Raw genomic sequence first — 114,376 nt, 5'->3', positions numbered from 1 at the left:
ATCAAAAATGTTCGAGAGAAAATATGTGAAAACGAAGCTAATCTATATATGGGCAGACATTTAAAATATGGGAAAGATGAAAATGAAGCCAACTTGTAAGAGAATGTTAGAACAATAAAGTTTTCGTCTTCTTTTCTTTCTCATCTATTGTGCTGCACAAAAAAACTTTCATGTTTTTGTGGAAAACTAAAGAAACATGATTCAACGGGGTGGTGTTCCGTAAAATATATGTATTCTGCATTATAGATACGACTGGAACAAATAATGGCGGACAGATTCATGACGAGTATCAAAAATGACTGTATAGAAGAAAAATGTCTGGAGATGTTACCCATTATCATTAAACACTACTTCTAGACAAAAAAACATAAACATATAACAGCAGACACGTACATAGCATTACAGTAGATTACGCTTGGGATGAGGGTTTTGCGCGCCCTTCGAGGATGATGATGATGTGATTGGAAACTGATGGCAAATGAAGAAATGAAGAGGTGAAGATTGTGAGAAATGGAAATAGAAGAAGATGGAGAAGTAGTATGGTGGGAAAGCTTTGTGGAAATTTCAAGTTGAAAGCTTTCTTGGGAAAGCGAACGGGTGCATATTAAATTGCATCTTCGGATTGGAGACAACAAATGTGCAGTGTGTGCAATGTGCACAACAGCTACTAATGAAACGTACTGGTTGGAAGGATGAGGGGAGAAGTGTTAGAAGATGTCACTGTAACCTTAACCTCCTTTAACCGTAACCTTTTCAAATAACTGAAGAGGAAACGAGATAAAAAGACGTGTGTCCGGGGTGTTGTGTCCCAGCGTCGGTTAATGAAGGCTAATATATCTTTTGAGGGAGAATGAAATAACTGCGCGGATGGGGATGGAGACGCCCAGAGCCCGGCACAATAAAACAAATGACCTTTAAAATCCATATGGTTGAGAGATGAACATTCAAAGGGTAAAGAAATTTGAGCTTGTGTTCAGTTATGTTGAGCAACGCCCAACGGGAAATAGAGGAAAGAAAAGTACAAGAAAATACAGAGAATACCGAGAGTCTCACCTTCCAAGGTGGAGGTTGTTATTGTGTATATTGACAGAAGAAGGGCACCTTGGGTTCGCGCACTGCTCATCTTACCACCACGACAAATGCACATTCAATTGCACATTCGATCAATTGTGATTGTTTTTGAGGTTGTCGCAGTGCACGACGTTCGATTGAGAAGATCGCGTAACACTGAATGGAGAAAACGGATGAACTTAGACAGTTTTCTGTTGAGAAGTACGTACAGCTGTCACCGTTTTTTTCCCGAAAACCATTCCAATTGCTACCGGGCGATCGTCAGTTTTAGTGAACTGGACAACTATTAAGGACGATGAACTTTCTCAAGAATGGTGAAATCGAAAATAGAGAAAAATATGTATAGGGAGAGGCCAGAATGAAAAATAGTGTTCAAATTTCAATATATGTTCCCTCCGATTCTATAGAGCGCGTTTGCACTTTGAAACCTTACTTTTTTATTTGCAAAATGTGTTTTCGAGGCAATGAAATGAATGAACTATATTATTACAGCTGCAGAATTTTCTCCAGCGGGTCAAACATAACATTTTCAAAAAAAGTTAAGCGAGGGTTTACATGTACAGATATCCACCCTTTTTTCTTTTCCTCCTGCAGCTGTTGTTCAGCTGCCAATATAACAAATGTCTGGCGATGAACACGTCGGTTTTATCGGGTCTTGTCCATAAACCAAACCAGTGCGAAATGTTTAGGGTTGCGCTTAAGAAAAGGCGTCCACAAGTAGGTGTACTTCAGAACGTTCAACAAATATAAGACGAGAAAACGAAGAAGAAGAAGTGAGAAAGGTGCCCTGGATTAGTACAAAAAAGTGTATGTTCATCTAGTGTCCACTACTAATTCAACTACTAAAAATGTTTTTGAAGGTCGCATGAAGTGATACAACACCAAGAAAATGGAAGATTTCTACGATTTGGAACAAATTTAAAACAAGAACGTCAGTATCGGTATCAATGAAATGAAAAAGTTGCGGAGAGGAGAAGACAAGGTAGGGCAATAAGTGAAAATTGGTATTGAGATGCAAATGATACATCAAATGTTTTCATATTAAATCTAGGTCGAACGTTCTTCTCTCCTACCGAGGAAAAAGAAAAGGGTAGAGAAAGGCATTGGAGAGAACAAGTGAACACATAACAGGCGGGATAGGCATCAATAGGCGGAAAACGATATCTCAAGTAATCTAGAAGTAGTGCCATTTAGCCTACTTTTACTATATCAGAACTAAACCGCCCCAATGGCAGCCACTGTATTTTGATGGATAATGATGGGCAATTAGACTGTTGAACGTATTGTGAAAGACTCACGCACCGGATTGACAGTTTCTACTATTTGCTGTGACAGTTTTTCCCGGGGCGTTCAAACTCTCTTCTTCAGACCGTTAAGTTCTTTTTTTAGACATATGCACTTGAACTATTTGTACATAGAAGGAATACACTGAAAAGCTTGGTTATTTGATGCATAAATCTTTGTGATATATCTTCAAGCTTACCTAATTCAAGTGTGTTTTGATACAAATCGTTAAAACTGCATAGTTTGTTAGAAAAACCACTTGAAATGCAACAAAACAAATTTTGGCAAGAAGGGAGAAATATGCAAATGTTATTGTACAACTAACCACACCCATCTTAAATTCTAACTTTATTTGTATGTTTTTCCCATTTTTGAACCGAAAACAGCAATTTCAAGAAGGGGTAACTCATAAGGTCAAAAAAATGACAATGAGAAGAACTGGATTTTTACTGCCAATTTTCCCACTTGAAAGTTGGGGCATTGTACAAAACTTTGTGAGAGTCGGAAATCGAGAAAAAAACCATTGGCAATGACCAAAATGAAAACGAATCGGAAATCATGGTCGACCCGACAGGTGTGAGGAAATGAGGTGTGATGAATCCCGAAGATGGTTGTGCATGGGTGGCGGCGGAGCAAGCTGCGCGGCAAACATTCCGCAGCCTCGGCTACATTAGCCGGAAAACGACGCAAGCCGTCGGCCGTCTTTGGCTTGAAAACAATAGAATTGGCAACCAACGACAATGGTATTACGTTAAGATTTTAGCTTCATTTTTGCTTGTTAATGACTTTGTCATCGTGTGTTTTGTTTTCAGGTGAAACAATTTCCGTCAACTTTTTCTATTTTTTCTTTTCGAACATGTCATCATTCTTAGAGTCGAGCGGTGGCATTTGACTAGGGATGAATAAAATAAATCGGAAATAAAATGGCTTTTCCGTGATTACCAATAGCAACGCGCCAACGGGAAGCCATGAGAGAGATGAATTTGAATTCAGAAATCGGAAAGAAACAACATATTCTCTACATCGAAATGGCCGCAAAACAAAAAGTGAGTTTTCAGTATTTTTTCAGAAAAAAATACAAGTGTGGTTTACGTTACGTAAAATGAAAAAGAATGATCGACAAAACAAGTGAATTTTTCGAAAAATGTATTTTGAAAACATTCGTTAATCCTAATTACAGGTTACTGTAGCTAACAAGTTCTATGAGGATTGGATGGACTATAAGAATCGTGAGCGTCGAGCTTCATCGGCCACCACCGAAACCATTCAAAGTCTCAAAAACGGGAAATATCAGCTTTATGACGAATATAAAGCGCGGCTTTCGAAAACGCCGGCAAGTTTTGGGAAGAGGGATACAAAGGGGATAGGATTAAAAATTATTATGATTGTTGTTCTTCAGTCAAGCACACCAACACCAACACCACCTCAACCTGTTGTTTCGACATCAGCTAAAGCTAAGAGACAGTGTGAGTTCAAAATCTACGGGGATATCTGTTTAAAAACTTATACTTTAAAAAATGAAAAATGATATTTTTTTATCCACATCAATTTCAGCACTTCCAATTATTCAACCAATACGTGAAAGAAAGATCTCACCAAAGCCAGCACCAATAGACTGGGATAATTTGAGCGGCGAGGTGAAAAATTATTTTTAGAATGTAAAGACATCAAGTTTATTTTCGTCTATTTCCAGATGAAATCGAAAATCGAAGCGGATTTTGGACCTTTCTACAAATGGGTTATAAATGGAAGAACTGATGACTTGAAAAAAGAAATAATCAAGAAACTTTTGTTCAAAACGACAAAATAATAGAATTTCATTCGAATTATTTTAATCGTGTGCATTGTAAAATTGAAAAATAAACCAGCTTATTTTTTCATCTGTAAACTGTTTCTTATTATGTTTTCTCTGAAACACCATTTTATAGTCTCCGATGAAATGAAAAATCATTTATTGATAAGTACCCAGATAGAATCAGAGAAAGCTTCGTGACAGAATGTACATTGATAATTCTCAATTGGACACCGATATGTGACCATGTCATTCTCAAGTTGAGAATATCATCTGAAAATAAAGGAAAGAAGAAGTGTTCAACCGTAAGGAAAATCCTGAGATGTAAGTTTCTCAAGGTAAAATAGATCACCAGAAAGTAAGAAAAGGGAAGGGAGGAAAGCGAAATTTAATTATAAAAGCTAGCAGTTCCAAATATTGGAAGTAGTCTTAGAAGTGGATGTGCGGAGAAGTATGAACCAGTGATTGCAAATGAAGATGTACATTTTCAAATGTCGGGCGACGAGAGCTCTCATAGTTCCAGCAAGGTAAAAGTTGTTCATTGTACAACTTCGCAGGGCACATTCTTGGACGCGAAAGAACTTGCTGAAAAATACTTATTTCAGATTCAAATGTCAAAATTCATTCAAAATTAATACCTTCAATGATCCAGTTGAGCTCATACTTTGAAGATTTTCCACAACTTCATCATCAGACATATCAGAGAATGGTTTTTCAGAACACAACGAGAAAATCTCCCACATTGTCACTCCAAACGCCCACACATCACTTGCAGTTGAGAACTTGCCCTGAAAATGTGTATGTTGTGAAAATAAAAATTACAACAAATAATTACCAAAAGCAATGCTTCCCAAGCCATCCATCGAATCGGAAGCACGAATTTGCCCTCAACTTTGTAATATTCTTGAGAGTAGAGCGATCGAGCCATTCCAAAATCAGCAATCTTGACATTTCCTTCTCCATCGACTAAACAGTTTCTGGCAGCAATATCTCGATGTACAAAGTTGCAAGACTCCAAGTAAGCGAGACCAGCGGCAAGTTGAGTACAGATGGATATGCAGTGAGATGTACTAAAAACATGGGTTTTCAATTATGTTTTCTAGTAATGAAGATAGTTCTCACCTAATCGTTGGATTTTTTAGAATATGTGATTTGAGGTCCCCATTCTGCATGTATTCCATTATGCACAAAATTGGTTTTTGGATTGTGCAGACCCCGACCACTTCCACAACGTTCGGATGTTTCAAACTCCCTAAAAACAAATATGTTTAAAAACTTGAACTTGTTGAAAAAATTTCTCACCAAGAACTCGAATCTCCCTATGGAAAGAGAACTCGTCAGCTTGACTTATTCCATGAAGTCTTTTAACGGCAACGTTTCGGTTCTCCAACTGACATAAATCTACTTCTCCAAACTCTCCTTGTCCAATTCTGCTCACGTATATTAACTTGTCTCTAGCGATTTCCGGAAGAGTCGTGCAATAAACTTCTCCATAGTCCGAGTACTTAACCATTGAGGAGAGTGGGTTGCTGAAATGAAGAAGCTGATGTTTTGCATACCCCCATATCAGTTAATACCTTCGTTTTTGTGTATCATAAGGGCCATCGATTCCATAGAGAAGAGGTGTATTGGCAGTGACATCAGAGCAACTGAAAATTTAAACAATTGAAATGTCAATTGCTCACCAAACATTTGTTGTGTTTGCCCTTTCGTTTTATTGTGCGCGAAAATGCTACCGTATATGTGTTGATTCAATTGAATCCAAATATTTGATTCATCTCTATTTCCCACACCCATTCACATTTCCTTCAATTGGAAATGAATGAAAACTTACATGCTAATGTCCGGTTCAGCGTAATCGCTTATAATCGGCGACATTGGCATTTTCTCAATCAACGCATTCTGAAGATTATCGCGAGCCATTTGATAGGTTGACGGAGAAACATGATGCTTGATGGTGTTTCCGTCAATTGTCAACAGAATTTCCCGTTTAGCATTCGGTGATGGTGACGAGGCTTTCACACGGTACTCGCGTTTACGGTAGATCACAGCTATTATGATGACAGCAACAATGAGAAACATGAAGAAGAAGATTATGAAGGCTGAAATGAAATTTGAATGAGATTTTATTTTTTTAATATATGAATATACTTACCAAACATACTGGTGCCATCATCGTGTTCGGTTACAGAGAAATATGAAACCGAATCAGGAATCACCACGTCATCATGAAGAAGCTCAATGTTTGTGTGGTTTGATTCAAAATTCACTTCGGATACGAAGAGCCAATCGGAACCACTTCCGAAATTCAATCTTAACTTGGCCACTTTTGCAATTCGATTGTTCACAGGAATTCTGATCCATCGTGGTGCCTCAGATTCAGTGTCTTCTGGATTATTAAAATGGATAATGTTATCGGAGAAGTCTCTTCCATTTGTTGAGAATAGTACGCTAACGGAGGAAAACGCCTGGAAACAAATTTTTTTTAGTTTTTCAGTTTGTCTAGATACCTTAGCACTTTTCTTGAACTCATTTGCTGTATGTATCAAAATTCCCGAAATGTTTCTCAATTCTCCAAATTCAAATGACAATTTCACACCACCAGTCCTCTTTCTTCTCCATCCAACCCATTTGTGATGATTAACAAATACATCCTTCTTTCCCACTTCATTATCGTATAACTTTCCGATTCCGCCGGTTAGGTGTGGTGCGTCGGCAAGATTGCCATCATAGGAAAAGTCGTGATAAGAAATGCCTGACTGCAAGTCGCCTTGTTCAACATCATATGAAATCAAAGTATCTGTAAATAGAGGGCATTTAGTTTCGAATAGACTTTCCGGAAGAAAGTAATAGTCTGTCAAAATACATGAAGATGCTACTAACCATCGAACGGACATCCAAAAAGTTCAACTCTCATACAAACGGTTCTTGTTGAATTTGAAACTGGAACAATTCGAATTCTTCTAGCAATGATGGCTCGGTCCAGAGTTCTTCTGACAGCATGCTCCGTATTATTATTTGCCGGAATCGTCTGAAAATGTTGGTATTTATAGAACCCATATCTCCAAAAATGTAGTTCTGTGTTGGTAGTGTAATCCATAACTTCATACTGCAAAATGTCTAATGTAGTTCTCCCTACAACCATCCAGAAGTCCAGGAAAAAAGATTACAAAGCTACCAGAGCGGAAGAGGATTAACTGGGTATTACTTAAAAGACACACCGCCTGCCCATTTTCGGATTGACCCCCAGCACCCGCGTTCTATTTGATGCTATTCCATTAACCGGTTAGCCTTTCTTAGCCAGCTCTACCGAATGGTTTTTTATGCGTTTCTTTCAATGTCCAATTCCAGTTATGCAAGATGGGGAGATGGCTGGCGACATATGTGTCGATATGATCTTGAGCCGATCATACGAGCGTCTCGACAAGTGGCTGGCAGATGCATTGTCACTCAGACCTTCTTCGGTCCCCCTGTTTTCACCACTACCGCATTTACGACAATACTCGATCCGTCTTAGTACAATGCCAAGAAACAAGTGTCAAGTGTGTCTGTCTTCTGTTGTTTTCAATAGTCCCTTCTACACAAAATTTCAACTAATTTACTGAAAAGCTACCAATTTGTTTGTGAGTGGTAGTGTTGTACAGAAGAAGAGAGCTACTTTTACAGATAGAAAATGTCATTAAAAATGTATAGCGTGTCAATTGTCATTGACCCCTTTCGTTTTGGTATTCAAAAAAAAAACAAAGAAAACTTGACAAGAATGTTCCCGTACTTTTCCCATCAAACAGAACAAAAAACTAAACTAAAACCACAGGATGTGTATATGAAGGCAATTTGATGCAAAAATTTGAATTTCAATAGCATGATATCTTTGAAAACGGACAACGAATTGGAAAAGGAAGACCTTGTAATAAATCTTGGATAACGCGTTTTTTTATTCTATTCAAATCGTGTACACCGTTTCTCTTTCTTATTCATATATCGCTGTATAGTGACAGTATGAATGGCGTGTCAAAAGTCATAGTCCCCATTGTTCAACAAAAGATTTTCTTCGAGTTGAGGGATGATTCACTATTCTCAGAAATGGTGGTAGTCGCCGCATAAATCTAACGGTGTGCGGATTGGTGGGCAAAAGAGTGCCGATACCATAATTAGCGGTCATTCTGAATGAAAAGGACGAACCTCTAGCTCGAAATCGTCTTTGTAAGATGCCCAAGCATTTAGTGAAGGTCGCCAATACTGAATTTTGAATGCTGTGGCATATTCCTGGCCTCGTCCATCATCAAATCGCCCTTGAGTTTCAACAGAAGTGATAACTGGAAAAAAGAGACGGATAATTAAAAATGGAAATGATATCTACCTGTATCAACTGAAAACGAGATCTGCAGCCATTCTTTGCTCAGTAAATTGATTTGGTTCTTCGGACACCAAGCTCCACTTCCAGATTCTTGATGAGCCCTGCAAATTTCCAATTTCTCACGTTATTCCACTTCTCATTTCACTCTGAATACTCGTTTCTCCCCACTCCAGATGAGGTTCTAATCAAGATTTTATCTACGCAATGCAACACATTGCAATTAGGAAGTGAAGCAATGGAGCCCTCTTCGTCTGCGGCCTGTCAAAACAATCAAACTAGATAAATCGCTTGTTGAGGCGTTAACGTATGCGACTGATGAAGCATCATGTCACCGCCAAGAAGACGTTCCCTTAGACCCGAACGACGGCTTGTCTAAATTAGATGTGCAATGCGTTCTCAATTTCAATGAGTTTTGCAAAACCCAAATGAACGGAACTTGTGAAGGGGTGCTAATCCCTCCACACGCAAAGCCATTCTTGGGAACGGGGTAGCCTTTTGAATTTTCTTTTGAATTCTCTAGGGTGAGCACATCGACACTATACAGAACAGACGTGAAAGCGGATACTGTAATTATGGAAGAGAGTAATTACTGGTCTTACACAATAGCCTCCTTCCTGTTGACAGTCAGCTTGCTATAATTAGGCAAGATGCCGACAAAAAGTACTTTTTTTCCATCCTAATTGAGAGAGCTTCCCTGCTTTCCCTTATTTTCAAAAGAGGGATAAATGTGCGACTTAATGGAGCAGAATTCGTATCAAGTCCATGGAAATTTGCATTAATGTTTCAAACGTTTTACGAATTTCCGATGAGTCGTTCTCCCTACTTACCGAGCGTGTTGAGGTCCAGTACTTTGCAAGTCAAAACTCGAAGACGCCGAGATCTGCTCATCGCGAATCTTGCGGTTTGACATTCCCAATTGGTGACTGCATTCTCCTGCAAATTAGTTTCCATGAAAGACACACTTGATAGGTGAAGATGTCCCTCAGAAGAGGTGCTCATATTTCAGCCGGCACAATTTTTTGATCTAGTGTACTTATCATTCTCCCTTGCTTGTTTTGTCATGTACCCCATGTTGACATTATGCATTCTCATCCTTCCGCTAAGGCCTAATCTGATGTGCGGTCAACAAGCTACCGACCAATTTGGATAAAAAGAGCAAATAGGACCCGGGTTGTGGTTTGCTTTCAGCTCACATCGGCCTTCTCAATTGAATTTTTTGAGCTCACCAAATCAAACCAACGCCGTCTAATCATATGAGTTGCGGGTGGTCTCATGTCTATCTTTTTTGTATCTTTGTTGCATTGAGATGAAAAATGTTTGAAACCCGACGGCGTGGAATGAAATAAGGATAAGACCCGAAAGACGAAAATAATTTTACGACACCCCATTTCTTTCACAGCGTATTGTTGCCAGGAGGATAATTATACCTGTCTTTTATGGTCAGAACAGAAGCACAATTTTTATGGTCACATTATGGTTTTGCGATTATCGAGAACCAACCGAGGTAGCCTGACGAGCGTCTGACAACTCATCAATTCTTGGTGGATACATAAATAACCAATAAAAATGGTGTGCACACGACCTTCTCGCGCACCCAGGTATATGTTGTACTACACTTGGGCCAAGTGATTTACGACCTGATACTCTCGAATGTTGTGACACATACACATTTTATCATTCATCTCACCTACCAGCCTGATAGTGTAAAATAAACAATTGTTATTGGGCAAAGGTGAAGAAATGAATGATTAATGTTAGATACAAAGTGCTCCCTTTCCCCGTTTCGTTGACTTGTAATTCCTGTACATTCAAATGGACCATTGTTGACTGTGTGACCTTTCTCACCTTCGTCCAGGTCAAAAATACATACTTTCTTTAGAAATTGCGCATGGCTACTAATCCTTGTGATGTTCACCGCCTTGTCAAGTTGCGCAATCTCGTTAATCATTCAAACGATAACAAAACGGATGACGATAATGCGACTGTCTATTCTCCGACGCCATCTATTCTCATTTTTGATCTTGGAATGAAAACAAGAAAAAACATGGAAAGATAGAGAGGGCAGAAAATGAAAGAGAAAGCGAAAAAGCAGAAAGCTTTTAGGTGAATGACTCAGGTAGATGGAGGGAAGAAATAAAAATGTCAGATCGGGCAATCAAGTTGGAGAGACGCAATTAAGTTTTTTGTAACGCTATAGACTCTACTTCGTGACCTTTTCGGCTCTTTTTTTCCTCAATACACAGGTGAATTGGCACACATAGTCTGTCAGAAGTGTTTGGTATAAACTGTAAGCAATCGATCATTGTGGCACTTTGAAAGAAGGAAGCTCTTCTTCTCGCGCGATGCGGCTCCTTTGTGCATTGCAACAGTTGCGCATCTTCCGGAAACGAGCAATCCGACAAAACTGTCACAGTCCGCTTTTGATTATATATCATCCTTATTTCTTACAATAAGATGCTTTCCGTTCCCCCCGGATCCGAGAAGAAGTTCGCTAGGGCTTCCACTTTCCGTCTTTTCGTGTCTCTGAATCTTCTCGATGGCAGAAACAAAAAGAGGGAGAGAAATGATAAGGAGGACTAAAAGAACAATGTTATGATGTGTTATTTAGCAATTGAACGACAAGCAGCTGTCATTGAAAGACCAGACCCAGTGATGAGTTTTCGGGACCACAAGAAATTGGTTTTCGTTTTCTACGACTCTTTTGACTGACTGCCTGACAAATCGAATCATCATCTCAAAATATCAAAAATCTACAAGTCATCATAAACACAGGATGTTGTATCTCTTTGACAAAAGTTACCCCCAACAAGTTACCCTGATGTAACAAAAGCGTGTGATTTATATCTGGTGCCATTGAAAATAGAAAGGCAATAAATTGACATGTACTATATTCTCTCCCTCCTTCTCTTTATCTACCCATCGCCCCCACACCTCTTTGTCCTGTTGCGCAATACAAAGCTATTCAGATTTTACGCTCAATGCTCAAGAATACGGATCGATTACGGTGAGACACGCGGAATGTCATTGGATGGAACGTTGCACCTGCCCTAATCGGTGTCATCATCATTGCATTGCATGGATTTAGTACCCATTCTCGATGACTTGTGGCTATTTGACGTTAAGGGGATATAATGTTGCATAATGTTTGAACCATAAATTGTTAATCTCGGGATTTTGATCAGCATAAGAGGACTATCTGTTTCTAATCCCATTTCAATATCCATAGACCGGGCCTATAATTCATCACTATCCACTTGTGACCATCTCCATATCTTCTGCGCCTGTTTCAAACCCAAACCACTCCTTTTGCCTTTTGATATTATCTTCAGTTGCCGACTCAAATTTCGCGCAAAAAGATGGTATCTCAAAAGTGTTATTGGGCCCAAAAACTTTTTTTCTTCTCAAGTTTTTGTCTTCAATACCTTCTCAACCTAACTACCCACCCTTTTTCCTCATCATCTCGTTTCCTTTTGCCCTCCCATAAATTCCGGCGTGCATGTCCCACGAAAAACATTTTTGTTGAGTGATGAGAGCTAATGGAAAAGGAGGAAAAAAGTGTACTAGTTTGGAGGTTTAGAGTGCGACTTTGGTGACAAAATATGATGCATTTCTAACAATCGCTCTTTCCTTTCTTCACGCCTCGATCTCTATTTCCTTGAAGACGGACACTTTTTTCAGTATGTATGTAGTTGTGATTGCCAAATGTGGAAGCAAGGGAAATGGACCGTGTTCGAGGAAAAAAACCAGAGGAATGTGGCGGAAAGACTAACGGAATGTGAAAAAAACTTACTCAATTCCAAAGTGACTACTGTGTTGATATGAATAGTAAGAAATAGGAGATACAGCAACAATTTCATCGTGACATAGATTGTAGATAGCGCCGTCGTCTCAGACTCTGGAAAAAAATACGTACGGAAATTGAAAAAAGAATGGGAGGATGAGAGTCTAGAAGGAACAACAAGATACGAAATTCAATTTGACAGGCCCAAAATGAAATAGAGAAGTGTGAAGAGGCCTGGGGGCAGATGCTCAAATATCCGCTTTTGCGGGAAGCTATTCAGGAAAAGCGCGTCATTATACTCATCTTCGGCATCCTTCATATCTATATTAGAATATGGAGTAAGAAAGAAAAAGAAATGAAGACCAAAGAGTCTTGGGGGTGTGAAAAAGTTAGAAAGGGGAAGAGGAGGGAGAAAAAAACATTGAGAGTGGAGGGCATGAAACATGGAAAACGGATAGACGGGGGTCAATAGTTGCAAACCAAGAACAGATAAGCTTGTCAAGATGCGCGTGAAGAAAAAATGCAAAAAAGGAGAAGGAAACATCAGAAAAATGTAGTTGGTGGTCTGGGGCGTTTTTCTGGCGTGTTGCACCCTCATGCTCTTCTTTCAATTTGCACTTCCACCACCAATGCTCATCAATTACAACACTCAATTTCAATTCGAAACGGAAGGATATGTAAATGTAATTGATTGTACTGTTGTGTGGCTCCCAGGGTGAATTTTATGCCTCTCAAAAATTTGGAATACAATTAAGGCCTGTTTTCAATTCCAAATTAGTTAGTAGTGATACTCTCTTTTTATACTTTTTATTCGTGATAGAAACGGCGAGTGAAAAGAGAGGGTTGTACTAGGTAGATGAGTGTGTGAAGTAATGAGAAAACCAATTGGGCTTCTAAGATGAATAGGTAGAAAGAGGGCCAACCACAATATGAGTTTTTGGCAGATGACTTCTATCTGTGACTCAGTAACTCGAAGAAAAGAAGTGGAAAGAAAAGAAACAAGTTTTGTAAAAGATATATATTAAAAATCATGTATAGAATGAAGGACTGCTAAGAGATCGCATCGTAAGACACGGAGGAAACGTGAACCATATGTAAGAGTACTATGTACATGTGCTTGCTCATTCATTTCATTGCACATTAACCCATCAAAAATCCGATGAGCTTGAAAAAATGGGAGGCAGAGCAAAATAATGGGTATACGAACGGAGAACACTTTGACAAAAGAAACAGTATAAATTGGTTGGATCGGTTTTGCACCAGGAAGAAGTGGGTGGTCTTATGGTGAAGGGAGGAGGACTGCCTTCGCGCAAGCATAGCAATGGGGGCTGGAGAAGAAGGGCGGAGTTTCGTTGCGACGGGGTGGCGGGCTGATGACCGGCACCTCATCACAAAAAACGACAGGTGTTGAAAGAGAAACGACTGTTCTGTAAATTGAACAGTGTCTTGAAAGTTTCATCGTTTTGCGATGAGAACATATCCTTGCGCCAGGCTAGCATCGACAGATGTCCTACGATCAGGATGAGCGGTATTAAAGAGTGGAAGAGAACGAAAAAATTAACTGCTAGAGGCAGGTTCAGTGGGAATTAGTACCACTGAGAAATAAATAAATAAATAAAGTGGGAACGAAAGAAAAAAATGAAGAAAACAAGAAAAAATCTTCACGGACAAACTCTCGTACAAGAATCCAACTAGTGACTTTTCCGTTTTCACGAAATTGAAAAATACAAACGTTGAGAGCTCAGGAAGAATGTCTACAAGAACACTATTAACATGACTCACCATGGAGTTTAATGATTTTTTGATTCGACAGAAAGAAAGAGAAAAGTTCATTCAACTTTCTTTTTTCAATTTCTCTTCACCAGCAGTCACCACTGTTGACTCGTACCACCCGCCGGAAATTCTGACAAATCGACCGTTAAAGACCATTGAAATCGGAACATACGAACCCCAATAACAACATATCACGCTAGAAGTACGTTTCATTCAAAAACGACCTTCCAGGAAGCGTGTGTAATTAGAGACAAAGACTCTTCATTCTAACCTCCCGAATGCAATGAGCATGACCATGTAATGATTTCGCAGTTTTATGAGACAATTTGAAAGTGGTGAATTCTCAGAATCTAGGTGAGAAGGTGAGAAGGGTAAAAAGGCGAGAATGGGATGTGTGGCGGTGGTAATGTGAAAAACGGAACGAGACGGGCTACCGGAACAAAAAGAACGCCGCGCAGGTATTTTCCCCCTTACTTTTTTCCTCCTTGAACTTCCAGGAATTCTCCTTTGTTTTCATTTTTCTTTTATAGCAAATCTTTTCTTAAAAGGGAACCGCAATACCAGAGGTTGCGCAATACTAATGGAGGTCGATCTAATGGAAAAGTATTCGGAAATATTGCGTGTTCTGTAAACATCGCCTTTGTTAAATTTGGTCACTTTTGCAAGTTTTGATAGCATTGGAAGTTGAACAGAACACTTTCTTAGAAATCTAATAATGGGTAATAATGTGTAGTAGTTACACAAACAACAGCTTTTGCAACACCACAAGAATTGGGAGAAAAAAAACATTTCTTGTTTATTTGACTCATCAATCTTCTTCCAGCAAAGCATGGAACAAAAAAGAACAACTCCTCAAGTGTGCTCTTCGTAGAAAACCAATCGATCAGCCGTTCTTCTGTTCTTTAACACCCCGCCGATCAAATCATTAATTTAAACGACGGAACGAGGAAAAAATTGTGTCGGCTGGTTCGAGTCCTGAATAGCGGCTGCTTGCGGCCAGAGTTAGAGCAAAAGCTTGACTCACAACCTCTCGAACCCAAGAGAGCAGCTGAGCCTCAGGTTTTCCATTCCGATAGAAGTGGAATTGGCAAGACGAAAAGGGGTAATAAAAGTTTTGGTGGAAGGCAATAAATCAGAGAGGTCCCTTCCCGGCTGTCAGTACGAATTAGGGCTCTGCGACCTTTTGCCGCCAACGGTAAAACTAATATTTGCATGTATGTAATTCCGTTTACCGCACACGGCAAAAAGAGATACCGCCAATATGTTTTGGTGGCATATTGCTACCGCTGATTAATTTTTGAGTTGAGTCAAACATGCATTGTCATAACAGCTAATGAAATGGCAAGTTTTATTACACCTGCTTTTAAACCAACTGGCAGAGCTACCTGGAGAACATAAAGTTGGACCAAAGAAAATAAAGCAAAACATGAAAGCTAGAATTTTCACCTGGGGCAGTGAAAAGATATTGTCAATCCTTCAAACTTTTTTCTACTCATGAAAATGGAAAGAAATGATCTGTCGGATAGTTTTTGAGACTCAGACCTTGTAATTATGCGTGCACCATGACAGTCCTTTCTCATATAATTAGGAGGTCTATTTAAATGAAAAAGGAGGGGGTGATGAAAAAGGTAAGGAGAAAGAAAGACTGTGGACAGCCGGACACGACCTCGAGTAGACCCTCTCGTTATCCACCGACAGCATCTCATGTACTACTACACTACTACCAACCATCAATTAGTCACACCACACCGTGAACGCCGATAGATTCGGGCCACCGATTTCTTGCATTCAACGCGTGTGTTTTGGCAAGTTGGCCTGGTTATGTTTTCGAGATAAGTGTGGATTTGGTTGACCTTCAAGAAAGAACATCCGTAACTCAAATCATACGGTTTATCAAGATGAAAAAGTGAGAATAATGTTTATTAAATAGACTTCAAATGAAGAAATTAGGATTTATTACTTTGCTCTCTACACGTTATATAGAGTTATATGAAATTTCATACTCTTAGTTTAGTATATTGTTTATACAGTAATAGAACCCAATTTTACTTGTACAATAAGTCACAAATAACAGGCGGTAAACTATTTGCTACCTCTAATATATCTCTTTCACTTTTAAAACTTGTTTGTTAGATTTCGTACTTTCTCCCGAAACATAACTTTCTCTTATTCAGTTGTTTCTCATTAACGGGATAGTGAGAAAAAAGTGAAATGTGATATGATTGACCTACACTGACTGGTTGGTAGGAAGAGTGACCTCTTCCCGAAGGATTAACACATTGTGGCATGGCTACGAGAGTGTCAAATTACTTGGTTAGGAACTTGTTACAAAAATTGACTGACATATTACAACTAGAAGCGTTCCTCGGACAACAATAGGGGGAAGGAGGAAGAGATTTGAACAGATTTCAAATCTTAAGAAAGGAAGGAAATACGTGATAGATATTGAAATTGCGAATGTGAATTATTCAGGAGGCAAACGGGCTGCCAGATAAAGAACATCACATTGAATAGGATATTAGATTGAACAATGTTGATGTTGCGGACAAAAGTCACTTTCAGAATAATCAAACAGTTTCGAATGTATTTGAAAATTCTATTGTGAACAAAGAAAAGATGGAAGGTACGGTAACATTGAAAGTCTTATCAATGAGAAGCGTCGACGAGGTGCCATGTTTATTGTCTGGGAAACAGGCCATTGCTACCTTTCACCAACCGTTTGCCGAAATTTGAAATGTGAATTTGTATAAAGTGAATACTAGCGGAAAGGCAAAACAAGCGGGTAAACTTGGGCAGGAGAAAAATACGAATGCATAAAAACAGGGGCTCCGGGAAGGGTGCTCCGTGCACAAGAGGTGCATCCTTGATCGTGGGAGCCTTTTCCCTCACCTCTTTCAGATCTGACGTTCTATTGCAGCCGCTTTGCCTCGGGCTGTTTAATGGTCGCATTCCCATAATAATTTCTGAGAATGGAAAAACGAAACGTGGAGGTGAAGAAAATAGAAAAGGGATGAAGGGCTAAACAGAAGACAAGGAGTCTGAAATTATTATTTGAATATGGATGCTACAAAGCGGGGATCTATAAAATTCCACTGGAAAAAAGTAGAGTTATTATTTTTTATTTAAAAAGTTTGGTGAAATTTTTGTCTTTTCAGATTGGTCCTGGTCATTTCATTTGTCAAGTTGTCACCCCATGCTCCTTCCATCCACCCTCTCCACAAAGGCACTAGAAATTAGAAAACGTGGAAGAATAATGGATGTTGTAGTGATGAAAGAGATTAATTGAGATTGATAGCCCCCGGCGACGCCGCTTTTTTTTTTGATAAACATACGGCGATGAAGGAACAAGTGTGAGACGTTGGATATAAAATGATGGGAGGCCCCTGGCGCACATTGTGTGTGTGTTTCTCTTTTTCTCCGGGAATTGTGGACGTACATAGTTTTGGAGGGAGCGAAATGAAACATAATGGATGGGTCATCGTATGGAAAAAATGTATTGGATTTCATACACACACTTTTGAATGCACCATCATTGCAACTATTGCCCTCCGGAAAAAATACGAATTGGTGTGGCAATGAGAGGGCATGTTTGCTTTGGCGCGAATGGGGCTCAAAAAATGAAACTGGCATTTGTAGAGTGTTCTTGTAGACAAACCTCTCCAACCCAATATGTTTGAAACTGGAAGAGTACAGAGCCATCAAAACGAAACCAGAAATAATCTGATATTATTAGGTTTCTACAATAAAAATAAGCCTTGAATATATGGTGCGTGTCTTGACAGTAGCATAGTTCTCATCCCTCCTTTTCTACATACTCCTTGTTAATCCGTGTCGGCCTTTTCTTCTTAATCTGGACATGGTTCGTCGCATTTGAATATAATATTTGGGAGGTGCAAACAAATATTTGTTCTGAGAATACTTTTAGTCTTCTTCTTCATCTTCTATCTGATTGACTCTTCATATTAAGACATTTTATTCTTTTGAACAAAGATTCATTGATATACAATACAAAAAGTGCATCGGAGCACACATCAGTCTTATCACAATCAAGTATCAAGAATGTCAGTTCTTTGAATTGAACTTGTGGTCAAAAGTCAACGCCTGAAAAAGACCAATTTTGCAGCATTAACATTTTCTTATCTTTGTGCTCTTACCCGAGTGCGAGAAGTGTTTAGTATGCTATTCCGTTTAACTGCAAGAGTTCTGGCCTGAAAGTTCAATTCGGATTGACATCTAAACTGCATATGATAAACTTACTCGATCTCTGATAAGAGGTAGTTTTTCTTCGTAAATTGATGCAGCCTGAAAACATAATTTTAGAAAACTACTGAATGATCATTGAAAGTACCCTTGAGCCAACATCTCTATCCATAGACTCAATGATGTCATAAACTGCGCGCCCTCGAGTTTCTGGCATATGTCTAAAATAATACATGAGAGCAAGTTAAAACTATAAATAGGTTCATACCTATATAAATAGGTGCCCAGAATCAGTGGTGTTATAACAAAAGGTACAAAAAAGATCGGAGGGAATATTGAGTTGACGATTGGGAAGAAAGTTGTGATAGGAGTGTTAATTGCCATAGAAATGAACATCATCGCCTGAAAATTTATTTATTTGGGGTTCAAGACATGCTGAAAATTAGAGCGCACTCACTTGCCCAACCGCTGTTCGGGCAGAAGGTGGAAACAACTCAGATACGAACAAAATTCGAATGGAATTCATACCAGTTGCAGGAGCCAATGATGACAGTAATTCTACCACAACATCTGAAAAACTTTCATTCTCAAACAATTCTCTTTTAGGTCACTCACATAAACTTTCCGTCAAAAAACTTGCACCGGAAATGTAAATGATGATTTCAGTTGCCAAAAGTAAAACAGATTTTGAATATCTGAATCATTTTTCAATAATTTGTGTCTTTTTCTTATTTATTTACAGCATCAGACCACCAATGAACAGAGTTGGTCTCCTTCCAAGAGCATCCAGAATGTATGTTCCAATGAAATTTTTGGGAAGTGAAACAGCTGTGATAATCAGGTTGATGTTCATTGCCTGAAACTACAATGTCCAAAAGCCGAGTGATTGTAAACTAACCATTTGTGTACTGAATCCAGCTGTATTATGGAAAGTTATTGTGTAAATAGAAAGTATATACGTAGTGTCGAACTCAAGGAAAAACAATACTGCTAACAGGATTTTGAATGCCTAAATTTTTGATTCATGCAGTATTTTTCCAAATCACAAGTATACCTCTCTCAATGTGTCATTTTCCCATACTTGACGCAATGAAAGCTTATTTTCATGTGTCAAGTTTTTTTCTTTGATCATTGAAGTCACAACTTCATCTGAAATTGTTTCATTGAAATTGTAGTAACTTTCTACTTTGAAAGTCTAACTTAAATGACAATCAGCGCCATGATAAAATCGAACTGAATCTCTCGCTTCTATCACTCTGTTCTGCTGAATGAGCCATTTTGGAGATTCAGGAAACCGAGTGAGCATGCACAGAACAGCAACAGAACTGATAACTTTGTACGTCTTGAAGGAGTTCTTGCAATATAAATGTTACCTTATCATCACAATGATTGGAAAAGTGAACCAAAGTGAACTCGTTCCTAGCAAACTCGGTGATGCAGCAGAAAACCTGACAAAAGTCTACAATTCCAAAAAAAAAGACAATTATTCACTTACATGATCATTTTAGCGAATACAAATGAAAACATGAATATGGTACTCGCGAAACCTGGAAATCTTTCAATATTTAAAATTTCCGAGCTGAGATTACCTCGGAACATATCTGGAACGCACTCTAATACAAAGATTAGAGTTACAAAAGTGCGTAAGGAATAATGAGATCCCAGTATCAACTGGCCTAGTATATATAGTTCGGATGCTTCGAACCAAGCTGCTAACAAATGACACAACGCAGCTGCAAACGTTATACCAAAACTGAAACTTTTGAAGTTATTTCACTTCAAAGGTAATCAGAAACTACCGTAAGTATACTGAAGCATATTTTCGTCCCTTCAAGTCAGAAACTGGTAAAAGTAATAGAATTGAAAGAGCATTCCCTATTTCGGTTGTTGTTGTCATAACTGAGTTCATCAAAGCCAATCTGAAATTTTCAATGATGAATTTACTGCAGTTTCTTGCAAATTACCGTGTTCCGGTAGGTTCCAAACCGAAATGTGAGACAAGAGTGTGATTATTCATTGCAGTGATCACTTCGGATAATGATGAAAACATTAGAACTTGCATTTGGTTAATGGTATCCAAGAGTAGAAAACATAATATCATGAAAATAATATTCCTAGGAATAGAAAACATCGTACTTGAAAATGACACCAGGCAAAACTGAGACTGAACTGGTATCAGGACAGTTCTTGATTCTCTTATCAAGAACACTTTTTCCAGGGCAGCCTACATGTTTCCTGCAATCATCATATCGGAACTTGATGTAGCATACAAAAATAATGATTCATATCAGTGAAAAAAACAACAAATTGATTACATTTCATGTTTATTTACAAAAGTTCATAAGCACTATTAAAGAGTACTCATGAGTTATTTACATTAATTTTTTTCTGCATTCGTACTCCATCAATATATTTGATTTTTGGGAATGTACTTCTGATCGTATGTCAATGTCTGAAAAAAACTTTTTAAAGTTTTAAACTTAAAAGTCATGTGAAACACAAATTTAATTACCCTGGATCTGGAAATATTAAGTATACTATTTCGTTTTGCCGCCAATGTCCAAGCCTGAATAAAATTAGATTACGTGCTGAAAAAGTGTTCAACCCACTCTAGACTTAATTAGAGGAATCTTTTCTTCAACAAGTGTAGCGGTCTGAAATTTTTGAGTTTCTATCTTTACTGAGCAGAAATTTTCACCCTAGACATAACATTCTCATCCATTGACTCAATGATGTCGCATACTGTACGTCCTTTAGTTTCTGGCATATGTCTAGAATACATTAATTCTTGAGCAAAATTATTTTTATTACAAACATACTTGTACATGTACACACCAAATATCAGCTGAGTGACCACAAATGGCATGAAAAATCCCGGTGGAAAAAAAGAAAACAAAACTGGGAAAGACGACATTAGAGATGAGTTCATCGCCAAAGTTGCAAATAGCATTGCCTAAACATTTCAATAATTTTAATGGCTAAGCACCAAGATTTACCTGTGAAACTGATGTTCGTGCAGAAGGTGGGAAAAGTTCGGTAATGAAGAGTATTCTGAGGATTGCGACTCCTGTGTTACTAGATATCTGTCCAATACACTCCATAGAAACATCTGAAATAAGAATAACAAAGTCAGTTTGTAATTTTATTTTACTTACACATAATCTTGGTTAGCAAACTGGGACCGACGAAGAACACAATCAACTGGGTGATCAGAACAATCCAACTTGCGAAGTACCTGCAAAACAATAACTATTGCAATTCAATGATTTGGGGAACTACATTAGAACTGCTGAAATGAAAAAGACAGGACGTCTACCAATCCAGTCTAACAAAACTGTGCTAAGGAACTGCGCTGGGAAGAATACAATTGAAAGAATCAAGTTGATGTTGAGAGCCTAAAACGGTGGAAAGAGGAAATGTGGTATAATGAGAACAAGTAACCTCTTGAACAGTGAATCCCACACTTTGGTGTAACTGGACAGAGTACATTGATTGAACATTAGCCGAATCCAGAAGGAAGAAAAACAAAAAGGCAAACAGCACTTTGAAACCCTGAAAAGAAAATTGGTGACGTAGCATCAAAGCATCCCTCCACCTCTCTCAAAGTATCGTTTTCCCAAACTTGATTCAAAGTTACGTGAGATTCCACTGTCAAGTTTTTTTCTTTGAGGAGTGACATAAGCACGCCACCTGAAATAAATAATGTCTCAAATTTCCCATAATAGGTTCTTTTACTTGAGAAGCAATCTTTTCCATGATAGTATTCTACAGACTCTTTTGCTTCTGTCATCCTGTTTTGACAAACCAACCATTTCGGAGACTCTGGCAGTTTGGATACTGGCACTAAGATTAATAAATTGCTGAAAAACAATATTCAGTTGATTTTTCTGTGTTGTACTTTGAATTTCACCTTATCAGAGCAGTTAATGGAAACACAAACCAGGTGTCAGATTTACCAAAGACTGAAGGTGACGCTATTGGTAGCCTGCAAGAAACTGTCAATTTACTATATTGAAACTTGATCACAGTTATCATAATTTTCTGTCAATTCAATTGCAGAAGTTCAAACTATTTTTTGACCGACTTTCAGTCAGAAAATTGGACGTGTAAGCCTTGTGACATACATTATCATTTTGACGATTCCATTCAAAATAAGCAGTGTTGTACATGCAAATCCTGGAACAGTTTACTTGAAAATCACTCCCAATTTTGTAGTATACCTCTGTTTTTGTCAGGTGCACATTCAGTTACATACATAAATGTCAAAAATGATCGGAGAGGATGTTGAAGTCCGTAGAAGAACTGACTGAGAATATAGAACTCGGTGGCTTGGAAGAATGCTGAAGAGATCTGACAAACGGCAGTAAGCATTGTCAGAGCAGAGCTGAAGTTGGAGTTTAAAAGTTTTTGACAGTGACTCCAAATTCTTACCGTATGTAAATGACAAGATATTTTCTTCCTTTTGTTTCAGCCAACGGAATCACAAACAGTAATGATAGCAATGTTCCAACTGTTTCTGACGATGTTATTAACGAGTTTAAAACAGATATGCTACAATTTATTTGCTTTACTAATGCATTTCCCACTTTATATACCTTGTGTCTGTTGGAATTATCCCATAGTGATTTATCAAAGTGAGGTTATTCATAGCTCGAATCGTATCTGCCAATATTGGAAATGTTTGTGCCAAGATTTCAGCAGATAGATCAAATAGAGATAAACATACTAACAGGTAGAGAATTCGCTTTGGTACAGGTATCTTCATCTTGCAGAGTCTTGTGAAGTGCGTTTAAGAATGAGAAGAGCAGCTGCCAAAAAACTCTTATCAAGAACGGAGGTCATTTAGGTTTCATCCCACGTTTTATCAGACTACGTTAATCAGAATACAGAAAAAGTGTTTCATAGTTTTGAAACATATGTTGCGAAAAATGTGACAAACTGACGTGTTCACCAAAATTGACATTCATCTTATTCCTTTTGAGTGCTTTGTAGAAACTTTTGTTCAGTTTTCCTTGAAATGATTTTGAAGTCGTTTTCTTCAGATCAGTGTTACATGAAAAACAAAAAATCCATCAAAACACAACCAAGTGCACTTTCTTTATCGGCAACACCTGTCAAAATGATTTCCTGATAAAGCAAAGAAATGTGAGAAAATGGACAGCTCAAAATCAAAATGTTCTACATGTTTAAGGGCAAAAATCATTTCTGTTCCACCGTAAAATGACCGCGTGACTTTTACAAACGCACGTTTTTCTGCATATCTTTAAGAGAAAGAGAGACAGAGAAGCCGAAAGAATGTTACGATAACTCACAGAGTAATTAAAAACATTTCGTTTCATAGCATTTATTTGTAGAACTAAACACTTTCAATTTGTTGAACTAAAATGCGTACGTACAGGATTGACAAATATTCTAGATCGATTGATTGAGTTTTCCGTTTTGTTTGGTAGTCAATGTTCTTAACAAATTCCTAGTTCTGAGCGGTGAAATACGTGAATTTGTATTGAATTTTTTTATCGGAATGCACTTTTAGCCGCGGAAAAAGTGGTGAGAGTGCAGGTTTCCATCTCCGCTTGAATTTTTGTTGGAAAGTTCAGTTTTCATTCCAACATAGATTTTAACATAAATGGAAAAATGGAATTGTAGAAGGGAGAACAAAGGAAAATTATAGAAAACTTTTTATTACATAGTTGAAATAATAAAGATATTGATTAACATCATCAACCGTACAAGATGCGAACCATTCTTTGCGGTTGGGACCATTCAATTCCTTGGGTCCGTTCTTTTATTTTTTGGGATCGTTCTTTGCGGTTGGGACCATTATTTGCCTATTGAGCCGTTCATTCTCATAAAATGTTTGAAAACGATACACCGATTATCATTCCAGGATCCCTTTTTTCTTCACTTCCGGTGATGCACCTTACATTGCTTGATCAGAAATTCATGAAAAACAATAGTGCAATCAAATGCAAATGTTTTATCAGTAGTTCCTGTCATGAATGATTTTGCGGTCAACTTTAGATGCTCGGAAATTGCAGCGTGTCATTATAGAGTGAAGATCGAGAGTCTTTTAATGGTTGTAGGTTGAGGGCAGATTCTCAGAATTTTGCCAAAATTCATAAATCACATAGATCCGTTCACGTCTGCAAAATTTTTAAACACTACGGACATGGCAATACGCATCAAGAAGAATATAGACAACATCACGAAGAATTTTCATACATCACACAGATTAATATCAAGAAGACTATCCACTCTTCAAGAAGACACTTTTGAACATCAAGAAGACTATCCACTCTTCAAGAAGACACTTTTGAACATCAAGAAGACTATCCACTCTTCAAGAAGACACTTTTGAACATCAAGAAGACTATTTTAACTTCAAGAAGACAATTCTGAACATTAAGAAGACAATCTTGAACATCAAGAAGACTATTCTAACTTCAAGAAGACTTCTGAACATCACGCAGAATTCGATAAGATCAAGAAGAAAAACCGCAACAATATGACCACATCAGATATAAAATGGGTGTCAGAAAAAATATTACAGTTCTCCTTCATGTTCAATGTAAGTTTACGTTGTAACCATGTTTTGATATATCGTGAAGTTTTTCTGTTAGAAGACGTAACGTTTTTCCTTTTTAAGATATTCATTTTTTGAAAAATAACAACGACAACAACATATAACACATTTCTGTCTTTATAACATATTTCTGTCTTTTGCAAAACAAAACAATTAGTTTATGTACATTTGTCTGACCGAATTCGGGTTCCCAACTTCCGATTGAGATTAGTCCGTGCGTGTGAGCTAATATATGTGAATGTTGTGTGGGAGCAGTCTTTGGTCGAATGTTGAAGCCTGTAAAAGAGAGAATACTTCATTATTTCTAATCAGAATGCACTATTACCCGTGTACGAGAAGAGTTGAGTATGCTGTTTCTTTTTGTTGTCAACGTTTGTGCCTGAAAGATCAATTTCAAGTTCAATTCTGATTGACATTTAGTGAGAAAAAGATAACGAACTCTATCTCTGATAAGTGGTGTTTTCTCATCCAATAACAGTGAGTGGGCCTGAAGAAAATGGAACATTATAAAACAAATATTTTTAGGTTCACCCTCGACGTCACTGTTTTTTCCATCGATTCAATAATGTCACAAACTGCACGACCACTAGTTTCAGGCATATGTCTTAAACAACCTTTTCGATATTGTTCAAATCAAAATCAGACTAACCTGTACAAATAAATTCCGCATATCACTTGAGAAATTGCGAATGGAACAAAAAACCCTGGAGGAAAATAGGAGTATACAAAAGGAAACATGGCTAGCAACGGTGTATCAATTATCATTGCTATGATAATCATGACCTGTAGAATTGAAAACCTGTGCGTTGTTCATTTGTGAACTCACTTGAGCAACGGAAGTTCTTGCAGATGGCGGAAACAGTTCCGAAATGAAAAGTACATGTAATGATGTAACTCCGGTAGCCGGTATGGAGCCTGTGAGACATTCAACGGCCACATCTAAAGTGCGCTTGTTACAAGTTGATTGAATATTGAGAACTCACACATTATCTTGGTGAGTAAGCTCTGCCCCACAAAATAAATCACGACCTGTGTTATCACCATTAGTATTGACTTTCCAAAGCTGATAAAGACATTATGAAACTAAATACATTAGAAAAAAAACATTACCAAATGACACCGGCAAGAAACATGACAGGTCTTCTTCCCAAAGCATCTATAATATATGTGCCAATGAATTTGGTAGGGAAAAATACAATTGTCAGAATCAAACTTATGTTCATTGTCTGCGAAAACACACATTATTTCAAATTCAAGATTCAGACTCACTTCTTGCACAGTAAAACCAGCACCTTTATGAAGTGAGACTGTATAAACGGCCTGAGTACTAGTAGAATCCAGAAGGAAGAAGAGAGTGAGAAAAAGAAGAATGCCTATGGCCTGAAAAATATGTACAGGTTGAGAAAAACGAAAACATTCAACTCACTTCTCGGAGAGTTTCATCTCCCATCGCTTGTCGAAATGAGATTTTTGCTTCGATTGTTAAGTTTTTCTCTTTTGTGAAGGATCGAATAACTTTATCTGAAATTATTTGTGCTTATTGAACCATTCTTCACAAAGAAAAAACCGATGGAACATCCAGATCCGTGATAATATTGAATAGACGTCCTAGCCTCATCGATTCTATTTTGATAAACCAGCCATTTCGGAGAATCTGGTAACTTAACTGTCACCAGCAGCATCACGATAGAGCTAAATACCAATTTGGCCTGTTTATGCTAATTTTTTTGTATACCTGATTGCAACAAACACGGGAAAGACAAACCATGAGTTTTCACTCCCGAAAAAACCAGGAGATCCCAAGGAATACCTATAAAAAGTATATCTGTGCTACTTACATTGACTATCAGTCACTAATAGTAAAATAAACTCACAATAGCATCCTGCCAATTACAGTAGAAAAAATGAGAACGGTACTTGCAAACCCTCAAATTCTATCTGTTTACTTCTTCTATGAAAAAGAAACAAACCTCGATTTTTATCTGGAGAGCATTCGGTAACGTAGAAAATAGTGATAAACGTTCGCAGTGGGTGTCCCATGCCGATAATAAACTGAGCGAGTAGAAAAAATTCAGATGCTCGAAAAAAGAACGACAAAATTTGGCAAACAGCAGCAATGAACAATAAGGAAATTCTGAAAACAAGTATATCACCATGATCTTTACAAACATTTATCATACCTGCAATATACAGTAACAAATTTTCTCCCTTTAGTTTCAGCAATTGGAAACAGGCAGAAAAGTGATACCGCAGTTCCGATTGTGAGTGATACGGTAACCATAGAAGTTAAAAAAGAAACACTGCAAGTCATAGTTAAGGCCGGTGGAACATTGTGAAAATATATTACCTAGCATCCGTTGGTTCAATACCAAAATGATTTACAAGAGTGTTGTTATTCATTTTACCCACAACTTCGGCGAGTGTGGAGAATGTGTTCAATAGAATTTCATCAAGAATATCCAGTAATAAAAAACAAAAAAGAAGAAAAAGTAAGTTATGAGGAACGGAAAATTGCATTTTTTTTTCTTTTTCAAAATTTTGCAACAATTGAAGTGTGATGGCAAATTTCTTATCTTGAGTTTATTAGGTCACACCTGAACCTTTTGATAAAATCATCTTCTGTTATTTCCTGCTGAAACGTTTTGAAACCAAATATCATGTTTTTTTTTCAATCAGCTCATCCGTTTTCTCCGTCAGAGTAACTCTTTTTTTTCATTGTGACTTATTAGGTTTTTGAACCGACCGTTGTTGGTTTGAACCGAATGTTGTTTCATTTTCTAGAATGATCCGGGTAACTGTGAAAGAGAAACTTCATTAGCTCAAATGTTGTAACAATATGTACAAAAAGTGCATTGAAGCAAGCAAGTATCACCGTTATCAGCAATCCACTTTCCGTGGAATCAACCCGTGATCAAAGGTTAGTGCCTGGAAAAAGAGAAAGTTACAATTATTTTGATCTTTATCAAAATGCACTCACCCGTGTACGAGAAGTATTGAGAATACTGTTACGTTTGAAGGCGAGAGTACTTGACTGAAAAGATTACACGATATGATAACTCGTGGTGACGAGTATAACTTACTCTCTTTCGGACCAATGGAGTTTTCTCTTCAATGAATGAGGCGGTCTGAAATATAGGAAAGTGCATGTTTAGATAAGAAATCCTGCAAATCTTACCCTTGAAGCGACTTCTTGGTCCATAGACTCAATGATATCATAAACTGCGCGTCCCTTAGTTTCCGGCATATGTCTGAAAGGAAATCATGTTATCGTCTACAAACTTCTCTCCCAACATACTTATACAAGTAGGACCCAAAGAAAATTTGACTGAAGACATGAATAAAGAAATAACCAGGTTCAAAGAGCGAGTAAAATATTGGGAAAGCGGCGATGATGGGTAGATTGATCACCATTGTCACAAGAATCAATGCCTGCAAATAGATTATGTCAGCAAAAGAGTTATCATAAAACTGTACTTACTTGTGCAACTGATGTTCTTGCAGATGGAGGAAATAGTTCAGCAATAAAGAGCACTCCAAGAGAAGCCACACCAGTTGCCAATGTTGAATCTGCCAAGCATTCAACGGAGACATCTACAGGAAATAATTTATTCACACTGTCTTTGTTTTCTTTGACTTACACATAATTTTTGTCAACAAACTTGGTCCGGTAAAGAAGATAACAAACTGTGTTGCAAGCATGAGCCAGGTTTTTGAGTATCTGAAGTACAATTCTGAACTTTTGCGTAGAAACAGGGCTGTTTACTTACACAATTACGCCTGCAATGAACATGACTGGCCTTCTTCCCAGTGCTTCGATAATGTAGGTTCCAACAAATCGGGTTGGAAAAAAGGCAACAGCAAGAATAAGTTTGATGTTCATTGTCTGAAATTTCATATGCTTTCTATTTTCAAATAACCACTAGATGTTACTTCTTGAACAGTAAACCCAGCTGTTTTGTGCAAAAGAACTGTGTATGTTCCCTGAACGGCTCCTGAGTCCAGAATCAGAAATAGTGAGACAGCACAAAGTACTTTTAGAGCTTCTCGCATAGTGTCATTTTCCCATACTTGTCGAAGAGAGATTCTATCTTCCTTTGTCAGATTCTTCTCCTTGATGAAAGATGTCATCACGTCATCTAAATCAGTGGGTAGTGTAATCTCAACTTCTTTTCTTCTTCTTATTCAATCTTACTCAAACAACAATTTTCCCCGTGATAGAATTCAATGGACCGCGCTGCTTCATCCATTCTGTTCCGTCTGACCAACCATTTTGGAGATTCTGGTAGCCGGGCAGCCATCGCAAAATTTCCGATCGAACTATAAATTATCAGACGTTTTTTGGACTCGACGTTCAATTTTTACCTTATCAGTACAGTTAATGGGAAGATAAACCATGTATTCTCTTTTCCGAGCAAATTCGGAGTTGCAACCGAAAACCTGCAATCTTGTCAGTTATGGTTTTCATGACTTTGCCAATTTAAATATTTTATCACTACATTCTGAAAGTTAACAAAACCACAAGGCGACATTTTGCAAGCTACATTTCTGATCATCTGTTATCAACACTCAATTTTGCAGCGCGGGAAAATGAAACTTGGAGAAAGAATAAACATGTAAACAAAAAGTGTCAACGTACATTATTAGTTGTCCGATAACGTCAGAGAAGATGAGTGCAGAAGAGGCAAAACCTGAAAAACTCACGTTGAAATAGTCGTTGTTGTAACTATTTCAACATATGTACCTCTATATTTATCGGGAGCACACTCCGTAATGTACAACATGGTCACAAACATTCGAAGTGGCAGCTGAAGACCATTCAGGATTTGGCCAAGAACAAAAAGCTCAGTAGACTGGAACAAGGCTGACATGAGGTGACAAAGAGATGTTCCCAAGGTAATTATGAATCTGAAAACACTATTTCAATAGCTTGTTCATGAGTTTTATTCATACCGAAAGTAGATTACTGTATACTTGCGTCCTTTTGTTTCTGCCATTGGCACAAAAACGAATAGAGAGAATATCATGCCTACTGTAGTCGAAGAGGTTATTATTGAGTTCAAAAATGCTATACTGAAACAAATAATAAGTTCTTTACAGTTCTAGTCCATATCAGATATACTTACTTGGCAGGTGTTGGATCAATACCATAGTGAGAAATTAGTGTGTGATTATTCATAACATTGATAGTCTCCGCCAGTGTTGGAAATGTCAGTTGCGTGATTTGATTTATAAGATCCATTAGAAGAAAGCAAAATAACATGTATAGCAAATTCGGAGGTATTGAGAATTTCATACTTGCTCCGTGTAGCACCTGAAACGAGAATGAAGCAACTTGGTTTCGAAAGGGGTTACTGTAGAAGAACTCTTATCGAGAACACATTCACTCGCTCAAGACCCAGCCCACTTTTTCGCTATCGGAAGACCTTACATATGTTTCTCTGGTCATTTTGTACATTTAGCAAAGAATATCGGGAAAATTGAAGACTCAGCGTTTTCGGTCATAAGCCAACAATCGGCATTTTACTATCGAGTGTGTGGAAAAATCACGAGTTCACGAGGCTCAAAGAATATTTTATAGATTGTGCTCTAAGAAATGGCAACATAAGAGGGAGTTATCGAATTTCTAAATTAGAGTGAAGCAGACGAGGGCTTATCATCGGGCACTTTGATGCAAACTGCAGGAATATCACGTACACAAATTCTCTGCATAATGTTCCTAAGCAGTGCTTATATTTCCATCCGGAAGTTGTTCATGACCTCTTCTCGTTTTAACCTTTCACTTTTTAGTCGCTTAGCAAAGCCCCTAGCTTATATCGCGGCGAATTCCAAGTTGTGTCCTTTCCTCCATCATGACAAATCCCAGATTTACATTTGTGAAATTGAAAAACATAAGTCTCTGAAATGAGATTTGGTGTCTTGCACCTATCTCTCTACTTTTCTTAATTAAAAGAAAAATCGCACGGATTAGATTAGTCGACAGATTTTTGACTGCATTTCTGAGGAGAATTGAACATTCCATTTCTGATATTTAAAGTTTCAGTTTGTTAGAAATTTAGATAATGTCCTTGTCTAATGAGGTTAGAGGAATCATCAATATCTTCAAGCTGTTTTTCTCCTACAACGGGTACACAAAATATTTTTTTTAGTTTTCACCGTCGATAGTTTTGTTTTCAGTGTTTCTGTTATTAGACATTATCTCTGTTTTCAGTGTTTGACTAAATTGTATATTATAATCTCTGTGACTGTTTTCTATTCTGAAAATGTGTTTTCTGGTTAGACAGAATAGGAATATATGACCAAAAATCAAGACTGTCAAAAACTCAATTAACTATAATTTTTGTTATGCAAATTTTCATTTTTGAAAATAACATAATGTGTTCTCATGAATTCGACAGAAGTGCAATGTCTTTCTTTTCCGAAAACACCGATTCTTGAAAACAAGAAATTATGTAAATTTGTTTTGAATTATTGAGTCACAACAGAATATTAAAGAAAAAATTATATTCTTATTTCAATGAGAAATTTTACTCAGATTTTTTTCTATAAAAACAATAACATATGCTCGAAAACCTCATCATTATTGTTTAAAAAATTTAAAATACAAGGTTGGAACGTATTTGTTTTAGTAAACACTGTCTTCATAAATTTTTCTTCTGGTTTCATCCCAAATGCACGCAAGATACATATCTTTTCTTCAAACCTGATTGATTGATTTTGCAGATTATCACTTCCTTTTGCGATTCCTTTTATTTAAAACCGCAAAGGTTTAGCATCCTTTTGAAAACTGCATTTTCTTCTCTTTTCTCGAAAATGTCAGGATGAATGTGTATGAAAGCAGAATAGACACAAAATCTCCTAGGCAACTTCACTGAACTAAAAACGACAACCCTTTTCATTTTGATTTTTCGAACTTTTCCATCTAAATTCTCGCCAAAATTTAGAATTTCTTTTTAAAAAATAAAACTGGTTAAGATACTATCTTCTCTCTTATTCTCCAATTACATTTTTCAATTGAAATCTCTATGATACCATCTAATTGATATCATTTTACCAAGTTTTCGTATTTAAGAAGTTCTGTCATCACTGATCATGTTTTATTTGTACCAAACCGTTCTTTTTCATTGCGTAACAAGTCACAAAATTCCTACAAATACCCTAGAACAAAAAATGCTGAGACAGTTGGCGCCAAATGTGATGTATTGTGTTTGCACACTTTCGTTGCGGACTTTTTTGTTTTTGAGCGAGTAACAAGATTTAAATTATTCTCGTGGTTATTCTAGTAAAACTTGAACAGCTATTTTTGAGAAAAAAAATTGAGAAAAAGTTCGTATAGTGTTTTTCTGATTTTTAGAGTTTATTACCTTGTTCTAATTCTTTCTGGCACATTAATTTTTTAAGGCTCTGCACCAACTTTTGATGAGAATCCTAAAAGCGCTGTTGTGATGAAATTCAGACCTTAAGCTTTCTGTTTTCATTTTCAGTAAGATTGTTCCAGATCTCTAAAAGAAAAACCTTTCTGACACGATCTTTACATGGATTTTTCTAATCCAAGTGTTAGTTCGTGTTTCGCAACTTGCTCCGGCTCCATTAATTTTGAGTAATCTCACCAAACTCAAATCGACTTTCTCGACTCATTATTCACTTCGAAATTCCAATCGATGTCGATTTGGAATCTCTTTTTCTCCGTCCGTCTTTATTCAACGTGTCAGAGACAAAACTATAAAATTTCGTTTTCATCAATATTGTTTTTATCACACCGATTGTTCCTCGCTTCCCTTCTTTTCTTTTCCCTCCGGCGGGCACAGAATTGAACACCAACAGGAGGAAATTTATGGACAGCGAAGCGGCTGCATCGCGGCTATGAACCGTCCGTATCACGCCGTCAAGCTCTCTTTTTTCCTCGTTTTTCTTCATTCCTCTTTCTATCGACCTGCTGCTTTCGTGCACTTTTCTCCGGGTTCCTTTCGTTTCTTTCCCTTCTGCATTCTCACAAAGCAGTAATCGCGCCTAATGTCTAGATGTTTGCATATATGAATAAATGTCCTAGTTATAAAAGAAACGAGTGTTGTAATACTAATCAACGTGCGTTGAGCAATTAGTTGTATTTTCAAAATAAACCATAATTCTCTGCGGCTTTGTTTTTAAAACTTGGAAAACGGCTTGTCTTTAATGAAACATTTTCTCATTTGTTAATTACAGGCCAAGAAGGGCATCGAAACATCGGCGGGCCGTCATGTCCGCCAACTGGGACATGTTGGTCATAGAGGACGCAAGCGAGGAACAATTGAACGTATGAAGTTCCCAATGAACAAGTTTTCAAATGATTCTAATTTCAGAGAACCGTGTCGTTTGCCGCTTGTCTTCTCGATCTTGGAAATGGGATGTCCCAAGAGTGGCGGTTCACCGCAAACAATCACAACACCTATATCACATATTACATGCGCACCAATCTCAACAGAAATGTTATCATAAGTGAGTTGAAAACTTAAGAACAATTGGAGGTTTTATAAGCATCTGTTACAGAAATTGCTGACGATTTGGTTCTCGCAAGAATGGAGTATCTCATGAAAATTTATCAAGGATATGAGAGATCTCAAGGAAAAATGAACTGGCAGTGTGCAATCAATCTCATCAACGAGTACTTGTCCGAAACTGCGCTTCTTGGAGAATTCGAATATCGTAACTTCTCTGGAACTAACGCGTAAGAATTTTTAAATTTAGTTATAATTCAGCAAGTATTGATATTCAGATGGTCAGCTCCAAGGCCACATAAAGACGGACAAGGATTTCGTGAGGGATATAAGCGCGTTACCGGCCAACGAAGAGATCTTTTGCAAGGGGTTTACTTGCAGAATCTTTATTATAAATATTCTAAACATTTACATTTCAGAACTTAATGCCTGGATACGATTGGCTGTTCAGCAACAAACTTACAAGTTCGAAGCCATGTACAAGATTGGAGAGCGTGTATCGCGCCCGTCAGCAATCTCTTCTCTTTGGAAAACAAATTGAAAAGCCAAAAGAATGGTAAACTGCTCAGACTGTTACGATGTTTTGAGTATTGATGATTTCTAGGCAGTACGACGAGTGGAGACATGATTTTCTCCAGCAGCAAGGAGAGAAGACGATGGTTGAGGAACACAAACCGAGCGACAGATGGCTCATTTGCTCTTTTATCGGATTGATTAATCGCAGAGAATACAGAGAGTTCCGTATTCGTTATACCACTGAGATGATGAACTTCGATGTTCTAGATAAGGAAGCTTTAATCGGTTGATACTTTCACTGTTTCTATTTATTACCAATCTGATTGCAGATAACGTTCATGCAAAGATTAATGCAAGAGAAGAAATCTCGGAATACAAGTTCATGTGGGCTTGCATCAGAGCTGCTGTCAACATTAACAATGCTAAATACTTGTATGCTCTTTTCCAACAAGGACCAGAAGCTCTTGACCGTTTTGAGGATGAGAACATGAATGAGACACTGACAGAGTGAGTATTCACCAAATTAACAGTTCCGTTAAAAAATTGTTTACAGCTGGAGTGAATCTGGACCAATCGAGAATTTTTATCGCTACTTCAATAAGACTCTCCACTACCAAACAAAAATTCCTGCTAAGCCAATGGAGAAAATGTGGGTGGTTTTCCGATTGTTTTGAACTTAATTTCCAATTTCAGTCACCCGGAGGTTACCAGATCTGCTGTCGAATTCATCAATCAGTTCAAGGAAAATGGCACATCAGATGGTGGCTCCAGCGATGAACATTTCAAATCGCACGCACTCACTGAAGCTGATATTTATCCCGGCGAATCTTCACAATCTGGACCGAAAGAGTCAGATGTTAAACAAGTCACTCAGGAAGGCCAAGTTCAGAAAGGAACCAAAGTTGAAAAGACTTCTGAAAAGGTGACATCAGTTGTTTCCGCTCCAGAGGACAAAATCGTTGTTTTGGAAAAAGACATGATTACCAAGAAATCTGTTGATACAAAGTTGGAAGCGAAATCTTCTTTTCTCTTCGAACGCAAAAGTCTTTCTTATGCAAAAGTTGTCCAAAAGTCTCTTCCATCAGCAAATGGATCACCGAGAAGTGAGAGTCCAAAACAAGGAGAAAATTTCTCTGAGTCGGTTACGAAACTTTCTGAAGGCAAACCAGAAACAGGACAGCTAGAAAATCAAGTCGATGAGAAAAAAGAAGAGAATGCATCACCTTGGAAGCAAGTCGGCCCAAAACATAATGGCAATCGCTCAAACAACAACAAGAAAAATGGAGGAAATAAGAAAAATAACGGCGGCCCATCTGCTTCTCCACCAAAGCAAGAACCAAAGAAAGTTGTTCTTCCAGTAACCGACGATTTGAAACGTAGAGGAGCTCCTTCTTCCAAAGATGAAACTGACACAAAAGAAGTTTCAAAAAAAGAAGTTTCCAAAAAAGTGCCGAACAAAGCTCCTGTTAAGAATGATGGCAAGATGAACAACAAGAAACCGCCTGCAGCAAGCAAAAAGGTGGAAGAACCAACTAAACCCGTCGGGCCAAAAGAAGCAAATCTGAAGCTTGAGAAAGAAGAGAAAGTATCCGATGAGAAGGATAATGGTCTTCTGGCTAAAGAAGATATGAAACATGATTCAGAGCCTTGCTCATCGAATGCTTATTATTTGCTCTCATCGAATCAAGAGATGGCAGAGCAGCCAGAAACACCAGAAATGCCAGAAGAACCCAAGAAACCCACAAAGACCGCTTTACGAAAGGCAAGGAAAGCAGCTGCGCTGTTGGAACTACAAAAATCGAATTCTTTGGAATCTGAAGCGGTGGTGAAACTTGTTATGGCAGCTGATGACAAGACAGCTGTTGAGGCAAATTTTGATGTTGAAGTTCAAGAACTCAACAAGAAAAAACAAGATGAAGACGCTAAGAAGTGTGAGGAGTCTGAGAAAGACGTTGAGTTGAAGCCTGATGATATAGGAAAGATTGAGGACGCTTTGAAAAATGAAGACGCATCTAAGAAGGAAAATGAGCTCATCAAAGAAGGCATCTCTTTGAAGAAAGAAACAACAAAACAAAACCATGCCTCCAAAAAAGAGGACGCATCCAAGAAAACAAATGAATCCAAGGGAGAAGACGAATCAATAAAAAAGGATCAATCACTAATGGAAAGCTCATCCAGGAAGGAGCTGACTCCTGTTGAAGCTGTTTTCTCTGACAGCATGGCGACGTTGTATGTCGAAAACGCTATACTCACAGCGCAAGGATATTGGATAGCCCCATACGCCCCAGCAGGGTATGTTTCAAACACCGAAAACAAATAACAATAATTAATTGTATTTAATTGCAGGCAAATTTCCTCTAATGCGCCGAATGATGCACCTGCTCAGAAGTCCGGTGACACCAATGCTGAGACCGATAAATACATTCCAGGACAGAAAATTACTTATGACTATCGTCCAGAAGTTTACCCTGATGCGGCTGATTATCCATTCGATGGATCAACAACTTCGGAACAAACTGAATCAGTCAAGTAGGGTTTGTATGCTTTTTTAGGTGTTAATTTAATATATTTTCAGGCAAGAAGAGTTGAGAGAAGAAACGGAAAACGATACAGATAGTAACCAACCTCTTGCAACTTATGACGCGGATGGAGAGAAAGAAATTGAGCTCGCAAATCCTGATCAAATGTTTCCTGAACGTACTTGTGACCCCGATCTTCATGGTAAGAAAAGATCGTATTGGGCTAACTAATATAGTTTTGTTTTAGATATGTTCCGCCGTTTGAAGTTTATTTACGATAAGCAATCTACTGGAGGACTTCGAAACTTCAACGAAAGAAAGAAGAATGTCGTCAAGAAGAGACTCAAGACATTCATGAACGTTTACATTTTCCGTTATAGAATCGCAAAAGCCATGCTTCACATTCTAGAACAGGATATTGTCGCCGACCTTTCTGGAATGCGCGAGCGTAGCGTTATTAGAAATCTGTGCGGTTACATTGGCGAGAAAGTTGGTAAGAGAACTAATTGTACTAGTTCCAAGATCAAACACTACTTATCTTGCAGAAGAAGACTCCGACACATTGCGTGGTCGAAACCTCGACAGACTCACTGAGAATATTCGATTGGCTGGTGTGATGGAGGGTGGTGAGTTTCGCATTCTAACATAATGTACATTTGTATTACTCTTTCAGAAACAATAATCAGAGGACTTCGTTACATTGATTTGAGACTCTCCGAACTGGACACCACGGATCCACTCCATGAACAGTACCAGGCAATCAGCAACAGAGTCTACGACCTGATGACAAAACAGCAGACCCTTGTGGTTTACTTGGGAGGAAGTGTGGATTACCGTGGATACAAAAACCATAATTGAACAATTTTATAAATTTTCACCTGGTACTTTTCCGATTTTTTGTGTTTTTTTCTATCCTACCATGGGAAAAAATGTTGACATTGGACTGGATTTCATTTTATTCTATCTTAATCATTCTATCTTTTTTGTTTCTGATGACATTCAAACAATTGTAACTCTACCATTCTGCTTTGTAACTTGCATGACAACTTTTCTCTTATTTCTTGCTTTCGCCCCAGTATTTCTTCTATTGCGTTTTTTTTCTGATTCTCTCTTCATAATTCAACTTTCCCGTTCAAAATTCCCGACCCGTTCCTTGTCCCAAGTTTTAAATAGTGATTTGCCGACCCATCATTCTAAAATTCATTTGGCTAACTCTCATTGGAAAGTTCCAAATTTCGTAATTATTTTGCTTTGATAAGTTTTCGACAAATAAAAACTTGCATGCCGGATCTCTTTCTTTATTTTATACCTGAACTAATTCAATTTCAACAATTCAAAAAATTACTTCGGAATACGTGATTTATGCAGAAGAAAAAGACATACTTCAAGTGAAGAGGATGTCGAAGGTAAAAATGAAATTTTTTGTAGTTCCAAAAAAGAATAGATTGAAACAAAAGAGAGCAACAAAAGTTTGTGTAAACAAAGCAGAAAGAAAAAAGTAGCGGAGATAGTTTTTGGATTTCACATTAAAAAAAGAGATTCAAATTTGTTCAAAAACCGGGAGGTCAGAATTGGGATTTTGAAAACGGAAATTAAAAGCTTGGGAAAAATGGCAGACGAAACTAATTTCGCATATCCTGACAGAAGTATCAACGTGCAACGTTGAAGAGGTAAATGATGAGGATGGAAACTAAGCTGCGAGAGAGGGGAAGAGAGAATGTGGATGAAGAATAAATGGGAAACTAAGGATTAGGAGAACAGAAGGGGAAAATGGAAAACATCGAGGACGGAACATTTTGGATTTAGAAGTATGAAGACTGAAGCAATACGAAGTTACTAGATAAAGGATTATTTAGTAGTACTTCACTTCTCGAATGCTTTCATCGTTCCCTGTGCAAAAGTCATTGGTGTCGGTTCCCGGGTTGTGACAATTTGTGCAGTTACACGTGGTGGGCCAAGAACTCCTGAAGTGGGATACAAGTTGAGCCAAGCTGCACGCGGCGGAAGCCAACTTGCATCTGGAAAGTTATAGTTTCTGCTGTATTGATCATGTGACACATGCTGTACAAAACTTCAAAAAGTGTTAACTGAATATTACTTACAGAATGATTGCAAAGATGCGAAATCTGTATGTGAAGCTGAAAATTGACAGATAGAATTGAAACCAATGAAACATGAAATACCTGGTAATGAAGTCATCGCTCTTCGTAGTATATCCTCATTCTTGAAAGTCACGTTGTTTCTGATAGCAAGTTGAAATGTTCGTTCAACACTTGCGGACTTAGTTGGGACGGCAACTTGAGCTTGTTTCAATAATTCGAGATTGACGATCGGAATCTCTACTGGGCATTGTATATGAACCGGTGACTGCGGAGGTGGTGTGCGGAGATCAATAATTTCCATTACATTCGATGCCGCAGCAGGGGCAGGTTCAGAAACTGTAGATGGTCCTCGTTGTGGCGGTTGTGATTGAGCTTCGATTATCAGTTCTCTGTACTTTTCTTGTTTAGTTTGCTGGAATTGTGGAGTAGAAGTTTCCTGTGAAGTGTTTTCGTTTGATGCCTCGTCATTGGGTTTGGTTTCATTAAACCCATTATGATAGGCCACAGGTTGCACAGAAGCTATCATCCCTGAAAGTTTGAATGTGTTATTGCAAATACACATTATACATATAATTATTTGTCATAAATTAAATAGGAAACATGTACCCAGCTGAGTTTCCGTGTACTTCGGGCTTGTTGGCAACGAGGCGTATTCTGCAATATGAAATTAGAGAGAAAAAGTAGAATAATCTGGTGTGAATGCGGCTCAAAACCGAAAGAGTACGTGAGACGACCACTTTTTTTCTCTTCTGATCTACATTTCTCTTCAGCACTCTATTATCCCCTGCTGCTTGTTTTGTATCAGCCTATTTTCTTACTGATACTATGAGAAAGTGGTATCCCTTGAGATTTTAGTTGGTATGATAATTCATCATTATTAACGTGAAAGTGGTAAACAGAAATTTACTAGAATGTAGGATTCTGATTTGGTTAGTGCTCCGCATCTTTAATCAACCAACTCAAGAAATCACTAGTTTAAGTAAACAGAAAGTAAGTGGTGTTCTATATTATAATTCAAAGCGAGAAGAAAAAATGAAAGTCTGATTGAGAAATGAATACGAAAAGTACGCATCGATGAGTTCAAGTTTTCGAAAAAGCTACTGATATACTAATGTCTAGTAAGATTAACAAATGATAAAAATAGAGATGTTAGTTCGCTCGATTGTCTTATGCGTATTATGTGATGTCGTCATTGAATTATCCAGTGAAACTACATTCGGCAGGATTAAAATACAATCAGGCTATGAATCTTGAGATTAACTGCACTAGAATAAGATAAAATTGTGTTCTGGATGTAATAATTTCTAGCGGATTTTGTTCTGAGAATCTCAGAAAATCTTGAGAAGAACTACATATTTGGTTTTCTGATTGAATAAATACCTGCTACAATATTTCCGTGATCTCTGTGCTCTTCGTCGAAGTCTGCAACTTTCTTTTTCTTGCTCTTGGGCTCATCCTCTGATACCTCTTCTGTAGGACTGACAATGTTGTTTGTAGTTGTGTTGGTTTTCTCTTTTAATTGGGAACCGTTTAAAAAACGAGAGCTGAAATACAATAATTAGTGAAATCTTCTTGAAAACGAGACAGTCATCTATTTCAACGCCGCACTACTCACCTGTCGGTTTCTCCAACTATGTTTTCTTCTTCACCTAGCAACAGAAGTGGGGTTGGTTTAATCTGTGTAATCAAATTCCGCTTTTTTGTGAAGACTTCAGAAAAACCGGAAATGTCTTGCTCCGTTAAGCTTGTTTCGTGTTTGTTACCATTTAGATGTGAGTTTCTGAAAATCAATTTCTAAACTGTGATTCACCTCTGTGTTCAATTCAGAATACCCATAATTAGCTTTATCCCCGTTGCAACTTGTTGAAGTTGAGATCACAAATGTCGATTTGATTTCGGGAGTAATCGGAGTTCTGTAATGGTTTTTTTTTCTCTAAAATCTGACTAGAAGCTTGCTCACCTCAAAATTTCTGCTGCTTCGTCGTTTGTGTTTTTGGCTGTCTGCAGTTCAAGAACTGGCTCTAAATTTTTTTGGTAAACTACTGTGGAATCAGTCGATATAATATCTCTGGTTGAGATCTCGACACTTGGAAGATTAGAGCTGGAAAAACTGAATGTTTTTTGGAAACATACGTTTGGAATTCAACGTACCTCATTGTCTCATCCACTACCTCACTAGCTGACAACGGCCCTAAATCCATAGAAGGAAGAGACACTGGTCTCGCATTTTGAATTCCCGAAGTTTCGGATGGAATTTCTTCATCCTTTTTGTGCTTATTGTTATTTGGTAGTGAAGGTCTGAAAAATCTCAACGAAATTTGGATACTGAAATAGTGGTTCACTTACGGGTTGCATGGTGCTTCCCCATCCCCAAATACTATCGGTGCAACCGCATTCTCATTCATATTTGAGATAAGTGGAACCACAGTAATGATGATTGGAGTATTCATGTTGTTATTGTTGATTGAGATATCTGGGCTGAATACCAAAAAACTGAGTAGTTATCAAAAATAATGCCTTACCATGCAGATTTATTAATTGGCTTTGACTGGTCGAATAGTATTCCCGTTTCGTTTTGTATCACGGAGTGAGGATCTGATTTAGGAGCTGCTGTTAATACAGTGAAAATGGATGGTGGCTCATGTTCTTTATGACACGAGCATGTGCCAAGGCTGTAAAATAGAAATTGAAGTACCAATTCCGAAAAACCAATTCCGCTCAGTTTCGGAAAATAGAGATTGAAACCTTCCATCTTCACTTGTTTCCAGTAAATTCATGTTTAGAACACTTACCTTACAAGCTCTTTTGGTTTTTCTTCTTTTCTGTCTGTCTCTGGCACAAAATCATTCAACATATTGCCAGCACGATAGTCAATTTGTTCACTGTCTTCTACTTCTGATGTATGCTTTTCATTTCCCGCAATTAGATCTTCATTTTCCGATGTTGGATTGTTGGGCACAATCAATTCATTTGGTTTGTGACTATCGTCTCTCATATTCACAGAGCTGCAAACTCTTATTATTATTATTGATGTACACGTTTGCACTTGGTTTCGACTTCTTGTCATGTAACCTATAAATTTACCTAACGGGTTTCTTTTGCTCCCTCTCTTTTCCGAAATCTTCTGCGGAAATGGAGTCACTCATTGTCATACCAACCGTCAAGCGTAGCGCAGGCTCATTAATCTCGTTTCCTTCTGGTGCCTTTTCGCCATGTTCTTCAACACAATTTTTCTTTTCGATTTTATTACCATTGGCAACAACAAATCCAATCGATTTCTGACTATCACCCTCTTCCACGTAACTGGAATGTTAAAAATTTCAAATCTGTAAGAAATAAATTGTACTCACTTGATACTTTTGATTTGGAGACCATTTTTGATGCGTGTTTTAGCAAGATGCTGTGTTTCCACGTTTTCCAAGAATACTAATACAGATCTGTAAAAACGGATGAGATGAGTTGTATATCAAAGATGGTAGAGTCGGAAAGTCTTTACACTATTTTCTTTAGTCTTTACACTATTTTCTTTAATGTTTTTTAGTTTCCTAGCTTTTCATTTAAAAAGTTATCATGTACCTGCTTCTTTCACTGCTGCCATCATTATTCGGATCCACAATTTGATTTTCTATCAGATCTGGCTCAAGATTGGGTTTCTGAGAAAAAGTGTTAGTTCATACATATAGATTTCTCATTTTCAATATCTCACTGGTTGATGGGTTTCAATATCTGAAGCTTCCGACGGATTTGATGTCAATCTCTCTTGAATTGTTGAATTCGTCAACGGCTGCGGTGGCACAGGCTGATTGAATGTGTTTGGATCTGATCGCAGAGCTTTGTTTTCGTGACCTTGGCCTGAAAGAATATCGATCACTTGTCGAATTGTAGTACTCATTTAAAATGAATTAGTTCAGTAAACCTTAAAAACGCTCCAAAACGAAAATTAAATAAGCGGGTCTTTCTAAATGTCTTGTTCTTAACAAAAGTAACAACTAGAAACAAACTGTTTTTTCAATGTCTAACTTACATACTTCAAATTCTCGATTACCGCATAAGAGACATGTCCATTCGTCAATAAATGAATGAATCAATCAATCTCTGTCTATTAACTAACCTTGTTGAGGATTCATCTGTTGAAGATGTTGCAAACTTTCCTGCCGCGCATCAGGATATCCTAGCTGACCATTTATCTGATATCTTGAACGATCGAATTGCTCTCCTCGTCGGTAAGTGGAAAATCCTTGCTGGAAGTTTTGGAGTCTCCCTACTCCAGGTCCAGGAGGTCGTTGTTTATTACGTCGTTTTCTGTTAGCTCGTTTTCCAGAAGTTCTCTGTTGAGATCTTGGAGATCGTTGTTTATTACGTTGTTTCCTTTTAGTTCGTTTTCCAGAAGTTTTTGGTTTAGATCTTCGAGATCTTCGTCGATTTTCAAAAGATCCTTGGTTATATCTCGGAGTTCCCTGAGGATGTCTGAGAGGTCGTCCAGGTACTTGTTGATATACTGGAGGGTTGAAATAAAATCCATAATGAACTTGCCTCATCATAGCGTTAGGAGGCCCTTGTTGGAAACGTCTATTGCCCCGACGGTTGTTCGTGTGCATTTTCTGGAATATCTACTAGAGCGTAAAATGAATTTTGGGTAAATAAGTGTAATCCGAGGAAAGAGGGCAATTTGCGTTTGTGTTAATTTATTTAGAGGTAAAATAACAAAAAAAAGGAAATTCGCAGAATAGTTAGAAAATCTCCTAAATTCACGCTATAGAAATTGAGGCTGGAGTGGATATGAAACAGCTGCGCAAATAGGAACATGTCTTACTTTTAAATCTAAACACCTAGAAACATACAAGAAAAGTACAACAGTGAACTTTTTGAATTGGATGCTCAATGTTTCCAAAGTGCAAAATATATTTGAGAACAACGGAGGAAAAAAAAAGAAAACATGAAAACTTGATTCTATCAGAGTAGATAACCATTTTCGGACTCTATAATCTGTAGCATATCAATAAAAACAGCTTTAAACGCTTGTTTCTTTTCTCACTTTGATTTCGAAAAGGCGTTGTCATAGGAACATGGAGAGAATCAGAGAGTATGGGTATGAATCATTGTTATCTACTTGAAGCAAACGTGTTCAAAAATAGAAAAAGAGAGTCAGAGTAAATTGAACCACCATCAACCACGAGATGCTGAGCAGAGAGTGTATATGCTTGTTAAAGTGTTTTTGATTCAAGCAAAGTATTCTTGAAATACTCAAAATATAGAAATGAAACGTCTCGCGTAGAAACTCATATTGGAAGTCTACTCAAAGTGTGAAGCTTTTTGAATGATCTCTTTCTCATATTTTATTGTCACAACAGCATAAACAGAGACCAGGGGAGAAAAACTGAATGGTTGAGTAGGACATGAAATTAATTTTTTGAAAAAGAGGACAAATGAATGTGGAATCCATTAGCCTATTCTCTACAATGAGGGCTATCACGAACGATGATGACTTGGAAAGGTCAAAACTGACAATATTATGAGTAAGAGGGTTTTTGGCCTGGTTGAAACTATTGTTTAATAGTATAAGGAAGCTCAAGAAAATATTTTTGTAAAAACATTTTTCTCTTCAACAATAGCGCAATAGATAAAACTGAAAACGTGCAAAACACTTTTAAGGTAATATTCCAACTGAGCGTAGTCAATTTGATGGTCCAAACTTTTCAGTGTTTTCTTCACGTGTTTTGTCTTAATTGGGAACTCCATTTTTATAACTGGCATTATTTGTACAAGGCCTTCAGAGACTGAAATCTGGTTTGTGAGTGGAGCATCAATTTTTTTTCTTCAATTGGTAATAAACAGCCCTGAATTGATTTTTTAACAAAAAATAAATTATTGATGTAAGCTTTTTCAACCAAAACTTCTGGACCACTGTAAGTATTGAAGGCGCCCAAATATAGTTCAGGAGCCACTACCGTATGCTATCCACTATTGATTTCTTATTATGAATTCAAAACGTAAAATTTTGAACATTTGAAACAAAATATAGATTTTATTGTAGCTGTTATGTATCTCTTTTTTTCAGTCTTGATTCCAGAACACTTACTGTCTGTTAAGCTGAGCAAAGTAGAGGGAAACATAGTCAAATTATTCTTTTTGGTTACATCAAACAAGTGAAATGGAGAAGAGTGAGCAAAAAAGAAATTGTAACCATGGTACATCTCTAGGTGACGTCGACTCTCGTAAAGTTACAATCGTAAAGTCTTGTTATTAATGTTATGTATTTTTGGTAAAGTTTTCATATGTCTCAAGAGTGAAAAAAAGCACAAAAATTAATCAAATTCGCCAGTGTGCTCATCAGAAATTTTGTGCCAGCTTCGTTTTTGGTGGTGCTTCGAGAATTACCCAAGTTTTGAGTAATTCAGAAAATTTGTTTAAATTGTTCATAATCTTGAATAAAGTATCTTGAACTTTACCGAGTCGGGCCTGTCAATTTGAAAGTTTCTTGAAGAAAATAAATTTTCAGAACCGCCCAACTATTGGAAAATGAGCTTTGTTTTTATTGTAACCATCTACCAGGCTCTTCATTCCATTCCCCCAACTACATAACCATGCCACAGACCCAACCAATAATCGCTCACCTCCTCCGAATACTAATTTCTGGGCTCTCTCTTTTTTCCACTGTCTTACTGCTCTATCGACGTTCTGTTGTGTACCCTCGTGGACAATCTCAGCTAGCGATAAAAACGACAGTGTGTTGTGTGGGGCGCATTTGCATACAGGACGCTTTATACAGCTCTCTCTTCTCTCTCTCTGACCGCGTCGCACCACGAGGCGAAGCGTTCACTGATGAGCGGGTCTCACCACGGCGCAAAGCGGTTTGAATTTCAGTTTGATAGGTGTGTATCCTCGTGCGTATCCACTTTAACACTCATTTACTCGTGCGAATTCGTGATTTTCTTCGCGTTTCTTCAGAGAATCCATCAAATATTAATGTGTTGGGATAGGATTAGCCAGGTTTTTATCATTTTTTTTGTAGGTGCTACCTTTTTTATTGCAGGATTAGCCTAATAATTTTTGTTCTTCTGCGCTCGAGATAATCAGGTGATATCTCTATTTTTCATGAATCTCACGTCGGGAAAATTTCAATCGCCGCTTTTTTATGTAGCAATTATTAAACTCCTTCGAACAATACTTCTGAGTCTCCGTCGCGCAAATGTCTCATTTCATGTGAGCAGACTGCACAACCCAATATATCAGCTTAGGCCAACTGGACAAAGGGTCACCAGCCTGCCACCACTCGACGTTGTCTTCTCAGTCGAAAGGAGATCTAGTGTTACGCCTGCGTCTTAATGTATAGCGCACTCTTTATCGGTCTGCAGCGTTTCTCTATCTTCTTGTATCTCTTCCTCCTCATTTCCCGTAATTTTCTTCTTATAATGCTTGTCTCAGACTTTCTACAAGAAGACGTGAAAGAAAGAAGAAATAACCAACCTATTGATGTCTGTCTCAACTACATGTTCTCATACGATTCTTACGTTTTTAACTACTTTTTAAGTACGTGTTCCTTAAATAATTTATTTTCAGAAGAGATTGACAAACTTGGGAAATGGCAAACGTTGATGAAACTACAACCAGATACTTGAGCGATACAAAGAAAAAAAAGAGATCTCTGAAATACTTCAAAAGTCAAGAAGTGTAAGTTTCTGAATTGACACGGAACTAGTTTAGATCTCATCAACTCGTTTGGATGAGTTCAAAATCTAAACTAGTTTTGTTCGATAACTCGATCAATAGATGAATAGCATTATAATCCAAATTCAGATTAATCCCGAGTTATAAAAAACCGTCGTCGAGATCGCTTTCTCCAGATCGAGATCAATTCATTTGGTCCGAAAAAGAGACCCGTACAACCGAAGAAGATGTGGATAAATTTCAAAAAGCGTGTCCTCATTACGATCTATATACAGTAAGTTTTTCATCTACTAGCTCCGCTTTTCAGCTTTAGCACTAATTTTCAGACCTTGTGCTTCCTTGGAAGGAACGATTTAGAGACTGCTATCAAAAAAGGAAAACGAGGTGTAACTGAAAGTCTTGTTCCCAAACAAGTGAAAAATTGGACTTCACGCTTGCTAGAGTCAAAAAAGGAGACGTTCGTTGTAGAAGATATTCCGCCTCCAGAAAACAATAAAACGTCCATGAAAACGTGTCCAGTAGTTAAGATGGTAGGTTATCTTGAAGTACTTCATTATTATCGGTTTGAATCTATTTTCAGTTTAAAACCATCGTTGATCCTTCTCGATTGCTAGGAGTTGGAACCACTCTTCAAAATTTTGTTTCCCCATTCATCAAGATTGATATTCTACCTCGAAAGTGAATATTTCATAAAACTTCTTTCAATCTATTTTTAATTGATTTCCAGGTATGAGTCGTCTCTCAAAATCCTACTGGATCCATCAGAACAGAGCGTCCACAGCGTCGTACATGGGACGGCCAGATCTTCTCGCTAGTAAGTTGATATAGAACAAGAATAGAGTAAAGAATTTCCAGTTTTATTTTCTTCAGTAATGCGAGAAACAATAGTTCAACTTGCAACACGCGTTCGGTTGCAATCAAAGAAGAAATCAATGCGGAGCAAAATCATTCAGGTCGATCAGTTCAGCGCCACAGGTAAATTTTTATGAAGAGTCTTTCTCAAAACTTGCAAAACTACAGAACCATCAAAAGAGAGCTTGCTGACACATCTGGAGAAGGCGAACCAGAAAACAGACGGATAAAGTGAGCTTCAAGGCCCAATTCAAATAAAATTAATACATTTTCAGATTGGAGACAGCTAATGGCGAACAATTTTCTGCACGTTCTATGCGTTTAATGTAAGTTATTTCATTTTTCGGTTGAAAATTCAGAATGGGAAATGGGGCTTACCGCATGTGGAGGTGGCAAAAGTGCGGAGTTTTCCAGGGGCTGTTTAGTGTAAGAGTATTCTAGCTACTGGTGGATAAAACCGCGCGTTTGATTATATTTTACACAACATCTATTTTCAGGTTGCGCAACATGAAACTAGAACTCAAAACAGAGGCGGTTGAAGAAGGAGCTCCCCTCGATCAATATGATCCAGTCCCACAGGAACCAAACTTGTCTGGATCTCATGAAGCCTCTACTGCAGGATCTCAAGGACCATCTTCGTCACGCTTACATGGGCCATATTCGTTACGAAAAACTCAGAAAGATATCAAAACAGACATCAAAATCAAGACAGAAATCAAAACAGAGGCGGTCGAAGAAGCAGCTCCCGTTAACCAGCGTGTTCAAGCTCCACAGGAACCGAATTCGTTAGAATCTCAGGAGGCCTCTAATTCAGGATCTCAGGGGCCATCTTCGTCACGTTCTCATGGACCATATTCGCTACAAAAAATCAAGACAGAAATCAAAACAGAGGTGGTTGAAGAAGTTGCTCATTTCAATGGATTTGTTTATGTCCCACAGGAACCAACTTCGTCAGGATATCAAGGACCATCTATGTCACGCTCTAATGGACCATATTCGTTACGAGATATAAAGCAAGAAATCAATATCAAAACAGAGAAACCAGACTACTAAATCTGATACGTTATTGTATTAATTCTTTGTTTCTCAATTCTTTTCATTTATTAGTTCGTGTTTTCAAGTTTTGAATAATTTACCTCCAGAATCGAATAAAAAGCAAATGTTCATTTCAGCTCAAGAGGTACCAGATTTTCTGAATGTGTCTACTTCAAACCACTAATTCGGAATGAATTTTGAATGGAAGTCTTGGAAACAGAAATGACATATCGGCGCAACACCGAACAACGAAGCTCACATTTTTTCCTTTTTCCGTCTTTTGATGTGAGCCATGAGCATTGAGTCGGATGGTTCGATTCCCATTTCTTGGAGAATATGTTGAATTGGGTCGTTCGAATTGGGGACAGACGTTTATCTTCGCATTTGTTGTGTGTGGTCTTGTGTTCATCGAGAAATAAAAACCTGGAGGTTGGCAATTGAGAAAAGAGAGCAAATTGCACTATAGGGAAATTTTTTGGCTTTGCATGATCCTATAAACCATTGTTATGACTAATCGTTTGTGTTGATATTTCATTGAGGGCCACCATGTTTACAATAAATTTGTAAACCAAACATTTTTCAATCATTCCAGAACAAAACCGCACTGAATTTTCCAGACACGCCCATTCTTTTTGTCGCTTGTAGTCATTCAAATCGCTTTCGTTGTCAAGCAGTATTTTTTGTGTGTTCTCCAACATTTGTGCATCCTTTTTGAGATGTATGACGTGGACATTTTTCCTTAGTTTTCAAAAAATTTTGCTGCGTTTCCTTTTATCTGAAACTGCTTGCAATGTTACTGTCAGTGCTTCGGAAGTGATAGTATAGTACAGATTAGTACATATTAGTATGTATTACTACATATTAGTAATTAACATATTAGTATAATTTCATTTGTTATTTTATATTCGTTTTGTTTAGTTGCGTTCTCTTGTGGTTCACCGGTTGGATTTCCGCAGTATCACCGGCAATAAACAATTGCCCGGCCCTTGGCTTCACATTTCTCACCTATCTATCTTCACTTTTTCAAATTTATTGTGCCTCATAATAACATTTAGATTCACAGCTTGCTGTATGTCGGAGACTTGCCAAACCCCAGAACTCGTTCATTCCGAAACGCGACACTGTTCTCCAGTTGTTCAGGGGGATGAGTCGAAACAGCGGACTCCGGGAGGTGCAGCAGCTGGTAGCGGACACAATAACTCTTTGGTTCTCACTATTGGATACAGGTCAGTTTTTGTCCGGAGTTCAACTTTTTTATGGTCATGATTCAGAATTGATTCGAAAGTCAGTTCTACCAAAAAAATGCCGTATGTGAAACGTTTTGTGGAAAACGGAAAAGTGATGGTTAGCAAAGAAAAGGGAACAAAAAAGATGAAGTGGGTTTCACATGCACCGATGGTTAACACTAGTGAAAAGGGCATATTAAATTATAGGTCAAAACAAACGAAAGAATCGTTGCCTCGTATCAACCTTGGAGTTTTGCCAAATGGAAAGAATCTGATTCTTTACAACTGCCCAATGAGATCTCCCACTCGTGATGACCAAGCAAACAGCGATACTGAAACTGATAACTGATAGCTCAATCATTCCTCAATATATATACGACTACCCATTTCACTTAGTATTGTACCCGTGAATGTGTTCCGAACATTGAAAAAAAATTTTCTGTAATACTTGATTCATCTGGCAATTTCAATCTTTCCTCTGATAATAAATTAAGAAAAAATGACCGGTGAACTCATTCAAACATTACAGCTGCAACGACGAGATAGATAGTAATAATAAGAATAAGAAAGTATTTCTCGTCAAGATTATTTATTACTGCTTCTATTTTTCTTGTTTTATGACTATGCTCTTGTGTTATAAAATCTCAGAACGACCTCGTTTCAACATACCAATTTTCGACTGGAAACGGAAAGCTCCAAAATATATAATTATGTTGTACGAAATTATGTGTTTCTGGCATCCTGTTTCAGCTCTGAAAAACGCTCACATAAAAATGGGCGAATTGATTATTTCGAGAAAACCTTTAGACACAAGACTAAGCATATCCCTAGATACTCAATTCGTCACGAAGCTTTCACTTTTCTTACCTCTTCTCCATTCTAGATGTCACATTGATTCGAAACTGCATTTCGTTCTCAGTCGTGTAAGCTTGCGCGAATTTTTCCCACGTAAACAGTGTTTTTTGATACCGATAGTCTTGAATGACTCACACAAACGTTCATTTAAATATGAAAAAACGTTTTGAAAACATTTCATTTTTCACAAACATCTGTGGAAAATGCCATAGTACGCAACAAGTAACATATGTTCTCTATTTGAACTACTCAACATTTCTTGATAGTAGCCGCAAGCAATCGGTTTCATAAATTACACATGTTCTTCTCTTTCCTGATAATCATCCTCCAACTTAAACAGAAAACAACAATGAGTCTTCACGTGCCTTCGTAATTGTAGTCAGGTAAATCCCTCGCTACATCCAGTGATATACTCAAATTTGCATACACTTTTTCAAATTTCTTGGCAGAAAATCTCATGCTCTCCTGCCATTTTCATTGTTTTTAGAAAGCACTACTAATTTTTCTCGTGTCTACAGAAAGCTACGCTCCCTAATCCTTCACTGTAAGATGCAAAATGTCAAATGTTAATGAGACATCAAAAATGAGTACAATGAATTCATTTACCCATTCTCTCTATTCTTCTTTTTCAATTCTCTCTTTTTTTGCTCATATTATAATTTTTCTTTCAGAATGGAGTCTGATACTGAGGACGATAATCAAAAAATCTGTAATCTTCTTCAAGCTCGTCACACTTTGAAAATCGGAGAAGAGCTGGAGAAGGCGGTGGCGACTCTCCCGAAAATTCTCCGCAAGGACGAGAAGAAAATCTACTTGTCTGCATCTGACCTCGATTATTCTGTTGCTTATGAGCAAGTGACCAGAAAAGGAGAAACATACAATGAACACCCTGAATCTGTATCAGAGTTTGTATCAAAGCCTGTCGTCTTCAATAAACAAATCGAGGATAGAGATTTGGCCGATTTGAAGGACAGATGCAACACGCGGCAGTTTGTGGAGGTGACGTATTTTGTGTTGAGGGCTGGTGTGCATTTGTCTATGTGTGGATGAGAAATGCGCATATGTGTTTTATGCGTGTGGAGTGCGCGAGGGCTGAAGGGAAAAAGGACAAAACATACGTTTATCACCTTCAGGGTCGGCTGCGTAGTAATTAGTAATAGGAGTGTGAAAGCATCAGGAAGAGAAAACCAAAACATGCAAATTATCACTTTTCATTGAAGTATTTTCAGGCCGTGAAGTTGCTGCCCGAGTTCAACTTTTCAACTGACGAAACATGGGATCAAATCCAAAGAAAGAAGAAATCCTCATCTCCATGTTTCGAATGTGGAGTTTCTTCGTGTTTCCGTCTTCAACAAAGATGGCAAGGAAGAGTGGTACGTGTTTTTTTATTTTTTTCTAAATTGGATGACTCTTCTTAGATACACCTCTTACCAACACTTTGAACAAATTTTCCATTTTCAGTTGCACGGATGCTATCCAAACATTCCTCTTCTCAAATTCCAACACGACTCAACCGATAAGATCCCATCTTGCTTCTATGTTAACAACGAAAACCCACTGGCCGACAAGTTTGCAGACGCTAGAAAAGTTATCAAAGAGATTGAGCGTCATTGATTCCATCGTTGGTCCACCATCAACATTTTTCGGTTTCTACTTTCATTTTTTGTAAAAATGTTCATTTTTCTCCCGATTAATTAATTTTATACCTTATAACTTATTTTGTTCCCCTTTCTTCACACACTGTCTGTTCAAACGTTTTATCAAATATTATTTTTGAATGTACATAAATTAATTATTATGAAGTAATAAATGTCTGTGTCTCAAGATTTCGAGTGCAAATGAACTTGTTACATATGACATTCCAATTTCATCGAGGAATGTCAAGAGTGACAAGGCGGAAAAGTATCTGTCCGTGGTGTTACCCTTTTGATTGGTGGCAAATGAGTGGAATGAGGTGAGTGTAATAGTGGTTGGCCCCTCGCACATCGTTGCTCCAAACCACTTCACTTGTTCTCTGTCTCGCACCTACTTTAATTGTTCCAGATTGCCACTTCATTTGATGACACTCGTTGTCCACATTTACATTGTCCCGTCTTCCTCCTAATACGTACATGAATTTGAATTTATTGGTCGTTGCTATATTTTGCTCTCTCATATATTCTTGTATTGCAGTTATCAATTTTGTTGATTCGTAAGTTTCAAATAAAAAGTTTAGGTAAAAAGCTGAATATTTCAGGCAACATAATGTGATCCTAATTCTGACCGATGATCAAGATATTGAGCTTGGTTCTATGAACTTTATGCCAAAAACTACTCAGATTATGAAAGAAAGAGGGACAGAATTTACGTCAGGGTAAAACTTTCACTTCATATCTTTTAAGCAAAAAGTTCTATTTTGTTATTAGATATGTAACAACTCCAATTTGCTGTCCCAGTCGGTCAACTATTCTTACCGGATTATACGTGCATAATCATCATGTGCACACTAATAATCAAAACTGCACTGGAATCGAATGGAGGTAAAGAACATGTGAAAATTTGATAAGAAACTTCTTATTTTCAGAAAAGTTCATGAGAAAAAATCGATTGGAGTCTATATGCAAGAAGCCGGTTACAGAACTGCATATCTTGGGAAATATTTGAACGAATATGACGGGTATAAAATAAGGTGTGAATGAAGAAGTAGATTTGTATTGATTTTTTAGATCGTATATACCACCTGGATGGGATGAGTGGCATGCAATTGTGAAAAACAGCAAGTTTTACAACTACACAATGAACTCAAATGGTGAAAGAGAAAAGTTTGGGTCAGATTATGAAAAAGTGAGATTTCGTTTTTGGAAAAAAATTTTAATACTGCGTTTCCAGGACTATTTCACAGATTTAGTGACAAACAGATCCCTCAAATTCATTGAAAAACACATCAAAACTAGAGCATGGCAACCTTTTGCACTAATAATTTCGTATCCGGCCCCTCATGGTCCAGAAGACCCTGCTCCGCAGTTTGCACACATGTTTGAAAATGAACTCAGTCACAGGTAACTTATTCAACATTATTCTTGATAACAAGGTGTTTTTAGAACTGGAAGTTGGAATTTCGCACCCAATCCTGACAAACAGTGGTTACTTCAACGAACTGGGAAAATGAATGACGTGCATATCACTTTCACGGATTTACTCCACAGAAGACGACTCCAAACCTTGCAGAGTGTTGACGACGGAATAGCTAGGGTGAGAATTTGGATGCTAAGTACTGAATGAAAATTGAAATTTCAGTTATTCAATCTATTGCGAGAGTTGAATCAATTATGGAACACATTTGCAATTTACACATCTGACCATGGGTATCATTTAGGCCAATTCGGGTTATTGAAAGGAAAAAACATGCCTTATGAATTCGATATAAGAGTTCCGTTCTTTATGAGAGGTCCAGGAATACCTAGAAATGTTTCGTAAGTTTTATCTGACAACATCAATTTTGGTAAGCTTGATAATTTTTAGATTCAAAGAGATGGTGACGAACGTTGATATTGCTCCAACAATGTTGAACATAGCTGGAGTAGCAAAACCGGCCCGAATGAATGGAAGAAGCCTATTAGAGTTGGTGTCGTTGAAGAAAAGAAAAAAGAAGCATGCATTACAACTGAAGCCTTGGCGAGACACTATTTTAATCGAAAGAGGGTACGTTACATTAATTTTCTTCCCAGAAAGTAATTGAAATTTGAATTCAGAAAAATGCCGAAGCTGAAGAAAATTCGGGATCGTTACATGAAACAAAAAAAGAAATTCAACAAAGAAAATCGGCTTTCCAAAGAGTGCCGAAGAAGAAAATGGCAACGAGATTGTGTGGAAGGACAAGTAAATTCAACTTTCAAATTTATTATTTCACTACTTTTTTCAGCTTTGGAAGTGCTACTACACAGTTGAAGACCGCTGGCGGATATACAAATGTCGGGACAATTGGATTGATCAGTGTCCGTGTAGAAAGAAACGAGATCAATCCGAAATTTTGAATAGCGAAAACGAAGAAGATGAATTCCTGGCGTATGTTGACGAAGAACACTTTGCAGAGGAGAATCAATGGTATCAAGGAGATCTTTTCAATTTGGATGAAGATGTTGAAAGTGATTTTGAGCCAGTAGAAGAGCATCATCGGCAGAAAAGAGGAATTCTGAGCAAGTGCAGTTGTTCCAAAAATGTTTCTCATCCGATGTAAGTGGCCATTATCATATTTGTTTTTGTAAAATGTAGTTTTCAGAAAACTCCTGGAACGAAAAATGTCAAAAAAGCATTATTTGAAGTACAAAAAGAAGCTGTAAGTATTTATTCGGATCTCCGTGATATATGATAATTTCACAGACCAAATGGTTCCTTGAAACCTAAAGATTGTTCACTCCCTCAAATGAACTGCTTCACCCACACCGCATCCCACTGGAAAACGCCCCCTCTTTGGCCTGACGAACTTGGAGAATTCTGTTTCTGCCAAAACTGCAACAAGTAATTTGTCAAAGTAACTCAAGTTTACTCACACTTGTTTTTCAGCAACACATACTGGTGCTTAAGGACTAAAAACGAAACACACAACTTCTTATACTGCGAATTCGTGACGGAATTCATCAGTTTCTATGACTTCAACACAGATCCAGACCAGGTAAAAGAGGCAATAATTCACGGGAGAAGTGGAAGAAGACAACAGTTGCCTTCTTAATATCCATCGCATACCTTGCATTAGTATCCGCTCCTCTCCTGCTCTGCGCTAATTGATAGATGTGCCCACTCTTACTTTTTCTACACAGAGACATCATTAGTTTTCAGTTGATAAATGCTGTATACTCACTGGATATTGGAGTGCTCGAGCAGCTCAGTGAGCAGCTACGAAATCTCAGGAAATGCAAGAATCGACAATGTGAAATATGGAGTGCGTCACAGAAATTGAGGTCTCCAACTCTCGTTGATTTGAGGATTAATGACAAGTCTTTTTTGGATTATAAAATAGACAAAACATAGTCAAAATGCTGCACAATGACGGGTTTATTGTTTCACTTCATTTTTTTCAAAAATCAATTCAGTGATTTGTCACATTCAATAAATATTTTTAAACGCATTAGCCGATAATAAAAAGCAAAGTTTAGAGAAAAATGAAACAGTTGAAAAAGCAAAGATCAAGAAAAAAATGTAATATATAAAATTGAACTGATAATGTGAAACTGCGACATTTAACAGATTGTGGTAAGCGATGGGTTGGAGCTTCCAGTTACCATGAAAAGAGAACTATGAGTTACAGGACCGACTCGTTTTCTTTCCATCAGCACCGCTAGAGTTTCGAACAGTGTCTTAGCTCTTCTGAATATTTGACGCAGTGTCATTTTTTGCTGAGCAGGAAACACGGTCTGGTTTTGTTCTCTCATCTTTTTCTCATATTCTTCTTCCCATTGTCTCTCAAGATTCTCCATAAAAGCTTCTGGTGTAACAGTTGGCTCTTCTTCAAGTCTGAAACTTCACAAGAAACAGAAATGTGACGCGGAGTTTCAAACTAACGTTCCCGATTTTCTCAATCCCATAAACATTCTTCCGAAATAAGTCTCCTGTAGACCAAATAGTTCAAACAGTCGAATTCTCGATTCCTTGAGGGCAAAGAAACAAAGAGTGGTGGTAAATGTAAAATAGAAGAGAACAGTAGCATGATAGATTCTTTGACTCTGACTGAAAAACATCATAGATAGCATTGCAATTGATTTGAATGCCGCATTAATTCCAGTATACTTCGAAATATCATACATAATTTTGAATTGTTTGTAAATTTTATAATAATGCTTGGATCCATTTGAATATCGCGTGTCCTAAATAGTGTTTAGTTTATTTGAAAATTTTAAAAGAATATTACCGCTGATTTCTTCAGATACACTTCCAAATAGTGCGCTCCAATTGCTCCAAAAACCACAAGCAGCGAGAATGCTCCGTAGATCAAATTTTGAAAAGGAAAATCCATTTGTTCGTCATAATAGGTCTGCCGAAATTCTTGAAAAGTGAAACAAGTAACAGCCAAAGCAGTTATCAATGCTCCAGACAGGAAAAAGCACCAGATGGTTTTTTCTTTCTTTGTTGTTCCAACTGCAACACGAATCGCCAAGAAAGACTGAACAAATAAAGAGATAAGATCGACAATACAGATGAAGAATAAATTGAAGTTAAGAAGATTGGTAAAGCAGGATGCCAGGTCATCATAATTTGTCTGTGTTCAATATTATTTGGCTGAAATTGTGAAACCAAGGTAAAGTACCTCTAGAGCACTATTTCGAGCAATCAAAATCCACGCGGTGATAATCAAGAGACCGAAATTGAAGCGAGTCATTTTTGCCGCTTCCCCAGTAGAATCTCTAGGCATTGGAGTTCCCTTGAAAAGATACGATGCAACGAATCCTCCAGTACAGTAGATGATCAGAATAAAGACAGGGATATTTGAAAATGTCAAGTGTACCCAATCCAGTTGGCTAGCTATTTCGAGTAGGTTTTTCCATTCTTCATTGAAATCCATTTCCTGAAAAAATAGTGTTTTTGAGCTTAAGCCAGAAGATTGAAAATATAAAGTGGTAAGAGTTCAAACGGCATAGAGTACAGAAATATCAAGCAGACTCTTTTTATAGTGAATCCAGTCTCGACTCCGCCCTGCCAAATTTCCATGGTGATAGATCAGAAAAGAGTAAATCCTCTACAACATCAAAAATAGGAAAACAGAGAAAAAAGACCAGGAGTTCACACTGAAATCTTGTGTTTTTTCTTGTTTTCAAAAAGAAAAAAGTTATATTATTGTAGCGTGGGAAAGTACTATGAGTGAACCCTGGAAAAACTGAAAAAAGTATGTTTTAAATGAGCAACTACAAAGTATTAGGCTGGAAACAAAAAAAATTGGTTTCTTGACAAGAGAGCTTATAATTTCTAAAAAAAAACTAGAAGAACTTCTCTAAATTAAAAATTACACCAAATCACCAAGACACATTATGCACCAAAACAGGTAATCTAAACAGTCTACAATTAGTTTAATCCTTTAATAGTGTCCATTGTGATTTCATTGAACATTCAACATATGTTGAAGTAGTCATGTTCTTAGATATCGTGAAAAATCGCAAATAGGAAGAAGTGTAAGATCACGAAAATCTTCTGGAAAAAATATTGTCTAATAGTGATTATATGAGTGCACGTAAAACCATGGGAACTTTTCCAGAAACCCGTGACTTGAATTCATAGATTTTCTAGTTTTGATGTTCGAGATCGTAAGTGTGTGTGAATTGTATCAATAATCTCATATCATCCACCATATTACAGTATTTCATTTCATGAAACTCGATTCGAAGCGAGAATGACACGAGATCATAGTGATAATGTAGTGAAATACATTCTCATTCTCTTCTTGATGTTCTGAAAATCCACAAGAGTCCTCATGTGCGTGTTCAAAGAATCAAACATGAAAAACGACTGAATTGGAAGAAAAAAAAGAAATTCGTGAAACGACAGCGGGTGTTTTTGTGAGAGGACTGCTCTACAGAGACTATTTGACTGAGTGAATCCAATAAGTCTCGTGTTGTTTCACAATGATTACAGTCAATAAAACTGCTGAAAAATTGTGGGCAATTAGAAACTGCTTACAGAAACATAGGGTGGAGACTGCGATTCTTCGTTTTTCTATTGTTTGAATATCAACTTTCAGACTTTGAGTATAGACTAAACTATGAAGTCAAAGACAGCGCGCAATGCGATAAAACTGCAAAAATTACAAAACTCAGATCTAAATTGGAAGTGAATACTTGATTACAGACATCAGGGTGAATCCTTCGATAAACCACTTTTTGTCACATTAGCATTTACCGTGTTCTCCCTTTATCTGAAATAAGCTGCAAGTTCCGGAAACTTATGAAATATTTTATTTTGATAATCAGTTAAAAGCAAGTCATTTAGGTAGTCTTTTTGTAGTATCTGCGTCCCTCGACTCCATTGAAGCTCATTTTCTGAAAAATTATCATAAAAATATGTTAGCTCTCGTTTGTATAAACTCACTTGAAGAAGAATGTCTCCGTCGAAAGAGTATTCATATGTCTCTTCCTTTGCCTCTCCTTCTTCCAATGGCTTATGATGTTCGAACAATTTTCCGTCTTTGAGAGTGAACAGAATCTGAAAAAAGAGTGAATGACAAAAGTCGTGCACATTTTATTACACAGAAGTGCGAGCAATTGGAAAAAGATAAACAAACCTCGTGCTTGGTGCTGTCAAGTCCTTCTCCTTCGAATTTCTTTCCAAGTCCAACATTCTTGTAGAAAACGTCCTTTTTGGAAGTCAAGTTGGAATAATCAAAAAGATGCTTGTTGGCAGTTCTGGCGAAGATCTTCTTGAAAGTGGCAAAAGTGACGAGCTTGCGAGTGAACCATCCGTATCCTTTGGCAGTGAGGTATTCATCGAAGTTCTCAGAGCGATCCAATTCAAAGTTTCCATAGAACTTATCTGGGAGAACATCGGAGGTTCCTCGGGTGTTGCGTTGTCTGGTCGCTGGAGAAACGGCATTATGAGTAGCTGTATTACTAGCGGTAGCTGCCGCAGCAGCTACAACTGCAGCTGAAGAAGCAGCTCCCGCTGGATTAACAGCAATACCTTCAGCGGAAATATAAGTAATTCCAACTAGGAAAAGAAGAACAAAAATTTTGGACGACATACTCTGTTGATTGAAACTGAGCAACTGGATCCTGGATGAGCCAGGGTTACACATTGCAATTAAACTCCGCCCAGTTTCTTGAGATAAACAAAATGGAAGTCAACAGAGTCACATGTTGGTCCTTTAACAGTGATCACTCAAAAAGCCGGGGGCAATGACTTTCTTGGAAATTTTAGAATTAAAACTCAAAATTCTCTACGTTCGTGGAAATCGACACTTTTTTTTCTAAACTGATATTTTTACTGTTAGAAGAGTATTTTCAAAAATTATTCTATAATACGAGTCTTTGAGTAGATGTGAAAAACATACTTCTTTTGAATACGAGAACTGGAGGGTTGGAGATTTTACTGGAGTTGACTCCCTGTAAAAAATGACCAGTGATAGAAAAGCTAATTTAAGCACAAACCACGATCAAAAAGTCTTCCTGGTCAATGTGGAAAGACTGCCGTCCGACGTAGAAAGCTCCATTCCTGACGGCAATTTTTTTCTGTAAATAACACAATTTTTAAACGAAAACAGTGAAAAAAACAACAAGCTGCAAGACAGAATAGAGCAACGTTAACTGTGAAATTAGCATGTTAGTAATCTCGAATCAAAAATTACTGAAAGACAAATATGAGTTTTCAATTTTTTAAAGACAGTAAGTAAAATTTATGTATTATAATTAGCAATACTTAAAGTGAATTTTTTCAAATATAATTAGTAATAACAGTGCATTTCTTATTTTCACTAACCTGGAGCTGTAATTCCGTTCGGTTTTTCAAGTTGATGTTTGCAACGGTTTGTTCACGGTCTTTCATTGTAATCGTAAAATCGAATGAGTTCTCGTTGGACCGTTTGAAACAAATTGTCATGTTAGCATGATACTTATTGTGCGTTGAGTTAAATAACCAACTAACAATTTGATCGAAGCCTCTTCCGTGGTGGAGTTCGAACTTTCCGAACAAATCGGATGGGAGGGTCGGTTCTGTCCAGTTTGTATCGTTCGTCGAGGTTCCAGACTGACCAGCTGGGCATACACAAGAACACATTTGTTCTCCAGATGGTTCAATCGCATGAACGGTTCCTGTGATAAGCAAGCTTATTGCCAGCAATCCGACAATTTTCACGAGCATCGTGAAAATCGAACAATTGGGGGGTGAAGCTGGAAGACTTTGAAGAGGAGGGTTTTCAGTCGAGATCTCAATGACGGAATGAATGATCTACGAAGGTTCGAGATGCCTCAGTTTCCAAGCGCCACCCAACTTCCAAGTGGTAATAACCATAAATATTGTAATATTTTTTCTCTGACCAAATTTTTGTATTCTCCTCTCAAATAAACTCAGTCTATACCCTTTCTTCTCATTGTTAAACAGCGCCCAGTAAAAAAAGAAGCTTTCTCTCTGTTGAAGATCGGAGTTCTCAAGAGGCACATCACCCTATCCCACATAAACGACAGATGGTTCTTTCTCATTAATGGTTTACTCTGACGGAAATAACTTGGGAACAAAGTTCATAGAAAATAATAATATTCAGATAAAGCGATGATTCATACAATAACACACGACTTATTCGATTCTCTTATAGAATCTGCGTCCTTCGACTCCGTTGAAGCTCATGCGCTGAAAAAAAAAGATTGTGAAACAGGTTGGATAAAAGTTGATTGAATAACATACAACAAGAAGAAGGTCTCCGTCGAAAAGGTATTCGTAGGTCTCTTCCTTGGCATCTCCTCCCTCGAGTGGCTTGTGATGCTCGAACAAATGTCCATCCTTGAGGGTGAAAGTGATCTAAAAACAAATGTTTTTTTTTTCAAATTTGGAAATGGAGGTATCAGAATGATAATAAAAACCACAATTGAAAAACAAACCTCGTGTTTGGTGCTGTCGAGTCCTTCTCCTTGGAATGCCTTTCCGAGTTCAATGTTCTTGTAGTGAACGTCCTTCTTTGAGGTCAAGTTAGAGTAGTCGAAGAGATTCTTACTGCCGGTTCTGGTGAAGACCTTCTTGAATGTGGCGAATGTGACAAGCTTGCGAGTAAACCATCCATATCCTTTAGCAGTCATGTACTCATCAAAGTTTTCAGAGTGACTCAAGTCGAAGGTTCCATAGTACTTGTCCGGCAAGTTAGCAGCAGAGGCAGTGGCAACCACAATAAGAAAAACGGCAAGAGCGATTTTGGCACACATGATCGGATGGGTCGATGATAGAACGACTGACGGTTGGGTGGACTGTCGGTCGTATATCGACGTCGGACTAAGCTCCGCCCACTTGCACAGTGGTAAACACGTCGACTACATGGCAAAAAATGCAGCCCACATGTCGATTACGTTGCAGATTAGACCGACGGACAGATGAACTCGGAAGGGTCAATAAAAGAGCGTGTAATTGGAGAGAGTTTGAACAAATTCCGTGTGCCATTTGGTGGGGTGATTCACATTGGATGTTTCCCCGAGTCCGTTTTTCCGGAAGAAAAAATGGTTTGATTGGTTGAAGCTAGAGGATCAAGACACAAAAGTTTGACTCTTTTACATTCAAGCACGACATTATGTAGAAAAAGAGAAATAATTTCCCAGGGTTATCTTATCTAACAGTTATCTGACCCGACGTCATTTTCCTTTCCCAGGTCATTCATTTGCGCAGTCTCTAGTTTGACGTTTGCCAGATTAAGCGATAAACAAGATGGATTGCCTTTGTGATAGCTGCGACACACCGTATTTATTGTCCAAAACACAGCACAATCTGCTGGATCATTAATATTGTCCCAGGGTCTCACGTATACATTGGTCAAACTGATCTACAATATTTGACTACAATAGACCCATCTTCTTTGTACCCTTGATTAATCGGTCCTACTCGTTTTTTACTTTCCGCGTGTCCTTCAATGTTTGATCGGATTCCGTTCATTCGTTTTTTGTTCGATTTGAAAAAAGAAAACTGCAATAAAAGAGAGAAGATTTGACGAGGTGAAATGAAATTGTTTATTGAAAATGAGGAAATAACATTTGAAAAATCAAAAGAAGAGAAATAAACAATGATTTAGACGATGAAAAACCATGCAAGATGGAAAAAATAGAGCCAGCTCAAAATCAATTGTTTATTCGTTTACTTCTTTCCGGTTGATCGTTTGAACCAGCGACGACATGTGATTCCGTTATTGACCATTTTCTGAAAACAAAAGTTATTTGAGAAAAGTTCAAGATGAATTGTGAAATTCCAACTGAAAGTTCCTTACCATCACAAGTTGATCGTTTTCGATGGTGTAGTAGTAGGTCTCAGCGCTGTGCTCTGGGTCGTTGAGACGGATGTGGTGCTCAGATAAGACTCCATCTTTGAAGGAGAAGGTAATCTGAAAAAAACTATTCTTCCGACATGAAGACAATTTCAAGCAGCACCTTATGTGGAACTCCATCGAGTCCTTCAGCTTCAAAAGTCTTTCCGAGTTCCCATCCGTGATAGATTGTATCCTTCTTTGACGTCAGATTCTCCATGTTATATCTAAAGTAAGAAAAAGAAAAATGATAGAACTCTTTTCAATTGTCATGTACTCACTTTCCTGGAGTTTCGTTCTTAGCGAGAACCTTGCTAACCTTAGCCAACTTGATCATTTGTCTCACGAACCAACTGACACCTGAAAATGCACTCCTCGTAACTTTCGACAAACTTGACAAAATTTTTACCTTTGGCAGCAAGGAACTCATCAAAGTTCTCACTCTTGTCCAAGTCATATTTTCCGAAGAACTTCTCCGGGATCTCAGAAGCAGCCTCCACCATTGTTGCTAAAAAGCAGACAAAAAATAATGCCAAATATAGTTTCATTTCCGATTGAGACGAGGAAGAGCACGAAGACAATCGAACTGATGGATAATGACTCTATCTTGAAAGTCGGGGGTTCTATCTATCTACATTCTTTCTCTCATTTGATTTATTACATGAAGGAAACGACCTGACATCTAGGATTTGAGAGCATCTGCTTCCCATTCTCGACCCGGGAAACTGAGTGTGCTCTGAGCACAGAATACACAAAACCAATAAAAAAGAAAACGTTTTAAACTACCGAGAGAAGCACAACTAGCACACTATACAGTTGGTGTAATGGATAGGAAATGATAGGAATGGAAAAGTGGTGGACAGTTGTTATCAGTGTTTTGTTGCACCGTCATCACTTGCATAAGATGATTCCGTAAAAATATCGGAGAAAATTGATAAGTGAAGTTGTTTACGCTGAAGGTAGCAGTTAATACTATTGATTTATGACAACCAAAATGTGCTTCGAAAGGAATTCAATGGACAGACAAAACTGAACAAATAACAGATTTCAATTTCAATCCTAGGACGGTGCATGCTTACATCCAAACGTTGCTCTGCGAAGTGTTGTTTGAAAATATCAAAAATAAAGACAAGAAGGAGCAATGTTCACGTGTAAATGCTAGTGAATATGAACAGTTTCTTTCTAATAGTTTTTAACAATTTTGGGATCTCCTCAGCTGCTGGTTACTCTTATTGGTTTACATCTTCCTTGTGAATTCCATTTGAAATAAAATGTATGTTTCAAACCGAGTTTATTATTTGTTCTCAACGAAATTACATTGGTAATATATTTTTCTATCAGTCCGAGTGGTTAAATGTTGAATATATTTTAATATTTTAATAATGACTATGACTATAATCGTCTTCTTCATCAGGTTCCCCAGCATCCAATCCAACTTCTTCATAATCTTTCTCCAAAGCGGCCAAATCTTCTCTTGCCTCACTGAACTCTCCTTCTTCCATTCCTTCGCCAACATACCTGAAGACACCTTGTTTTATCTCAATCAGATCTCTAGTTTTCTCTCTCTCCCCCCATGACTAACCAATGAACAAATGCTCTCTTCGCATACATCAAGTCAAACTTGTGATCAAGACGAGCCCATGCCTCGGCGATGGCTGTTGTGTTGGATAACATACAAACAGCACGTTGTAGTTTAGCGAGATCCGCGCCAGGGACCACAGTTGGCGGCTGGTAGTTGATGCCGACCTGTAGATTTGTGATTTGTGATTTGTGATGAGAGAAAAAAGAAATAAGTTGATAAGAACAATGAAAGTAACCTTGAATCCGGTTGGGCACCAATCGACAAATTGGATTGAACGTTTCGTTTTCACTGATGCAATTGCAGCATTCACATCTTTTGGCACTACGTCTCCGCGGAAGAGAAGACAACACGCCTGGAATTGAGACTTCAGGTTTTCAGAGTCGCATTCTATAAAATATGAACCATACCATGTATTTTCCTCTTCTTGGGTCACACTTGACCATCTGAGCTCCAGGCTCAAAACATTGTTGAGTGATTTCGGCGACCTAAAACTGAAGTTGAGATTTTCCGTCATAACAGAAACCACTTACTGTCATCTGCTCATGGTAAGCTTTTTCAGCAGAAATAATAGGTGCATATGTCGTCAGTGGGAAATGAATTCTTGGATATGGTACCAAATTCGTTTGAAATTCAGTGAGATCTACATTCAAAGCACCATCAAAACGTAATGAGGCAGTTACGGAACTGATAACCTGGTAGAAAATCATTATAGAAATGTTTTCAACTCAAGATTATGTTACCTGTGCAATAAGACGGTTGAGATTGGTGTATGTTGGTCTGGCAAGATCCAAATTTCTTCTGCAGATATCATAAATTGCTTCGTTATCAACCATGAATGAGCAGTCAGAATGCTCCAAAGTGGTGTGAGTTGTCAGAATTGAATTGTAAGGTTCAACCATAGAGGTTGAAACTTGCGGTGCTGGATATACACAGAATTCCAACTTGCTTTTCTTTCCATAATCCACCGACAACCGTTCCATCAACAATGCAGTAAAACCACTTCCGGTACCTCCACCAAATGAATGGAACACTAAGAATCCCTGAAGTAAAATCGAGTGTAGTTGTTTTTGTTTTGAATGCTGACGCTACCTGGAGTCCCCTACAATTTTCGACGAGACGTCGTACACGATCCATAACAACGTCGATGATTTCCTTTCCAATCGTATAATGACCACGGGCATAGTTGTTAGCAGCGTCCTCCTTTCCAGTGAGAAGTTGTTCAGGATGGAATAAAGTCTTGTATGTTCCGGTGCGGATTTCGTCTGCAAATTATATGGCAGTTGTGATAGCAGACATGGGATGATTGTACGTATACATCCACAGACAATGGATAGTATGGCAAACTAGTGGACAATTGATGATTCAGATGATAAGTGTCTATTAGGAAAGTGTAGGTGTCTATATAAGCTTTCACGGAAACGAATAAGTTTTCTCATTTCTACTATCATCCCAGTGATAATGCTTATTTTTTGAATAATCATAGCAATCACTTTGTACTTTCTGTGTTGGTTCCAAACGTCCCAATTTCATGTTCATACTGAACATCCGTATTACACTACGCTTCAATTGCTCCCAATAGCTATATAATCGACACCATTTGAATATAGAGCATCAATCAAGACAATGATCGTTTTCCGCATGCGCAATTTTTACTGCAAAAGGTCTTTGTCAAGTATGCGCGCACCGCTGCTGTCCCATAATTGCTCAACACTCTTTTTGGCCATTCTTACCAATTGGGGTCGGCTCCAAATCGACCATTATAGCGCGTGGTACATGTTTGCCTGCCATCGTTTCCGAGAAAAACGTGTTGAAAGAATCATCATCCACTCCTGAAATACAGTAGGCTTATTGGAACATCAAATCTACAAAAATTGTAAATCTGGTTTTACAAAATCATGTTGTTTAATAGGATATTCTATACAAGGAAATATAGATTCATCAAATAATCCTACCTAAACTATCTTCCTCATTCATCATTCCATCTGGTTGAATTCCATGCTCGAGACAGTATAACTCCCAGCAGGCATTTCCCATCTGGACACCAGCCTGTCCAACATGGATAGAAATGACCTCACGCTGAAAACACGTCATATTCAATAATGAACTTGATTTGTTAATCAATTGAGTAACTTACTGAACGATTGTTGACCATTTTGTAAACGTAAACGATAGAAGAGAACTAGTCAAATACCAATCCAAATCCAGAGAAAGACGGATTCAAATTGAAGACGACGAATGAAGGGCGGTGCTTTCAGGATGTAGGTAATCGGTGTGTGCGCGCGACACACTCCGTGCCACGGCTCCTTTTTGCCCAAAGTCTCTGCTGTCTCTGCTGGTTTTCATCATGTTCTGTCCATGAAGATGTGATGTGACTCAAAAATGATGAGGAGAATTCTGTCACGACATACGAGATTATATGAAGATGAAGATGCAGAGAAAAAGAAAACTACGTTTTCCGGAAAGAATTACAAACAAGATGAAGATATTTTATAATGAAACTACTTGATGTGAATCTGAAAGATTTTTTCACGGAATGTGCGAGCCATCTCTAACAATAAAAAATCGAGGGTTTTCAGAAAATCACTCTAAAAAGTAGACATACAAAAAATAAACTTACATGTCATTTATAGTTCCGGAAGTGAAATTGCTATAAATAGCATTTCCTTATCCAAAGTCTATGATTTCTGATTCTTACGTGTTGTTTCTTTGATTGGACTAGCAAATTGATCATGAGTAGAGTTTCCTGAGAATGAGTTATACTCGTTTTGAGTTGTGAGAACTACAAAGTAAAATTTCTTATTTGGAGGGACTATGAATATCCGGAAAACTATTTGATATCCTGAAAATGGAAATTGTTATATGAACAGTTATCAAATTTCTGGTTTCATTGCAAGTAAAATTGTCAAATATACTGTAGCTTTTTGTGAAGGTCGTCTGTTACAGTTCTTCTGAAGACCACCACTGTTACTCAAGAATTCCAGTGTAATATGTTGAAGCATTGTCCGATTTTTAAAAAATTTTCCACTTCCAATCATATTGAGGAACTTTTCGCAACAATGCCACATTGTTTCTCACTGATGATGTCAAGAACATAAGTGATGCAGACATTTCAAGGTTGTTGGATCAAAGTATCAAGATGAAACAAAAAGATAGAGAAGAAACTGTGTTCACAGGTTTTTGTTTGACATTACTGTGTGTGGTCTCCAATTTTGCAATTTTCACCCTACAAGTACAGAACCGAACTGAAGTGTTTACCCTATTCTTTCCATTTTCTCGTCTGGCGCCGTAACGTTTTATTATACAAAATTCGACCATCTATCATCTTCCTTTTTTGAAAAACAAATTATTGAAACGTCATGTCTAACCATTTTCGGAAACCAGACGTGAAATGCGCCAACATGTTCTTATTTCACAGCCCATCCAAAAACCCAATTGAAACATATTCGCTTTACCAAATTACACACACACATGACAAGCCGTTGCAAAGTGTATGTAATTCCAGTTTCGGTCTGATCATCGCCCATCTATAGTAATGAAAAAATTCTTGCCGTCACTTGAACTTACGCTTCATCTCCAAAGTGCCTCCACTCATTATGGCCTTTTGGCGGTGTGAAAATTAATGATGATCGAAGATTTCTAAACGGTTTTCTTTCTGTGGATCAAACAATAAACGTTGGGCGAACAGTTCCAAACAACTTGATGTCATCCCACTCTGATATTCGCTGAATATTTTAACTCAGTATTGAATGAATCGCCCTTTTCAGTTACTCATCGTTTTATGCAGGAGTCCTTGATGCTTACTTTCTCGCCTTGTCTCATGTAGAAATCATAGAAAAACTGTTCGAGACGACTAGTTCCAACACTTCTTACTACATCATGTTACACCTTCTTTTCTCCGTGAATCTCGTGTTTTGACCATTGCACTACAATATCTATGCTTTTCCCTCACGCAAATTCCTTTCTTTCAGTGAAAATCTGTCCGGAACTGTTGTAAATGTAGATGAGGCTTGTTGTGCTCATTTTTCTCATTTTTGTTGTTCTCTCCAATGGTCATATTGAAAAAAGACAGGCATCACGTACAGTTTTTCAAGATGTCGTTCGTCAGAAAACACGAGGAAATAAAATTCAACAGGTATATATTTGATTGTTATGTCCTTAAGGTTATATTTGAAGTTGACTGTATCTTTCTTACGTCACATACTGAACATTTTCAAAAAGTTCGAAAGAGACAATGGTTTTACCTTGAATTCAAGGTGAATCTGCACTTCTCATAGAAAAAAGTAGTTTTTTTGAAGGGAAATGTCGTTTTTGAGAGATAAAATCTAGAAATTTCCATTTTTCAGTGTCCCTGCGTGATTCATCCTGAATCTCAACAATGTATATCATACGACTCACGTTACATCGCAGTTAACTATGAAGAGGCAATTTTATCTTTTCTCGATTTATCGAAACACAGCACTAATACTGCGCCTTTAATTGTAAGTTTGGTATTTTTACCAAATAAAATTTCAAATTTTTGATTTCAGAATAGCAATACTTTTTCATGTCGTACACAAGAATGTCAGCAATGTTTTTCCCTGCTTTATCACAAACTCGGTGATCTTGGCTTCATACCATCAGATTACAGGTTTATCGCAATTGAAATTATTAGTTCAATTGGAGAAAACTCCAAATTTTCCAGATCCTCCATATCTCCTCTACCTCAGACACAACTCAATCCTGCGTTGTGTCCACGATATAATTTCCCCAAACCGGTTATTGCTCCAGTTGCACCTGCTGTCGTCCCCCCTTATCTTCAAAGTGTGATCAATGCTGGCAAGCAATTCAGAAGTACAATATCTTCACAATCTACACGTCGTTCTAGTCAAGGATCTCCTCCTTCAGCATCTCCTCCAGTAAGGCTTCAAATAAAAAGAAAATATACGATTTTTTGTATTCAGGTGCCTCAAAATAACAGAAACAACAATAATCAGAATAATCAGAATGGAAATGGAAACTCCACGCCTAACCGTAATCAAAATCAAAACCAGAACCAAAATTCAAGAAATCAACAAAATATGCAAGGACAACGAAATTTCAATCAGGTATGGCAAAAACGAGTTTGCAATTATTGGCATCATTTACAGAACAACCAATTACAAAACCAAAGAACGCAATTTCGGAACAACCAGGCAATGAGAAACCGGTTCAACTCTCAGCAGAGAGCAAATAACATCCAAAATAATTTGCAACAACGTCCTTTCCAACAAAATCAAAACTTTCAACAAAGACCATGGCAAGGGCAGCAACAGCAATTTCAACAGCCAAGGTTTCAGCAATCACAGTTCCAAAACCCAAGACCGTTTCAAAATTTTAACGGTGGTCAGCAACATTGGAATGGTAATGAAAAATTTTAGCGAAAACTTTTAGCAAAAAATACTAAAAACTATTTATAGGAAGATTCTGGGAGCCAGCTGGACGAGCAATAGGGGAAGCAATTCGGAATCCCATTCAAAACGGTAATTTTTAAATGAGAAATTAGTTTTTTCCTAAATGCCTTATAAAAGTTTAAGCAGACACAAAATAAATATGAACATAATTTATTTTTAGCTGTCGGAAATGGTTGGCAAAACGGTTGGGGACAAGGGAACGGAAATGGGCAAGGAAACGGCAATGGTGGAGGTGGCGGATCACCTCAGCCTCCATTTCAACCTGCTCCTGCACCAGCACCAGCCGTCCCTCAACCACTTCCTTGGACAGGTGGTAATGGAGGATTTGGTGGAAATGGAGGATTTAATGGCGGTTGGGGAGGAGGTGGTTCTGGAGAGAATAACAACAATCATGGATTCAGTCTATTTGGGATTGGATTCAAGAGTGAGAATGAAACACTTTGGAAGTTTCAAAAGAAATTATCCTGATTTCAGACCGTCAAAAAAGAGCAGAACCACCAACTATTATTGGAAAGCGTTTCACAATCAACTGCATGCAACGTGGAGATTCTGAAGATGATATGTTAGCATTATGCGGTAGGGTAACTCTCATGACAAAGTAGAATTTGTAGTTAAGGGTCCTGCTGGACATGGAGACAATTACCAGAAAACTATTTTCCAAGAATTATTAACGAGCTCAGCTGCAAACAGGATGACTATTGTTTGTCTGGTTGGTTTGAAAATATCAGGTGAACAAATTAGAAAAAAAAACAATTATTCAGGTTGGGGAGAATGCGTTCAACAATATCGGAACGTAGATGTTCTACGTCGAGACAACGGCCGTTGGGTACCAACTGTAATTACAACTTCAACTTGTTGTGATTGTCGAGTTCGTGCGGGTACTGAAATACATTCGCTTGTAATTGGTGATAAGCATTGATGAGGCATCAGTCGGAAGCGATACTTTCACGTTCTCACATGCTCATTTCCTTTTTTTTTCTCCTTTGTATTATCTCATTCAAACACTCTTACCCATTGCTTTCCAAAAGGTAAACTATAATAAAACCACTCTCGTTTTTTCGTTTTTTGGTCGTTACTTTCTATCGAAATGGCAGCAATAAAAGTTTCTTTTGTACGATTTTATGTGCAATTTCATACCATCGATCACTTCAGTTTCTCGGAACTTTGTGCCTATCTTTCCACAAAGTGTTTCAGCGAAAGCGCCCCTTACAATTATTATCATCAAAATTGACCCTTTTTGAAGAGGTAATAAATTTGATAAAAAACTGTGAAACAAGCCAGTTTGTAGTTTCCTGATTCTCACATTTCTTCTGTTTTCCCGAAGACTTCAAAATGAATGTTTTTCTAAGGATTTGGATTAAATGAGTTTCCTCTTCCCCACTCTCTTTTCTCAATGTTTTGTACTTATTCAAACCCAGAGGCAGCTGCCAACGTGTGAAGAGAGTGTGCAAGTGTGAGCCGCCAAAAGCCGTCTTTTGTGGCCTGTGCTTCTTCCGTGTCCAGTTTGTTATTCGGACACCGCTCTTTTCATTTCTTGGATTAATCATCGTCTAAACATGCAGATTGAGGATTGATATTCTTTTTTTTTTCTTTTTTCTTTCAATAGCTCATTTGAGAAGCACTTCTAATTTTTTAGACTTGTCAGACATTTAGTGTCTTGAAAACATTAACATATATAGAAATAGTGAAGACTAGGTGCTCATCGCTTTCCTTTCTTTTCTTGTTTTGATTCAGATCCAATTGCAAGTAGTATCTGCGAGTGTAAATATGAAACGCGTCAGCCACTGAATAGCCGAGCGGCACCAAAAACCAGGAAACCTCCAATGAAAAATTCTCAACAACCTTCTTAACTTTTAATGAAAATGAAAAGAAGTCCGATTTTTCTTTCGGGGTTTTATTACCTTCAAATCATTTTTATGTCTTTTGAAATGAAAAGAGAAAAGATTAATTGATCTTATAAAAAGGAATAAGATTAATGACTTCTGTTTTTATTCAAGTTCGTCATTATCGAAAAAGAATTTGACGTTGATGTAAAAAAGAACTATTGTGTTTGACCGCACCCATTCTTTTTCCGGGTGATTCGTTGTTGGTTGTTGGACGAATCGTGATTCATACGACTTCCCCCATGGGATTTATGACGTTTTCTTCAAAGCTTACATTTCCGAAACTTTCTCCTACACTTCTCTAGACTCCCTCACTTTTAAACATTCTTGTTTTAACAATATTTAAATTCGTTTTCTAAACACAAAACTTGGATGCAATTGTATTCGTAAATGAAGTAAACTGCTGCCACAAGGTGGCCGTCACCTGCCTCATCGCACGTGTGTTGACTCTCCTATGCCCCCTCGCTTCCCCCGTTTCCCCCTCCGTTTACGTGCAAACGACACTCCGGTCATTCCGTTAAACAAGGCGCGCGTTCGTTTTTGAATATTATTATTATTTATTGCCCAGTCAAACCACGTTTCATATATCCAATGCTCATTTCATTTTCTGTTTCGGTGGGTCTCTTATTTATTTCGGTATCATGTAAGTGATTTCCCAATTTTCTTTTCTGTCCTTTGTTTTTCTTTCTCTTCTTTGATAGAATTCATGTGTTTTTTGTTTCAGCCAGTGCAAAATGAGCGATCAACCAGTGGAACCTGTGAATAACATCAACGATGAGCACGCAAATGTTGAGACGGAGCCTACATTGAGCAAAAGTGCCAAGAAAAGAGCCAAAAAACAGCAGAAGAAGGCCTCTGAAAGTGCTGATGACCAACCAGGTACGGAAAAAATCGATGGGGAAACAAGTGATGGACCAAAAGAGACAACCGATGAGAAGACAGTCGACAAGGTGGTTCCAAAGAAGAAGGATCCAGTTGAAATGCTTGTGCCAATGATTAAGAAGTTCGATGTTAACGGAAAACCTGTAAGGACAATCGCTGGACATGGGAGCGTTTATCTTGGTGAAATCACTCCGCACAATATTTTGGTAAGTGTTTGAAAAGTTAGTGTTGCGAAATACAGATCATTCACCTATATCACCTAAGGTAAATTTAGAAATTTTTAAAAGGAAGTTTTGATGCGAAATATATAACTCTTGAACCTAAGTTCCTATTGTTTCAGCAACTCAAGAAGCTCAACGAGGCCGTCTTTCCGATTGCTTACAACGACAAGTTCTACGTGGAGGCTCGCACCTGTGGAGACCTTGGCCGTCTTGCCTACTACAACGATGTCGTCGTTGGCGCTGTCTGCTGTCGTATCGATGATATCTCTGACGAAAAATCATTGTATCTGATGACACTTGGAACCCTGGCTGCATACCGGCAGTGAGTTTTGAGTCAAATCAAATAAGGCCTTATCAATGACGTTTTCAATGTATCTGAAAATGACAATTTGAAAAGGTGTAAAATGGTTACACATTGAAATAAAACGAGGCCATTAAATATGTTATTACAGATGTGGCATTGGCACGCATCTCATCTACTACGCCCTAAAATTGTGCAAGAAGATGGAAGAAATTAAGACAATGTACTTACATGTTCAGGTACATGGTTGAAACGGAAGGATGAAATCAGAAAGATATTATTTCAGGTCAATAACCAAACAGCTGTTCAGTTCTACGAGAGACATGGATTCACCAACGACGGAATCATTGAGGACTACTATCGTATCAGCCCGCGAGACGCCTACTTGCTCATTAAGCGTATCCGCATGTAGATCACTCGTTCTATGTAGCTCAATTTCTTGTTTCAAACCTATTTTTTTTCATAGCGACTGGTTGACTCTAAGCCTGGTCTGCAAGTTGGATCTCTAGCCCTTGACAGTAATCAAATGCTCATTTCGGTGTTTGTTTCCTTTCCCCTCACCTATCCTAGCATAACCGTGCCTACCCATATGAAAACCATGTCTGTTTAAGATGAACCTCTCGCTGCTTTATTTTCTCACATTTTATTTTCAAGTTTAGAAGTTGAACCGTCTAGATTGTCATGATTTTAACTAACTCATTTTTTTATTTCCTCTGGTAATTCAAATGTGACTGTTGACTCAAATGTTAAACTAGCCGATTTCACTCATCGTTTTTGATTTTGTCCCATAAAAATTTACAGGCGTACCTATTCTTTACAAGATTATGGCAAAACAGGAGAGCAAGAAAGAAAACTTTTTATGCCCTTATGCATCGACAAAAAATAGATAAGAATTCTGCCACGATGTTACGACGCGCCCAACCCATTTCTTATTTGACGACTGTGATAGGTCTTCATTCAGCGTTTTCCTTGATAATGCTATTAGTGGTGCCAGTCGGGTGCTCCTTTTCTTCCGCGCTAATACTATATTGTTTTCATGTTCTTAAAGGCTTAACTTCTATAATTCCAGGCATGCGGACCTGGGTGTTGATTGCGGCATTAGCCGTAGTCTGCCTGTCCGCTGAGCAGGAGCTCAGTCATAAAGAAAGAGTACGGGCTGTTTTGAAGTCGTGGGACCCAAAAGCTGACACCAAATTCTTTGAGCCAATTCGACAACAGACATACAGAACTACTGATGAGTCTGATCTCTTTGTAAGTGACAAACAATGGTTCAGCTTATGAAAAAGAGATTTAGTTGGACACACACCATATTTCTAAAAGATCCATTGCTCAACCACACGTCTTTGCTGGCCAAGCTACAAGAGGATGTAACTTGCCGGGATACACTGGAGAAACTTGTCAATATCGTACGTTTGAATGCGCCTTCTAAGTTCTCACCAGTTTTTTTTGTTCAGCGTTGTGTTCTGCTCGCAACCCATATGTACCCACCAACCAAGCATCTGACGATGTTCAAATTGACGCTGTCAACATCGCCAACTGCAGTGTTCCTTACATCATCGTTGTTGATGAGACTATGTGGGACATCAAAATTGAGCTGGAATCTGAGTTTCCTTTAAACCCAACTTTCTTCCTTCAATATGAAGATGGACTTATCATCTCTCCCGATTCTGTCAGTCAACTTCCAACATCTTTCACTGCGACATATGCATTCTTGGCTCCAGGACAATATCAGCTTGGTCCCATGTTAGTGGGTGGCACTGGTCAAGAATACTGCACAATGTTCATGTCCGCTCGTACACCAATAAAGATTAGTGGAGGCTTCATCTCTGGAGATCAACCAGAACGCAATGATTATCCAAATTTAAAAGTTGCGTACTTCGATACTGAATCAGTTGTTGCTGTTCACGTTCAAGCACTCGAGTTCCCAGGGCAAATACAAGGAATCGGATTCACTGGCGCCGAGAATCACATTTCCAGATACATTCCTATTGGAAGTCGTTACAACTGTACCTATCCATACATTTTGGAGAGATACACTTGCAAAAGAACTAGCAATAATGATGTTGGAAGCAATTTCTTGCAGGTCGAAGGTATCAGTAACGGAGGATACCTATTCCGTCGTATCTTGTCTTACCAATGTGTCTGTAAGTTCAATATCAAAAATAATCTGGTATAGAGACCGTTTTTGTTCAGTGCCACCTGTAAGTACAACCATTGCTCCTTCTCCAACAACACCGACTCCTCCACTCACCACCTGTCAAAACGGAGGACAGCTCTTGACGGATGCAAGCGGTGCTCCTTACTGTTATTGTTTCGGATTGTGGTCAGGGAATGATTGTTCTCAAATGATTTGTGCTAACGGAGGTATGTCTTAAGCCATGTATGAAATTTATAAATCCTACTTTTCAGGCTTCCTCCCAACACCGACAAGTGATCGTTGTCAATGTCCAGAAGGATTCATGGGATTCCATTGTCAGAACAGTAAGTTACAGAAAAACGTGTTTGTGTTATCATTTCGATAAGTTTAGTTATCTGTACCGACACATCTGGATTTGACTTCAATGCCGAGAACCCAACACTCACTCTTGTCATTCGTTCGAGATACCAACTTTCGGATGTCATTGAACAAGCTACGAATGCAACCGATGAAATTGTTGAAGATCTGGCTTCCGAACCTGGTTACCTCTCCAATTTCATCGTTGTTCTTTTTGATAACGGCAGTAAGTGTGAAAGAAAACAGTATTATGAGAGGGTTACACCTATAATTCCATTCTCTTATCAATTTATCAAACAGTGTCAAAACTCAACACTTTTCAGAACTATTGCTCAACAAAAGATATGACTCATGGGATGGTGCAAAGGTTGATCTCCTCAAAGCTATCCATTCTGCTCCTACAGATGGAGGATGTGATGATGTCGTTTTCTCAGCTGTTGCGTGAGTCACTTAACATGTTTATAGAAAATCTGAATGTCCCTTTCAGCTCTGCTCTTTCTTTATATCCAACGAATAAGTCTCCAATCTATGTGATCACTGATGCCAATCCGAATGACAACGCAGAAAAAGAAACCGTTTTCCACCTTGAGTCCTACTGGAGAGCTCCGGTACGTTTCTACAACCATCTTCCTATTTCTTGATGTCGCTTTTCAGGTGTACTTTATCTATGTCCAACCAGGACCAGCTGACGGTTGTAACACGTCTCCAGATAACAGTGCTTACAGAGATATGGTTGATATTGCTTCTCGTACCGGTGGTAACACTTTCTACTTTAACAACAGAACAAACATCTCTCCCGTATGCAAATTAAATTACTTTTATTTATCGAAAACTTAAAGTTCATTTCAGTTCTTCTACCAACACATGCTGAACACTTTGTTCCGTACTCAACTCGTTCTGTCTGGAGACTACTCTCATTGCGTGAACCAAAACATCTACAAAACTGCAGCTATTGATTTGACAGCTGACGTGATTGTTGTCGTCGCCACAGGAACCGACCTGAAACTAGTTGCCACCAGTCCATTAGGACTTTATCCAGACTTCAATATTGCGTTCACTGATGGAGTGAACTACATTTGGACATACAACAATGTTGTCAATGGTCAATGGTTCTTCACTCTTTTGTCTGGCTCACCAAACGCTGCTTGTACTCTCAAGGTTTACCAGAAGAAGTTCAATTTTGGAGGAATGACCAAATACAGTCCAGACTATGACATTTTCTGGTCCTTCGCCACAACCCTCACTTCGGCTGCAGGAATTCTTCGTCAACCTGTTCTTGGATTTGATGCATCCCCAGTATTCCACGTTTCCAACTATCCAGCTTTTATCTCAATGGACCGAGTACATGCTAACCTTCAAATCTATGCTATCCGTGATGGACTACAAACGGAAGTCTACGGAGCTAGTGGAATGTGGAGAGATGCTTGTGAATTCAACTTCTACTTTCCTCCATTCACCTGCCGTGTTCCCGATGAGGTCCTCTACTTTAACTTCTTTGCTCGCGATAACAACGATATGTCTCTTCAACGTGCTGGAACAATGTACTGCGCTTCAATTCATCCAACACCTCCACCCGACCATCAATGCCAGAATGGAGGTGTTATGAATCCATCTAACACAACATGTTTCTGTACACCAGAATTCTCTGGAACGTACTGCCAGGACCTTGTCTGCTATAACGGAGGAACTAATAAGGGAGATCATTGTGTGTGCCCACCAGGCTACGGAGGAGAGAGCTGCGAGTTGGCCAGATGTATCGAAACTGGACCAACTCCAGAATTCATACGTTATGGAGTTGATATGATCTTTGCTGTCGAAATTACTCAACAATCTCAAGCAACTCTAATGATGCTTCAAACGCAGTTCCGAACAATTCTCCGTGATGTTCAAATGCAAGACCGTAGATGGATCAGAAACTTTGTTCTAGTAGGATTCAATTCTACTTGGGGAGGACCAATTGCCGAGGCACCAGCCGATAATTTGACTGCCATAACTGATGCTATGGACCAAATTCAAAGTTCCGGTTCAACAGACACCGGATGTACCGTCAAACTTTGGGATGCTCTGAATCATGCTATCTTCTCAAGAGAACTCATTCCGGGATCATTTGTTGAAATTTTCCAAACCACTCCAGAAGACGACACTGATACTCGGTCGCTCGGACTTTTCTATGACATGTCCCGACGTATGGATCTTGTACTTTATGGTTTCTTGGAAACGAATTCACTTTTGAAACCAGCAGGATTCGTCTGCAATGCTCAAATTGAAAACTACTACACACTTCTTGGAATTGTTGGTGGATCTACTGGAACTACCTACGTTATCCAAGCTTTTGAAATCCTAAACGCTGTCAAAACGATCCCAATCCAATTTTCCAGCGGTCAAGTTACATTCAACTATGATAATGACTGTAGACACGATGGTGGTCTTATCACATATTTCCCAATAGATGCCTACTCTCAGACTATTCAAATCGACACATTTGGCTATGGAACTAATATTGCAATTTACACTGGAGATGGGGTACTGTATCCAGCTTATCAATTAATGTACGACTCATTCACCGGACAAGGTATTTATGAAGTCAGAAAAGGTTGTGACAAAGACTGGGATGAGTATGGTCAATACTGCCTCAGATTCATTGTTGGAATTGATAATATTCTTCCTATGCCGCAGGCCAGGAGCTTCTGTTCTTCTGCTGGGGGATATCTCGCGGACGATTTGGAAGGTGGTCAGAACAGTTACTTCTACCATGCGGCAGCGAGTACTCAGTTCTGGATTGGGCTATACAGAAACAATGATGGTCAGTTCGTATGGGATCGTGGAACGGGAGTTGCTCCAGATCCACTCAACCAAAAAGAAACATACTGGGCTGACAACGAACCAAGCAACGATCCAACGAATCAATGTGTCTACTATAACGGACGATCTGGAGATCCTAATAAAGTCTGGGTCACCGACTCTTGCTCCACCCCAAGACCGTTTGCTTGTCACAAAAACAGATACGATCCAGAACACAGACCAAATACCATCGGAGAAGTCGATCTTCCAGCAGGTCAATGGTATGTCATGGTACAGTCGAATCCTGGTGATGGATACCCATCCAACTGTTCTGTCAGTGTTCGTGTTCAATCAAGCCTTCAAATTGTTACTGGATACTCCACAAGCATCGGAGATGATATTCCACAACCAGATCCAATCCAAGATTCTCCAAACAACAGACTCATCTCATATGTTCACTCCCTTGACAACGAAAACCGTGTTCCAATTCTCACTGATGCAATTCTTTGGGATGCGTACACAGGAAACTTCTACAATGGACTCAAGTATCAGCCAAGATTTGCTTGTCAATACCAATGGGTGTCCCAAGATTTCCCATGCCCGAACGGAGACAATCCAGCAAATGAATTCGGAGTCCTTCACGTTGGAGAAGATGAGTTCGGAAACACATTCCAACGTTTGACCTATGGACACTGTTCTAAGGCTCAAATCACTTGCGGAAATGGAGGAATCAGACAAAATGGAGTTTGCGTCTGCTCAGAATATTACGTCGGATCCCGTTGCACAGTTCCAATTTGTGTCAATGGAGGAACTCGCAATTCTGACGAAGCTACTTGCTCTTGTCCAGATGGATATGCTGGACCAAACTGTCAGTTCGAACTTTGTCAGCCTACTCTTCCACAGTTATTCAGCAATGACAGAAAGTCGTTGTTGTTTGTTGTGGAAACTACAAGACAAAATACCGATACTGTCAACCAGCTCATCGCCAATATCAAAAGCATTGTTTCTTCTGCTACTTCATCAACACCACTCTGGTTCACCAACTTCGGACTTGTTACATTCGACAGTAAGTTCAATCAGAACACTGTAAACAACTAATATTCCCTTTCCAGCCACCGGAAGAACATTCGAGGAATTCGACTACACCAACATTGATGATCTCATTGTTGACCTCAAGGCACAGTCCAATGGAATCAACACAGATGGTGCTTGCAGTATGCCATATCTTGGGTATCAAATGAATTTCAGATGATTGTTGTCACAAACTCCCTACCTTTTCAGCGTGCTTGCACATCTTCTCGAACATGATGATGTGATTGCAATGCCAAACAGTGAAATATTCTTGGTGACTGCAGCCGGACCAGCTGACCTTGATAAATACGTTGAGGCAATGACAACTCTTTTCAATGCCCAAGCTCACGTATGCAACCTTTTGAATTTATTCAAATAATCGTTAGAATTTCAGTTGCATTACATTGTTTCTAAATCAGCCGGTTGCCCAACATTTAATGGAGTGAATAATGTTGAAGATATGACTTGGCTTGGATACGGATCAAGTGGAAACATTCTTTTCACAAACCCAACCAATCTTGTCAATGTACGTTGTTCATCAACATGTTGTGTTTCAGAATTTAAAATTTCAGCTTTTGAACAATTATCTTCCAACATTGTATGGAGCATCTGTTCTTCAAGATCCAACTGGAAACACCAACTATACTTGCAGTAATAGTAAATGGCTTGTGCCCGTTGACATGAACACAACTTTCATCTATGTCACTGTATCATCTGAATTCGGATCACTTTCTGCCAATTCTCCGCTCTCAAGTAAGTTTAACAGTTGTAAAACATAATACAAGTATTCACTTCAGCTGGCGTCACACCTGAACTAATCTACAACGTTGATGATCAAAAAGTGTATAGGATAGAAGTTGACAGACTTGGAGGTATCTGGCAACTTGGAGTCAATAGTCCGGGATTGTGCTTGGCCCATATCTACTCTACCGGAGGAGCAAAGGTCTACACCAAATTTGCCCAACCAAACTCAGCAGGAGGAAAGCCTGACCCACTTGGAGCTCACAAAGATGGATCGAGTGTTCAGCCAGCAGCTGGATTTGACAATACTGCAGTGTTCCACATTTCTGGAGATCCGTTCCACAACGGACAGTTGCAATATGTTGAGATCTTTGACATCGGAAGCAACTCTGTTACTGTAAGTATTGGGTTTGCCGATTAAATTGTTTTGAGCAGTATAATTTAGAACATCCTCCGATCAGAGTTGTACAGACGTGCTGAATGCTCATACGAGTACTATTCCGACTTGTTTACATGCAACGGAGATATGATTGCTGTGTTTGTCCATGGAGTTGATGAGTACAACCAAAAGTTCAGAAGACAAGAAATTGTCATTTGTAACGGTTTGTCACATGATTTCGAATCTCAGTCATGAAAGTCGATTTCCAGGTCGTGCACCAGTCACCAACGCCCCAGTAACTGGAACAATTGTTCCAGTCACTCAACTAACCCAAGGACCTGTTACTCAAGTAACTCAAGGACCAGTGACGTCAACGGTATTCGAAATAGACGAGAAAAGTTGAAACTAATTTCCTACTTTTCAGACTCCAGTGCCACATACTGCGCTTCAGTTTGATATCGTCTTCTTGATTGATGGATCTCAAACTGCTCAGGATAGCTTTGATTGGGTAATAATCTAGCAAAACTCAGTTTTACGCTCATTTTCTGAGATTTTTTCAGTTAACCAAGTTTGTTCAAACATTCATGGTTTCTTTCAACGTTGGGTTGAACGGTGCTCGTGTTGGTTTAATTGTTGTTGCACCTGATCTGGACGACCAGCCTCCACCGGCTGCCCAATTTAACTCGATCACTTCGCAAGCGTCGCTTATCTCCAACTTGAATCTTCTCAAAGAAAACTACGCCGATTTCGATCATGCTGGTCAAGTACTCACGTACAATCTCCAAATTGTAACTTCCAATGACTACAAGTCTGCTGGATATCGTAGTAACATCGACAACCACGTTCTCGTTTACATTACTACCAACACGGCGTTAGTCACCACTTTCAATTTCCAACAACCAATTGATTTTCAGATTCTACACTGATCCAACTCCAACTGCTCAAACTATCATTGCCCAACAGCAATACGGAATTATCACTATAGGATACGGAACTGGTTTCGATAACAACAAGTTGCAGACTATATCCGGAGGAGCTGCTTGCTCATTCACTGCTCCTGATTTTGCTAGTTTGAACAATCAAATCAAAACAATCCAACAGCTTATTATTAACGCCAAGTAAGAACAAAATAATTATTTTCTGAGATTAAATGAGATATTTTTTCAGCACCAACGGAGGAAATTACTGCAAAAGCAACTGAATGGAAGCTTTTTTTAAAAGATGATTCCTGTTAACTTCTCCTTTTCAATAAATTCATTAATTATTTTTTCAAATTTACTTACATCAAAATCGACGAATAAAATGTAACAGTTACTTCTAGTCAAGCCAAAGCTGAAGTCACTTGAATAATCAACATTAATTCAAATTCCAGATCAAATCAGTACAGTAATCAAGTCGAAAAACGTTATAAACCAGAAGATAGTACTGTCAGTGTTTGATAATGCCACGCCACGTTTAACAATGCACTTTTTCACTATTGAAACAGTTATATTTAATGAGCTGTATCATATTTTGTGCACTGGCACGGAGATAAGACTATGCCACGGCAATATGACGTGCTTGACACACCTCTTGATTGATGATTATCATTGGTTTTAAATCAGTCTTAATGATAATTTCATTAGGCATGCCATTTCAGCGCTCTTTTATTGCCATTTTGCGGTTTTTAATTTCATTTTTACTGAATTTTTCCGGTTCAAGTCAACTTTACTTTCAGGAATGCGAACCTGGGTGTTGATTGCGGCTTTAGCCGTAGTCTGCCTGGCTGTAGAGCAGGAGCTGAGCCACAAAGACAGAGCTCGCGCGGTTTTAAAATCATGGAACCCAAAAAGCGATTTGAAGTACTTTGAGCCTATCAGAGAGCGCACCTACTCGATTTCTGATGATTTTATTGTAAGTTTTGGAACAAAGACAGCTAGTGTCAAATTTTGATCCAGGTTGAAACACACCGTTCCAAACGCTCAATTGCTCAACCACACGTCTTTGCTGGACTAGCTACAAGAGGATGTAACAAACCAGGCTATACTGGAGACACTTGCCAATATCGTTAGTTTAGATAGTTTATAATAAGTTTCAAGGTTGTATGTTTCAGCGTTGTGCGCTGTTCGCAACCCTTATATTCCAAATAACCAAAACTCGGATGATATCTCCATCGATGCTACCAACCTTGCTAACTGCAGTCAAACTTATGTCATTGTTGTTGATGAGACTATGTGGGACATCAAGATTGAGTTGGAAACTGAGTCACCATTGAACCCAACTTTTTTCCTTCAAGCCGAGAATGGAGATCTTATCTATCCAGATTCTGACAGTCAACGTCCAACATCTTACACTGCTAAGTATGAGATGCTTCCACCTGGACAATACATGCTCGGACCTATGGCGGCTACTGGAGAAGAGTATTGTACTATGATGATGACTGCTCGAACTAATATTCAAGTCACCGGAGGATTCATTTCTGGAGATCAAGCCGAGCGCAGTGACTACCCTACTCTCAAGTACACACTTTTCGATACTGAATCTGTTGTCGCACTTCACGCTCAAGGACTTGATTTTCCTGGACAAATCCAAGGAATTGGTTTCACCGGTGCAGAAAATCATATCTCCAGATACATTCCTATTGGAACTCGTTACAACTGTACCTATCCATACATTTTGGAAAGATACACTTGCAGAAGAACTAGCAATAATGATGTTGGACACAATTTCTTGCAGGTTGAAGGAACTAGTAACGCCGGATACAGATTCCGTCGTATTCTGTCATACCAGTGTATCTGTAAGTTATAATGCAAAAGAAAACTAATTCCTATTAATTCATATGCAGTGCCACCGGTTTCAACAACTACCGTTCCTGCTCCAACTACAACAGCCGCACCGCTCACGTCTTGTCAGAACGGAGGGCAACTTTTGAAGGATGCAAGCGGTTCACCATACTGTTACTGCTTTGGACTTTTCACTGGAAACGACTGCTCTCAAATGCTCTGTGCTAACGGAGGTTGAGCCGGCATTATCGTGGCGATAATAATCTTTTTTGCAGGATTCTTGCCAACTCCAACAAGTGAACGTTGTCAATGCCCAGAAGGATTTACTGGATACCACTGTCAGAACAGTGAGTTACATGTCTTCTCACATCAGCATCTAGCAACAACTAAACATTCCATTTTCAGTCGTTTGTACCGACACATCTGGATTTGACTTCAATGCTGAAAATCCAACTCTCACCCTCGTCATTCGTTCAAGATCTGAACTTTCTTCTGTCATCGAGTCTGCTGCTGGATCTGTTCAGAGCATCGTTGATTTGTTATCTTCGGAGCCTGGTTATCTCACCAATTTCATCGTTGTTCTTTTCGATAGTGGAAGTGAGTGTCTAGTCATGTTAATTTCTTCGAGTTACACCCAAATTGCTTTATTGACTTATCAGTTTTGTACACAGTTAAGAGGATTGTATTTCAGAACTTCTGATTAACAAAAGATATGACTCATGGGATGCTGCAATGGTTGATCTCCTTAAAGCTATCAACTCTGCTCCATCTGATGGAGGATGTGATGATGTTGTTTTCTCTGCTGTTGCGTGAGTTACTTCTAAATAGATGAGACTGTTGAAATTTTCATTTTAGTGCTGCACTTTCTCTCTATCCAACCAACAAGTCTCCTATCTATGTGATTACTGATGGTACTCCAAATGATAATGGAGAGAAGGAAACTGTATTCCATTTGGAATCTTATTGGAGAGCACCAGTAAGAATCAATACTCACGTTTTCTTTGTTATCTCCACTGTTTGCAGATCTATTTCATCTATGTGCAACCAACTACTGCTGAAAACTGCAATTCCTCTCCAGACAACAGTGCATACAGAGACATGGTTGATGTAGCTTCGCGCACTGGTGGTAACACATTCTATTTCAGTGACAGAACCACAATTTCTACTGTATGCCCTAGAAACTATTCACTAATAGAAATAAGATTCATTCCAGTTCTTCTACCAACACATGTTCAACACTTTGTTCCGTTCTCAACTTGTTCTGTCTGGAGACTACTCCCACTGCGTCAACCAGAATGTCTACAAATCTGTTGCAATTGATTTGACTGCTGATATGGTTGTTGTCGTTGCTACTGGAACAAATTTAACTCTTCAAGTAACTAGCCCAACTTCAGACAGACCAACTTTCAACACTGCATTTACTGATGGAGTCAACTACATTTGGACCTATAACCAACAAGTTGCAGGACAATGGTTCTTCAACTTGGTCTCAGGTTCTCCTAATGCTGCTTGCACTTTGAAGATTTACCAGAAGAAGTTCAATTTCGGAGGTGTCAGCCAATACAGTCCAGACTATGACATTTTCTGGTCTTTCGCTACCACCCTCACTTCTGCTGCTGGAGTTCTCCGTCAACCGGTTGCTGGATTCGATGCAGCCCCAGTTTTCCATGTTTCCAATTACCCAGCTTTTGTCTCAATGGACCGAGTACATGCCAATCTTCAAATCTATGCTATCCGTGATGGAGTACAAACTGAAGTCTACGGATCAAGTGGAATGTGGAGAGATGCTTGTGAATTCAATTTCTACTTCCCTCCATTCACCTGCCGTGTTCCCGATGAGGTCCTTTACTTCAACTTCTTTGCTCGCGATAACAACGATATGTCTCTTCAACGTGCTGGAACAATGTACTGCGCTTCTGTTCATCCAACACCCGCACCAGCTAACCAATGCCAGAATGGAGGTGTCATGAACCCAACTAACACGACTTGCTTCTGTACACCAGAGTTCACTGGAACTTACTGTCAGAACCTCGTCTGTTACAACGGAGGAACAAACAAGGGAGATCATTGCGTGTGCCCACCAGGATACGCTGGAGAAAGCTGCGAGTTGGCTAGATGTCTTGAAACCGGACCAAATCCAGAATTCATCCGCTATGGAGTTGATATGATCTTTGCTGTGGAAATCACTCAACAATCTCTTGCCTCCTTGGTTATGCTTGACAGCAACTTCCAAGAAATTCTCCGTGATGTTCAAATGCAAAACCGTGGATGGATCAGAAACTTTGTTCTTGTTGGATTCAACTCTACTTGGGGAGGACCAATTGCCACGTCACCAGCTAACAATCTCACTGCCATCTCTGCCGCTCTTCATAGTCTCGCAACTACAATTCCATCTGACACCGGTTGCAGAGTGCAACTTTGGGATGCTCTTAACCACGCAGTCTTCGCTAGAGATGTTGTTCCTGGGTCATTCATTGAAATCTTCCAAACAACACCAGAAAACGTACTTGACCAACGTTCGCTTGGAATTTTCTACACTATGTCTCGTTCTATGGATCTCAGCATCTACGGATTCTTGAGTGCTCGACCACAATTGCAACCAGTTGGATTCGTTTGCAATGCCACTCTTCCAGATTATTACGTTCTCTTTGGAATTGTGACTGGATCCACCGGAACCACGTACATTCTTCAATCCGCTGAAATCTCGAACGCTGTTAGACTGATCCCACTGCAATTCTCTAATGGACAAGTTACAATCAATGAGCTCGACGATTGTAGACATGATAATGGAATGACGACGTTCTTCCCCGTTGATGCTTACACTCAAACTATTCAACTCACCGTTTTCGGATATGGAACTTCGATCCAAGTCTATAATGGAAACGGAGTATTGGCTGAGGCACTTGAACTTTTCTCCGATGATTTCACCGGACAGAGTGTATATGAAGTCAGAAAAAATTGTGACAACGGATTTGAACCATTCGGTCAATACTGTATCAAGTTCTTGGCCAAATCTGAAGATACTATGTCTATGCCACAAGCGAGAAACTTCTGTGCTACAGCTGGTGGTTACCTCGCTGATGATCTTGGAGACGATAAGAATAACTTCTTCAAAACAGGATCTGCTAACACCCAATTCTGGATTGGACTCTTCAAAGGTTCGGATGGTCAATTCTACTGGGACCGCGGACAAGGAGTTGCGCCAGATCTTCTGAACCCAGCTAACACCTACTGGGCTGACAATGAACCAAGCAATGATCCAACTCGCCAATGTGTATTCTTCAACGGACAAGCCGGAGATGTTCGCAAAACTTGGGTCACCGATTCATGTGCAACTGTAAGACCATTCATCTGCCAAAAACATAGATATGACGCTGATCATAGACCAAATACTATTGGAGATGCTGATCTTCCAGCTGGTAACTGGTATGTGAATATCATAACTACTCCACCTGCCAACATGCCGAACTATTGTACATTGAGTGTTCGTGTTCAGTCTACTCTTCAAATCGTTACTGGATACACAACAAGTGTCAGTGATGACAATCCACAAATAGATCCAGTTCAAGATTCTTCTGCAAACAGACTTATCAGTTACGTGCATTCCACTGATAATGAAAACCGTGTCCCAATTCTCACTGACGCCATTCTTTGGGATGCTGGAAACGGAACATTCTACAATGGTCTCAAGTACCAGAATAGATTCGGTTGTGAATACAGTTGGGTCTCTCAAAACTTCCCATGTCCAAACAGCGATAATGCGAACAACGAATTTGGAGTTCTCCATGTCGGAGAAGATGAATTTGGAAATACATTCCAACGTATTACATGGGGACACTGCTCACCAGCTGAGATCACTTGTGGAAACGGAGGAATCAGACAGGGCGGTCAATGCATCTGTACAGACTACTGGGTTGGAGCTCAATGTACTGTTCCAATTTGTGTCAATGGAGGAACAAAGAACGATGATGAACGTTCCTGCAGTTGTCCAGATGGTTACACTGGATTGAACTGTCAATACGGTAAGAAAATTGTTGTGAGCGTAACTCTTTTGTAAAATCAAATATATTGCAGAAGTGTGCACACCAGCTCTTCCACAACTTTTCAGTGATGACAGAAAAACGTTGTTGCTGGTTGTGGAAACCACCAGACAAAACAGTGCCACCGTTACTCAACTCATTGCCAATCTCAAGAGTATTGTTACTTCTGCTACATCGTTCGCCCCACTTTGGTTCGCCAACTACGGACTCGTAACATTTGATTGTATGCATTCAGCCTATATCTACAATTTATACTTGCGTTTTTACAGCCACTGGAAGAACATTCGAGAACTTCAACTACACCAACATTGATGATCTCATCACTGATCTGACTGCTCAATCCGCTGCAATTTCCACTGATGGAGCTTGCAGCTTGCCATATCTTGGGTGATAAAAGCTTTATAGAATCGCATACTTATAAAATACTTTTAGTGTTCTGGCTCATCTTCTGGAACACGATAATGTTATCGCCATGCCAAATAGTGAAATCTTCTTGTTCACAGCGGCAGGACCAAGTGACCTCAACAAATACGGAGAAACCATGGACACCCTGTTCAACACTCAAGCTCATGTAAGATATATTTTGAATACTTTTTTGTGAAATTAGTACTTTCAGCTCCATTACGTTGTCTCACAATCAGCCAATTGTCCAACCTTCGATGGTGTCAACAATGTCCGAGACATGACTTGGCTCGGATATGGATCAAGTGGAAACATACTTTTCACGGACTCCAATAACATTGTTTCTGTAAGAGATTCACTCGAAGGAGTTTCAAAAATTTGAATGCATTTCAGCTCCTCAACAACTATCTTCCGTCATTGTATGGAGCATCAGTTCTTCAAGATCCAACCGGACCCACTAACTATACTTGCTCCGATGGCTCACTTCCATGGTTTGTTCCAGTTGATGCAAACACTACCTTTATCTACGTCACTGTATCATCGGAGTTTGGATCACTTTCCGTGAAAGATCCGCTTGGACGTAAGAAAAACAGTTTTGAAGTAAAACATAGAAACACTCATATTTCCAGTTGCTCACAATGTTAACCCTGCATATAGCGTTAACAATCAGAAAATGTACAAGATTGAGGTTGACAGACTCGGAGGAATTTGGACATTACAACTTGTCAACCCACCAGGACTATGTCTGGCTCACGTCTACTCAACGGGAGGAGCTAAGGTCTATACAAAGTTCTCACTTCCAATGCTTGTTGGAAAGAATACTGATCCAACTGGTTCTCATCAAGACGGAAGAAATCCTGTTCCAATTGCCGGATTTGAAAATGTTGCCACATTCCATCTTTCTGGAAATACATTCCACGCTGGTCAACTCCAGTATGTTGAAATTTTTGATATTGGAAACAATGGAGGTGCTACCGTGAGTTTAACAGAAAGCGAAAACTAGTATTATGAGACTTCTATCAATTCAGAACATTCTGAGATCAGAGCTTTACCGCCGAGAGAAGTGCTCATTCGAATATTACTCTGATTTGTTCACTTGTAACGGAGATATGATTATTGTGTTTATTCATGGAGTCGATGAGAACAATCAAAAGTTCAGAAGACAACAAGTTGTTATCTGCAATGGTATTTCACAACGTTTGAAAATTATTTGATGATGAATTTTAGGAATGAACCCAAGCACTGGACAGCCAGTTACTGGAACCATGGCTCCAATCACCCAGGCCACTCAACAAACCCAAGGACCAATCACCCAACAGACTCAAGGTCCTAACACTCAACCAACACCACAACCAGGGCAATCCACAACTCAACCTCCAGTGACTGTGAGTACATCCACGCGCATTCTTTTATCAAGGACCAACATTTCAGGCTTCGCCATCTCCATCTCCATCGAGTGCTCTCCAATTCGATATTGTCTTTTTGATTGACGGCTCTCAATCTGCTCAGTCCAGTTTTGATTCGGTACACCGAAAGAGTTAATTTTCACGTTAAAATAGAAATATTTTCCAGTTCACCAAGTTCATTCAAACGATGATGGTTACATTCGATGTTGGTCTCAACGGTGCTCGTGTTGGATTAGTCGTAGTTGCACCTGATCTCGATGACCAGGCTCCACCAGCTGCCCAATTGAACTCTATCAGCTCACAATCATCGTTGAACTCCAACTTGGCTCTTCTCAAAGATAACTATGCTGATTTTGATCATCCAGGACAGGTTCTCACATACAATCTCCAAGTTGTAACTTCCAATGACTACATGTCTGCAACAGCTGGATACCGTAGTAACATCAACAACCATGTTCTTGTTTACATCACTACTACCACGGCGTTAGTATTAAGAACTAATTATATTATACTCATTTCATACTTTAGATTCTACACCGATCCAACTCCATCAGCTCAAACCATCATTGCCCAGAAGCAATACGGAATCATCACTGTTGGATACGGAGCTGGATTTGACAACGGAAAGCTGCAAACGATTTCTGGAGGCGCCGCTTGTTCATTCACGGCAACCGATTTTGCTACACTGAATAACCAGATCAAGCCAATTCAACAGCTCATAATTAACGCCAAGTAAGTTCTTAGATTGATTGCTTTTCGGAAATGATATTATTTCAGCACCAACGGAGGAAATTACTGCAAAAGCAACTAAGTGAAACTTCTAAAATATGTTTATCTGTTATGAAAAATAAATAGTTTTCAATCGAATCACTTTTTGTTTTTTAGTTTTGATGATTTTCACATAACTGAAAATCCAAATTGTAGTGAGTCAAAATTAAAACTATGACTGTGCTTTCAGAAACGTTAGCAAATGTAAACATACAGTACTTTCCGAAAATCTCTGGGAACAAATTGCAATTTGTCATCATTCACGGAAAAGCGTATTATTCTTATCAACGTTGCATTTAGAAACGGGTCACATCATTTCAACTTGACGACTAAAAACTTCCGCTTTGCATTGATTGTAAACGTAAAAAATACCATTCACTGAAAATGTTACATATATTTCTCATACCGCACCTACTCCATCTATTTTCTGATTATTGAATTCTGATTTTCAGATGAAAACTGTAGTTTTTCTGGCCACTCTTGCTTCTATAGTTTTTGCTGCAGAGCAGGATCTCAAATTTGACGTTGTGTTCCTCATAGATAGTTCAAAATCATCAAAGCCATCATATGATCTGGTGAGATTTTTCGAATAGTGAATTATCTATTATAGTCGTTTTTAGTTGACGGGATTTGTTCAGTCACTTATGAAACCGTACAATGTTGGTTTGAATGGAGCTCGTGTTGGTTTAATAGCTGTGGCTGGAACCCTAGAAGACCAAGCACCTCCAGCGGCTGAACTAAACTCGATTACCTCACAAAATGTTTTGAGAAGTTATTTAAAATTACTCAAAGGAAATTATGATGACTTCGATATTGTTGGACAATGTCTCACCTTTGACTTGAAGGAAGTGACATCGAGTGATTTCATTTCAAGCGGCTACAGATCCGAAATCCAAAATCATCTTTTAGTATATCTGACAACCAGCACTGCGTTAGTTATCGTGCGTTAGTTATCTTAATTCCCATTCAAATCAAGTTTCAGATTTGATGTGGATCCTGTGCCCACTGCTGAAGAAATCCTGAATAGTCATCGGTATGGTATCCTCACAGTAGGATTTGGGAATGATGTTGATCATCAGAAATTGAGAATTATATCTGGAGGCAGCTCATGCTCCTTCACTGCTTCAAACTCAACAGGACTAGATCACTTGATTAAACCAATTCAGCGTCACATCATGAATGCTGAGTAAGTTTTTATTGCGCTTTTTGATAAAATTTGTGTTTTTCAGTGCCAACGGAGGACAATATTGTAATAAAAAGAGCCATGGAACCATGGCTCCAACCACCCTGGCCACTCAACAGACTCAAGGTCCTAACACTCAACCTCCACAAACTCATTCTCCAGTGACTGTGAGTACATCCACGCACATTTTTCTATTAAGGACCAACATTTCAGGCTTTACCATCTCTATCTCCATCGAGTGCTCTCCAATTCGATATTGTATTTTTGATTGACGGTTCTCGATCTGCTAAGGATAGCTTTGATTTTGTAATAAACTCACAAAACTCAGTCTTACGCTCATTATGTGAGTTTTTTTTCAGTTAACCAAATTTATTCAAACAATCATGGTTTCCTTCAACGTTGGGTTGAACGGTGCTCGTGTTGGATTAAGCGTTGTTGCACCTGATCTTGAAGATCAGGCTCCACCAGCTGCCCTATTGAACTCTATCAGCTCACAATCATCGTTGAACTCCAACTTGGCTCTTCTCAAAGATAACTATGCTGATTTTGATCATCCAGGACAGGTTCTCACATACAATCTCCAAGTTGTAACTTCCAATGACTACATGTCTGCAACAGCTGGATACCGTAGTAACATCAACAACCATGTTCTTGTTTACATCACTACTACCACGGCGTTAGTATTAAGAACTAATTATATTGTACTCATTTCATATTTTAGATTCTACACCGATCCAACTCCATCAGCTCAAACCATCATTGCCCAGAAGCAATACGGAATCATCACTGTTGGATACGGAGCTGGATTTGACAACGGAAAGCTGCAAACGATTTCTGGAGGCGCCGCTTGTTCATTTACGGCAACCGATTTTGCTACACTGAATAACCAGATCAAGCCAATTCAACAGCTCATAATTAACGCCAAGTAAGTTCTTAGATTGATTGCAATTATGAAATGGTTTTATTTCAGCACCAACGGAGGAAATTACTGCAAAAGCAACTGAGTGAAATTTCTGAAATATGTTTATCGGCCCTCTTCTTATCTGTTATGTAAAATAAATAGTTTTCAATCGAACAACTTTTTGTTTTTTAGATTTAATGCTTCTTACATAACTGCAGGAAGCCGAAAAAAACTATGACTGTGCTTTCAAAAACGTTTGCAAAAGTAACATCATGACGACTGGAAACTTCCGCTTTGCATTAACCGTGAACGTAAAAAATACTATTCACTGATAACGTTACATATCTTTCTCATACCGCCACTACTCCATGGATTTTTTTCAGTAATAATGTTCTTATTTTCAGATGAAAACTGTAGTTTTTCTGGTTACTGTTGCTATTATCGTTTTTGCTGCAGAGCAAGATCTCATATTTGACGTTGTGTTCCTCATAGATAGATCAAAAACATCGAAGCCATCATATGATATGGTGAGATTTTTTGATTAAAGAATTATCTATTATAATCGTTTTTTAGTTTACGGGATTTGTCCAGTCACTTATAAAACCGTACAATGTTGGAACCGTCCAACCGTACAATGAATGCAGTTCGTGTTGCTTTGATAGCTGTGGCTGGAATCCTAGAAGACCAAGCACCTCCAGCGGCTGAACTAAACTCGATCACTTCTCAGAATATTTTGGAAAGTTATTTGAACGTTCTCAAAGGAAACTATGATGACTCCGATATTGTTGGACAATGTCTCACCTATAACTTGGTGGAGGGATCAAGTTATTTCATTTCAAGAGGCTACAGATCCGAAATCCAAAATCATCTTTTAGTATATCTAACAACCAGAACTTAATTCCAATTCAAATCAAATTCCAGATTTGATGTTCATCCTGTGTCCACTGCTGAAGAAATCCTGAATAGTCATCAGTATGGTATCATAACAGTACGATTTGGGGATATCGTTGATCATCAAAAGTTGAAAATGATATCTGGAGGTAGTTCATGCTCCTTTAAGGCTTCAAACTCAACAGGACTGGATCACTTGATAAAACCGATTCAGCGTCACATCATGCATGCTGAGTCAGGTTTTACTGCGTTTTTGATAATATTTGTGTATTTTAGTGCCATCGGATGACACTATTGCAATAAGAAGTGAAATATTACTCGAATTTTGTCCTGATTGAGTACTAATAATTTTTCCGTTATCAAACCAAGGGAATTAGTTTTCTGACTCTTTTCAAAGTGAGCTTATCATGCAGTTGATGATAATTTATATGAAAAGAAACATTTTCAAGACAGTTTGACATTTTCTGCGAATCAAATCTTAATTTCAAAAATACTCCTGATTTTAAACCGAACAGGTTTCAGTGTTCCAAAACCTTTTATTAAATGCGGGTTGCTTTGTTCTTTGCTGCACTATTATTGCATGGGATCACTGCGGATGAGAATGTCAAGTTTGATATTGTGTTTTTGATTGATAGCTCAAAATCAGCGGAGCCGTATTATGATTTGGTAACATGAAGAAAGAGGAAATCACAGATATATTTTGTTTAGTTTACTGAATTTGCTCGAGAGATCATGTGGGCTTTTGATGTAAGTTCAGAAACTGCCCGCATTGGATTGGCTGTTGTAAATGGTGATCAAAATGAGCAACCTCCGCCTGTGGCAACTTTAAACGATATCACTTCTCACACTAATTTTCATTCGAAATTGGAATTGCTGAAAGATAACTATGCTGACTTCCATCATAGCGGTCAACTTCTTGCTCAGAACCTTGATGTTATCTGCGATAATAGTGGATACTCCTCAACAAAAGAAGGGTACCGTACTACTATCAAAAACCATCTTCTGTTGTATATTACTAGCGGCACTGCGTAAGTTTTCAACTTAGATTTTAATGTAAAACGCTTTCAGATTCAATGTTGACCCTGTACCTTTCGTACAAAATATGCTTGCTAGAAAGCAGTACGGCATGATTACAGTTGGATATGGCGATGGTCTGGATTTTCACAAACTGAAGAACTTGGCTGGAGGGGCTTCGTGTGCTTTCAGTGCAAAAAATCCGACTGAACTGAACTCATTAATCAAACCAATTCAGCGTCTAATAATGACATCAGAGTAAGATCTTGACAATTTGATCATACGTAGTTTCAATATAATTGTTTCAGTGCAACTGGTGGAGTCTACTGTATCCCGAAATAACCGTATGAGCAATGTTGTTGACGGATAAACTTTTACATTTTCGTTATTATCGAAGTGTGAAAAGATTAATTACCAACTTCAGTTTCACGTTTCTTCTTACCCGATTAAATTTCATCTTTAGAAAGTTTCAATTTGTCTAGTAGCTCCCGAGAATCGAATATCTTTGCGTGTCTCAAGAGCGAACGGGAACGTGTCGTCAGGCGAGAAATCAGAATATATTGCGTATCCTTCTCTACTTTTCTCATGCCGCCACACAGCCGCATCGTTCGAGTTGCTTCGTCGCGCATCGCGACCGTATTTGCTCTGTACACACACACACACACACAACACATACTGCTCAAATGACCAGGCTATGGCTCCTCTGCTGATCTGCACCCTCTCCGAACTGTTCCTAGTGGAAAAGTCGCGCACGGCGGCCACCTACCCTCACGGTGGCTTTCCCCGAGAAATTCCAACTGACAGCTTTTGTCTTAGTCGTCGTTGTTTCGATCTTGCCAAGATACACAATGCCTTACCAACACACTCCCGTTTTTTCACCGCTGCTCCTTCCAAGCAGTCATTTTTTGTTTCCTATGCGCATTGTCTTGCTTGAGCCTCCCTAAAGCCCACTCGACAAACCACTTTTGCCGCGTTCCTCTCGATCCAATGACATAAGAAAAAAGGGTACGATGTGACGTCACACGTGATATTTTTCTGTTCTTCCTCCCGACTTTATTTTCTTTAGACCTAGACCGACCTGCCAATGAGCATCCCCATATGTTTTAAACACTTTTTGTACAGTCCAGAATATTTGTTTCCAACAAAGCATTTATGTACTTTTTTGTTAGCACTTGCTTTCGAGAAAGCAGAAACTGATAAGGTTTAGTGCGTGTTAAACTAATGTTGCGAATGTGTATATCGTAAAATGTTATTTCACTGAGGAACTCTGAAAGAAAGTTTTTGTTTATTATTGGTGCTCATTGGTCGATAATTCGACCCTGTGAGTTATTTGATCTCTCGTGCCCAGTTGAAACACACCCACAGATTCATTTACTTTCACAATCATTTATATTTTACTGGTTGGGATATCTATGACTCTCCGATGAAAAGTTTGCCAATAGGTATTTGACTGTCTTTTTTCGTATTTTTAAATTGATATTTTATACTTTTTACTTCCTAACTGTGTACTATTCTGATAGATGATACTGAATTGCAATTCTTGCATCAAACACTACCAACATCACATGAATAATAGTATGCAAAGTCGGTCTTGAATTTTAATTAAATTCTGTACACCTATATTGAATTCAACCCAACACTTTTCTCCTTTCTCTCGCACCTTTTCAATTCATAAGTGTCTTTGACCGGGGGCATGATCAACCCCTTCTCTCTCAGCAGCATTTCTTGTCGCGCATAGTCAGTCTTTTGCTCTTATCCGATATCAAAATATATGGGGCTGGTGTCGTGCCTTCTGTATGCCGGAACATGAGGACAGATTTCGGAATTTGTTGACCGATCAAAGCTGTCATTCCGCACTCGCAGCGGTAGTCACCAGCCTAATTTTTCTTATTATCCTTGTTTGCTTTTATTTCAGGTCTTGTCGGTTTTGTTTGGAACTTTCCTTCTCCCAGCTACCCCATCTTTCTCAACTCCCGACTTTTTATTTACTTTTGAAACCGTTTTGTTTGAACATTTTCAACAGCTTACTTTCTCACTGCTGCCATTGGGTTACTTCAAATAAATGATAACATTGGTCTATAAAATATTCAGTTGTTTTCTTACTTTTAAAACGTTACGTTCATAATATTCAAATAGATGCTTTGGCATATTTCTCTATTAGATGAATTATTAATATTCTTACATAAATCATTTGAGACAGCATCAAGGTTAACACCCTTTTCCTGAATACTCTTCCAAAACCACACTATTAAGTACCAAACATTGAAAAAGTCCTTTTCTTTAGTACATTTAGTTCTTTTTCTCTGATTACAATCCAGTTTTATTACACTACCTGTGTCCAGTAGTGTCCATTAATAGAGCCGCCCTATCAGGACATATACACACACGACCACCAAAATCTGCTGATCATGATTAGTGTCTCGCGTTGGAGAAATGACTACAAGTGGTCAGACAGCGCGATCGGATACCAGTTAGAACCAAAGCGCTCACCATGCCGTCAGAGACTCCTCACGAAGGTCATTTCTCTATTCCCCCTTTCTCCACTAAATAACAACAATGAAAGGAGGCTATCCTTCTTCTCATCCCGAACCTAAACCCTTTCCCTCCCTTCACTCCTCCTTACCTTCCCGCACATCCTTCCGCCTTCCACTTTCATCTCGCGCACATCCTCTACTCGATTATTGATTTTTTGTTTTCGACGTGTTACATTCCAATTACATAATCGTTTTAAGTGTTGGGCAAAGCTCCTTATGTTTTTTGTTTATTACTTTTCCATCTGTATACAGAAAAAAATAAATTTGAGAGTTTAAACAAAATTCTTCCGCTTCGTTTTTCAATGTTCACAACTTTTGTCGCCCCTTTTTATATATAATTTTTGGATCAGACTGGTGTAAACCAAATTAAAAAAAACTCTGTCGTTCAAAAAATAGAAAATGTTTGCAACAATATGAGATTATAATTTCCTTTGTTTTGGTTGGTATTTTTTCAGATCAAAATTGTGATTTGATGCTGACAGATTCTTATGATGCGGATGAAATATTATTCTTAGCGTTTTAAAAACAATTAAATAATAAAAAATGCATATCGTTTCCGTTTTTTTCAGTAGAAAACTTTCTTGAAGTAGAAGAGAACCGACAGTAAACGTTTTTCTTTTCTGCTTCTTCCACTAATTCTGTTGTGTTGTCAGTTTCATTTTGTCTCATTATCACTATCACCACTCCTCCCACATTATCGTTAATCTCGTCGTCGCTAGACTAATTTCCGGGACAAAAACACCCAATAGCTTTTTTGTCCAATTATAATCGGTTTCCCCAATTCTCGCTAATTCAATCTGTTACAAGATAATTTCTAGTAATCAAGTACAAACAATGGGCACCTAACAATCAGTGAATAATGGGACAATCCGAACGGGGCCGAAAAGTGTTGAAAGTAGTATCTAGCGGACTGGTGACCTTGCGAATGAATTTCCTACATTGCGTCAACCTCATTCCAATGTCTTTCTTTTTTCAATCAATCTTTTTTTTCCCTACTCTACCCATTTCGACTAATTTTACATACACATATTGTTTTCACCCACCAGTAACGGAATCAATGGTTTTTTGCGGTCAGGTCTTTTCACTTTTCTGTACTTTGTCGGATACGTTTAACTCGTTTTTTTGCTTTTTGCGCCACTTTGCATTCATTTTGTCATGGGAGAGTTGACGCCCTGGGAAATGATGACGTTCGCTTGTTCTACGTGTTTTCGGGAAGAAGAAACATGACAAGTGTTTTTTTCTGTTTGGAAATAACTGTTGTTTCTCGAATTCCGTCAGTAGTTTTCTGTTTGCCAGAAGGAATGTTTATAAAACATGTGGTAACATTTCCGGAAAGTTTTGAACTCCAGCTTTTGTTGTATTTCTTCATTTTTCTTCTTCTCATTTAGATATTTCTCCGTTTTCTCACTTTTTCATCTGGAAAACCACCACACCCACTCAATTTCTCCTGGAATTTCACTCCATTCCACCTAGACATTTCATTTGTCTTCAATCCGTGTGTTAATTTCTATCCGTTTTTTAAACTTCTGTGTTTCTAAGTTTTTCATTGTCTATCTTTTCCAGAAAGAAACATAATCCGGATTTTCGTTGTTTCCATTTGTCTTCCTAGTTGTGTTGTGTACGGTACCGTTGCATTCAATTTATACCTCTCATTTCCATATTCGCCTACCTTTGTCATCACTTCCCATTTGTCATCTTCCTAGTTTCCCTTTTCTTTTTTTTTACCTGAAACGTCTGTAGTGTTCGAGAATTACAATACACAATTTTCCAGAATGATTTTTTCAAAATCCCTATTTTCACTCCTAATGTTTGTTGCCTAGGATTGATATCATAGTTAGAGAATGCATTCAAATCACTCGCAATCTGTCAATTTATCAATCAAATGATGTCTGCATTTGATTATCCCAAATAACGAACTTTCGAACAAATGATTTATATTTTTTACCCCAAAACTGCTTTCCATAAGAAAAGACACAATTGCCCAGTTTGAAGGAGTGAGAGAATGGCAATACATATGTAGAAGTGACTTTCGTTTTGATTCACAAAAATAAATCTTGTCAATGTGGGCAAGATTTTCTTCCGCATCCATTCACAGTGTACACAGATAATGCAGTCAGATATATACAAAAGATTGGTGGCAAATGAAGCTGTTGTCCTCAGTTCTTCAGTTTTCAACATTTGTATTTGTAGGATAAATCACTGTTTTTCTGAGTAGTCCAATTTATTATGAAGTGGTTTTATTTTGTGTTCCCATATTTGAAAACTTAGGAATAATTATCGAAAAGTGAACAATCCTTCTTGTATTGTTGTTTTGTATTCCACTTACCTATTATTCCGCACGCATTTTTTTAACCTATAACCTTTTTGCATCTCTTAGAAATCGTGATATCTTCTTTTCAATATTCATAATTTTCAGGACATGACGGGTTGAACAATCGACAACATCCATTATAGACCAATCGTCAGAAGAACTCAGACTACATAAATGGCTTCACGTTACTGGGGTGACGAAAAACACCCGGACGCTATCTATGCTGTATATTTACGCAAGGTTCGATATGTGCCGCCGCAAGGATACGAAGGTGTTCCGGTATGTACATTTCTATTCAAGAAAAATACCACGACAAAACTTATTGCGCCTTATGTTGGTGGTGCCGGCATGTTAGGAAAAAGGGTTTGGCCAATAAAACGAAATTGGAATAGGAACGAATATGCTTTTGTGATCACAATCTCACATTTCGAAGTAGTCCAGATGGTTGTAAGATACAGTTTCTCGACCCATTTCACGGGGTGAATTGTTCTTTTCTCCTGTCATATACCTATTCAGTTTCCGACCACATCTCCTTATTCACTGTCCACTTTTCTAAAACGTCTTGTATAAACAAAACCTAATATTCTGCAAAATGAGACTCAAGAAATCAAGCGTTTTCACGGTAACCGTTTCTATTTTTTCTAAAGTTTCTGTAAGATAATGATGGATAGGAAAAATAATGACTGCGACGATAAGGGCTAATTCGTTTTCATACAATTAATTGGACTAAAGGTTAGCGGGTTATCTCAATCATCATGTTTTCTGTTTGCAGTTGAACTTTTGTTCGATTTCATCGTGCCATCGAAAAGTTCTTTTTTCCTAGATATGAGGTTTCATATCATCATGTCAAAAATTTTGAAACATGGCAAAAAGTTTGTGGATCCCATCCCGGCCATACAAAAAAACATTCGCAACACAACATAGTGACGAATATTTGACACGCGACATTGGCTCCATTTTTCGTTGCTCGACTTACGAAACATGAACGTTTGGAGCAGTTTAAAACTACGATCCTACAGCTATGATATTGAGGATAAATGTTCAAGACTCGTGCATTATATCAATTCGGTAAGAAAACCGTTTTATAGGTGTAGGATGTTCAAAAGGTCATCGAAAGTTTGTGATTGATAAGAAGTTCGAGACCAAACCAATTAAATTGAAACCAAAAAACAAAGAATTAATTGTTTTATTAGATGTTATACAAAAAGTATTAGAGGGAAACTTACATTTAGAAAGTTTCAAAACACGTAAATTTAATTGCCCGATGTGGTTTGACCTCTCAAGACACTGTCCTCTGATTACATTGATGTTCACTTATTGGGAAATACGAATAATTCAAAGAAAAACTTTTGAATACTTCAAATACAATGCTGAAAGTGAAGAAAAACTTCAATTTCATTTATCAGACCTTGATTTTTGATAGTTCGAGCACCTGGTCTTATCGAAGTCTTTGTTCTTGGGAGCTCTGACTCATTGAGCAATCAGTCACGGAGGGAACTGCCCACCGGAAGACCATCATTAGTTTTTTTGTTGCACACCAATTTTATTGAAACGAAATAATCGTCACTTTTTTATTTTCTTAAATTTTGAATTGAATAAATCAGAAAGAGATGCCCTCTCATTTCAACTTTCGATCGTCCACCAAAGCGGCACATTGTCTGCTTTTCGTCTTCCAACACCAAAAAAATGTGTCTATCCTCATTACGTCTTGTTTTTGCTTTGCAATGGCAAAGCCTCATTTTCTCTCTTCATTTCTTTCTCTCTTTTCCGCTTGAATACGATCCATCTTATCACTTTCTATTTGCCATTTTGATATGGAATGAGAAGGAGGCAGAAGAAGGGTGAGGTAGAGATTGTAACGTTTACAGCAGACGTCAGACGTTAGAAAAAAGGTGGCCGGGTGACGCGTACTTCTAACTATTTTCTCCTTGAGGTCTTCCTTTAGTCATTTTTCATTCTGGGCCCCCGTCCGACGTTGGCCGCCAATAGTAAATCTCATCGGTTTCATTTCGGAAAAAGGAATTGACGGAGGAGGAAAAAGTGAAACGAAGCGACAGCTAGACCCTCACAATAACCTCTTCGGAAGAATCGGCCCTCACTCTCATAAAGCCCTCTTCTCTTCAAATCTGAACAGTTAGAATAACAAATACCATGACGACACGTACTTTTGCCCGCTTTTTATCTACTGCCGGTTATTCACCGTCTGCCAAGATGCGCTCCTCTTCTATTCAGCAACTCTATATTATCATGACGGTAAGTACGTTATTCTTTTCCGTTTTTTTCCTGTCTGCTTTTGCTAGTAGAAGAGAAATCCAGTTTCTTTCTCGGTTGACAATCAAAATATACATAACCCATAGCACATCTGCTGGTGTGTTCTATAAAATACACAGCTGTGATTTCAAATCCTTTGGTGACAGATACTTAGTACCAGGTGGGTAATTCAGTCATGCTTTTCATCTCAATAAAATTCATAGCATTGAATTCTCTATTTCACATTTCACTCAGCTTTGCGGCTAGTGCGAAAATAGCGAACAGCTGTCTTTAGGGATTACTGGTTTTACTGCCTGTTGACCTAAATCTCAGTGCACTTTACCACCCATGTGTTATATTTATTTTTTTCTCGAAATCCTCTTTGAAATTCAAAATTCCGAAATTCTAAAGTAGAATTGAGTGACAATGTGGTGGCGACGCAGCATATGTTTTGACTCTAGCTCTACCACTTCACTACAATTTCTGTCTTGTTCACTTTGTTCCTCTTCCTCCTTCCACTTTTTCATTGTCATTTAGCTGAACTCAATCATCTGTCACTATCGATAAAGATAACACGAGGATCCTCACTAATTCTTTTTATTCTTGTCGATACCGCCATTTAACCACCACCACAAAACCACACCTAGCTAGAACCAATGAAACGTTTCTTTTCTATCACAAAAAATAATGTTCGTCGTCAGAAGAAAAGTGAGATTGGCGTTCCAACAGGTTTGTTGAAAACTTTCATCCATATACACATCATTAGACTGTTCCATGATCTGATCTTGTCATATTCATGTGTTCAAATGATATTCGCGCGGAATAACTGTTTCAAGAAACAGAAACACATTCATAGAAACGTTACAAATGTGTTTCGAAGAATGAAAATGGAGACAAAGGAATTGAAATTACATGAAGAAGCATCGTGTCTGCTTTTCTACGAGCAAAACATATATTCTATTCTTTCTCATTTTAATTCTTGATGTGTAGATTGGAAACATTTGTTCCATCAATCAACATCTCAGAATTTTTGATTAAGATTGATTGCTGGTCCCCCCACTTTATAAAATTCAAAACAAATGTACTTCATAGGGTAATTTGAAATCTTTTATTTTGAATTCTGCGGCAAAAGACATCTCACACTAAGAAAAAATTAGGCATGTTTTGAAAAATGCATAATTGCCAACATTTATATCTTCTTCTATGTTTTTACGTTTCTTAAAATATGATTTTTCTATTTCACTCTACTTATTTCTTCTCCGCAATACAATACTCCAAATATGAGACTGTTGACATGTTGTTGTATTCCAACTTTGGTAAGCAGATTGCAGATTAGTATGTTACAAAAAATTGACGTTTTCTCTAATACCACGCTATTATGTACATACGTTTCTATTTTCTCGAAAAAAACCTTCTGTACATAAAAGGTACGACCTTTCTTTCTCACTTCATCACTTCGTACACTATATTTTCTGCTCATGTTTATTCGCTGTCTTTTTTGCGTGTGCTCTATTACACGGCAAGATGACTCAAACCGCCTCTCAATTTCTTCTCGCCTTGGCACCAAGAACTCTTTTCTTTCATTTTCCGGACAACACATGTTCGCCTTCACTTTTTTGTCTTGTTCCCTTTGCCCTTCTCATTCGACGACTCGAGTTTATTGGAGAAGAAATCTTGTTTGCACTTCCACCCGTCGATTGCCATTAGTGCCGGCGACAAGTTGCCGAAACTTCTTTTGGCCAGAAAGTTGAAACTTTTGCTTCAATAAGCGGATTATTGGAAATGAAGACGCGCGAATATTTCGGTGACGATCGCGCACCCAACATTCAATAGTCTCCTTCTTTTCGCTTCCAAAAAAGCCCCAAAAATTTCCATCGATTGTTTTTCTCACAGACCAATTCCGGTCATTAGTGCCGGTGATTTATATCCTTCCGTCCGTTTCTACACCTAGCAATGTGCTTTCTCCCGTCGTGAAATTTCCATTATCTTCAGCTATCTGTACATGATACCAAATGCAATACTTCACATTTGACAAACTTACTAGAAACTTCTCCAGACTACCGGTTAGTAATCAAACAATGGTAATAGAAACTGGGAAACTGTCATAGTTAAGAGTGGATAAATTTATATATAGATCATTTCGCCTCAATCCTCATTTTCATTATGATTCTATTACAGCGGTATCGAGCAATCGACCCGGATCGACCTAAAACTGAAAGCACTGAAATGTCAGGTGCAGACCATTTGGAATGGGAATCTGTCAAAGAGAAGTTGATCAAAGCTGGAACCGTCGAACGGCTTGTGGTAATTACTGTCACAATTGTTACATAATACGATAATTTGTGTATTGCAGGAATGTTTGGTTGGCAGTGATGACATGATGGATTCGCGACATTTCAATGTGTTTTTTGCAACCTATCGGGCGTTTACCGATTCCGCAATAGTCTTAGACTGGTTAGTTTGCCATTTGGCGAATGAATCAAAATTCGTCAATTTTCAGTTTACTGAGGAGGTACGAAGCACTGGAAAATGAAGTGAATGGAAGCACATCTGCACTTCTAGTTCAAAAGTGAGTCTATTCTTCTTGTCTGGCATATGTATAATGTTGGCATCATTCCAGTTCGATCAGACAAATTGTGATGTGTTGGCTAGAAACATATCCAGAAGATTTCTACGATGCTGATAAAGAATTCGCAATGTTATCCAGTTTACTCGAATTTGGAGGGCGCAACAAGCTAACCGAACTACGAGCAAAAGCTCGAAAACAGCGAGAAGTATTCAAACGAATCTATGATGAAGGTGGTATGCAGGCAGCTCTCCCATCACTTGGCCAATATGTTGCTGACATGGGATTTGATCCTTCAGACTACCCGAATAATATCAAAGAGCGAGTGAAAATGTTTGATGTCGGAAAAGAGAACTGCGTGCAAATTGCCGAACAACTGACGTTCTGGGATGCGGTTAGTTTAAATGACTCATCATCGTTGCACTATTTCTTGTAATCTTCCTTTTTGCAGGCTCTCTTCAAAGAATTATTGATACATCAATGTCAGGGATGTGTTTGGTCAAAAAGGAGAACGGCTGGAGAGCGTGTCTACACAGTGAAAGCAACAATTGAACAATTCAACTCGGTGTCTCAAAGAGTTATGACCAGTATTGTGCTTCCTGATTGTCGGCCGGAGTATCGGGCGAAAATCATCAGTAAATGGATAGATATTGCAAGAGAGTTGAGAGCTCTCAAAAATTTCTCATCACTCAAAGCAGTTTTGTCAAGTCTACAATCTGAACCTGTACATCGCTTGAAATCCGCATGGAGTTTTGTGCCAAAGTAAGTGTTTTCTACTTTTTCCACAGGATTTCTATTTAAAAAAAACTGAGAAAAATTATTTCAAATTCAGTCGTTCCATCTCCCAATTCCGAGAACTATCGTCGATCTATGAAACAGATGAAGATGGGGATCAAGGAAATGCAAGAAAGATATTGGAACAAGAAGGAACTGCTAAAAGCTCTCCACTTCGTCGACCACAACTAATTCAAAACTGCCGAAGGACGAAAAGCGACGTGAATCTGGCAGAATGTCAAGGAACCGTCCCATATCTTGGAAACTTTTTGACGGATTTGGCTATGGTTGACGAGAGTACCCCGGATTATACTCCTGGTATGTTTTTGATATCTTTTTGAGTTCAAATATGCTGTTCAATACCCACAGTTTCAGAAAACTTGATCAATTTTGAAAAACGAAGAAAGGAATTCGAGGTTCTCGCCAAGTTACGACTGTTCCAATCAGCTGCTCGTGCCTATAACATCCCAATGGATCGAATGTTCTGCGCCTGGTTCTTCTTCTTACCGTGTCTCGATGAAAATGAATGTTTCAATCGATCACTGGAAATTGAGAAACCACCAATTCATTCCACACCTGACTTGTCTTCCTCGAGGATTAACAGTAGCTTGCTGAGCAACGGATCGCAGAGTACACCGGTCAAGAAGTGAGTTTTTGGTTTTAAAACTGGTCAGCATGTGAGGGACTACGTTTTTCAGCTCAACACTATCGAGGTTATTCAATTCATCGAGAACCAGTGAGGATAGTGGTAGCCACAATGGAACGAACGGTACATGGCATCAACACTCTCATTCATATTCCTCGTCGACCAATTCACAAATTCCGTCGATCAACACTGGAAGTTCGTTGAATATCTCAGATAACGGAGGTGCCCAACACTCCCGTGACAGTGGATTGCAGTGTGAGGACTGGATAGATGGAAGATTGGATGGCGGACCACCTGGACCTGTACCACTATCTGGAACGTCGACCATACCGAGAGGTACTAACACAAATACGCCTTCAAGCGCAAATGTTTCATGGACAGGTGGCAGCGAATTCACGCCTTCATCGTTGTTCCCGTACAGCCATAACAGGAGTAAAAGCGGCGAATCTTCGTTGCAAGAGGTGAATACATCGATTTCAACGAGAGTTAGTGTGGATGGAACAGTGAGTGTCTAAAAAAACAAAAAATGAAAACTTACCTACCCATTTCAATAGAAGTTTGTTTTTATGTAAAATGAATTTGTGGAGACAAAAATACGGAAATAATACTGCTCCGTAAATCGACATATGGCTGTGGAGAGAATGTTCGGCCGCTGGCCGAACTTTTAGGGGGCGTACGTATGAGTCAGATAGAAACGAGTGAGAAAAAACCACGAAAATAACGAAAATAACGAAGATAACCTAATTAATTGATTTCAGAGTGGTACCCAATCCTTATCGCGAAGTGCAACTCCAATCCGTACCCGACTAGCAGAAGTATTCGATTCAAAAGTGTTCTCCCACCAAAAGAAAGGAAGTGATGCCTCCAGTTGCTCATCTTCTTCATCTCTATCAGCAAACGGCAATTCTCAAGCACAAAATTCATTTTATTTGGCAAGAGTTGGTTTGGACGATGATCTTCAGAACACTGATGGTGCCAATTATAAATGTATTAAAGTAAGTTCATTACATCAAGACAAGTGGCTGAAATCAAATTGTTTGTTTCAGATCGAAAATGGAGATAGAATGCCGCAGTTAATAGCTCGAGCACTAGAAAAACATTTGATAGAAGATGAAAAGAACAAATATCTGCTTGTTCAACTACTGCCTCGTGGCGGGGAGTTTGTGTTACCGGAGAATTGCAATCCGTTCTATGCAATGGCTCCAGATCCAACATCGCCGATGCTAAATTTATTGTTAAGGTATTTAATCGAAATTTGTTTTATGAATTGTACCAAAGCTATCTGCAGGAAGCGAGACAGCAACGGAACCATTGAAGGTGGCGTCTCACCACAATTAGGACCATCGGCCAAAAAATTGAATCGCATGAAGCGAACAAATCTATTGCGATGGAGCAGTGGCTACTTGTAAAGCTCAGTCATACTCTACCGGTTATTATTGTCTATTTAAAAAATCTATATTTATCTAAAAACCATATTTCACGTCTCCTTATCTTTCTTCCAAACGTGTATTTCAATCTATAAGGCACTATGTCTCTGCTTTCTACGCGCTCTGTTCATAATTGTTTTATTCTTACTGTGATTTTTATGTGCTTTCCCCTCCCGAGTTACAGATTCAAATTTCTATGCCTTATTTTGTGTTCAAACATTTGCTCCAAGTTGATGATTATTACAATTCGAAATGCAGGTGGTGTCATGTCAATTTACTTAACCGGAATCAAGTTTTATACTGATTAGTGTTTTTCCATTGTTTTAAATATTGCCTATACCAGAAAATAAAGTAGTTTTTTTAATGAATTGAATATTTTCATGCTTTTTCGAGGATTCAGGTGAATTTTTCACATTCTGAAACTTGTTTAAGAACAGTATACTAAACGTGGTGCAACCCCTAATTGAAAGATTCGAATCATTTTGTTTTACGCTTGTTTGGAATGTTTTCCTGCCAAGAAAACCATTTAGAAATGCCCGAATGTTGAGCTGTCGGTCACTGTTCTGGCCAGTCGGTCCATCGTGTTTACCGCCGAAGACATTCGACCTGATATCTTATTTGCACAACGACCGCACCTTTCCTTTTCCTTTTCCCTCCCCAATTTTTTGCCCACATGGTTACCTATTGTGCTGCACCTAGCCTCCATTCTTTGCCACCTCAGTCGGCGGATTCAATATGTCCTCGGATCTTATGCGCGTTCTTCAGAAACGGGATATCAACTGGTGTGAAGGAGGACATGGTGAGCTTCTATTTCATTTCTTTTTTTTGTTGATCTGACGTGTCGCAAACAAAAAAACGGATAAATTCAATGATTTTCATTTTCGCAACAATAATATTTTTTATCTGAAATTTTTCTCATTCTAGTGGCGCACTCAAACATTTCTTGATGTTTCTTTTCAAGAACTGTTTGTAAATAGAACAATGTTTCTCGGCACATTCCTTGAAAAAATGCACCTATAGAGGTATCACATGACATTTAAAAGCAGAAAACAGATTGAATGCCTGTAAGAACACTTTCTACATTCTTTGAAGACGTTTTTCTGAAAAAGATAGTCTGATTGCAGTATTCCCTCAGAAATATTAATTTTCTGACAATAACTAGAATGATATAATTTCTAGGAATTCACAATGTTATACTTCATTAATGTTTTCTGATGCACCTTTCTTTCAATTTGATGATACTATCAGTTCTATCTAGGTTGGCAATACAGAAAACATTAGTGTTTACCATAAAGATTAAAAAAAGTGTGGGCGAACGCGGAAGTCAGAAGTAACCTGCAAAAAAGAATCAAATAATGACTGATTTCAGGTTACCAAGCGTCTTGTCCGGGACCGAGTGATCCACCACACTACAAATATTGTTGCTCATTTCCGTACTTAGGGGGGTCTTACAAGCCTTCTTGTTGCATGTTTCCAATGAATGAGGGCGTTCTTTTCTTCTGTTGCATCGCATGCATTGTACTATTTACACGTGAGTTTTCATCTTTTTAAAAATTATCAAAAACCATGTTCATAAGAGCTTGTATCAAGTACCCAATATTTTACGTGTTAAACTTTCTTTATGAACGTTTTCCTGATTTTTAAACCGTTAGAAAACAAGCAAAACGTGAAATAATTATTTCATTATGTGTATGGTAAAATATCTGATAAATTAGACTTACCGATCTAAAATGTACATGTTTCATTTTGGGCTACGGTTTTAATGTCATTTGTAGAAATCATGCCTACTGTTTATTTATCAAAGAATTCAAGGCTATTATTTAGTATTTTCAGTATTCATTGGGCTTTATTGCTGGTGTTGGCCTACAAGCAGGTTGAATCAAAAACGTACTGCTCCCCCTCCAATAATCTCTCAAGATGAAATGTTCCCGCGAAGGAACTCGTACAAAAGCAGTATTCCCTTTGATTAAATTAAAATGTATTATTTCCCATTGAACACTCCACTTTTTCTTATTTCTACCATAACCTATATTCTTAATAAAAGTTCTAACAAATATTGAGGTTACATGACGAGAGTTGTCGGTGTCCTTTGAAGTTGTTCTCAAGAAATTATGAAAAAAAAAATGAAAGAGCGCGTCATCATCTTAGCAGCCGTCAAACGCGGCAAATTACCGCACATCTGTGTGACACTGCAAATAAAACTAACAAGTTGAGGCACTTGTCGTCGGAAACCTATAGAGAAGAGGATTCTCGATTGCCGTAAATGGATTACACCAGTGTACATATCACAAAGAGGACGCCGGCAATAACATCGACCCTGGGATAATTCGATCTACTAACAGGGCAGATGTGCCCCCAGGAATAGAGAGCGATAGCTCATCCTACCTAGTACCAAATTGAAAAGTTGTTGTGGGACCACTTTGGGAATGGAGTTGATGAAGAGTTTAGGAAGAAATGTTGGCTCAACGTTGAAATTTGAATCTACTTTGGCCGCTTTAGATGCTGAGGATACTGTAATAACTAAATGAGTTTATTTCGAAAATAAGTTTTTAAAATGGAAATATTTTAAAACGATCAATGACTTTTTCACTAAAAGTTTTGAAATACAGTTAAAAAAACCCTTTTGAAACAATCCTTAAATGGTATTTCGTACTGTATTCATGAAATTTCCAGAAATCTGGATTCCCTTCTGTTAACCCTCTTGAATGGAGTAAAATGACACATCTAAAACCAGATGAGTGCGCTAAATTGCAATCATAACGGAGCTCATTCATCCTCAGACACACCATCTCTCTCAATTTCAATAATCCAATAAGGAAACGGCGATCCTTTGTTCTTAGCCCTCCTGCTCGCAGACTGCAGGGGTCATCCGTGATGGTTGTACCCCCTCATTACTGTAGATTGCTTTCTAGAATTTAGACAAACAAAACAAAGTGGATAACAAGTTGATGTAGTTTCTGCTGTTATTACACTTGTAATTGAATCATCAGAAATCTTCAAAGCATTTGCACCAAACATATCATTTCCAGAAGCTAAGATCAGAAGTTAATGATACATTTTGAAGAAAGTACTCAGAAAGTTGCGACGAGAAATTGACTCTTTTCACTTTTCATTGAACCTTTTGTAGTCGTGCAGATTTCTAATATGAAGTCAAAAGTAATTAGTTTTTTAGAGCAAGTCAACACAGATGTTCCAGTTTATAGTGTTTTTCCCTTTTGTCTAAAACCTCCGTTGGGGGTGGTAAAGAAGTATATAGCCATTAGAACTCACACATATATATTTTGACAGATGTTACCGAGTTCCTCGGTACCTTTCAACATAAGAATGCACTATACATTAATTTACATAAGAAATCCATGCAGTATGGTTTACAACTCTTTTTTCTTTTTCCTCTTTCTCCCCTATTCTTAATTCTAAGACTAAAAACCGTTGATGTTTTGGTTTATGAAGCCTAGTGGGGAAATTTGTGATTGTCGGCGTGTGCTGCTGCCACCTCATTAACTCCTTGATATACTCTTGAGGTGCTTGTTGCCACTTGATTACCTTCATAAGTGTTGGCATTGAAAGCAGGGAAGATGGCTCAAATGTTACATTGAAAACCATTTGTCATAAGATTGAGAATTTCGCTGCTACCGTCGAAAAAAAAATAAAACTTGACCAACTTTTTTGTGTTGACTCACTATCGGCGCAGAGTGACCAACTTTTTGGAACTTTTTCAATGTTAAATTTTATAAGTTTGCTCAATGACCTACAATGTTACATGCTGGTGTATACTTGCACTTTGGGAATTTGACGACGTAACAGAGCTTCCGACAGTTACTTTAATGCAATTTTGTTCAAAAAGACCGACAAAGTCAGCGTAGCTCAGCTCCGCCCACTTCACTTGACCTTTTTCAACTTTTCCTTCTCCGTTCTTCTTATTGACATCACTTTTGCAATATAATTCTAAAATCAATTATTTTTCGCTACTACGAATGAAAAATTATACTATTGACAGTTGTTATTAGAATGTCAATGAGTTGTCTATACCTATCTTTTTTCATTTTCCAAATACATCTATCGATATTTTTGGATTTGAAATATAGATAGACTCTATACGTATTTTTTGTGGAATGTTCCTTTTTCAAAAATTATTTCCGGTCACTTACTTAGTTGAACTTTGATTCCCAACACTATCTAAGAAATGAATTTCTCAATCTTGTTTTTGTTCTTCCAGCTTACTTCAATTGCCAACAGTAATCAGATTGAAGACACCAAACCTAGAAAAGAAGGGTCTGGTCCTACTATTTCCATCAAAGGCAAAAGTTGAAAACAAGTGGGCGTGTCTTGGTGGGACGCGTCGATTGGTTGTCCCAAGTGCTGAGCTGGTGCCTCTCTGATCTTCGTCTTGTGGGAGGAGCTTGAAGTGGCAGGGGTCAAGACTGGAAGAAGTCATTTGATATTCGAACAAGTCGTTCGACTATAGTCAAGCTGGTGTCTGCATTGGTTGATATTTCAAAAATGAGTGACGAGGATGAGCCGCTCAACTTCTCGACATCAAAAACTACAGGTAACATCATCGTTTCGTTTTCGGGTTTCCCGTTCAATTTCCGTTTAGTCTAGCACATCCAGACTGATTTAACTTTTACTCTACTCGTAAGGTACTCCTCTATCCGTTTTTCCAATTATCTATTTTTTCTAAATATTGACGTAGCCGTTTCCGTACGCTAAAGTTATATATTCTTGCTTTCTCCTTTTTCATTTGACATTTTCTCTTCTCATCATTATTGGTTGGTGTGCCGACGATACTTATTGTTGTGCTTCTGACAGGAAATTATGCATCGTTGAATCAAATGCACATGACACCTTTCCTGTCTCTGTTTTTGAGTCGAGCCAATAGATCGAGAATGAGAATTAGAATTAGATAGACGGTTTATTACGATTTTCAGAAGACGTCAAAGAGGGTATTCTCGGAGTTCGGTCGATATTCAACACGCCACTTCTGTTTCCGCCACCAATGTTCAACGCAGGTAAGCACAATCTGGTCTAAAACGTAGTTTCTTGTAATTTCTCCTTTTTGTAATTAGCGACGAGAACGCTTTCTACCCAGAAAGGGTTTTTATTTTTGTATATACACATTCTGTTTAGGTGTAATTTCTCCACATATCGCTGCAGCTCTTGCCATGTCATTCAACCAACAAAGAATGAATGCTAGTGTATCTCCACCACTCGACCACACAACTATCAGTGTGAACAGTTTCCCATCAATGGGATCAGTGAAGACAGACAGCCCTCCAACTTCATCTTCACCAACATTATGTTGTGCCGTGTGCGGTGACGTTAGCAGTGGAAAGCATTATGGTAGCACTCTCTCTCTATCCTTACATAGAAATCTTTTTCAACTTTAGGAATACTTGCTTGCAACGGATGTTCGGGTTTTTTCAAAAGGTCAGTCAGAAGACGACTTATTTACCGATGCCAAGCTGGTACTGGGAACTGTATTGTCGATAAAGCTCATCGTAATCAATGTCAAGCGTGTCGTCTCAAGAAATGTCTTAACAAGGGGATGAACAAAGATGGTATCAGACATTCGACGGATTATGATAGTTTTCTCAACTTTTCAGCTGTTCAAAATGAACGACAACCAAGAAATACTGCGACGATTCGACCGGCGTTAGATATGGATCCTCAGAATTTTTTCAGAGAGTACGCAGGTGCTGTTTCTGCAATAATGGGACACTCTACTATGATTAAGAGAGAAGACTCTCCTTCTAGTGCTAGTGATGGGAAGACTGAAGATGAAAAGGTAAAAAACTATAAGTATTGACCTTTCATATGAATTTTTAGTGCTTTCAGAAGGATAGTCTTCAAGAATCAGCAATGTCTCATCTGGAAAGTGTATTAAAATGGGCACAACAGTTCAGACTATTCGCAGTGCTCTCTGATGCTGAAAAGGTATGTTTTGATAGATGGAAACATGTAGAATTGTTCATGTTTTCAGCGTCAAATCATTCTGACACAATGGCCACGTCTCTTGTGTATTGCATTGTGTGAACAGTTGGATGATACTACTTTGGACGAGCACCTCACCAGTATCATGCTCAAATTCCGACGTTTAGACGTTTCGCCAGCGGAATTCAATTGCATGAAAGCGATCACCATCTTCATGAAACGTGAGTTGAGCGGAGAAGAGCGGGATCGAGCAACGGGGCAAGCATCATTACCGTATACCCCCATTTTCTCCCAAAGAGGAGCACGCCTTGTTGCTGTCGTCGCTTCTGTTGGCCGGAGCGTGATGGGTTTCGGCAATTGTGTTATCCTCTCGCCTGGTCTTTTCTACCAAAAGCAGATATGTGATACAACGGCATGCCATTAACTCTTTACCCGCCTGTGTCCCCAGAGGCTAGTCTGCGTATCCCAAACAAAGATACTCCATAAGGTTCACGGCGCGAAAAGGTAATTTAGGAGAAGGAGTTGGGCATCCCATTGCTTATTTGCTTCAATCCTGAAAAAGAATGAGTAACTTCCGAATTGGATACTCTATGTACACTTTGGTGGAATCCATGGGTCAAATGTAAAAATGGATCGGTTACACAAACATTCGAAAAAAGAGATTTACGTTGCTCTATTACTTTTGAAATTCAATAAGTTTGTCATAAGGGAAGTGAAAGTTGAACAGATTGCGCGTTTTCAAAATGAGAAAATGTAGTGCTTTTATTTTAACTCCGTATAAAATCATGTGGAACTCTAGGGATGGCATGAAACCAAAGGAAGCGTTCTCAGAAGATCTTCAAACATTTTTAAAAAGAAATCTTTTACAGTACTTATTTTGAATGTGACATTGAAATGTATTTTTATCCTTGGGTCCTCAAATTTTTTTAATGGTTGGGACCCGTTCAGAGAACAGCACAAATCATACATAAGCACACAGCTCGAAGCAATCAGAATACAAAAATCAATCCATACATCGTACAAATAAAGTAATTTTTCAGCCAATGAAGAGTCTCACTACCAATTCGAAGACCAACTCGATCAATGCATCTGTCTCCTTCAACAGTGTTGCCAGAAACTCGATTCATCCCCATCCCGTTTTGGAAAACTTCTGCTCCTTCTTTCTGAGATCCATTTCTATCAAACCGGCTATTTGGAATCACTTCTCGATACTAAAATATCTTATCTTGTGACCCGTTTCTTATAACTTTTTGTTCAATTATTTTTTCCTTTGTCTCCTTTTTACTTCACCTCACAATTTTTTTTTAAAAACATTTATCTGTCTGACATTACTTTTCTGACAATTCTTTTCATTCATATCTGCTCTGTCAGATTAACCTCAAAACTTATAACTTCGTTCTCTGTCAAATAATTTTCATGTTTTTGAGTTGCATTTTTTTCAAGTTCTTTTTCTTATCTGGTTAACCAAATTTGTGCATGATAAACATTTCAACCAAGTAGTTCAAACTTATTTTATGAATGCTGTTTTAATGAGACAATAACCCTGTCTTGAAATGTAAAACGAAAACTTTTAAACAAATCAAAAGATTTTGCACTGTGAAAATTCCATAAATGAAATGCATGAAGAACATATTTGATAGAATGATTTCAAAAAATAGTGCTCAAAATAAAGAACATCGAATCTTCTCTCCATCTTATCACCTTCACTGCAACTTTCTTTAGCTGTAATTTTTTAAACAACTGGAAATGAAGAAACATAAGAAAGAGAGCACTGCAAAAATTGAAGGGGAACCAGATTTGATGTTTCTCAGATTTCACTCTAGGATATGTGAGAAAACGGATGAAACATCCAAATGCGCAAGCACTCTCGTTTTTTCCTCTTCAAATCTGTTGTGATTTTAGTTTATATTCGTTTTGAGACAGTCGTATATTTTCATATTGATATTTTGAGTTGTGCGAGAAGCCTTGTTTCATTTCTTGGTACTCATCAATTTCGACATGTTATATTTCAAATTTCAAAACGCTGAAATGCTGAGAATGTAAAAAGCAGATATGTAAGATTTTTTTACTGCTGTTATGTGTTCAAGGTGCCATATTCGATCGTCTTCCAAAGTGTTGATTAGTTCAAACATTTTAAAAATTGGGGTGGGACAGTTACTGAAAGTGTTATCAAATTTTGAGTGCTTGCAAAAACGACGATTCGAGTGCGTCTTCTTCATTTGATTAATTTTCTGCTAAAAAGTTTAATATATATAGTAACTGACTAGCAACACAATCAATTGAAATTATGAGCTCTTTCATATACTTGTTTTATTGAGGTTTCACGAGTTTCATGAACACCTATATCAAGAAATCTAAAAAAGTATACCAGTCGCAGTGAGATGTCAATCTTATCATTTCAATTGTCAGAAACTTATTTGAGCTGTTTTACAAAGCAACTTCTTGGGATAACTTCTTATAGTTCTTCCTTCTAATATCTCACCTCTTTTGGTATTGGTTTTTTCCACAAAAGTACCTCATGGTACAAAAACTGTTTATCTATTGCCGCGAGCAATACGTATCGTACCGTGAGAACTATCTTCCAGGTAACAATGAACCTCTTTGTATTTTATGAATATTCAATCAGAATGTTCTTTTTCTACAATATTCATTGTCATTGTTAGCTGGCCTTTCTTCGTCCCAATCGCTTCGTTTTATTTTTATATTTTTTGGAGACGAAAACAAGCTCTGTTTATTCTTCCCAGTATTAAAACGTCATTTTGTTCAAAGAG

The 114,376-nt window shown here is 38.3% G+C and overlaps 26 protein-coding genes across 26 annotated transcripts; 15 read left to right on the top strand and 11 right to left on the bottom strand.

The window, feature by feature from the left end:
* Window positions 1-3,323: 3,323 nt before the first annotated feature.
* On the top strand, window positions 3,324-4,165 carry GCK72_024076 (uncharacterized protein; the record flags this gene model as incomplete). Its single annotated transcript, XM_053735708.1, has 4 exons — window positions 3,324-3,401; window positions 3,536-3,821; window positions 3,910-3,992; window positions 4,049-4,165. The coding sequence occupies 4 exons, from the start codon at window positions 3,324-3,326 to the stop codon at window positions 4,163-4,165; spliced, it is 564 nt and encodes a 187-aa protein (XP_053579274.1).
* Window positions 4,166-4,576: 411 nt separating this feature from the next.
* GCK72_024075 (uncharacterized protein) lies at window positions 4,577-9,414 on the bottom strand (the record flags this gene model as incomplete). Its single annotated transcript, XM_003118277.2, has 13 exons — window positions 4,577-4,732; window positions 4,786-4,935; window positions 4,983-5,217; window positions 5,270-5,399; window positions 5,450-5,676; window positions 5,725-5,796; window positions 5,982-6,249; window positions 6,303-6,615; window positions 6,658-6,947; window positions 7,031-7,178; window positions 8,330-8,463; window positions 8,508-8,605; window positions 9,332-9,414. 13 exons carry the CDS (start codon window positions 9,412-9,414, stop codon window positions 4,577-4,579), a joined length of 2,304 nt encoding a protein of 767 aa, XP_003118325.2.
* An 8,706-nt stretch (window positions 9,415-18,120) lies between these two features.
* On the bottom strand, window positions 18,121-20,320 carry GCK72_024074 (uncharacterized protein; the record flags this gene model as incomplete). Its single annotated transcript, XM_003118005.2, has 16 exons — window positions 18,121-18,159; window positions 18,213-18,266; window positions 18,316-18,360; window positions 18,407-18,479; window positions 18,527-18,660; window positions 18,716-18,828; window positions 18,874-18,953; window positions 18,999-19,114; window positions 19,157-19,267; window positions 19,313-19,407; window positions 19,459-19,583; window positions 19,632-19,706; window positions 19,754-19,805; window positions 19,848-20,011; window positions 20,058-20,177; window positions 20,223-20,320. 16 exons carry the CDS (start codon window positions 20,318-20,320, stop codon window positions 18,121-18,123), a joined length of 1,494 nt encoding a protein of 497 aa, XP_003118053.2.
* A 342-nt stretch (window positions 20,321-20,662) lies between these two features.
* On the bottom strand, window positions 20,663-23,023 carry GCK72_024073 (uncharacterized protein; the record flags this gene model as incomplete). The annotated part of the gene is made up of 16 exons (XM_053735707.1): window positions 20,663-20,710; window positions 20,771-20,824; window positions 20,868-20,912; window positions 20,957-21,029; window positions 21,078-21,211; window positions 21,255-21,367; window positions 21,414-21,493; window positions 21,538-21,653; window positions 21,700-21,810; window positions 21,854-21,948; window positions 21,994-22,118; window positions 22,169-22,243; window positions 22,383-22,434; window positions 22,479-22,642; window positions 22,690-22,809; window positions 22,854-23,023. The coding sequence occupies 16 exons, from the start codon at window positions 23,021-23,023 to the stop codon at window positions 20,663-20,665; spliced, it is 1,575 nt and encodes a 524-aa protein (XP_053579273.1).
* Window positions 23,024-25,066: 2,043 nt separating this feature from the next.
* On the bottom strand, window positions 25,067-26,881 carry GCK72_024072 (uncharacterized protein; the record flags this gene model as incomplete). Its single annotated transcript, XM_053735706.1, has 11 exons — window positions 25,067-25,117; window positions 25,167-25,220; window positions 25,281-25,328; window positions 25,373-25,445; window positions 25,491-25,624; window positions 25,668-25,780; window positions 25,825-25,904; window positions 25,952-26,067; window positions 26,111-26,221; window positions 26,268-26,362; window positions 26,812-26,881. The coding sequence occupies 11 exons, from the start codon at window positions 26,879-26,881 to the stop codon at window positions 25,067-25,069; spliced, it is 945 nt and encodes a 314-aa protein (XP_053579272.1).
* An 837-nt stretch (window positions 26,882-27,718) lies between these two features.
* Window positions 27,719-30,080, bottom strand: GCK72_024071 (uncharacterized protein; the record flags this gene model as incomplete). Its single annotated transcript, XM_053735705.1, has 15 exons — window positions 27,719-27,766; window positions 27,819-27,872; window positions 27,922-27,966; window positions 28,017-28,089; window positions 28,137-28,270; window positions 28,320-28,432; window positions 28,480-28,559; window positions 28,609-28,724; window positions 28,772-28,977; window positions 29,034-29,158; window positions 29,204-29,278; window positions 29,478-29,529; window positions 29,583-29,746; window positions 29,792-29,911; window positions 29,965-30,080. The coding sequence occupies 15 exons, from the start codon at window positions 30,078-30,080 to the stop codon at window positions 27,719-27,721; spliced, it is 1,521 nt and encodes a 506-aa protein (XP_053579271.1).
* Window positions 30,081-33,074: 2,994 nt separating this feature from the next.
* Window positions 33,075-37,205, top strand: GCK72_024070 (uncharacterized protein; the record flags this gene model as incomplete). The annotated part of the gene is made up of 14 exons (XM_003117801.2): window positions 33,075-33,131; window positions 33,178-33,313; window positions 33,365-33,542; window positions 33,591-33,681; window positions 33,732-33,868; window positions 33,917-34,113; window positions 34,158-34,335; window positions 34,382-34,477; window positions 34,522-36,120; window positions 36,175-36,357; window positions 36,404-36,549; window positions 36,595-36,840; window positions 36,893-36,973; window positions 37,021-37,205. 14 exons carry the CDS (start codon window positions 33,075-33,077, stop codon window positions 37,203-37,205), a joined length of 3,510 nt encoding a protein of 1,169 aa, XP_003117849.2.
* A 1,005-nt stretch (window positions 37,206-38,210) lies between these two features.
* On the bottom strand, window positions 38,211-43,047 carry GCK72_024069 (uncharacterized protein; the record flags this gene model as incomplete). Its single annotated transcript, XM_053735704.1, has 17 exons — window positions 38,211-38,365; window positions 38,450-38,485; window positions 38,531-38,977; window positions 39,056-39,103; window positions 39,830-39,993; window positions 40,065-40,126; window positions 40,260-40,362; window positions 40,410-40,550; window positions 40,601-40,747; window positions 40,796-40,927; window positions 40,972-41,121; window positions 41,242-41,454; window positions 41,534-41,752; window positions 41,800-41,886; window positions 42,026-42,102; window positions 42,156-42,301; window positions 42,561-43,047. 17 exons carry the CDS (start codon window positions 43,045-43,047, stop codon window positions 38,211-38,213), a joined length of 2,814 nt encoding a protein of 937 aa, XP_053579270.1.
* Window positions 43,048-46,031: 2,984 nt separating this feature from the next.
* Window positions 46,032-48,022, top strand: GCK72_024068 (uncharacterized protein; the record flags this gene model as incomplete). The annotated part of the gene is made up of 9 exons (XM_003118143.2): window positions 46,032-46,120; window positions 46,247-46,391; window positions 46,444-46,647; window positions 46,698-46,795; window positions 46,845-46,931; window positions 46,988-47,092; window positions 47,138-47,200; window positions 47,245-47,295; window positions 47,467-48,022. The coding sequence occupies 9 exons, from the start codon at window positions 46,032-46,034 to the stop codon at window positions 48,020-48,022; spliced, it is 1,398 nt and encodes a 465-aa protein (XP_003118191.2).
* Window positions 48,023-49,075: 1,053 nt separating this feature from the next.
* GCK72_024067 (uncharacterized protein) lies at window positions 49,076-49,579 on the top strand (the record flags this gene model as incomplete). The annotated part of the gene is made up of 3 exons (XM_053735703.1): window positions 49,076-49,230; window positions 49,276-49,380; window positions 49,438-49,579. The coding sequence occupies 3 exons, from the start codon at window positions 49,076-49,078 to the stop codon at window positions 49,577-49,579; spliced, it is 402 nt and encodes a 133-aa protein (XP_053579269.1).
* A 1,178-nt stretch (window positions 49,580-50,757) lies between these two features.
* On the top strand, window positions 50,758-51,699 carry GCK72_024066 (uncharacterized protein; the record flags this gene model as incomplete). Its single annotated transcript, XM_003118370.2, has 3 exons — window positions 50,758-51,084; window positions 51,315-51,458; window positions 51,547-51,699. 3 exons carry the CDS (start codon window positions 50,758-50,760, stop codon window positions 51,697-51,699), a joined length of 624 nt encoding a protein of 207 aa, XP_003118418.2.
* A 497-nt stretch (window positions 51,700-52,196) lies between these two features.
* Window positions 52,197-55,092, top strand: GCK72_024065 (uncharacterized protein; the record flags this gene model as incomplete). Its single annotated transcript, XM_053735702.1, has 15 exons — window positions 52,197-52,276; window positions 52,322-52,438; window positions 52,491-52,604; window positions 52,649-52,741; window positions 52,791-52,908; window positions 52,954-53,123; window positions 53,166-53,316; window positions 53,362-53,537; window positions 53,587-53,766; window positions 53,817-53,943; window positions 53,987-54,297; window positions 54,344-54,400; window positions 54,445-54,582; window positions 54,628-54,736; window positions 54,901-55,092. The coding sequence occupies 15 exons, from the start codon at window positions 52,197-52,199 to the stop codon at window positions 55,090-55,092; spliced, it is 2,133 nt and encodes a 710-aa protein (XP_053579268.1).
* A 209-nt stretch (window positions 55,093-55,301) lies between these two features.
* Window positions 55,302-56,620, bottom strand: GCK72_024064 (uncharacterized protein; the record flags this gene model as incomplete). Its single annotated transcript, XM_003117644.2, has 4 exons — window positions 55,302-55,575; window positions 55,624-55,925; window positions 55,970-56,317; window positions 56,366-56,620. The coding sequence occupies 4 exons, from the start codon at window positions 56,618-56,620 to the stop codon at window positions 55,302-55,304; spliced, it is 1,179 nt and encodes a 392-aa protein (XP_003117692.2).
* A 1,414-nt stretch (window positions 56,621-58,034) lies between these two features.
* GCK72_024063 (uncharacterized protein) lies at window positions 58,035-59,901 on the bottom strand (the record flags this gene model as incomplete). Its single annotated transcript, XM_053735701.1, has 6 exons — window positions 58,035-58,088; window positions 58,138-58,251; window positions 58,331-58,707; window positions 59,096-59,147; window positions 59,193-59,273; window positions 59,521-59,901. 6 exons carry the CDS (start codon window positions 59,899-59,901, stop codon window positions 58,035-58,037), a joined length of 1,059 nt encoding a protein of 352 aa, XP_053579267.1.
* A 432-nt stretch (window positions 59,902-60,333) lies between these two features.
* Window positions 60,334-60,953, bottom strand: GCK72_024062 (uncharacterized protein; the record flags this gene model as incomplete). Its single annotated transcript, XM_053735700.1, has 3 exons — window positions 60,334-60,387; window positions 60,442-60,555; window positions 60,636-60,953. 3 exons carry the CDS (start codon window positions 60,951-60,953, stop codon window positions 60,334-60,336), a joined length of 486 nt encoding a protein of 161 aa, XP_053579266.1.
* Window positions 60,954-61,869: 916 nt separating this feature from the next.
* On the bottom strand, window positions 61,870-62,538 carry GCK72_024061 (uncharacterized protein; the record flags this gene model as incomplete). Its single annotated transcript, XM_003117853.2, has 5 exons — window positions 61,870-61,932; window positions 62,000-62,113; window positions 62,160-62,262; window positions 62,317-62,395; window positions 62,445-62,538. 5 exons carry the CDS (start codon window positions 62,536-62,538, stop codon window positions 61,870-61,872), a joined length of 453 nt encoding a protein of 150 aa, XP_003117901.1.
* Window positions 62,539-63,411: 873 nt separating this feature from the next.
* GCK72_024060 (uncharacterized protein) lies at window positions 63,412-65,769 on the bottom strand (the record flags this gene model as incomplete). The annotated part of the gene is made up of 10 exons (XM_003117923.2): window positions 63,412-63,553; window positions 63,618-63,781; window positions 63,853-63,969; window positions 64,025-64,102; window positions 64,148-64,309; window positions 64,358-64,657; window positions 64,707-64,879; window positions 65,348-65,446; window positions 65,570-65,693; window positions 65,752-65,769. The coding sequence occupies 10 exons, from the start codon at window positions 65,767-65,769 to the stop codon at window positions 63,412-63,414; spliced, it is 1,377 nt and encodes a 458-aa protein (XP_003117971.1).
* Window positions 65,770-67,708: 1,939 nt separating this feature from the next.
* On the top strand, window positions 67,709-69,965 carry GCK72_024059 (uncharacterized protein; the record flags this gene model as incomplete). The annotated part of the gene is made up of 8 exons (XM_053735699.1): window positions 67,709-67,749; window positions 68,299-68,512; window positions 68,558-68,701; window positions 68,744-68,996; window positions 69,053-69,115; window positions 69,207-69,470; window positions 69,521-69,622; window positions 69,808-69,965. The coding sequence occupies 8 exons, from the start codon at window positions 67,709-67,711 to the stop codon at window positions 69,963-69,965; spliced, it is 1,239 nt and encodes a 412-aa protein (XP_053579265.1).
* Window positions 69,966-71,663: 1,698 nt separating this feature from the next.
* Window positions 71,664-72,745, top strand: GCK72_024058 (uncharacterized protein; the record flags this gene model as incomplete). Its single annotated transcript, XM_003117502.2, has 4 exons — window positions 71,664-72,017; window positions 72,152-72,354; window positions 72,485-72,572; window positions 72,620-72,745. The coding sequence occupies 4 exons, from the start codon at window positions 71,664-71,666 to the stop codon at window positions 72,743-72,745; spliced, it is 771 nt and encodes a 256-aa protein (XP_003117550.2).
* A 659-nt stretch (window positions 72,746-73,404) lies between these two features.
* On the top strand, window positions 73,405-81,238 carry GCK72_024057 (uncharacterized protein; the record flags this gene model as incomplete). Its single annotated transcript, XM_053735698.1, has 21 exons — window positions 73,405-73,584; window positions 73,628-73,739; window positions 73,788-74,477; window positions 74,527-74,697; window positions 74,743-74,814; window positions 74,862-75,053; window positions 75,151-75,268; window positions 75,315-75,435; window positions 75,482-75,625; window positions 75,677-78,674; window positions 78,721-78,838; window positions 78,890-79,028; window positions 79,074-79,205; window positions 79,252-79,432; window positions 79,477-79,817; window positions 79,866-80,022; window positions 80,069-80,175; window positions 80,224-80,307; window positions 80,360-80,670; window positions 80,714-80,917; window positions 81,172-81,238. The coding sequence occupies 21 exons, from the start codon at window positions 73,405-73,407 to the stop codon at window positions 81,236-81,238; spliced, it is 6,639 nt and encodes a 2,212-aa protein (XP_053579264.1).
* Window positions 81,239-81,518: 280 nt separating this feature from the next.
* Window positions 81,519-89,220, top strand: GCK72_024056 (uncharacterized protein; the record flags this gene model as incomplete). The annotated part of the gene is made up of 22 exons (XM_053735697.1): window positions 81,519-81,692; window positions 81,737-81,845; window positions 81,892-82,575; window positions 82,624-82,794; window positions 82,837-82,908; window positions 82,967-83,158; window positions 83,253-83,370; window positions 83,417-83,537; window positions 83,585-83,728; window positions 83,775-86,583; window positions 86,636-86,824; window positions 86,871-86,988; window positions 87,034-87,172; window positions 87,218-87,349; window positions 87,397-87,583; window positions 87,633-87,979; window positions 88,032-88,188; window positions 88,231-88,388; window positions 88,435-88,527; window positions 88,576-88,892; window positions 88,938-89,141; window positions 89,187-89,220. 22 exons carry the CDS (start codon window positions 81,519-81,521, stop codon window positions 89,218-89,220), a joined length of 6,669 nt encoding a protein of 2,222 aa, XP_053579263.1.
* Window positions 89,221-89,629: 409 nt separating this feature from the next.
* On the top strand, window positions 89,630-91,364 carry GCK72_024055 (uncharacterized protein; the record flags this gene model as incomplete). The annotated part of the gene is made up of 8 exons (XM_053735696.1): window positions 89,630-89,752; window positions 89,798-90,108; window positions 90,160-90,363; window positions 90,407-90,527; window positions 90,574-90,666; window positions 90,720-91,036; window positions 91,082-91,285; window positions 91,331-91,364. The coding sequence occupies 8 exons, from the start codon at window positions 89,630-89,632 to the stop codon at window positions 91,362-91,364; spliced, it is 1,407 nt and encodes a 468-aa protein (XP_053579262.1).
* A 507-nt stretch (window positions 91,365-91,871) lies between these two features.
* On the top strand, window positions 91,872-92,159 carry GCK72_024054 (uncharacterized protein; the record flags this gene model as incomplete). Its single annotated transcript, XM_003118211.2, has 1 exon — window positions 91,872-92,159. One exon carries the CDS (start codon window positions 91,872-91,874, stop codon window positions 92,157-92,159), a length of 288 nt encoding a protein of 95 aa, XP_003118259.2.
* A 536-nt stretch (window positions 92,160-92,695) lies between these two features.
* GCK72_024053 (uncharacterized protein) lies at window positions 92,696-93,508 on the top strand (the record flags this gene model as incomplete). Its single annotated transcript, XM_053735695.1, has 4 exons — window positions 92,696-92,818; window positions 92,861-93,126; window positions 93,221-93,424; window positions 93,475-93,508. The coding sequence occupies 4 exons, from the start codon at window positions 92,696-92,698 to the stop codon at window positions 93,506-93,508; spliced, it is 627 nt and encodes a 208-aa protein (XP_053579261.1).
* Window positions 93,509-98,185: 4,677 nt separating this feature from the next.
* GCK72_024052 (uncharacterized protein) lies at window positions 98,186-105,656 on the top strand (the record flags this gene model as incomplete). The annotated part of the gene is made up of 13 exons (XM_053735694.1): window positions 98,186-98,290; window positions 102,440-102,565; window positions 102,615-102,715; window positions 102,762-102,830; window positions 102,882-103,221; window positions 103,279-103,589; window positions 103,660-103,919; window positions 103,977-104,247; window positions 104,300-104,583; window positions 104,629-104,750; window positions 105,006-105,242; window positions 105,294-105,487; window positions 105,536-105,656. 13 exons carry the CDS (start codon window positions 98,186-98,188, stop codon window positions 105,654-105,656), a joined length of 2,541 nt encoding a protein of 846 aa, XP_053579260.1.
* A 4,518-nt stretch (window positions 105,657-110,174) lies between these two features.
* On the top strand, window positions 110,175-112,851 carry GCK72_024051 (uncharacterized protein; the record flags this gene model as incomplete). The annotated part of the gene is made up of 7 exons (XM_053735693.1): window positions 110,175-110,223; window positions 110,603-110,683; window positions 110,802-111,014; window positions 111,062-111,459; window positions 111,510-111,608; window positions 111,655-111,826; window positions 112,646-112,851. 7 exons carry the CDS (start codon window positions 110,175-110,177, stop codon window positions 112,849-112,851), a joined length of 1,218 nt encoding a protein of 405 aa, XP_053579259.1.
* Window positions 112,852-114,376: the final 1,525 nt, after the last annotated feature.

The sequence above is a fragment of the Caenorhabditis remanei genome, chromosome X (genome assembly GCF_010183535.1).
Source record: "Caenorhabditis remanei strain PX506 chromosome X, whole genome shotgun sequence".
Taxonomy (NCBI): Eukaryota; Metazoa; Nematoda; class Chromadorea; order Rhabditida; family Rhabditidae; genus Caenorhabditis; species Caenorhabditis remanei.
This window is presented reverse-complemented; position numbering and strand designations above follow the sequence as displayed.